The 139,498-nt window shown below is 35.4% G+C and overlaps 4 protein-coding genes across 4 annotated transcripts; all 4 read left to right on the top strand.

Moving 5' to 3' along the window:
* Window positions 1-46,972: 46,972 nt before the first annotated feature.
* On the top strand, window positions 46,973-52,279 carry sdf2l1 (stromal cell-derived factor 2-like 1). Its single transcript, XM_059337217.1, has 3 exons — window positions 46,973-47,232; window positions 50,490-50,686; window positions 51,846-52,279. The coding sequence occupies exons 1-3, from the start codon at window positions 47,052-47,054 to the stop codon at window positions 52,122-52,124; spliced, it is 657 nt and encodes a 218-aa protein (XP_059193200.1). The 5' UTR covers window positions 46,973-47,051; the 3' UTR covers window positions 52,125-52,279.
* Window positions 52,280-57,779: 5,500 nt separating this feature from the next.
* Window positions 57,780-95,727, top strand: marveld2b (MARVEL domain containing 2b). Its single transcript, XM_059337463.1, has 14 exons — window positions 57,780-58,970; window positions 60,901-61,079; window positions 62,322-62,493; window positions 62,801-62,923; window positions 64,323-64,412; window positions 73,456-73,554; window positions 75,344-75,405; window positions 76,629-77,340; window positions 81,154-81,318; window positions 88,726-88,841; window positions 91,866-91,970; window positions 92,092-92,263; window positions 93,861-93,902; window positions 94,970-95,727. Exons 1-14 carry the CDS (start codon window positions 57,780-57,782, stop codon window positions 95,066-95,068), a joined length of 3,327 nt encoding a protein of 1,108 aa, XP_059193446.1. The 3' UTR covers window positions 95,069-95,727.
* Window positions 95,728-100,301: 4,574 nt separating this feature from the next.
* Window positions 100,302-115,573, top strand: gtf2h2 (general transcription factor IIH, polypeptide 2). Its single transcript, XM_059337156.1, has 14 exons — window positions 100,302-100,400; window positions 100,490-100,567; window positions 101,403-101,439; window positions 102,960-103,046; window positions 103,138-103,188; window positions 105,996-106,050; window positions 107,077-107,182; window positions 107,267-107,357; window positions 109,469-109,664; window positions 110,940-111,003; window positions 111,825-111,931; window positions 113,251-113,353; window positions 113,987-114,026; window positions 115,101-115,573. The coding sequence occupies exons 1-14, from the start codon at window positions 100,342-100,344 to the stop codon at window positions 115,209-115,211; spliced, it is 1,185 nt and encodes a 394-aa protein (XP_059193139.1). The 5' UTR covers window positions 100,302-100,341; the 3' UTR covers window positions 115,212-115,573.
* Window positions 115,574-116,674: 1,101 nt separating this feature from the next.
* Window positions 116,675-125,426, top strand: dhfr (dihydrofolate reductase). The gene is made up of 6 exons (XM_059337603.1): window positions 116,675-116,867; window positions 118,006-118,055; window positions 119,949-120,054; window positions 122,289-122,412; window positions 124,336-124,451; window positions 125,313-125,426. Exons 1-6 carry the CDS (start codon window positions 116,680-116,682, stop codon window positions 125,392-125,394), a joined length of 666 nt encoding a protein of 221 aa, XP_059193586.1. The 5' UTR covers window positions 116,675-116,679; the 3' UTR covers window positions 125,395-125,426.
* Window positions 125,427-139,498: the final 14,072 nt, after the last annotated feature.

Here is a 139,498-nt window from a genome sequence, read left to right as displayed (position 1 = left end):
AAGAAGAAGAAGAAGACAAAGAAAACAGAAGAAGAAGAGACTGAGCAAGAGAGAAAAAATAATTTTAAATAAAGGAATTAGATTCAATCTCATCTTGACCAGCAGAGCAGAAACAGCTGGTCAGTCATTAGAAAAATGTTCAGAACTTATGGAAATAAGTGTTTCCATCACTCATTTAGCCAAAAAAAACACCTCAAGTGAGCATTTTGAAAAATGTTATCAAATTTTGGTGTTTCTGTCAAGCTTTGCTCATGCAAATCTTCGAAATGTGCAGAGACAGAAAAGTGGTGATAAAATGATAACAGCAAACCCTTTTGTTTTGTTCAGGTGATATATTTTTAAAACTCGTAGTGGCTCCTACAGAGCAGTTTAAATCCAGCTGTTATTCTATTTTTATCCCACAACATGGTCTAAAGTGACCTGACTAAGTTTTTATATTCTATATCTTTGCAATAAATTAATTTCAACATTTAGTATTGCAGGCTTTCCTCAAATAACTTGTTTTTGATCATCATACATCCTAATTTTTTGTTTTCATTTCTTACTTTTTGAATAAAACTTTTTTTTATCACTACGCTTCTAATGTACAAGGTCATTTTTGACCCATGTAGAAGGTGTTTATATGTTGTGCATCAAAGGGTCACCAATTCACCAATCCCCAATGTAAAACCTGACAAAGAAGACACAAATATTAACGATCCTATTTTGTTAAATTGGTGTTTTTCCAATGGAAATTATTAGGCCTATTTGGTGGCTCTAATAAGTCTCAAATGCTAAAATATGTGATTTTCCAATGTAATCTGGTGGTTCTAACAACTCTTTTAAAGTTAAACCTTCAAAATAAGACAATAATAAGACAAACATAGTTACACATATACTCTAATTGTTAATTCAATGTATCACTTTTTGTATCACTACGCTTCTAATGCACAAGGTCATTTTTGACCCATTTGTCTACCCTTGATGTAATAATACAAAAACTATTTTTCGTCATAAAGTATGAAAGGAAAAATGGATATAATGATCTGTTGCAATAATTTAAAAAAACACACAGCAGCATGAAATAACATGGGAAATGAATGCGTGTCATTTTTGACCCATGTTGTGCATTAGAAGGTGTTTATATGTTGTGCATCAAAGGGTTAAGCGATATCAGAATGCAATTACCTCAACTATAACAAGAGAGTTTAGACAAATGATCACTTATTTTTAATAGTTCTTATCTGTAATGGCATAATTTAATATTAAACAAATAAATAAGACTTCAGGACACAGCTCCACATTCATATGCTACTAAATAACTCACATAGTTAGAATAGCTTTCCGCATCCCATCTTTTTATGTTCATGTTTAAATGTAATTCACCCATTTGGCCAATAACATTTTTAGTTTTGTTTGGGATTAATTTGCACTTTTTATTCATTTGTTTGATACAGACTACATTGCAATTGATGCCCCCTTTTAATCATAAAAAATAAATCATTTACTTATTTTTTTAAATATGAAAAGGATCACTAGTATTTCTGTCATCAAAAAAATCTTAATTTCCAAATAATAAATTGTGTGACCTAAAGGCCTTTATAAAAAATAATTTCAATAAAATAACTAGCTTATGGTTTCACCTTTATAACACAGTGTTAATCGTTTCAAACAAATCTGATTAAGGCAATAATATAGTTAAAAAAAGAATCAGACTATTGTATTTGATTTATTTGATCACAGAGGTTAAATAAAGCTGGATTAATATTAGAATGTATTTGGACCAGGTTCTTGGCCTTTTTGAAATTCGTTAAAAATAATTAAATCGGATATAGTGACAGTAAAAGAAAATCTCCTTTAATGGATTTATTGACAATATACCGCATTGATCCCGTCACGTCCGTGGTTCGGCCTGTCTCGGGCCACACGGAGCTTCGGTTCATCCAAACACGGTTCAACCCGTTCACAGCCTTCCGCGGCGTGTAGCCTTCCGCGGCTCATTCACACACACACAACCGGGCAAAAAACACACAAAATAATCCACTCCAATACTAAAACTACCGGCTAGTGATAAATGTGGGCTTAACTTCCGGAAATAACACAAGTAAGCAGAGCTATCCAAACTGTTTAAACGGCATATAGTCCCTCCGCGGCGCAGGGATAGGCCATTGTTGGCAGGTTGCTATGGTTACGAGCCCCTATACGTTTGGTTTGAATTGAGCCAGAATGTAAACAACGATGTTGCATTCACGTAACACGAAATAAGTGGGACATTTTCAAGCTATACATCTGTAAATCTGAAATCCACCAGAAGAGGAAATGTGTTTTACAACACGGTAAATGTTTAATGTGCTAAAGCAGATTCGCGATTTTAAACTTAACAGAGTCTAGTGTTGTGAGTCTCTCTCTCTTTTTTCTTTACATTTCTGATTCATGTTGACAGTGAGTGAGAGAGAGATAGACAGGAAAGGCAGGGAGTTTGGACAGTTTTAAGGGCCGAAATAAATATGAAGCCTACACTATTAATTAAACAAACAAACAAATAAATAATTTAACAATTTAATGCTGAATAGTTAAATTAATAAATCATTTATTACATTTAACATTAAATATATTAATGTTAAATGTATTTGTGTATTTATTTATTTATTCATTCATTCAAATGCATTATCAATTATTTTAAAGGAGCATATCATTTAATTTATTTAGTGTTTATTTGATATGGACTATATTTGATATTGATTTGATATGCATTGTTTAAGTGTTTTAGCACAAGTGCTAATTTGCAACACTTGTCCATAGGCTGTTTTTGAAAAGATAGGGCAATTAAAATATAGGGCAATTAAAATAACAAGAATGGAGAAAGGAAGGACCAGACAAAGATAGGGGGGAAAAAACAGCAACAAGCAATTTTCAGAAAGGAACATAAAAAGGCAACAGAGCTTTTGCACATCATTTAGTGATATGAACTGCAGCTTTTTGGTTCAGACTGGTTTGTTTTTCTGACCTTCTTACTGTGCTCATCTTCCTTTACAACAAAAGTTCACCATCATTTCTTTTAAAAGGAACATATTAATGTTTCACTGCAGCTGCAGCAATTACCGTATTGTAACACATTTTTGTATTTAACTGATTGTGCTGAGGGATTCCTATCATGTGCAGCTACAAAGCTATCAGTGTACCTATGTGCTAGGTATAATTTAGGTAGGTATAATCATGTGGCAGCATTTTTGCATCAGACAGCAAGATCCCTTGAAGATCCCCACTACACTTTTTTTTAAATGGTACTGTTGTTTTATATGATATACTTTTTTAATACTTTTTTTATGTGTTGACAGCATTGACGTTTATTTGGCTGACCCTGGAACTTAATTACTACTGAAAAACCAGCAGCACCCACTGAGATATGGTGTGCAGGCCAGGAGTAGCTTATGGCTGCCACACCAATTATGTATATTATTATTATCTTATATATTATTATGTGAGTAGTTAGGGCAGGGGTCGGCAGCCTTTATCAACTAAAGAGCCAATGTTGGCCAGAAAAACAGAAAAAATGTCAGAATGGAGCCACAAACCTTATTGTGAGCCTTAGAATAAAGACAAAACAGCCTAGTAAGTCTAAAACAGCCTACCAATATTACTAATAGGTCATTATGAGCATTTATTAATATGATTTTGTCAAAATGCAGCGAGGACCCGAGTGCAAATGAGAGGCTGGACACCAGGAAATGTCTCAGGAGATTTAAAATCGAAAGAGAAACACAAAACAAGACAAGAAGTTGGCAAAATGTAGAGGTTAAGGCACCAGACTGGTGCACATTTTAGTTGTTGAAACAGTTTTAATGCTACACATTTATACAACTGTGGAGTAGGCTACAAATTGCTTTGGGCCTGCGATGAATGAAAATTGAAATGTAAAGAATTAATTCATTTCATTCATTCATTTGTTTCATTTCATATAACACAGCCACATGGAGCCACTGCAGATGGCAGGTTGAGCCCTGAGTTAGGGCCTCCTTGTCCCAAGGTTCACCTAAGAAAATTTCTCCTAGTGATGTAAATGATCATGTAAGAGTTGGTAAAAGACCTGCATTGCCAGTGACTTACTTATGCACAAGCACATTAACACTAACATGCATACACACACACAGATTCATGAACACGCATACATGCACCACCACTTATTTTCTCATTATATTATTATTATTTTTTTTTTGTGTGTGTGTGTGTCATTAGTTTGTTGTTTATTCCTTTTCTTGGAGATCCTCATTTGGGGAATATCAGTTTGCCTTGTATATATGTTTGTGTGTTTACCCTATGTTTTTGTTATTTACTTTGTGAATATATACCTTGAAAAAAAAAGGGGGGGGGGGGGGGGGGGGGGGGGGGCGAGGTACAATATTGTAAAGAAAACGAAATGACTCATTATGTTTGTGAAAGTAAGAGGCCTTGCAATAAAGTATTTTTTTTAAAAGCACATAGGTAAAGTCAGCCTTCAGTCTATTTTAACCCAAAGCATGATCTTTATTCTAACCAACCATTTTTGTTGTCTAAAGCTGACAAGATTTGTGTCAGAAAGCCTTGAAGCCCAACGTCTTCCAACATCAGACAGTTAGCTAGAAGAGAAGAGATTCTGCTAACCCTAACCCTAGAGCAGGGATGGGCAACTGGAGGCCCGGGGGCCGCATACGGCCCTCACCCTCACTTGAAGAGGTAGTACAACTACATGCATTTGAGCATGAAATCTTAAAAGTTCAGTGTAAAAATGCACAAAATTACTTCTTGCAAATAATGTTGGTCTGCTGTTCTTGCACTGAAAAAAATAAATCTCAGTAAGTGGTTATTTTTTATTTGCTTCAAACCTTTTGTATCCCTATTTATACTGTTATACATGCATTTGAGCATGTAATATGTTAACTTACTGCACTGTAAACATATTTAAAATTGTAGTTTCATCATATCTGGTTAAGTGCACGGTCCTATATGTCAGCTATCCTCAACCTTGGGGTCGGGACCCCAATTGGGGTCGCGAGATGATTTCTGGGGGTCGCCAAATCATTTTGTAAGTCAGCTCTGTCTCCAATGTGTTAAAGTGTTCATGTGTTCATGTGTTTTAGTCTTTTTTGGTGATTTAATGTGGGGTTTTTTTTCAATTTGTGTCTTTTTTTTTGTAATTTTGAGGGTTTTTTTTCTAATTTTGTGTCCTTTTTTTGTAATTTTTTGTCTTTTCTGGTCATTTTGTGTCTTTTTTTTTTATCAGTTTGTGGTCAGTTTGTGTCTTTTTTTAGTAATTTTGTGTCTTATATTGGTCATTTTGTTTCTTTTTGGTAATTTGTGTCTTGTTTGGTCAATTTGTGTCTTTTTTTGATCATTTTGTGGTCAATTTGATTCTTTTATGGGTAATTTTGTGTCTTTTCTGACAAATGCCAAAGTAGCAAGTTATTACTTTACAAGGAGTCTCTGGCTTGAAGCTGACTGTTTTTAGTTGTTGTCTGTTTCATTATTTGTCCAAAATACGTCGTATCAACTGAGTTTGTATGATCTGAACTGTGAGATTGTGTTCAGTGAGCGGGGGTCGCAGACAACATGCATGTTAAATTGGGGGTCGCGACCCAAAAAGGTTGAGAACTACTGTTCTATGTGGCCCTGTGGTAGTGTCCATGAAAAGTTGTGCCCCCCTGCAGCATTTAAGTTGCCCATCCCTGATCTAGATCGATCTTTTTCTGTGATTTTCTATGTTGGTTTGGGTCTGTAAGTGTTGTATTACCGCCATCTGCTGGAATATTATAACTTGGATCTGTGAGCTCTATCAACTGGTTGAACCTGCTGGATCTGTCAGACCTCTTTACACCAATGACCTGGGTTGGACCTGGGTTGGATGGCTACATTCTAAAAGATCTTGCACTAGTCTGTTATGTATGGACCTGTTGCATAAACAAATCCTTTTTGTGTTTCACACATTATTTGGTCTGATCCTATTTTTAATCTGTGATATAAATCCCCTGATATCACTGCCAATTAGAGGAATAAATTATTTATTTTTGCTTAACCCCGTGGCGTTCTGCTGATCTGTCAGCGGGGCGTCGAACACTTTTTCTCCTTTAGAGGCTGTGGAAGGCTCAAGGTATGTGAATAAAAATGGGCTGTATGGGTCCCCACAAGCGTCCTCTTTACAAACAAGCCTGTTCTATTAACCCTTAATAGGGCACTCATTGAAATACTTGCAAATTCCAAATTTCAACCCTAGAGAATATTGGAGGATATTATATACAGCCAGAATGTGTAAAAAAAAATATATGAAAATAATATTTTGAGAAAAAAGTTTACGAGATTAAAGTGGCAAATCTACGAGAAAAAAATGTGCAGATTTATGAGATTTAAAGTGGTGAATCTGGGAGAAAAAAGTTGCTTTTTTCCCCACTTTTTCTGGTAAATCTGTGACTTTTTTTGCACAGATTTGCCACTTTAAATCTCTTAAATCTGCAACTTCTTTTCTTGTAGATTTGCCCATTAAATCTAGTAAATTTGCTACTTTTTTCTCAAAATATTACCTGAAGTTACCAAATATAGTTCTTTGCCCGATATAGGGTTAAGATAAGATGCAGTTTAGGGCAAAAATCAATTTTCTCATGCATAATTTTCACCTACTGTATTCAAATAATTCTGCATACTGGGGTCACTAAACAGTGTGAATTGCATAAATCGGGTATGACTGGAAAGCTGAGACTCTTGTGGATTCAATGAGCTAAATCTTATTCATATGTGATGATATTAGTCCTTATAGTAGCCATGTCACTGCAGGGAGAACATTTTTTAAACATATATTGACAGTAAGTGGATTTCTCAGCACTTTAGAGCAGCTATTCTCAACCTTGGGGTCGGGACCCCAATTGGAGTCGCCAAATCATTTTGGAAGTCAGCTCTGTCTCCACTGTGTTAAAGTGTTCATGTGTTAATGTGTTTTAGTCTTTTTGGTCACTTAATGTCTTTTTTTTGGGTTATTTTGTGTGTTTTGTGGTCAATTTGTGTGTTTTTTTGGTCATTTTGTGTCTTTTTTTGATCATTTTGTGGTCAATTTGTGTGTTTTTTGGTTATTTTGTGTCTTTTTTTGATCATTTTGTGGTCAATTTATAACTTTTTTGGTAATTTTGCTTTTTTTTGGTAATGTGTCTTTTTTTAGTCATTTTGTGTCTTTTTTTATCATTTTGTGGTCAATTTGTAACTATTTTGGTAATTTTGTTTCTTTTTTGGTCATTTTGTCTTTTTTTAGTCATTTTGTGTCTTTTTTTTTGGGTCATTTTGTGGTCAATTTGTGTCTTTTTTTGGGTCATTTTCTTTCCTTTTTTAGGTCATTTTTTCTTTTTTGGGTGATCTGAACTGTGCGTGTGAGATACATGCATGACAACATGCATGTTAAATTGGGGGTCGTGACTCAAAAAGGTTGAGAACTACTGCTTTAGAGAACAGAAGTGCTCACCATCCAGTCGCTGAAGTACAGAAATTTCCAAAATACCTTAAGTCTTTTTTCATATGTTTCTTTGGTGTTTCAGAGGTCTTGGTGTGGTACAATATTCTGGAGCGGTTTTGACCAATTTTATTCATTCTCGAATTTAAACAGAAGTGCAACTCTCTTGAAATAAAGAAACATCTTTAGAAACAGGACAGAAGAGATGGGGCTGAGGGATGCTGAATGGTCTTAAGTGGCCCACACTGGTCTTTGCTCATACTTAATTATTTTTAGATATATGTCAAAGGTCATCAGTAGCACAAATGGGGTAGTCGACATCCTGTAGTTATACAAGATGTATTTTGGATAAATGCAAGACCGAGCAATTTCTTTAAGCAGAAAACATTTGCAGAAGTAAGATTTTAATGATAGCAGGAGCACTTCTATGATAAATACAGCATTTGCAGAAAAACAAATGTATTTAAAACAAGTTTCTACATCATTAACTGTTACTGTGGATACAGCTCAGTTGTTAGCAGGTACACAATACACAATATTTTTACTATTTAAACAACAGATCTTTTTATCATACAAGCTTTCCTTAGCATCATCTTCATCATCATTGCAATTTTAAGCCTGTGCTCCATTGTCCAGGAACTGTAGGACCTTATATATACAGCTAGGCCCCGTTTACACGAGGACGCTTGCGGGTAAAAACGTAAAAATATTTTATCGGAAGTGCCTTTCATTTAGACGGTGACGTCGTTTTTGGGGCTTAAAAACGCAAAAATCTGAAACCACCCTTCAGAGTGTAAAACTGTAATCCTCTCTGTAATCCGTGTCGTCTACACTGACAAGACACAAAACTCTGATCTGATCTGCTCACGTCACGTATGTGTTTACGTCACATACATGCTCCAGGACAGGAAATAAACAAACATGTGGGATTATTTCCATGCGTGGGACCTTCAAGCTGCTCTGGCAGCTCTAACAAACTTACAGGAGTCTTTCCACCAAATGTCCAGGATATGTACAGATAGTATTAGTGAACAGAGAAGGATCTGGAATTACCTCCATCACATTCTGGATGCAGCGATTGGTGGGAGGAGCCAGACGGCTTTGGAGGAGACCTGGGAGATCTAGTGATGGTGGAGAACTTTGTGGAAGGAGTAGCTGATGAAAATATGTGGCGTGAAAACTTCCACATGCCCAAAGATGCTCTTAATGCTTTAAGTGATGCCGCCTGGCTGCATACCCAATCACATTCACACACTTTTGCGTCACCGTATGCACGCAGATTTCCTCCTGAAAACACTCGTCTAAACGCGGAATAAAAAGTGAAGACGCAACGCCACTTTTGCATCTTCTGTTCAGAACCCTACATTTGGTGGAAAGACTCCTGTAAGTTTATTAGAGCTGCCAGAGCAGCTTGAAGGTCCCACCATGGAAATAATCCCACGTTTGTTTATTTCCTGTACTGGAGCATGTATGTGACGTTAAAGCGTACGTGACGTGAGCAGATCAGATCAGAGTTTTGTGTCTTGGCGTGTAGACGACACGCTACGGAGGAGAGGATTACAGTTTTACACTCTGGAGGGTGGTTTCAGATTTTTTGCGTTTTTAAGGCCCAAAAACGCCGTCACCATCTAAACGAAAAGGCACTTCCGATAAAATATTTTGTCGTTTTTTCCCGCAAGCGCCCACGTGTAAACAGGGCCTTATTTTACTCTAATTATCCTGCTCAAAGAACTCCAGTCCACTGGTATCCCAACTATGTTGGCTTCACAACATACGTAGGCCCATTTGGCAGTAACTTAAGGTCTCCTGACGACCATCTTATAAGCATTGCTGACTAAACTACAGTCAATCTTTAAAAAAACACTCAAGGATAAAGTTATTCTATTTTATAGAAAAAAAACAAAGAACAACTTTTCAGTGGTCTCATCTCAGCCCATTGTTCCATCAACAACTTTCTTCCAGGTGATGTCATCATGCACTCATTAACAACATGATACAAAGGTGGCGACCCTGTGAAAGGGTCCTCAGCTCTAAGCCAGCGGGAGAGCAGCAAATAATAATAATAATGATCATATTAGCATTACTTAAAAATAAAGAAATAAAACAGGGTGTTATAAACTAACACTTAACATAATTACCAACTTCCAATGGCGCTCCCAACGCTTTTATTCAGGGCCCTTCACCATCCACCATGTTTTTTCAACAACAACACCAGTAACCAGTAAGACTCTCATTCATCATGACTACCAACATGGCTCTCAACTTTCAGTGCAACTCCAGTTCACTTAACTCTCAATCACCAACTCTCAGCAAGACCCTACTAAGCTCGACTCTTGTTCAGGACCAATGACTCTTGTTTAGATCGATACTTGTTCAACAAACTCTAGTTCAGCACGACTCTCATTAGCATTATTAGCTAATTTGGTACAACTCTTGTTCCCTATGACTCATGTTCAACATGACTCTCATTAAATCTGCTACTTCATGACTCTTATTTAGCATCAATATATCAGGCACAACTGTCAGACTCTTTGCAGGCAAACCAAAAGAATCAAAGAGTCATACATAAGATGTAAGATAAGGATAATCCTTGTTACTTGAAAGAACCAGTCTTCTTATCACCAAGCACCAGTAGCCAATATCATCCGGGGCAAATAAAATCAGCTCCCTCTTCAATCCACCTCCAGTACCTAAATCATCCATCCAGCCTTATTGGGAAAACCTGGCACTGGGATGCCAGCCCTCAGCTAGGGGCTAGACCAGAACATGCAGCCCTGGCCAGCTCCACTCCATCCCATCAGGAGCGCTGGTCTATGGTTGGTGCTGGAGGGAGACGCTCCTCAAATGCGCCTCCTCACCACACCATCCAGCTGCAGAACAGATACAACATTCTGGACATGCACGACTTTCCTCTTCTGGCTGAGGAATCCCGGCCTCCTCCTACATCCAGTAGGAGGTCGCAGATCCCTCCATCGGTCACTCCTCGCCCCAGGTTTCGCCACTCCATACCGCAATTTACACCTGCGCTGCATCAAGCTCCTGCTCCTCACTTTGTCCGCACATCTTCATCCACTCCTCCACCACAGTTGAAGTCTCCCTCACCAACCTCTCCCCCTCCAACATGGTTGGCGTGGAGTACTACCACACATCCCGCTTAGCAATCTATCCAATCAGCAACCAGGCTATTTTCAGGGAAGAAAAATGGCCCTGCTCTTCACCCCTTAATGAAGCCCGGACTGCTTACTTTGCAAACCTGATTGCCTCTTCCAAAAGAAACCCTTCGATCTTATTTGACACCATCAACAACATTGTTTCACCACCAGTTTCCACATTGCCATGTTTCTCCATAGAGGACTGTAACAAGTTCCTTACCTTTTTTGTTGACAAGGAAATGGCAATCAGGTCCAGCGTTCATCCTGGGGCTTGCCCACTCAACTCTAGCCCCTCTCCATCTCATACTGTTCTGGACTCTTTTAAACCAACCAGTGTTCAAGATCTGTTGGATCTGATTAGGAAAATGAAGCTATCAACAAGCTCCCTTGATGTTTTACCTTCTTCTTTATTTTTAAATGTTTTACCTGTTACCGGTCCTGCTGTTGCAGCTATTGTGAATTCATCCCTGTCTACAGGATGTGTCCCCTCATATTTTAAGCATGCTACCATCCAGCCAATTTTAAAGAAAACCAACTCAGATACTGGTCTCCCCAATAATTATAGGCCGATATCAAAACTCCCATTTTTATCTAAGATTTAAGAAAAGGTTGTTGCCGACCAACTCACAGCTGTGTTGGAGAGACACAACATATATGTCATAAGTTTCAGTCAGGGTTTCGGAAACGGCACTCTACTGAAACTGCTCTTCTGAGGGTTTCTAATGATGTTTTAATGTCCTCTGATGCAGGTGATTGTTCTGTGTTGGTACTTCTTTATCTGAGTTCTGCGTTCAACACAATTGACTGTCACATTTTGATCAAGAGGTTACGTGACTGTGTTGGCATATCAGGTACAGCATTACAATTGATTTCTTCTTATCTTACTGACAGAAGTTTTACTGTCGGACTCTTCCCCACTGTCCTGTGGGGTCCCTCAGGGCTCAGTTCTGGGGGCCCTGTTGTTCTCATTGTACTTACTGCCCCTAGGGCAGGTCATAAAAAGTTTAAACATTTCTTATCATTTATAAGCGGACGACATCCAACTCTGTTTTTCATTTAAACCCAGTTAAGTTTTTAAATGATCAAGACTCCTAGACGGTCCTAATGCTATCAGGAAATGGTTGGCAGAGAACTTCTTGCAGCTCAACGCTGAGAAGACAGAGGTTCTGGTTGTTGCTCCAGATAAAGTTGTGTAACTGAGCTACTTCACCCATATCCCTCAGCTCGCTCTCTCCGATCAAACACCTTCAATTTATTGTCATTCCCACGCTCCCGCCTTAAGACTCGGGGTGATGGAGCCTTTGAATCAAGAGCTCCCAAACTGCACCCTTACGATCTGCAGTATCTGTGGATTCTTTTAAATGTCAACTTAATACATATCTGTTTAGACAGGCGTTGGTCAACAAGACGTCCAGGCTTTAATTATGTTTTCTTGATGTATTGTGTTTTTCTGTGTTTGCCTGTATGTTGTTTTTATGCCCTTGTAAAGCACTTTGTGTTTTTTTTCCTGTGAAAAAAGCGCATGATAAATAAAATGTACTTACTTACTTACTTACCCCCTGCAGCCTACTTCCAGCAGAGGAACAAAGCACAAGAATCCACTGCCTGCTGCAGCTTTCTTCCAGCAACCTCAGCAGCAAGCCTTAGCAGAGGAACCAGTCACAGGGAGGCCAGTGCCCCACACCACAGACTTTCCAATGCCCTTTGCTGCCTGCTCTCAAAAAAAACCTGTTGTTTTTACGGTAAAAAAATACCAGCAGCTGTGCCAAAACTTTACCGTAATAAATACGGTAGAACTATTTTTAATATTACGGTAAAATTATATTAGCACTGTTGATTTCCCGTTCAAGATTGCCATTTTATTCCATATTTTACCGTAAAAAATAAAAAGTTTTTCCATCAAAAGAAACGCTGTTCTGCCATATGATTGACAAGAAAATTCTTTATGAATGCCACATGAATGAAAGATTTTACCATTCAATTTTACAGTATATTTTTGTTAGAGATAGGATTTTTACAAAAAATAAATGCAAAAATTACAGTGATGGCTTGTATATATATATTACAGTATATTTTTGTTACAAACACGGTGCCAGTGTATTTTACAGTGGAGTAATGTTTTTGTTTTGTTTTTATTTTGAAAAATACTGTTTTGGCTGATATATACATTTACAGTGTTTCATTGTTACTGAATTAATTATAATTTTACGGTCTTTTACTGTCATCATTTAGCAGTTTTTCGTCGTTTAGCAGTTTTTCACCTTACAGACATTTTTTACAGTGCAGCCTGTGCAGCAGCTTGTAGTCTTTGCCGTCTTCCTCTGCCCAACAATAGCTTTCTCCAGCCAGAGCTGTCTCCCAGCCTAATTAGTCTCTGATGAGATGTTACTCCTTCTGCAGGTTTTTGGGGATTGTGTAATGGAAGAGGCTCCGATTTTCCAATCCAATGGGAGACAGCTATGTTTTTCTGTATGTTTTGTTAGCTGTCATGGTTTGGTCCCATCTGCATGACCCGTTCCATTACCTAATTCCATTATTTGTTTATTTGTTTATTGAATGGATCCCCATTAGCTGACGCCTTGGCGACTGCTAGTCTTCCTGGGGTCCCTAAAAAGACATAGAACATGACATACAAACAACATAAACAAAAACAGTACATACAAGAAAAACAATCAAACTCAATTAATACATACATGCAATACTGTTAAAAAAATTCTACATTCATATTTACCCGACAAATGTTATACTGCAAAAATCATTAATTCAGATGTCTATAGTGTCAATATCAGCTGTATACACTTATAATTTATCATTTCATTAGAGAACATTTAAAAGGAAGAATCATCCGGCTACAGATATATCAGAGAAAAAGAAATAAAATAAGAAAACATATTAAATTGCAACATATTAGTAATTATTCATTTGGTGGGGGGCATCAAGTGTGTCTTAAGTAATTTTTTGAATGACAATTTGTTTTGCGTGCTAGAGATGTGAGGAGGCAAAGAGTTCCACTGAGTTCACTATTATACATACAGTACTACACCACTGTTCACTCACCTGTTCTGCGCCCTAATTAAATTCAGAGGTGGCTATCAAATCCTACACACATCCAAAGCTCACCTTAATGGCAATGGCTTTTTCTCCTAACTCTTTAACTCTTATATCTAACTGGCCTCCAGCAACCCCCTGATAACTTCTTGGAAGACTTCTATGCCAAATGCTAGCTCAAATTTGTCACTGCCTTTTATTATATTCTTTGTGTCAGCTTCCACGCCATCCGCTCTGGTAACAACATTCCACACATCTCTCCAAATTAGAGGCCATTCTCTAGCATGCTTTCATTTTGCTCACATGCTCCGAATTCACTCATCCCTTCACTTGGACCCAAGCTGGCCGACTAGTCTAGACAACACCATGATATACTACTTAAAGCAAACTGGATGAAGCCACAGTATTCTGTTTAAAGTAGGGCCGGGACTCGATTAAAATAATTAATCTAATTAATTAGAGGCTTTGTAATTAATTAATCGAAATTAATCGCATTTTAATCGCATATAAATATTTGACCTGAGAACAGTGAGAAGTAATTTTTTTTCACATGGATTTTTAGTATACCATTGAATAATGACTGAATACATGAGCTTAAGCAACAAAAATATTGTTTATTTTTGTTCAAGTCCAACAGACCAGTGCAATTTTTGCCATTAAGTGTAGCAATAGCTTTATAACAGGGGTCTCAAACTCAAATTACATGGGGGCAGTATCAAAATGACCAAAAAAAGACGCAAAATTACTATTAAAAAAAAAGACACAAAATTACAGGAAAAAAAAAAAAACTTAAACAAGACACAAAATGACCAAAAAAAAAGACACAAAATTACTTAAAAAAGACATAAAATGACTGAAAATTACACAAAATGACCCAAAAAAGACACAAAATGACATATATATATTTAGAAATATAGTACAATCCAGGTAGCCTATAGGTAGGTAGACCTTCTGTAAACTAGAATACTTTGGTTTTTGAAGTAAAACACAATCCACGCTAGCCGCTAGCTGCTATATGTTTAGCATTGAGGTGATACTTGAGGCTGGATGTGCTGCTATGGTGATATGTGAATTCCTTGTTGCCTAGCAACACAACCATGCTCTTATGGACGCTTCCATCCGTTGGTTTTTAGTAACTAAATGTCCCATCATCCACGGGGCCAACCAAAGGTCTCATCAGCTTCTTCCTTCATGCTCACTGTGGTTTGTTGTTGTCTCAACTCATCAACGCTAGTTGGTGCTCCAGTATAATCGGTCCTCCTGAAACTCATCCAGTGAGAAACGTTCCGCGGTGCAAAAATAAGTGCCATTAAAATGTGTCAATTTTTTAACGCGTTCATTTTTGTGTAATTTAATTAATTAATTTAATTAGTCTTTAGTGAGTTTTCTAGTTTTAGTTTTTGAAAATGCTTAGTTTTAGTTTAGTTTTCATTAGTTTCAGTGTTAGTTTTAGTTTTGTTGCAATGGGCTATGTGTTGGGTGCGTGATTCAAAGGGGTCATAATACATTTTGCCTTTATTTCCTTTGGTTTATCCATCTTAGCCCCAATAAGGTTATTAACTCTTACAGTTCCAGGTGTATTGGATTTTGGTTTGCGTGTAGACATCCCAGTCTCAGTAAACATATTTACCACGTGTTGCATGTTCTAATAGAAACAGTGGATTATATATGAAAAAAAGTTGACAAAGACGAAATCAAAGGACATTTTCACTATAATCTTAGTTTTAGTTAGTTTTGTAACCACACAATACAGTTTCAGTTAGTTAGCAAACTCTCATTTTTATTTTTATTTCAGTTAATGACAATGTAGTTACAATTCTATTTTCCGTTATTTCGTTAGCTTTCGTTAATTATAATAACCTTGACTGACACCCTACCACAGATTCCCCACACTGCAAAAAAAGAAAAGTTGGGTGAACTCAAAATTTCAAGGCAACAAACTTCGATAAAATTTTAAGTTGGACAATTAAACTAAATATTTTAAGTTTTGTTTTTGAGTTTGCTCAACTCTGAATTTCTCTGACACGATTGTAACGCTGTTATGAAATGTCAGCTAATGTTGTGACCACAATTTTGAGTTAGCATTGATACGCTAATGGCTACTCTTGTAGCTGTAACAAGCAGCGCCGCTAGCATCAGTTAGCCGCTAGCATCAGTTAGCTGCTAGCTTTCGCTAATGACCAAATTTCCCAACAAAGAAATAAGAGTTATCAGAACTATTGTCCCTTGTTGTGAACCCCAACTTAAAGATATAAGTAACAACAACTCACCAACTTGTTTTTGAGCAGACAACTGGCTTCCTTTGTTGTGCTAACTTACATTATTGCCCTAAATGTCAATAATTTATATTTCCAAGTTTTACCAACTTAAATCACTGTTTTAGGCCAAAAAATACAAGTTGGCTTTTTTGCAGTGCACAAGTTAAAATGACAAGCAACTTCTCATCCTCACACTTCAATCATGTTTCTAGAATAAATCATTTAAACTCATTTTGTGGATGGTGTAGTCTTTGCTAGTAATTTGAAGCTATATAGCAGAGTTTCAGGAGCAGGACCACACCTCAACTGTTTCACTTCCATCTTCCTTTTCATATCCTAACCCTATTTTAATCTTTATCTCCCGTATTGGTGCTGCTCCCACCCATCCTGTCTGTCTCTTCCTCTCTGACCCCCTCTACAAAGGCTAGAGGTCTCCCAACACACAAGTAACTTCTCATGATCACACTTCAATTATGTTTCTTCAATAAATGGTTTAAATGCATTGTGTTGATGTTGTGGTCCTTGCTAGTGGAAATCTGGCTGATGAACACAGAGCATGTGTGTATAAACGATAACTAACTGAAACTGTATTGTGTGGTTACAAAACTAACTACACTGAAAAAAGAAAATAGTTGAACCAACTTAATTGAATTGTTTCATTTGGTAACACCTAAATGAATTAAGTTCTTTGACATTAATTTAAAATCAATTGTGTTAATCTAACTTATTAAATTAATTTGAAAGAACTTAATTCATTTAGGTGTTACCAAATGAAACAATTCAATTAAGTTGGTTCTTTTTTCAGTGTAAAACTAACTAAAATTATAGTGAAAATGTCCTTCGTTTTCGTCTTTGTCAACTTTTTTCATAGGTAAACCTTTTTGGTTTATATGAAATCTATTAATCTGTCTGGTTTTATGACTTAATAAACTTATTGGGGCTGAGATGGATCAGACAAAGGAAATAAAGGAAACATTTATTGTGACTTTTTTTTAATCTGGCACCCAACAAATACCCCATTACAAAAAACTACAACTAATAAAAACTAAACTAAAACTAAGCATTTTCCAAAAAATAAAAACGAATTAAAACTAGCAAACTCACTCTAAAAACTAATGAAAACTAACTGAATTTGAAAAAAGGAAATTGTCAACGATATTAAAAGTAAAACTAATGAAAATCCAAAACTATTATAACCTTCAATCTGCCGAACATTTTCAAGTAAAGATAAATCTACTGCAGCGTTCACTGACAAACATGATTGGACCCTAGCCATGCATGACATGGTCTGCACTCATGTTGCTCATCTTTGTACAAAATAATTTAATTTAATGTAAAGTTGCTTCCGCAATCATACTGTTTTTGATGATAGATAGATAGATAGATAGATAGATAGATAGATAGATAGATAGATAGATGGATAGATGTAGATCGTTTTGGTAGGAGTTGCTGAGTGCTGGAGATATTGAAAGTCTGCTTTATTTAAAATATAAAGGTGGCACTCAGTTTGTGTTGCATTCCTTTATTGTTTTTCAAATTATTTTTTATTTTTGTGTGCCATCAAAGTGCCATGTACATGATATTTAAGAAAAGGCAGACTTCTCTACGGCAAATATCTCCAACTCTCAGCAACTCACAATGTTTGGGGCTGAAGTGTTGCAAGAACCGGGGATAGAGTTATAAAAACATGTTGATTTTTGTTTTTTTACAGAAAATCATCTATCTCCTGAAATATAAACTTTTGTGAGACTGAGACAAACAGCCTTGTTTTTTTTTAATGGTATGAGGCCAAATACAAATGTGAAAATCACTAACTTTGGAGATAAAGGTTTTCACAAGTAAAACAAACAACAACAAGTAAAAGTTTTCACAGGATAGTGATGACATCTGATCACTTTCCTTTTAAAATGCATCTTACATTTTGGAGCAGATAGAGGAGCAAGCCTTCAAATAAATGTGTAAAATCTGTTTATTTTGTTTGTTCTGTTTGTTTTGTACAGTCCATATGTTCTATCCACACTTAAGATCTTTTTCACAACTTTAATATAGATATGATTATGGCTCATTATGGCTATTGTCTTCCTGTAAACTCACATGCTTTGCTCTTCACTACTACAAGAGCATGCATTAGCGCTGTACTGTACCTTTAAGTCGGGGCAAATGTGAACAACAATGCTTTACCATCAATCAAATTTATGTCGGAACAGATTTGTTTCTACTTAAAACTATTGGGCAAAGTAAATATTGTAGGACTGGATGTAATAAGAGTTCTCACATAGATATAGTCTAAATAATAAGATTTCAATAATTATCTATCAAATAAAATCTAAAGATTTTTTTTCTCCTACTTTGAATCCCTTAATATTTTCCAGCTCAACTCAAATCCAGCAGGTTTGACATGAATGACAAAAAAGCCAGTGTTTCATCTCACAATTATCCAATAGTGTAAAAGAAACAAACACAGGTTACCACCTTAAATATGAAGAAACTAAATAAGTGGAACTGGGTAAGCACAGAGCTATTTTATATATCTTTTCCTTGATAAATCATCTTTGGACACATTCTCTCTTACTGACACCAAATGAGGAGCTTTGCAATCTCTGTCCCTGTACCAGAGGAAAGATGAAGAAAGGGCTGGCTGGTGTGGAAGCAGGTCTTTTCCGCCGGACAATGCAATTATTTCAGCTCCATTGGTCAGGAATGTCAGATTTCACAGGCCACTTCCCTCCTCCATGCGTCGACTGCAGCACCTCCAGAGAGCCCCGTCGCCTTTATTCTTTCCCCATCCTCTACCCGCACTACACCACCCTACAGTCCTGCTGTGACCTATGAACCTCCTCCTCCTTCATCCCCAATGCTAAGGCATCCATATATATATATATATATATATATATATATATATATATATATATATATATATTTATATATATACATACACTACTGGTCAAAAGTTTTAGAACACACCTTTAGAACTTTTCCAGAATTTAATTGAAAATGATGCAGTTTAATGTCTCAGTGTACTCTGAAATTAATGCACATTTGCAACATTTAGAATTATTTATTGAGCTATACATGTATGTAACAAACTATCTGTATTTAATTTACTAGTATTATCATTTGAGTTGATGTTGCCCTTGTCATCAATGTTATCACCCCATGATAAGGTTCTGTTTGCAGAAGAAAACATGGATGAAGGAAGGTTTACATGGGGCAGATAAACTCACTATTATTAAGGCTGTTATTATGATTTTCAAATTATCATTGTTATCTTTATTTTTTTTTCCTGATTTTCAAGTTGCCTATCAATTTAGGTATAAGTATGTCTTTGTAAGAGTATTGTGATAGAGTTTAAATGCTTTTGCAAGGATGTGATTTTGATTTTATTTATATTATTTTTATTTTTTAAAACCATTTCTTTCTTTTTATGTTTTGATGAAAAGACTTGACATGTTTACAAGATGTAGAGCAACATGTATGTGCTGTTTTGTTTTTCTTCAAATAAAAAGTTTAATAACAAAAAAAATTCTTTATTGAGCATGATAGTGTTTTGAAAGTAAAAAAAAGATTCAAAATCACATTTTATGTTGGACTAAAGGACTAAAAAAAGACACAAAGTGACTAAAAAAAGACACAAAATGACTTACAAAGACATGAAAAGAATTCAAAACTGGACAAAATGGCCCAAGACTCCATTGAGTTAAGTTGTTAACCCATTTCTTGTTCCCTGAAAAAGGCCTACTTGTATAATTCTGAAATGTACATTATCTTTCAGTTTTGGTTAAGCTTACCTTTTTTTATTTACCTCTGGCAGTTCACCACTTACCTTTGGACTCTTTCAAGCTGTTCATTTGACTTGAACTGCTTGAATTTCAATAAAAAACTGGAAAAATTGGGGTGTTCTAAAACTTTTGACCGGTAGTGTATATATATAGAAAAGGTATAGTACAGTGCTAATGCATGCTCTTGTAGTAGTGAAGAGCAAAGTATGTGAGACTGCAGGAAGAGCCATAATCAGCCATGACAGCTGACTGATAAGGGTGAAATTCTATCTACATTAAAGTTTTTTAAAAAGATCTTAAGTGTGGATAGAACATGCAGAATGTACAAAACATACAGAACAAACAAAATGGACAGAAACATATCAACATGTTTTTTTTTTACACATTTATTTAAAGGCTTGCTCCTCTATCTGCTCCTAAATGTAAGATACATTTTAAAAGGAAAGTGATCAGATGTCATCACTGTCCTGTGAAAACCTTTATCTCCAAAGTTAGTGATTTTCATATTTGTAATAATCTAAACGATTGTGTGCTTCTTATAGTTAAAATATGCCCACCTGGCCTCATACCATTAAAAAAACAAGGCTATTTGTCTCAGTCTCACAAAAGTTTATATTTGGGGAGATAGCTGATTTTCTTTAAAAAACAAAAAACATGTTTTTATAACTCTATCCCGATTATTGCAACACCTCAGGCTGTAGAGAAGTCTGCCTTTTCTTAAATATAATGTACTACATGACACTTTGACTTATATATATATATATATGGCCTATGGAATAAAATAGGCCAATCTTTTCAGAAATAAATAAAATTTAAATATTTAAAATTTAAATAAATACATTTATATGAGAAAAGAATAACAAACACTGCAAAAGAACTAAATATAACAAAACCTAGTAAGGGCAGCGTTTATATATATATATATATATATATATATATATATATATATATATATATATATATATATATATATCCGGAGGTGGCTTTAATATCACTACTAAGAGGATCATTGGAGTGATTTTTGTCATATTTTGCTTATTGCATTTTGGAGATTATTTTTGGCCACAAAAGGCTAACTGTGAAAAACAATGTGTAAGAAACATATTGCCTACAAAAAGTAATTGGTGATACATGTGATACAACTTGATTGTATCACATGAAGGCAATTTTTTTTTTTTTAAAGGGTTGTGTTCAGTGTGGACAGCATAGGCTAGTCAATCACCAGCTGCCATTTTCTGTTTTCCTGAAAGGACTCCTGTAGCGGGAAAAGTTGCTGACTGTTGATTTATTTCCTATGAAGCAAAAAAAATAACACTATTTATCACTTCAAGGCGGGCAATGAGATACTTGTGAATGAAAGAAAAAAAAATGTGTTCATTGTTAAAATTAAACCCTAATATGACGTCCCCTTGGTATGTGACCAATCACGAACGTGATGAGATACATTTTCAACCAATGGCGGCGCAGACAATCGTAGGAACGGACCAATGGGAGAGCGGCATGCAAATAAGGAATTTGTCTCGGCAAGAGCTGAATGTCAACTCGTCAAAGATGGAGTCCGGAGCTGGGAGGCCGTGAGGTTGCCCGTGGACGAAACACCTTATTTTTTTTACCCGAGGAGCCGTTATGCGTCTCGAACCGTTACTGCGGTTAAACGGACATATATGCGGAGGATAGACGGTGAAACTCAGGGCGTTTTTCCTCGGTAAAGTGTGGAAGTGTCCCGCGGTGCTTCCTCCGTGTGGAGCAGCACGGACCGGCCCTGCCTCCAGGTAGTAGCCGCTCACCACCACCTCTGATGCGGGGAGGAGACGCTGCTTCCCCCGCCGCTGCTGCTGCTGCATGGCGGGACGGCGCTGAGCTCGCGGGCAGACGTTGATGCCGGTGGGTCTGATTGGCCGCTGAAAGGTTGCGCGAGCTCTCGTAGCTTAAAAAACTGGAGAGAGAGAGAGAGAGGGAGGGAAAGAGAGAGAGAGAGAAAAAAGAGAGATAGATAGATGAGTGCCCATGACAGTGATTATAAGTGGTTATACCTGGTCGCGAGCTGAGGTCTCCAAACTAGCAGCTACTATGAGCCGAGCTAACCCCCAGGCTGAGAGGGGGGGGGGCCGCCAAAACTGCCACTTATTGCTCCTGGGAAAATTAGCCTATAGTGTAATATAACAGTCTAGCTCAGAGATGGGCAACTGGAGGCCCGGGGGCCGCATACGGCCCGCACCCTCACGTGAAGTGGCCCTCAGTACAACTACATATATTTGAGCATGAAATCCTAAAAGTGCTCTGTCAAAATGCACAAATTACTTCTTGTGATTAATGTTGGTCTGCTGTTCTTGCACTGAAAAAAAAAAGAAATCACAGTAAGTGGTTATTTTTTATTTGCTTCACACCTTTTGTATTCCTATTTATACTGTTAAGCATGCATTTGAGCATGAAATATGTTAACTTACTGCACTGAAAACAAATAGACACAAAATGACCAAAAAATGACACAAAATGACCAAAAAATGACACAAAATGACCAAAAAAGACACAAAATGAACAAAAAAAGACACAAAAAGACAAAAACACGCCAAAAAATCCCCCCAATGTGACCCTATGGAGAGGCTAGAGTGATGACAACATCAAAAAACACACAAAATGAACGTAAGAAGACACAAAATGACCAAAAAGATGAAATCTTAAAAGTGCAGTGTAAAAATGCACAAAATTACTTCTTGTGATTAATGTTGGTCTGCTGTTTTTGCACTGAAAAAAAACAAATCACAGTAAGTGGTTGTTTTTGATTTGCTTCAAACCTTTTGTATTCCTATTTATACTGTTAAACATGCATTTGAGCATGAAATATGTTAAGTTACTGCACTGTAAACATATTTAAAATTGCAGTTTCATCATAATTAAGTGCACGGTCCTATATGTTGGCCTGTGGTAGTGTTGATGAAAAATTGTGGCCCCCTGCAGCATTTAAGTTGCCCATCCCTGATCTATACTGTAATATAACAATAGGTTATTAACATGTTTTAGACATATATGCCTATATGCTAACAAAACAATTTATAATGACACCAGTTGAGGAGTGTGTGTTATTTTGCAATGGTTTTATTTTGCATACATGTAGGCCCAGTAAAGAAACACTGAGCAACAGTTAATGTATGAGGTGTAAAATGTGTACGGTTATTTTTCCACGGCTTGACGTAGAAAAGGCCAGCCATGTGAAACGTATGGCCTGATGTTTATCAGAGCTGTGCTGACCAGAGGAATGTGTGCTTGGTGCAGCTCTAGCTACAGCAAACAGCCCTATATATATCTACTGAGCTTTGATAGGAACATGCAGAGAAAATTACTTTATTTAACCTTTTTTAGATGTTCGGACTAATGTGAATCCTCTTCTTCTGTTGGAAAAGAAAGCACATATTTCACACATTGAGCTATTGCTTTCCGACACATAAACCTGTTTTAAATTTAAACTAAGAAAGCAAAACGAAAAAGTTGTTTTAGCTAGTTGCTGCTCTTGTAACATCTCTGTGATGGGGTTTTGGTTTGATTTATCCCCGCCAAGCGTGCATGTGTTTTATTATTTATTTATTTATTTATTTATTTATTTGTTTGTTTGTTCGTTCGTTGGGTTTGGGAAAATGAGCACTTCAGCTGCTTATAAACTTGAACAGTGACAAAAAACAAAGCCCTTCGTAGCCCCACACCTCTCGGTTTTCTAAAGGAGGGTTTCAAATTGCCGCTTCGGCTTCGGGGACAGGAATAGTTCCTCTGCTAGGTGTTGAATGAGGCTTTCTGGTATTGTATCGCGGAATGTGCTCTTTGCCCTATATATGTTTTCTCCACCCTGTTTCCTCCAGGCCAAGTCCTGTTCAATGCCTGTTTGCAGCAAGGCCGCGCAGGAACAGCCAGGGGCGGCTGCAGGCAGCAGGACAGGCCGGGCCTCTGCAGGAATGTCCGGGTGTATGGGGGGCGGGGGGTCCTAGACCGGATCTATTTTGATCTGCTATTGCACCTTATTTACATTCAAAGTAGGCCTGCACATCTTAGTGGTTGTAAAAATGTGTACCTCAGTTATTTTAGTTTATTTTCTGCAATAATTATGATGTTAAAAATAGTGTTTAATAACTTCACTTTGCAGACTGATAATACAAAATATAATCAACCTATAAATCATGTTGTGTTGTCAGGCTATAGGCCTCCAAACTATAGGGCTGCAGCTACTATTATATTCATTATCGATTATTCTGTAGATTATTTAAGCAATTAATCGATTAGTTGTTTGGTCAATAAAATGTTGAAAAATATGATTTGTCCACAAAACAGTACAATAAAAACGTAATCAATTTAAACCTTTTATGAAAAAATATAATCTGAGAATAGCACTTAATTATATAAATGTATGTATGTAGGGCTGCAACTAACTATTATTTTCATTATCGATTAATCTGTCGATTATTTAAATGATTAATCGATTAGTTGTTTGGTTGAAAATGTTGAAAAAATGATTTGTCCACAAAACAGTACAATAAAAACGTAATCAATTTAAACCTTTTTATGAAAAAATATTATCTAAGAATAACATTTTATTAAATAAATGTATGTATAAAGTTCTGCAACTAACTATTATTTCCATTATCGACTAATCTGTAGATTATTTAAACAATTAATCGATTAGTTGTTTGGTCAATAAAATGTTTAAAAATATGATTTGTCCGCGAAACGGTACAATAAAAACTTAATCAATTTAAACCTTTTATGAAAAAATATAATCTAAGAATAGCACTTAATTATATAAATGTATGTATGTAGGGCTGCAACTACAATTATTTTCATTATCGATTAATCTGTCGATTATTTAAACGATTAATCGATTAGTTGTTTGGTCAATAAAATGTCCTCAAATCTCTTGTTTTGTCCACAAACCAAAGAGATATTCAGTTTATTGTCATAAAGGAACAAAGAAACCAGAAATATTCACATTGAAGAAGCTGAAATCAGAGAATTTGGACTTTTGTCTTGAAAAAAAACAGCTCAAACCAATTATTCGATTATCAAAATAGTTGACGATTAATTTAATAATCGATTATTGTTCGATTAATTGTTGCGACTCTACTGGAAACAAATTAAAATGAGTTCAATCTTTAACCAGCTGCAACATTAAAGTGATGAACACATCAATGTATCAATACTTACATTCTAACAATTAATATAATTCTGAAATGGACCAATAATGCATAATGATCACTACAGTTTAAGTATATTTATTACTTTTACTTGTACTACAGTATTTTTATACTGTAGTAGGCCTGTTGCTAATTTGACTTAAGTAGTGTTTTGAGTTCCTTTTCCACCACTGTAACATTAGTATTAATTAGTTATTATTATTATTATTATTATTAACATTAGTTTATTGTAACAAAAGTGTGTTCTTCTGTCTGTCTATGGAGTTTTATACATAAAATATATAGTGGTATAAATAAAATAAAATGGTAGCTACAGTCACATTGAAAGGAAACATGCTTAATATTATGATCCATCAGCTTATTACCCTTCCTTTTGGAAAAAATGCTAAATAATTGATCAGGTTTTTGTTCCTCCAACTGGACCTTGTTTTTGGTTATTTGGCTATGTGTGTTTCCCCTGAAGAAAACAGTCCTACACAGAGTTACATCACCACCCAGGCATATTTTTTTTGCATAAGTCAAAGGTTGCATATCACAAGAATTCCTTTACAATTTGCATATATTAAACGCTTTTCTATTTATGCATTTTCCGCCATATAGACATTATTATAGCCATTGTGTTGTGAATTTAATAAGCGTGTTTGGTTGTTTCACGGCTGTTGCATTGATTGAATATGGCTAACGTGTTAATAGTTGTCTGGTGGTAGGTTCACATGTGTACGCGTCACACTGTCGACATAATTTAGCAGCGTCGGCGCTGACTCTGTGCATGCTGGGGCTTGAGTTTTTGCAATAGAAATTGAATGGATTTGAAGAGCACTCGTGTTGTCCAAAGCCCTTTTTCTGTTGTGCTACTGTGAAATCAGGTGAGCAGTGCAATATTAAAAGGGCATTGGCTGACAAACCTCACCCACCCACCCACCCTTACAGCGCCCACCCCCACCCCCACCCCCACCCCTATCCCCATCCCCTCCCCCGCCTCCTCCTCCTCCTCCTTCAGTATCGAATTTGTTCCTCTTGTAGCCTTTAGCTGACGGGAGGCCTAGCTAGCCTCTCCATGTAAAGCTATGGCTGTGTTCACGCTTTCATTAATGTTGACACATTGTGGTACGTCTCTATTGGGCACGTGTGTGTGTGTAAAAATGCTGTTCATGTCGTGTGTGTGTGTGTGTGTGTGTGTGTGTGTGTGTGTGTGTGTCCCAGCCTGCAGAGGTCAGCTGCTTTGACGATGTTGCACTACTGTACCATCCACTAAAGCAGTGCAATAGTATTGTCATAGCATTCGGCCTTCGCCCTCCACTACAGCTGTAGGGAAGTGGAAAGACGGATGATAGCGAATGGAGAAACATATACATTATAAAGCATTATGTTCTTCTGTAGGTTCTTCCCCTCCCTTTTTGATTTACACACACAGGCACACATATTTCCTGCACCAGTCATATGACAGGTTATTGCACGCCAAGTGTCAGTTCGTGGCAATACTCGGGGAAAACCCCTTAAATCCAGCTGTCAGCTGACATACAGCATAAAAATTTAAATTTTAAAAATGTAAGCATTAATTGTTGACACTAGGGCTGGGCGATATAAAAGATATATCGATATATTTTTTAATGTGATATGGAATTAGACAATATTGCATATATCGATATAGTTAAAAAAAATAAATTTAAATTTTATATATATAATAATACATTTTATTTGGAGGCCTTTCTTGGCACTCAAGGACACCGTACAAAAAAGATAGAAAAGATTCAGCAATAAAATACACAGAATTAATAACAATACAATACAAAAGATAGATTGGACAGGGTAATTGTGATCAGAGGGAATAAGCAGTTTTAAACATATATATTTTAAATATATATATATATATATATAAACGCTGCCCTTACTAGGTTTTGTCATATTTAGTTCTTTTGCAATGTTTGTTATTCTTTTCTCATATAAATGTATTTATTTAAATTTTAAATATTTAAATTTTATTTATTTCGGAAAAGATTGGCCTATTTTATTCCATAGACTATTTTTATTTAAGGTTTTTTATTTATTTAAATGTGCACTTTTTTTTTGTTTATTTTTTTTAAAAGGTACTCCAGTTATACAGTATTTGTGTTCACTTAAAAAACGGTTTCAGTAAAACTACTTGTGACATGTCATATTTAACTTTGAACATTTGCTCTCACTTTGAGATAAAAATATCAGGATATATATCATATATCCTGATATTCATCCTAAATATATCTGGATATGACTTTTGGTCCATATCGCCCAGCCCTAGTTGACGCATATATTTTATCTTTTCAGTCTAATAAATAATTGGCGTAGTAAAAAATGTAGAGGAAGTTTAGGAGTTAATTGCTTAGCAGACTTCTGTAATATGACTTCCGAATTTTAATTCCTTTATGCTCAATAATATTTAAGAAATTGTACTAAATTTTGAAATAGACATTGGTTCATTTTGGGAGGCTGTTCTCATGTAACACATTCTTAATTTCTTCACTTTTAATTAAAGATCCACATAGGCACAATTTAACTTTTTAATTTTGAAAACAATACAAAGACATTCTTGTAAATCTCAACTGTCTATTAAATGTGCTGAAAGGATTTAAATGAGCAATCTTTTATTTTGTAGGCTCCTTCAAGGGCCACTGGAGGTCCTCAGTCCCCAGTTTGGGAACCGGTGGTCCTTATGACAGGAAGAGTCTGTGGCTTTTCTATTCAAACAAGCTGCATTATTAGGCTGTATTTTACCCTGGGAGATATCGGCCTAGCAGACCACGCCTCCACCCAAAAAAGAACATTTTGTTCATAGAACTTCAGAGGCTGTCTTGGTTTGCATTGCAGGCCGTGTGCCAGATAAAGTAACATGTTAGCAGGTCAACTTTCTCAGCTTTTCACACATTTTCTTAGGCAGTTTCCACGGTGGGAAAAAATGTAAATGCCCTATCCTCCTGCTAGGCATGGTGCTTTAATCCTGTAACATGCATTATAATGACGTGCTGTAAATTGATAGTGTAGAATCAATGCAGACAGATCTGTGTTACATGGAAATAGTATCTTTGGAACAGGGAGGAAGGGAGGGATCGCTTTCTCTCTAATGCTCTGATTGTATGACTAAAATGTCATGCAGCCCTTTTAAATATATACATAAAATCTAATATAAAATAATAATAATAATAATAATAATAATACATTTTATTTGTAATGCACTTTACATTACAGGAAATCTCAAAGTGCTACAGGTTAAAAGCATAACATTCTAATTATAAAAAGAAAAAAAAAACAGCTAAAAACATACATACATAATCTAAAAACCATCTCGGTGGGAGGAACCAAAGGTTTTGCTAAAAAGGTTTTTAGTCCTGTATATTTAGTAATATATTTAAAAAAATCTCTTAATGTGTGAGAAAAACAGCACCATGTTTTAAAAACATCCACTTTGGATTACAGTCAGTTGGATCTGTAAAAGGCTGGTTTATGGAAGAGAAACATTTTATTTGTTTATTTGCATGTTTTATTTGTTATTTTCCAGGATAAAAAGAGCAACTGCACCATGAAACTTCCCTTTTAAAGTAATGTGTGAGCCGATAGTGGTTTCGTTATAGTTGCAGTGTGTGTGTGTGTGTGTGTTCTTGTACTTCCTACATAGTGAGGACCAGAACACGTTTTTAACCAACAGAGTGAGGACATTTTTGCAAAGTGAGGACATTTCGGCCGGTCCTACTTGTTTTAAAGGCTTTTTTTTTTTTTTTTTTGAGATTTCAGACTTTGTTTTAAGGGTTAAAGGTTACATGATAATGATAATTAACTGAAACTGTATTGTGTGGCTACAAAACTAACTACAATTATAGTGAAAATGTCCTTCGTTTTCATCTTTGTCCACTTTTTTCATACATAATGAAGATGGATAAGACAAAGGAAATAAAGGTAAAATTTACTGTGACCTCTTTTAATCTCCCACCCAACAAATACCCCATTACAAAAAACTAATAAAAACTAAACTAAAACTAAAGCATTAAAAAAAAATTGTAAACTAAAACTAGCAAACTCACTCAGTTTTGGAAAAATCCAAAACTATTATAACCTTGCAAGGGAATTCACTGTTCCAATGAGGGTCCTCACAAAGATAGAAGTACAAGAATGTGTGTGTGTTGGTGCACAGAGCGCTTTTTTTTCTCTTCCAATCAACTTTTGAAAGCATAATTTGAGTGTGCAGGCTTGAAGAAGTCACGGTGTGGGTGGGAAAAACTGGGTAAGTTTCCTATTTGGGGCAGGTCGTAGGGGGGATGGGGCTCTTTGTGAGGAATGTGGAGGGCAGGGCCGCTCTGGGGGTTACTGCCTTTGCTCTGTGTGTGTGCACGCCTTGCAGCTCTGCAGCCTCTAGTGTCATATTTAGCTGCTGTTTTGCAAGTGGCTGTGGAATTTGCTGTTTTTTTGTGTGTCTTGACGATAGCTGATAGATGGTGTGGAGGGAAAACCAGCAGAAAGTAAGAGGACTGTCTTCTTATTTATGCAATCATGTGTTTCTTATTGGCTGATTTAGGCTCAACATACATTTAACATACACTACTGGTCAAAAGTTTTAGAACACACCAACTTTTCCAGAATTTAATTCAAAATCACATTTTTTGTTGGACTAAAGGACTAAAAAAAGACACAAAATGACAATAAAAAACCAACCAAAAGACACAAAATGGGGAAAGGACACAAAATGACTAAAAAAGACACCAAATGACTTACAAAGACATGAAAATAATTCAAAAATGGACAAAATAGCATGATAGTGTATTATTGAGCGTGATAGAGTTTTGAAAGTAAAAAAAAAGATTCAAAATCACATTTTATGTTGGACTAAAGGACTAAAAAAAAAGACACAAAAAGACACAAAATGACTAAAAAAATACACAAAATGACTACAAAAAGACACAAAATGACCAAAAAAAGACACAAAATGACTTACAAAGACATGAAAAGAATTCAAAAATGGACAAAATAGCCCAAGACTCCATAGAGTTAAGTTGTTAACCCATTTCTTGTTCCCTGAAAAAGGCCTACTTGTATAATTCTGAATTGTACGTTATAAAAAAAGGGAAAAAATGTTGGAATGGAGCCGCAAAACTTATTTCAAGCCTAACATTAAAGATAAAACAGCCTCACTAAGTCTAAATGAGCCTATCCACATGACTAATATATGAACATTTATTATTATGAAGAATGCAGCGAAGGCCAAAGTGCAAATAAGAGGCGGGACTCCGAAGAAATATCTCAGGAAATTTGGAATCGAAAGCTCGACCTAGCTAGAAAAAACTCCAAACTAGACTTGAAGTTGACAAAATGAAGAGGTTAAGGCACCGGGCCGTAGACTTTAGTAAGATTTGAAAGCTATGATGCAGATTTTAGTTGACTTTTTAATGCCATGACACATATTAGCTGCACATTTTTACGATTTAAGAATACAAATTCCAATGGGCTGATGCCAATGATGAATAAAAAATAAAAATGTAAAGAAATCAGTATTCATTTCGTATAATTATTTTGTCACAGCCACAGGGAGCCTACCCTTGGCTTAATCGAACAATAATAGATTATTAAATAAACCGTCAACTATTTTGATAATTGAATAATTGGTTTGAGCAGTTTTTAGATAGAAATAAAAAATAATTACAAAATAAATAAAAATAATTTTCCAGGCTTGGGCCCTAATAATAATCATAATAATAAAGAAATGTGCTGCCCACTGCTCCTAAGCATGATGTGCTCAATGGAACAATAATCGATTATTAAATTAATCAACTATTTTGATAATCCAATAACTGGTTTGAGCAGTTTTTTAGATAGAAATAAAGAATAATAACAAAATAAATAAAAATAATAATGCTCTGAATTTCAATCGGTCCTTATAATGACTATAACCGTTGGCCCTGGCACTTTCCAGGCTTGGGCCCTAATAATAATCATAATAATAATAATAATAATAAAGAAATGTGCTGCCCACTGCTCCTAAGCATGGTGTGCTCAATGGAACAATTATCGATTATTAAATTAATCAACTATTTTGATAATTGAATAATTGGTTTGAGCAGTTTTTTAAAGACAATAAGTCCAAACACTCTGATTTCAGCTTCTTCTATGTGAATATTTCTGGTTTCTTTGTTCCTTTATGACAATAAACTGAATATCTCTTTGGTTTGTGGACAAAACAAGAGATTTGAGGACGTCATCTTGTGGTTTGGGAAACACTGATTGATATTTTTATACATTTTATTGACCAAACAACTCATCAATTAATCGTTTAAATAATCAACAGATTCATCCATAATGAAAATAATCGTTAGTTGCAGCCCTACACTGAAAAAAATAGATTTTTGGCCCTGTTATTATTATTTCAATCATCTATATAAATTCTACAAATAAATACGAATTCACTGTTTTTACTTTAAAATATCAGTTTCTCATGTAGTGCATTACTTTGTGATTGTTTGTTATTATGTGTCCTCATATTTGTCTGTAAATTGAATCATTTGTTCCAAGTAATATTAATTTTATAAACCAGTTCATTGGCTTAATTAGTTGATATTTCCAAGTAAAATGTAATTGAGGGACATCAGTGAATCTGCAATTTATTATAAAGTATTTTCATAAAAAATAAGTGGTTCTATTAAATAAATATGACTTAGAAACAGTCTGAGTAAAGATTACAAACACATGCCTAGCTTTCTTTAAGTAAATGTCACTCCATTTTTTTCAGTGTACATACATACATTTATTTAATTAAGTGCTATTCTTACATCATGTTTTTTCATAAAAGGTTAAATTGATTAAGTTTTTATTGTACTACTGGTTTGTCTAAATATTATCATTGAGGCTTTTAAAGGATTCAATTCAACTCCCTTTTAATGTCAATTTTTTTTTTTTTTTATTGGATTTTCCAACATAGACAAAAACAACAAACAACACTGTGGCCACAGAAAACAAATATCCAATTACTTATTACGTAATACAGACCATACAATGAAAATGCTCTGTCCCATTACAATTGACAGTGATGTAGCAAATACACATCTGGAAAAAAAGAAGTGAAGAGTCGTTAAAAAATAAAAAATAAAAAAAACAATTTTTCCAAAAATCTCAATTTCCATTTTGAGAGAAAGATTTTTTTTTTTTTTTTGATAATTAAAAATAATAATAAGTAAATGAATTTCCTTCCTTATAACTTTAATGAAAATTTTAATAATGTAGATTGATTTTTAAATCATTACAACAGTATTAATCTTCAACATTAGACTCGGGAATATAAATCCCAAAAATATGTGAATAAATACTTTTTTTTAAAACAGTATTTTTAACATACACTACTGGTCAAAAGTTTTAGAACACACCAACTTTTCCAGAATTTAATTGAAAATGATGCAGTTTAATGTCTCAGTGTATTCTGAAATTAATGCACATTTGCAACATTTAACATTCTTTATTGAGCATGATAGTGTTTTGAAAATAAAGAAAAAGATTCAAAATCACATTTTATGTTGAACTAAAGGACTAAAAAAAGATACAAAATGACCAAAAAAAGACACAAAATGACAAAAAAAGACACAAAATGACTTACAAAGACATGAAAAGAATTAAAAAATGGACAAAATAGCCCAAGACTCCATAGAGTTAAGTTGTTAACCCATTTCTTGTTCCCTGAAAAAGGCCTACTTGTATAATTCTGAAATGTACATTATTTTTCAGTTTTGGTTAAGCGTACCTTTTTTTATTTACCTCTGGCAGTTCACCACTTACCTTTGGACCCTTTCAAGCTGTTCATTTGACTTGAACTGCTTGAATTTCAATAAAAAACGGAAAAATTGGGGTGTTCTAAAACTTTTGACCGGTAGTGTATATGAAGGTCATAGATTTCACTTATTTTTAAGCTTTGTAGCCATCCTGTGGCTTCAGTGGTGGAGAAGCCGGCCCTGTTATTTCAACCACATCTCCACATGCAGACAATCAAAGCCTCCACTGGGTCACTGTGGCATTTTATCTCATAAGAATTATTTAAGTCTGGAGCAGATGGGACGTTTGGATCAGCAGCCAGTACACTAGAAGCTTGTGTTTGTCATGGAGCTGGCAGGCAAACAGCAGAGCAGCCGGGCTCTATATAAAGTGTAGCTGATTACATTAGGCACTGAAAAACTAACCTGTTTTTATTGGAATCAGCACACGGCTTCATTTCTTCTCTTCTAATTAAACTGGTATCTTTGTTTTTATACCTTTTCAGTCTGGTTGAGCCATTGTAGGGAACAGGTGAAAAACAAACCATTCAAAATAAAGTGTATGTTAACAATAGGACCATTAAGAGATAATTAGAGATACTGGAAACTGTAAATCAGGGATGGGCAACTGGAGGCCCGGGGGCCGCATACGGCCCGGGGGCCGCATACGGCCCGCACCCTCACTTGAAGTGGCCCTCAGTATAACTTAGGGGTGTGCCATATCGTGTCGTTCACGATAATATCGGTATATGTTTTTTCATGGTTAAAAAAAATGCATATCATGATGTTAGCAACATTCCTACTTCTTGATGTAGTGGCGTAAGGTAAATATTAGCTAACAATTAAAGTTGTTTTAATCACAAAAAGCTACTTACTCTCTGTCGCTAAACACGTCACAGCTTTCAAAATAAGAGCATGGTGTGTTAACAGAATCCACCATAGAACTTACAAGAAGACTGTCAAAATAAGATGCCTTAAATAAAACATACAAGAACCTTTATTCTCCTTTTCCAAAATGTCATTAAAATATGCCCCCGAAACCCCTCAATGGTTATTTTTTATTATTTTCTCATACATTTTTTTTTTATTTGGCAACTGTTGAGATTTGCACTTCACACTACATTTTAGATTTTTATTTATTTATACAGACGAAAAAAAAAACATATTTTCGATATCTTTTTAAGTATTCGTAATATCGTGAAGAATAATCGTTATCGCAAAAATAGCCTGAAATATCGTGATATTCTTTTAGGGCCATATTGCCCAGCCCTAGTACAACTACATGCATTTGAGCATGAAATCTTAAAAGTGCAGTGTAAAAATGCACAAAATAACTTCTTGCAATTAATGTTGGTCTGCTGTTCTTGCACTGATAAAAAAAAGAAATCACAGTAAGTGGTTATTTTTTATTTGCTTCAAACCTTTTGTATTCCTATTTATACTGTTATACATGCATTTGAGCATGAAATATGTTAAGTTACTGCACTGTAGACATTTAAGATTACAGTTTCATCATATCTGGTTAAGTGCACGCTCCTATATGTGGCCCTGTGGTAGTGAACATGATAAACTGTGGCCCCCTTCAGCATTTAAGTTGCCCATCCCTGCTGTAAATAATACAAAGTTGCATCCAGCCTCCTGCAACTACGCTTAAGATAAGATACACTTTATTATTTACCACGCGAGGGCCCAAGCAATGCTGCTTGGAGCTTTGATTAGCGCCTGAGTTTTGGCAAGGAGGAGCTATTGAAATTCAAATTATTATTATTATTATTGGTAAGATTAAGATTCCCTTATTAAGTTCAACCTGTGCATTTAACCCATCCTTTTAACACACCAGTGTAGGGCTGCAAGTAATGATTCTTTTCATTATCAATAAGATAGATGATAAATGATCGAACACTTCTTAATCTAAAGTTTTTTTATCTTGGTAAGAACCAAATAATCATCAGGTCACTCTGCTCGGGCCAGTTCATCACTGCTGGCAGCTTTATTTTACCTGGTTTTAAGAGTTAATTTCTAATTTTAAGTGTTCAACATGCTTATTTCTAGATTTAATAATCTTAATTTAAGAAATCTTGTCAAGGTAAATTATCTGTCCATGCAGCAAGATCCTCTCCCTCAGATTTACTGTTTTTTTTCTGGTTTTAAACACACCTTTTTTTGCAGTGTGCACATCAGAAGTCCTATGCTTTGTTGTCTGATATGGTATTTTTTTCCTTTAAGGGGGCTAAATAGTGTCTTCTACAACATTTTCAATAAGCAGCCCTTGTGCTGGGTTTAACCTACATGTAGCATAAGTGTAGCATAAGTGTCTTTTCAGTTTAAACATTTTTGCACAAAACAGTTCAAGTAATTTGACAAATTTGTCCTTGCTCATGACCTCGATCCGTGGTGATACAACATGAAGCTTTTGAGATTTGTTGGAATGATGTTAAAGTGTCAGCAGAATCAGTCTGACTGATGTCTGTAAACACTTCTCTACTGTTGTCCAATGACAGAAGTCATTACAGTGATGAATGAAAATGTGTTTGTTAATTGCAAAGTGCTCATAAGTTACATAAACCGAGCTGAGAATTCAGGGTTGTTAAATGACATTAATGTTCATTTGACACCAGAACAGTAACCTGCTCCTGTTTAAATCTGCACACAAGCCTCCATGTTCTTTTACCAAACATGGCTGATTTCTTCTACTCTTATTCAGCTGTTGCTCAGAAGTATTTCTGTCTTTCTTGCAGCTTTTATTATTTTTTTTATTAAGGCCTGAGCACTGACTAGAACCTATTAAAACCCAAAATAATAATCTTCTTCTTCTTCTTCTTCTTCTTCTTCTTCTTCTTCTTCTTCTTCTTCTTCTTCTTCTTCTTCTTCTTCTTCTTCTTCTTCTTCTTCTTCTTCTTCTTCTTCTTCTTCTTCTTCTTCTTCTTCTTCTTCTTCTTCTTCTTCTTCCTGACAGGTTAGCCTAGCAACATACAGGGTTCATACGGATGCTTGAAATCCTTGAAAATGCTTGAATTTAAATGTTGTATTCTCAAGCTTTAAAAAGTGCTTGGAATTTGGATAAAGTGCTTGCAAATGCTTGAAATTCTTACTGTATTTCTCTTGCAATCTGACTATATCCATCTATAGACTATAGATGATCACATGTTCAATGTAAAAATAATGAGTAGCCTATCTGAAATGAAGACCGTTCCTCCTAAAAGTGTAACACCATCTCTGTTGGTATGGTTCAGTGAAATCTCCCCCTTTTAGTATGTAAGTACTCATCTAAAACATGCAACTCACAACCGTTGTAAGGTCCTGGAAAAGCTTGAAAATGGACCTTGAAAGTCCTTTAAAAGTGCTTGGATTTGACCACTCAAAAAGTGTCTGAACCTTGAATATTACACTGCTATCTTCTGACCAAAGAACATTTATGCAGCTTCATTTATTCGCTCTGAACCAATTGATGAAACGTTCCTAATTCACATTTTCTTTCATGCGACATTTCAAATTTTCACTTCAAAATTTGTTTTTGACTCTAATGGAAACAGCGAATGCCTCTTGTGACTGTATTGTTATGTTCAGTATCATTAGTGTATTATTACTCATGCATTGATTTAAAGTAGCAGGGTTGTTGTAGTTGGTTGAGGTGGAACTTTTTTTTAACTATATTGTATCAGACTGCAACGCATGTTTTTTTTTTGTTTTTTTAAACAATATGTTTATTGGTTTTCACAGCACACAGTGAAAAACAAACAAACACAAAGAACAATCAAAGAAATAAAATAGAATATATAAAAATAAAATAAAATAAAAAGAACCCACACTGGGCTATACTATACAACTCGGCTCACAGACACAGAGAAAAAAAACAAAAACATATCGACAGATGTTTCAGAAATTATATAGATACAAAAATAAATGACAGTTAAGCACCCCACATGTTCCAGTCCTATGTAAATCCTCGTGTAAATATGGTTGAAATATTCATACCAATGTATAACATAAAAGGGTCCCATATTCTATGAAAGATGTCATCTTTATCACGCAGCATCATGTCAGATAGTCAAGAGATATATATTCTATTATAACATTATGCCATTGTGTTCTAGAGGTTGCTTTATCTGTTATCCAGTTTAAGAGAATACATTTTCTAGCACAGAAAGTTAACATTTTGTACAATTTCTTCTCATACTTATCAACAATAAAGCCATTTGATATCCCAAGCAACATGCATAATGGGTCACATAACAGATTCTTAGATAAAATCCTTTTAATCTCCTGCAACGCATGTTAATTTTCTGACTTCTCTCTGGATCACTACAAGGATCTGAACATACTCTTGTCTTTCACATCACAGTAGTGACTCCTCTGCAAGGTAGTGTATGTAGCCCATTGCTATTCCACATAATGATAAATTACCTCTTCTCTCAGCTTGATCAAAGTGGGAAAATCTTTGCATGTGGATGACGGGGCTTTGTGGACAAGAGGCCACAATGTGTCATTTGTAAATAAGAACATTTAAGCTGCAGTAGTTAAAGTGGAACGATGTAAGTAAGTGAGGATTCAAACTCAAGTGATTTGTTTTTCAAGACGGCACAAAATTGCACTTATGTCCTTAACTGTATGAACAGCCTCTTGAGGAAGTAAAAGCAATCAGATTTTTGGTGTATTTTCATTTAAAACGTCTCCAGTATTAGCAATGAAAGTGGGAATGGGAGAGATGCCACTAAGAATAAGAAAGTTAATGTCAAGGTAATGTTAGCATACTGGGTCAATGTTCAGGGGCATTGTGATATACATCCTGCAAAGAGCATTTTAACAGACCGTTGGTACCACAATGAGTCACAGCTCATCTTTTTCTTCTTCTTTTTCTTTTTCTTTTTCTTGTTCTTTTTCTTGTTCTTTTTCTTCTCTTTTTTCTTTTTCTTCTTCTTTTTCTACTTCTTCTCTTTCTTCTTCTTCTTCTTTTTCTTCTTCTTCTTCTTGGCACTTATGAAAACAGGCACACTCAGAAATGGCAAAAAAAAAATGCAATAGCACCCCAAACGCACACCACGGTCGGGATAAAACTTCCTTTGATGTTCATGAAATTTGGTGGGATCATTTGCTATAATCTTTAAGACATTTTTTGGACGGGAAGACTTTTATCCAAAGCGCTTTACACTACACACTATGCTCATTCACCCATTCACCTACACATTCATACTGGTGGCAGAGGCTACCAGGGCACACTGGTGCCACCTGCCACCATTAGGAATTCATTCACACACTGATGAACGCAGCATCAGGAGCAATTTGGGGTTCAGTATCTTGCTCAAGGATACTTCACCATGTAGACTGCCATGGTCAGGGATCGAACCACCATCCCTCCGATCGGTGGGTAACCTGCTCTACCAACTGAATCACAGCCGCCCCATCACATTATAGGGCTGTTTCCACTACCGGGTAATAGCCGGACAATACCTGGAATGAGGCGGGTCTCACTTGTCGAAACGGCCCTTATTTGAATACGAGCAGTCCGGAGCGGGTTTTTGTCGGGACTTTTTAGTCTTTAGTTTGTAGAAGAGCAGGGTCTTTTTTCGCCCCTGAAAACAGCCTGGTTACTGATTGGATAGATCGCTAAGCAGGATGTGACGTAGTACTCTACACAACAACAACACACGCCATTTGTAAAAGCTGGCGAAGCAGTGTTCCCAACTTAGAGACTTTGTTGCTAAATTTAGCGACTTTTCAGACCCCCTTAGAGACTATTTTTCAAGAAAGCGACTGAAGACAAATTCAGCGACTCCTTCTTACTCTTACTCTTCTTACGGAGGCCGGCTTTTTGAGAAGAGCCACCGTTAGCGGCAGTTAGCTACAGTTAGCTCTGTAGCAGTACAGTGTGTATGTGCTAACAGGCTAACAGTTAGCTCTGTAGCAGTACAGTGTGTAAGTGCTAACAGGCTAACAGTTAGCTCTGTAGCAGTACAGTGTGTATGTGCTAACAGTTAGCTCTGTAGCAGTACAGTGTGTATGTGCTAACAGTTAGCTCTGTAGCAGTACAGTGTGTATGTGCTAACAGTTAGCTCTGTAGCAGTACAGTGTGTATGTGCTAACAGTTAGCTCTGTAGCAGTACAGTGTGTATGTGCTGCTGCTGCAGCAGGTGTTCACTTAGTGATCTCTGTTTGTTTACAACAAGCACCAGACACTCTGTTCACAGTTAGTGATGCTGTTAATTCACAATCTCTATGTTTATGATCAGCAGAGACTCTGTGCATAATTAGCCATGCTGCTTTCAGCTGCTGACGTTGTGCACAGTTAGCGACGGTGAAAACCATACGTCACCTCACAGAGTGAGAGGGCGTGGCCTGAGACTTTCTTGGTGGACACTTTTCCCCCTAAAGGAAACACGGCTATTATGTCACGGATGCTGCTGACCTCACTGATGTTAATCCCGTGTGATATGAGGTGTGTGGGAATTTTCAACTTTGTAACTTTGCTGTTAGAGGAATGCTGAGCTTAAGTGTGTTTATTTGTCAGAATAGATCAAAATGAATGAATGAGAGAAAAATGAATAAACCAGCACCAGTTTCATTGATAATACCTTGATTACACAATTTAAAAAAAACAACCTTGCTGATGAAGTAGTGTGAAGCCTTTTAGCTTGAAGTGACTGTACACAGAACTCAACATTCAGCAGAAAAGTGAAACAGTGTAAGAGTGTTCCCTACAGGAGAAGAGAACAGAGAAGTTTGGATTAAAACAAACAGGAAGTGAGCCCTTTAACCACTCAGAGTTCTGCCCAATCGTGCACCATTGGGGTTGTGGGCAGTGGGTGTTTAGGGGGAGATAGCAGGTCAACAATAAATGCCACATAAAAGTCATGGACACCATCTGAAAGACGGGAACTGAAGATTCATTTGAGATGCAGCTCAGCACTGGTTGTCAAGTTGTTCTAGTCATAAATCTGTAATAATAATCAATTTATTGCAATTATTTAAGTGTATAGGGGTTTGCAACATGGTTAAGTCCCAGTTATGTCTCATAAGTTGCAGCAATTTTTGGGTTGATACCATTGGTGACTGCACTGAAAATACAGAGGAAAGCTACACATCCTTTAAATGTTCTAGGTCTCTAGTTTGTGGTTGTAAAGTTTTATGAGGCTGTGATTATCCTAGAGGGCACAGCAGCTCATTTAATACAGAGAAGTCTTGGTGAAGTTTCACTACATGCCTACTTCAATAAAGTAGAGCTGCCTTTGGATAACCAAGGGGTTAATAATATATAATATCACTGAGTGATATTAAATTTCCACAATTAAGATAACAGCACTGATGCTAGAATAGCTAAAATACTAAATATCTATTCAAGACTATTCATTGTTTCGTTTTTTTAACCGCCAACCACAAACCCACCTTAGCTCTGTCCCAGGTCCCAGTTCTGAGCCTCCTCTCTCCTCGATCCTCTGGCTCATGGTGTAGAAATCGAAGTCAGCACTCTATCTTGAAGGACGTGCTTCGTCCTAAAATACACCAAGAAGAGTGAAGATCTGGGACTGAGGATGTTGAGTCGAGGAGCTTTAAGCAAAGATATAAAAGATAAATACCTTGTAAAGAGGAGAGGTACTTTGATATGGAGCCTTGAAAAGAAATAAATGCTTAAGAATCTGGATATGTGTGTATAAAAAAATGTCAAAATAATGAGCTTGCTTGAGAATAAAGAGGCTTAAACAGATGGAAAGTACTAAAACATAGTAGGAGCACTCCACAAATATTCCTTTTGTATATATTGGCCTGACATTAACTTTTTTGCTGTTTTTTTTTTTTAAATCAAAAATCGCTGAATCAGCAGCAGCGATTGCACAATCCCTCACAAGCTGCTCTGCCATGCAAAGAGAGTGTGTTGTCCAAATGTTTCAAACACTTTTAATATATGCAGCCCTGACTTTGCATAGTTTAGTTGATGTATATTGATCTTACAACGGCAGTGAAGAGTAAGTGAGACTTTTAAAACTGAAAGAAGACAAGAAAGACTTCCACAAAAGAGTAACGGACATTTTTGTCCAGACAGATCGGCACATGGACTTAAATTATAAGTAAGGGTAGTAACATGTTTTTAAATTAAATGTGCGTCACATGGGCTTCAGTTTGAATGTGTAAAGAATACTGATATGAGATATAAAACGTAACCCGCTAACTATGAAATGACCGATGAAATGTTGCATAATCTACAGCGTTCAGTTAAAACAGGAATAAAACCAGTTAAAACAAAAATAGAAACTATTTAAAAACCAGAATAAAACCATTTAAAAACAGAATAAAACTATTTAAAAACAGAATAAAACCATTTAAAAACAGAATAAAACTATTTAAAAACAGAATAAAACTATTTAAAACAGAATAAAACCATTTAAAGACAGAATAAAACCATTTAAAACAGAATAAAACCATTTAAAAACAGAATAAAACTATTTAAAAACAGAATAAAACCATTTAAGAACAGAATAAAACTATTTAAAAACAGAATAAAACCATTTAAAAACAGAATAAAACTATTTAAAAACAGAATAAAACCATTTAAAAACAGAATAAAATTATTTAAAAACAGAATAAAACCATTTAAAACAGAATAAAACCATTTAAAAACAGAATAAAACCATTTAAAAACAGAATAAAACCATTTAAAACAGAATAAAACCAGTTAAAATCCAGAATAAAACACGGTGCCAGTGTATTTTACAGTGGAGTAATGTATTTATTTTTGAAATAAAACTGTAAAAAATACTGTTTTGGCTGATATATACATTTGTGGTATTTCATTGTTACTGAAACTGAATTAACCCATTTATCATTTTAGGGTCTTTTACTGTCATGGTTTAGCAGTTTTTCACCGTAAAATCTACAGACATTTTTTACAGTGTATTGTTTAGTCATTACTCAACGCATTTAATTTTTCCATTTGCATAAATATCCAAACCAAGAACCCTTGTTATACGTATTCATGTCAGTTTTGTTTCATTTCTAAGTTGTTTTCTTCCCTTTTAGACCTAAAATGACTCAACATGTGGACTAATAAATTGTACAACTGCAGTTTTCTCACATGTTCAAACCAAACAGTGAATGTATCAGAAGTGAACATCTCTGGTGATTCAGTCTTGAACATGCTGGATGTTTTGTTGCTGCCAGGTTGAGGACAGCAGCTAACGCTCTCTGCTTGACACTCTTTCCCTGTTGCACTACTGTGGGAGCTGCAGCAAGCAGTGCAATAATGAAAGGGCATCAGTCAGACCTCCTCCCCTCCACCTGCCTCCTGGTCTACCTGGTGACTCAAACTATCCACTGACTCTCACAGTTCATCATTCATTGGATCATTACTTCAATAAAGACAATCATAAAACAAGAAGCTGTGTTTGTGTTTTATTCTAGTTTTTGTTTCAGATACACTACCGGTCAAAAGTTTTAGAACACCCCAATTTTTCCAGTTTTTTATTGAAATTCAAGCAGTTCAAGTCAAATGAACAGCTTGAAAGGGTACAAAGGTAAGTGGTGAACTGCCAGAGGTAAATAAAAAAAGGTAAGCTTAACCAAAACTGAAAAATAATGTACATTTCAGAATTATACAAGTAGGCCTTTTTCAGGGAACAAGAAATGGGTTAACAACTTAACTCTATGGAGTCTTGGGCTATTTTGTTTAATTAATTCTTTTTATGTCTTTGTAAGTCATTTTGTGTCTTTTGGTGTCTTTTTTTGTCATTTTGTGTCTTTTTTTAAGTCATTTTGTGACTTTTGGTGTCTTTTTTTAGTCATTTTGTGTCTTTTTTTAGTCCTTTAGTCCAACATAAAATGTGATTTAGAAACTTTTTTTTATTTTCAAAACACTATCATGCTCAATAAAGAATTTTAAATGTTGCAAATGTGCATTAATTTCAGAGTACACTGAGACATTAAACTGCATCATTTTCAATTAAATTCTGGAAAAGTTGGTGTGTTCTAAAACTTTTGACCAGTAGTGTGTGTGTTTGAGATTTGTGTCTCCACCACAACAATAGTAGTGGTGAATATGGTTTGTGCAGCAACTTTTCCTTAAACTTTCCAGAATCAGTGCCCTTGTTTTTATATTATGTATTTCTAAGTAGTTAATATAATAAACAGTTTGTGTGTGTGATAGCCAGAGTAATGTGGGCAGAGATTCTGTTTATGTCTTTTTCAACATTATGATCACCACAAGTAAGTTCCTGTTCACCTCATGGAGGCAAAATCATAATGACAGATATATTCAATTCAATTTTATTTATGTAATATCTTATATCTTCATCACTGTCTAGATCAGTAGTTCTCAACCTTTTTGAGTCGCGACCCCCAATTTAACATGCATGTTGTCCGCGACCCCCACTCACTGAACAGAATCTCACACGCACAGTTCAGATCACCCAAAAAAGAAACAAAATGACCAAAAAAGACACGAATGGACCACAAAATGACCAGAAAAGACACAAAATGACCAAAAAAAAGGAAACAAAATGACCAAAAAAGACACAAATGAACCACAAAATGATCAAAAAAGACACAAATTGAGCAAACAAGACACAAAATGACCAGAAAAGACACAAAATGACCAAAAAAGACACAAAATGACCCAAAAAAGAAACAAAATGACCAAAAAAAAAGACACAAAATGACCCAAAAAAGAAACAAAATGACCAAAAAAAAGACACAAAATTACTAAAAAAAGACACAAAATGACCAAAAAGACTAAAACACATTAACACATGAACACTTTAACACAGTGGAGACAGAGCTGACTTCCAAAATGATTTGGCGACCCCCAGAAATCATCTCGCGACCCCAATTGGGGTCCCAACCCCAAGGTTGAGAATAGCTGGTCTAGATAATAATTTCCCTTTCAAATAAACGTATAATTTCTATTATCTTTATGTTTAAATTAGTATATATATCCAAAGCAGACCGTGGTAAATGTAATTACTGCTTGGTTTTCGTTGGATTTTGTGGTTTTTCTATGGTTATTTCTCTGAAATGAAGCAAATTCTAAATGTAAAACTTTGTCACAAGATAAAACAGATCTGTAATGCATTGTATTAGCATAAGGTAGATGTAAAGAGGAGACTAGAACCCATTTTCAGTCATATAACTTCAGAGGTCCGCTTTAAAAATCATCATGCTCCTTGTTCCCTGGCTAAAGATGAAGCTGACTTTGGGCATTATTTACTTCCTTAATGGATTCATGAGAACTTGCAGTATCAATATCTTCTCCATAGTCTTAAATTTGGGTCTGCTACAGTCTCTGAAAGAGAAATCCCAGGCAAAAACGGGTAAGTGGAGTGCACTTATATATAGTGCTTTTATCCAAAGTGCTTTACACCAGCTATTCTCAACCTTGGGGTTGGGACCCCGATTGGGGTCGCGAGATGATTTCTGGGGGTCGCCAAATCATTTTGGAAGTCAGCTTTAGTCTTTTTGGTCATTTTGTGTCTTTTTAGGTAATTTTGTGTCTTTTTTTGATCATTTTGTGTCTTTTTTTGATCATTTTGTGTCTTTTTTGGTCATTTTGTGTCTTTTTTTGATCTTTTTGTGTCTTTTTTGGTCATTTTGTTTCCTTTTTTTGGTCATTTTGTGTCTTTTTTTAGTCATTTTGTGTCTTTTTTTGTCATGTTTCTTTTTTGGGTCATTTTGTGTCTTTTTTTTGCCATGTTTCTTTTTTGGGTCATTTTGTGTATTTTTTGGTCAATTTGTGTATTTTTTTGGTAATTTTGTGTCTTTTTGGTCATTTTGTGTCTTTTTGGTCATTTTGTGTCTTTTTTGGTCATTTTGTTTCTTTTTTGGGTGATCTGAACTGTGTGTGTGAGATTCTGTTCAGTGAGTGGGGGTCACGGACAACATGCATGTTAAATTGGGGGTCGCGACTCAAAAAGCTTGAGAACTACTGCTTTACACTCATTCACCCATTTACACACACATTCATACTAGTGTTGGAGGCTACCAGGCACACTGGTGCCACCTGCCACCATTGGGAATTCATTCACACACCGATGAACGCAGCATCAGGAGCAATTTGGGGTTCAGAATCTTGCTCAAGGATACTTCAACATGTAGGCTGCCATGGTCGGGGATCGAACCACCAACCCTCCGATCGGTGGGCGGCCGATCTACCAACTGAGCCACAGCCGCTCACAGGGGTTGAAGAAAAAAGTTTTACGTTTTTCAGTATCCAGAAAAAAACTAAAAAACATACCCCAAATGTATCAGGTGTAGCTCCTCTTATATGCATATAACGGGTCTTATTTGATAGCAATACAAATCCACTACCAGTAAAATAAACTCTATGGTGATTCCAGAGGAAATGGATGTGCATTAAAGAGAAAGGTAAGTAATATCACAATTACAACCATGCCAGGTCACAAATAACAATAATCTTCCAAAAAGGTACAATGGTAAAATGGGTGTCTCTTGCCATCTGGTGGCTGTATTGAGGTATTATTCCAGAGCTTCAGATGGAAATTCATGCTGAATCTATAACCCATAAGAACCCAGACCCAGTTATCCATAAAGGAAAGTTATGGGGGATATATCACAGACCAAGTGAACCACGCAGAACACATTTATGATGTGGGGTTTTTTGGTCATTCTGTGTCCTTTTTTTTAGTGGTTTTGTGGGTTTTTTTGTGTCTTTTTTAAGTAATTTAGTTTTTTTCTGTTATTTTGTGTCTTTTTTTGGTCATTTTGTGTCTCTTTTTTTAGCAATTTTGTGTCTTTTTTTAAGTAATTTAGTTTTTTTCTGTTATTTTGTGTCTTTTTTTGGTCATTTTGTGTCTCTTTTTTAGCAATTTTGTGTCTTTTTTAAGTAATTTAGTTTTTTTCTGTCATTTTGTGTCCTTTTTTTTTTTTTAAATTTTGTGTCTTTTTTGGTCATTTTGTGTCTTTTTAAAGTAATTTAGATTTTTTGGTCATTTTGATCCTGCCTCTAGCGGCCCCCAGGTAATTTGAGTTTGAGACCCCTGCTCTAGAATGTTTAAAGTGTTTGTTACATGGGTGTCACCGTGGGTTCTTATGGGTTAACCATAGACTGTATAAAATGATCTTAACCCATAAGAACCCACGGTGACACGGTGTCACAAACATTTTAAATGTTCTAGTAATGTTCATGTATGTTTTCTCAAGTACATAAGTGTTTTTCAGTGTTCTACAGCTACAGTAGCTTGTTGAGAAGCCGTCCAATAAGGCAGTGTTATTTATATTTATTCTCGATTTATTATTATTTTGTTACTTAAAAACAAATCTGAAATGGAATTTGTTGTCTAACAGCACTATTAAAGTCGCACTTTTGATATATGTGGTGGAGATGCAAAGAAAAAGGCAAATTTGTGTTTCTGTAAGCAGAAAAGGTGTCTAGTTTATTCATTTAAAAATAACATATATCATAAGGTCCACTTGGTCTATGGTATATCCCCCATAATATGTTTATAATAACGATGATTAACAAAACAAAAAACTGCCCAATGCTCTCGTCTGCTGTATTTATTTTTTCATTTAATGAACTTTATTGAAAAAGATTGTACAAACAAGTGTATATAGAACAGCAGACAGGTGCTCCAATATATATGTATCATCAGAAATAAATAATAAATAAATCACAGTAAATAAGGTTATTATTAGTAATGCCAGTAAACTAAAATAAAAAAAGTAGGGAGGATCATAAATAAGTGAATAAAAAAATTATAGGAAAGGGAAAAAAACAACAACAATAAAAGCAAACAGAAAAAAGGGAACAGAATGTAAATACTTATTCTTCTTTGAAAAACCTCTCAAATATATATCTGTCCACTGTACAACCTATACAAGAACAAACTAAATTACTTTTTTAAAAATATATAATTCAATTTTTTTTATTATGTTTTCATTATTACAACAGACAAACAAACATGGCAGGATGGAGGTCATAAAAAATAATAATAGTAAATAAAAAATATATAAAAATAAAAAAAAATAATTAATTAAATAAAATATATATATAATATATATATAATAATAGTAAATAAATAAATAAAATAAAATAAAGTAAAATAAAATAAGAAATAATAAATTAAATAAATTAAATAAAATACAAAATCTGAAAATAAATTAACTAAAAACAAGACTGTCTACCAAAACTATCCCATTTTTCTTTTGTCATATCATTTTCACAATTTAATCTCCCCAACATCTTCTAACACAGTCTCCATCATCTGTGTTTTCCCGAACTCTCTAAAATTACGTATTTTTATATATTATTTCATCTATTAAAGAAGGCTTTGTTTGTATGTGATTGAAATGGTCAATAAAGCTTTGTTTAAAACACGTTACTAAGCCAATCACATTCACTTCCGTGTTTTCGGACTTGTCAAGCTGTGATTGGTCGGCATCAGCAGTCAGTGTGAGTCTCTGTGAGTGTGTGCGGTGTGTCATAGAAACAGCAGGATGGCGATGGTTCCCCTTCTAGTCTCCGTCTGGATCAGGTCTCTGCTGGTCCTGCTGATCTGGTCCCGGTGTGAAGCCAGAGACTCGGATCTGAACCACGTGACCTGCGGCTCGCTGGTCAAGCTGCTCAACACCAGACACAACGTCCGCCTGCACTCCCACGACGTCAAGTACGGCTCAGGTAACTCTCCAGCTGCACCAGCAGGTGTTTCTATGCTACAAAAATAACTATATATACAACAGTATTATCTCAATATACAACAGTATTATCTCAATATACAACAATATTATCTAAATATACAACAGTATTATCTAAATATACCACCATCTAAAGTCGCCCTGCCTTCACATCTCTAAACGTGTATGGCATATAGACAACATATATATGTGTGTGTGTGTGTGTGTGTGTGTGTGTCTCTCTCTCTCTCTCTCTCTCTCTCTCTCTCTCTCTCTCTCTGTGTGTGTGTGTCTCTGTGTGTGTGTGTGTCTCTCTCTCTCTGTCTGTGTGTATGTATGTATGTATGTCAGTTTGCGCGTGTGTGTGTGTCTCTGTGTGTGTGTGTGTGTGTGTGTGTGTGTGTGTGTGTGTGTCTCTCTCTCTCTCTCTGTGTCTCTGTGTCTGTGTGTGTGTGTGTGTGTGTGTCTCTCTCTGTGTGTGTGTGTGTGTGTGTGTGTGTGTGTGTGTGTGTGTGTGTGTCTCTCTCTCTCTCTGTATCTCTGTGTGTGTGTGTGTGTGTGTGTGTGTGTGTGTGTGTCTCTCTCTTTCTCTGTGTGTCTCTGTGTGTCTGTGTGTGTGTGTGTGTGTGTGTGTGTGTGTGTGTGTGTGTGTGTGTGTGTGTTGTCTGTGTCTGTGTCTGTGTCTGTGTGTAGTATGTATGTCAGTTTGCGTGTGTGTGTGTGTTAGGGCTGGGCGATATGGACCATATATTTAGGCTTAATATCGATTTACAATATATATCCTGATATGTCTTTTGGCAAAGTGAGAGCAGTCAAAGTCAAATATGACATGTCACAAGTAGTTTTATTAAAACTGTTTATTTAAGTAAAATATAAATACTGTATAACAGGATTTGTTTTTTTGTTTTTTTTTATCAAAGCTCCATAAAGTGCACATTTAAATAAAAATAATTTCTTAAATAGAAATAGCCTATGAAATAAAATAGGCCAATCTTTTTATGTAATAGATATATTTATATGGGAAAAAAATAACGAACATTACAAAAGAACTAAATATGACAAACCCTAGTAAGGGCAGCATTTATATATAAAAGAAAGAAAAAAAATGAGCTAGATCGATATATGCGACATGGTCTTATTCCATATCACATTTAAAAATATATTGATATATCTTTTATATTGATATATCGCCCAGCCCTATTACAGACATTCCTGTACGTTTCACCAACTGCTGTATTAGCCATGTGGCTACTCCATGTTTATTTTTGAGTGAGTGACAGGTCTTTTTAAGAGCAGGTTCTCACAGCTCTAAAAGATGGTAAGCATGTGAACTATATTGATGTATGCAATATGGTCCAATTCCATATCACTTTAAAAAAAATATCGATATATCTTTTATATCAATATATCGCCCAGCCCTAGTGTGTTTATATGCTATATAATGGTATTCATGCTTCACTGGTGATAGAAACCAGCAGCAGAGCTCTGCAGCTCCTGGAGTCTGTGTGATGTGGAGGGGGCTAAACCATATGGGCTTTACTATTTTTATATAGTATATATATGATATTATATAGTTGTAAGTTTAAAGAAAATGCAGCATTCAAATGTGCTTTAGTATGCACACATGCTGTTTTTACCTAGCAACAAATCCCAAATTAGAAAACATGGGTGAATAGTTAGAAAGTCATTTCCTGTTGCCAGTCAGGGCCTATGACTATAACGCAGTACATGCATGTAGCTGTGCCGTTAACCACTTCCTGTTTTATGGTGAAATATTGACATTTTACACTACGCCCCTCACTCCAATTGATGAAAAACTCAAAAGCTTATTCCCGACTTCTTAAAACCAGATTTGAAGTTGATCAGGTTTGAAGAGTTTGTTAAATGATGCAACCTAGAAATGGCAAAATTGCAGAGTCAATTCAAAATAGTGGACTTCCTGTTGGGTTAAGAGCATGGCTCCTAAAGACCTTTTTTTGTGTTGTCGAGGTATGTATGTCTACATTTGTAAATGTAGGATGGGGCAGCTTTGTTTAATTTTTCAGGGCGATCGTGCCTCATTGACACTCCAAGTTAGAAAACCTTTCAGTTTCATGGGTTCTCATGCAGGTCTATGGTGGTGGAGAACGGTTCTCCTGCTCGGGGGAACACATCAAACTATAAAGAATGTAATTTCCTTTTTTTGCCAGTAGGGGGTGCAGGACCATGAATCAAAATGTGCATGTGGATGTCTTCAGACTTTCCTTAGCACATTTGAGCTGTGGTCAACCAGAGAGAAGTACATCAAAGTACAAAGCAGGTCACTTCCTGTTGCCAGAGGGTCTCAGTATGAGTGTGTAGATGTAGATGTCTTCAGGACCCTCACCAAGCCTGTGGAGCCTGAAACAGACATAACATATACATAAACATACAATGTACACTGGCGTTAAACACCATTTCCTGTTTCCAGTGGTGGAAAGTAACTAAGTACATTTACTCAAGTACTGTACTTAAGTACCATTTTGAGGTACTTGTACTTTACTTGAGTATTTCCATTTTATGTTACTTTATACTTCTACTCCGCTACATTTTGAAGCAAATATTGGACTTTAATTAAATTTGGAATTTAATTAAACCTCATAACAGTATATTAAGTCGTTTAAATGAGCCCAACCTTGAGAAGATTCAAACACTGCTTACATAAATGCATCAATAATAATAATCCAATAATATATGTGTAATAGGCCTATATGAAACAATCTGAGTGGGTCCAGTCTGCATGATAAGTACTTTTACTTTTGATACTTTAAGTACATTTTGATGCTGATACTTTTATACTTTTACTCCACTAAGTTTCGAATGCAGGACATTTACTTGTAGTGGAGTAATTCTACAGCGTGGTATTAGTACTTTTACTTAAGTAAGGGATCTGATTACTTCTTCCACCACTGCCTGTTTCATGGTGAAACACAGAGATTTGATGCCTTGTTGCCACAGTCCCACTTTTGAATGAAAACTCAAAAGCCTAGCGACAACATTGTACTTACCAAATTTTAAGTTAATTGTTTGGAAATCTTAAGGAGCAGTTTGGTTAAGTATTGACCAGAACGGAAGTAGCAAAGCAATACTAAAATGCATAAATGATATGGCTTGTTGACATTATGAAGAAGTCGCTTATGTTTAAGTAAAACAATGCAAATATCGGCCTGATATATCGTCCTGCCGATATATATATCGGCCTACCTCTAATGTGTGTGTGTGTGTGTGTGTGTGTGTGTGTAGGCAGTGGACAGCAGTCTGTAACTGGAGTGGAGATCGCTGATGATGCTAACAGTTATTGGCAGATTCGTGGGAAGCCGAACCATCCGTGTCAGCGAGGAGCAGCCATCAGGTGTGGTCAGGCCATCCGCATCACACACATGAAGACGGGTCGAAACCTGCACACACACCACTTCAGCTCCCCCCTGTCCAACAACCAGGTCAGTCAGTATTCAGCAACAATGGAGCTCTATGGCAAAGAGGATATATGCCAGGCTTTGGACAGACACACATTTTTTGTTAGTAGAGTACATACATTGTTTGGGTGTGTCCTCTTTTTTTTTTCTTTTTCAAAATATTTTTATTGTCAATTTTCAGAGTCACAAATAACATACATACACAAATAATAATAAAGATAATAATAAAAGGCAAATCAATAAAAACTAGACACAAACTGTGACATGTCAAATTAGAGTATACACAATATAATGTCAGAGTTGAATGTCCACTTGAGTAATAGGTACTCTTCAAGAACACATGATAACAATAATAATAATAATAATAATAATAATAAAATCAATAAATAAATAAAATAAAAATATACATGAATAAATAAAGAAACGAGACAAAAAAATAAATAAAGACTTGGGACTAGGGCTGGGCGATATGGCCCTAAAATAATATCACGATATTGCAGGCTATGTTTGCGATAACGATATTCTTGACGATATTACGAAATACTTAAAAAGATATAGAAAATATGATTTTTTTTAGTCTGTATAAATAAATAAAAATCTAAAATGTTGTGTGAAGTGCAAATCTCAACAGTTGCCTAATACAAAAAAAAATACTCTTGACTCTTGAGTATGAGCAAGTAATAAAAATAACCATTTAGGGGTTCCGGGGGCATATTTTAATGACATTTTGTAAAGGAGAATAAAGGTTCTTGTATGTTTTATTTATGACATCTTATTTTGACAGTCTTCTTGTAAGTTCTGTGGTGGATTCTGTTAACACACTGTGCTCTTATTTTGAAAGCTGCATGTGTTTAGTGACAGAGTGTAAGTAGCTTTTTGTGATTAAAACAACTTGTTAGCTAATGTTAGCTCGTGGCTAACAAACGGCTTAATGCAGCAGTGTGTTTGGAGGGCAGCTCTGTGTATTCAGTTGTGTAAGGGTGTGAATGCGCGCGCATATCGATACTTTTGAAAATGAGTATCGTATCCGGATACAACGTTTTAGTATCGATACTTTTTTGAGTATAAAACCCTGACAACCCTAGTTAGAAATACCAAATAAAGCGGTTTCAGGATCAGGGTCCAGGTTTACTTTAAATGCATGGGAATACCATCTGAAAATTGTGTCCTCTCTCACCTGCAGGAGGTGAGCGCCTTCGGAGAGAACGGCGAGGGCGACAACCTGGACACGTGGACGGTGCAGTGTGACGGGATCCACTGGGAGCGCGACGAGGCGGTTCGCTTCAAACACCTGGACACCGACGTCTTCCTGAGCGTGACGGGCGAGCAGTACGGCCACCCCATCCGGGGCCAGAGAGAGGTGCACGGCATGCCCACGCCCAACCAGCACAACTGGTGGCGCTCCATGGAGGGCGTCTTCGTCCAGCCCAGCCAGGTGCCCCTACGCCACGACGAGCTCTGACACCAGCAGAGCCAGAGCGCGAGGATTCCTGTTTCGTAGCTGTCCTGGACCAACTTTATGTGCAAATGATGTTAAATATTTGACATTTGACTGATGATTCACCGCTGTACATGTGTAGCACTCTGGGTGGTCTGAGGTGACGGGATGATGTTATTTTTCCTGTTTGAATAACAGTTTGAATAAGATCACTGGGCCTCATGCATGAATGATTCATTTTTCTCTTTTTATTTGTTCTTATACAAAGCAATATGAAGGAACATTCTACATAGGATTTATGAAATGTGAAAGTCTGTCCTTACCAGAGTAAGTTGATGAACAGCATTTGATTTTTAAATTGGATGCAAATTTCACACAATTTGCAATTGGCACAGGGAAATGCCCCAGAAAACGAATATAAGGGAGACTTAGCTGCAGTTAGCACACCAAAATGCTACTGATACTTGACGTGTAATGTAAAGGACAAAGGATGTAAATAATAAGGAAATACCACTGACAGAAAAACTTTACCTCTGCAGAGGTACTAAGTTGAGGCAGCTTTATGAAGAAGAGATTCTTCAGCATACATCATCACACAAAGCAGAAATAAATGAAACTTTTAAAAAACAAGAAATCAAAACCCTTGATAAGTACTTTTGCATTTTTTCTGCCTATAGACTAATTATTTTACAATGTTACGAAAGTTATCTGCTTACCTTTATAAAAAAAAAGAAAAGTTCAGTACAGGGTTTGAATGCCACTATGTGGTCAGATTGAGGTTATAATAGTTTTGGATTTTTCATTAGTTTTAGTTTTAATTTCGTTGTGATTTTTTGTTTTCAAATTCAGTTAGTTTTGATTCGTTTTTAGAGAGTTTGCTAGTTTTTATTTTTTGGAAATGCTTAGTTTTAGTTTAGTTTTTATTAGTTTTAGTGTTCGTTTTAGTTGTTTTGTAATGGGGTATTTGTTGGGTGCCAGATTAAAAAAAGTCACAATAAATGTTTCCTTTATTTCCTTTGTCTGATCCATCTCAGCCCCAATAAGTTTATTAAGTCATAAAACCAGATAGATGAAATAGATTTCATATCAACCAAAAAGGTTTACGGATGAAAAAAGTTGACAACGATGAAAATGAAGGACATTTTCACTATAATTTTAGTTAGTTTTGTAACCACACAATACAGTTTCAGTTAATTGCTCGCTTTAATTTTTATTTCAGTTAACAAAAATGTTTTTCAATTCTAGTTTTCGTTAGTTTTCGTTAACTATAATAACCTTGATAACCTGAATTAAAGGTTGGATTTATGCTGACAGGTAATAATGCATTCAGTTAGCTGCAAATCTCCAGCTGTGGTTTCATAAAGTAATTATTAATCCATTTAAAAATATGAACATTTAACAGTACAAACATAAATTGGCTTTTGTGTGTAGTGATCGAACCTAACAACAAACAAGAAGTACGCAAGTGTTTAATCAATGCAACAATAGTCAGTTAGTGACATTGTTGTAAACAATTAATATTAAATCTTAGTGTCCATACAGTTCATGCAGGAGGCCCAATGATACTGTATGTAGTGTAGCCACATGGTTTAAACCAACCAGAGTGTTGAGAGTTTCATAAGGGCGGGGCCCTGAAAAACCCAAGTTCACTGCTGTAATTCCATTAATTTTGTAAATATAAACATGTAAAAACAATATTTGAATTGCTGAGGGGCCCTGGGTTGAATAAAACCTTTGTTTTACTGTTCTTATAGTTCATTTGTGAGTATGTTAATATGTTTCTGTGTGTATGTGACAAGTATATATATATATATATATATATATGAATTTTATTTCCTATCCCTACCATTATTATTATTATTATTATTATTATTATTATTATTATTATTATTATTATTATTATAAGAAAACTGTTTTCTTGTAGCAAACACATACATTACAGTTAACCCTCCTGTACTCCTGGGGTCCTTTTTGACCCCAAATTATTTTCAACATACAATTAATATTGGTTAACGTTCATAGAATTGCTTGGGTTAGGGTCACTTTGCATCCTTTATAGATAATATAAATTTCAACTTTCTTTATACATTTTTACGTGTTTTATACATTTTTATAGCACCTGTGCTCCTCAGGGGTCAAAAAGGACCCCATGACATTATAACTGACAACTAATGAAAATCCCAAATTCAGTATCTCAAAAAAAATAGAAGATTACTTAAAACCAATACAAAAAAGGATTTTTTGAAATGTTGGCCAAACATAAGTCAAGTCAAAGTTTATTTATAGAGCACATTTAAAAACAACCTCAGTTGAGCAAAGTGCTGTACAGTTATTATTAATAATAATAATAATAATAATAGAATAAATCACACACAAATAGGTATAAATAAAAACAATGAAACAATAAAATACTAAAATAGTAATAAAAACTCAATCCAAAACAAAGTTAGAGATAAAAATATATATATATACAATACAATACATAACATAACATAACTCAATTTCGACCAAATATGCAGTTACTGCAGTTAGACTTTGTAGGGCAGTATAGTCGCAGGAGGAGTACACAAGGGTTAAATATTTATCCTCTTACCCGTTCCACGTATATTTATATTTATATATTACACCTTTCGATATTAACCAAATCCTAATGTACAAGGAAGACATCGCTAAAGAAACATCTGACATGATTAATATCATCATGATTATGGGAAAATATCATATACATACATGTAAATGGAAAAATCAAAGACCTTCACTAATATGTTTCAAAAACGAACTTAAAATATTTTACTCCTCTCTATTAGTTTTAGCTGAAAAATATGGACCAATACAAAAACTCTGCAATGATTTATCAAAGTTTTTTGATGATTTGATGTCTCAGCGCTGAAGAGGATCTGTCCGTATTGTTGCCTGTATTTATTATTTATTTTATTTTCTAATGTCATAGTTTATTTTTATACTTTTATATCTCTATTGGAGTTTGTGTCTGTGTCCACTTGACCTACTGAGATGATAGTTTTGTTGTTTCTTTAACTCTTTGCCTTGCAGAATTTTGTTTTTGTTCTTTGTATTTTTGGGGGGAATGTATAGTGGAGATTCTTGATTGAACTTGTAATTATAGTATTGTGCAATAAAGTTTGAAAAAAAAAAAAAAAAGTATATTTAAAAATGGTAAAGTCGGATGTGGGAGGAGGCCGTGAACGCACCGTGGGGGCTGGTCAGACCGGCCAGGTGAGATTCACCTGCAGTGAGTTTCAGGAATCAGCAGCTGACAGGATGTCTGACCTGGGATCAGTGTTAGACAGACAGACAGGTTACTACCTGCTTCACTGACCGACAGACAGACGGAGAACCATCAACAGGTAGGTCACAAACAATATGATATCAATATCACCGCGGAAAACAACACGCTGATTCTTTATTGTGTTGTTCACAATATGTAGCCTAGATTCCAGCTGGGAGCACCCAGCATTTATCACCTTTGTGCCGGTTTCTCCTGTTGGTGCTGCGCGGAGACACCTGAGGGCTGTAAACATACATACTCATAGTGTAGACAATGGCTTAATTACACAAATAACAACGGACAAATGTGTTGGAGCTACAGAAGGATAACTATCAATAATATCTAACACAGGTTAATGTTAAAAGTCAAGTAAGTACAAACTTTTTAAAGTTCTAAAGTAGCCTACACATGGTCAACCAAAACCAAACTTCCTCCTTTAGTAATGCGGGTCATGTGATCATTCTTCTATTATTTTGAGGACATATACTGTAAAAAAAAAAAAAAAAAATGTTGTTTTTACGGTAAAAAACTGGCAGCTGTTGTTGCCAGAAGTTTACCGTAATAAATACGGTGCAATTTTTTTTTATATTACGGTAAAATTATATTGGCACTGTTGATTTCACATTTAAGATTATGCCATTTTGTTCCATAATTTACCATAAAAAATAAAAAGTTTTTCCATCAAAAGAAACACTATTCTGCCATATAATTGACAAGAAAATACTTTATGAATGCAGCATGAATTAAAGATTTTACCATTTAATATTACAGTATATTTTTTGTTAGAGATATGGTGTTTAGTACATTTAACAATGAGAAAAATTATATTTTTACAAAAAATAAATGCAAAAATGATGGCTTGTATATATATTATATGATTATTTTTGCTTTAAAAAACTGTCAGCGTATTTTACAGTGGAGTAATGTATTTATTTATTTTTTAAATGTAAAAAAATACTGTTTTGGCTGATATATACATTTAGGGTGTTTCATTGTTACTGAAACTGGATTAACCCATTTATCATTTTACAATCTGTTACTGTCGTGGTTTAGCAGTTTTTCACCGTAAAATCTACAGACATTTTTTATAGTGTAAGATATACTGGGTAACTTTGTGTTTTGACAAAATCTCCCTCATTCTTCTTTTTTTAAAGCAGTCAATTTAATTAGTGTGAAATGTTTAATATATCAAGTAGAAATGAGCATGTGACAATAACAGAAATTGCATATTGAAAACAAAACATAGACAAATAATCTAAATTGAAATTTCTACTGAGATCTCAGTAGTAGTATTGGTGAGTACAAAGGTTATAATATTTTTGGATTTTTCATTAGTTTTCGTTTTAATTTCGTTGTCAATTTTTTTTTTTTTAAATTCAGTTAGTTTTAATTTGTTTTTAGAGTGAGTTTGCTATTTTTAATTAGCTTTTATTTTTTGGAAAATGCTTAGTTTTAGTTTAGTTTTTATTAGTTTTAGTGACAAAGACAAAAACAAAGGACATTTTTACTATAATTATAGTTAGTTTTAGTTAGTAACCACAATATACAGTTTCAATGTTTTAAAATGTTTTTTAATTCTAGTTTCCATTATTTTGTTAGTTTTCATTAACTATAATAACCTTGATACAATGTTTTATAAGCAGCAGAAACGACGTGCAAAGCTACAGAAATATGTAACGTAATATATAAGTCTAAATAAAGTGGAGCTATCATTTATAGCCACTGCACACTGCAAAAAAGCCAACTTGTATTTTTTGGCCTAAAACAGTGATTTAAGTTGGTAAAACTTGGAAATATTAATTATTGACATTTAGGGCAATAATGTAAGTTAGCACAACAAAGGAAGCCAGTTGTCTGCTCAAAAACAAGTTGGTGAGTTGTTGTTACTTATATCTTTAAGTTGGGGTTCACAACAAGGGACAATAGTTCTGATAACTCTTATTTCTCTGTTGTGAAATGCGGTCATTAGCGAAAGCTAGCAGCTAACTGATGCTAGCGGCTTACTGATGCTAGCAGCTAACTGATGCTAGCGGCTAACTGATGCTAGCGGCTTACTGATGCTAGCGGCTAACTGATGCTAGCGGCGCTGCTTGTTACAGCTACAAGAGTAGCCATTATTAGCGTATCAATGCTAACTCAAAATTGTGGTCACAACATTAGCTGACATTTCATAGCGGCGTTACAATCGTGCCAGAGAAATTCAGAGTTGAGCAAACTCAAAAAAAAAAACTTAAAATATTTAGTTTAATTGTCCAACTTAAAATTTTATCGAAGTTTGTTGCCTTGAAATTTTGAGTTCACCCAACTTTTCTTTTTTTGCACTGCAGGTCCTGTGTAGACTAATTTTTAAATAATTTCTTTGTCTCCATAGCAACCGAAGAGTCCTGGTCCCGATGTCTGCAGGAGGGTTTGGTTCTAGGTTCGACCGGGTGCGGGAGATGCCCCACTATGACCAGGTCCCTGTGGGCTCCTTGAGGCCTGACCCGGGTTTCCCTCCGCCCCCGGAGCCCTTACATGGGACAGTACCAGCTGTAAGCCTAGACCCCCTCCCCCCTCCCCCGCTACCTCAACAGGCAGCCGTTGGGCATGAATCCTTCTACCCGCCCACTTTTGACGAGCCGATGGTTGCCGACAGCGACGCCATGGACATCAAACCGGTCCACCGCTTCATCCCAGACTCTGTGAAGAACTTCTTCCGTGGCAGCAGTAACCGTGGCGAGATGCCACCTCCTCCTACGTCCTACTCCCCCGCCCCCTCGTCCTATCAGAGCGGTAACGGCTACACCACAGCTGGCGTCCCGTGCTCGCCTCCCAACTCCGCGCCTCCATCTCCGTCCCTGCCAGGATCCTACCGGGTGGGCAGCTCCGTCTCCCAGAAGGAGCTGATGCTGGGTGCTGAAGCCCTTGATTCAGCATCAGCAGTGCCCACCAACTCCTCCGTCATGACCTACCACGAGCGCCTGGAGGAGTACCACCAGAGATACGCCTACCTGAAGTCCTGGGCGGGGCTGCTGAGGATCCTGGGCGTCGTGCAGCTGCTCCTCGGAGCTGCTGTGTTCGCTTGCGTCTGTGCTTATGTCCATAAAGACAACGAGTGGTTTAATATGTATGGGTACTCCTCGCCGCAGCTCTATGGCGGTCTGGGTGGAGGTGCTAGTGCGTATGGAAGCGGGGGCGGTTACTACACAGGCCCAAAGACGCCGTTCGTCCTGGTGGTGGCTGGCGTGGCGTGGATCGTGACGGTGATCCTGGTGGTCCTGGGGATGAGCATGTACTACCGGGCCATCCTGCTGGACTCGTCCTGGTGGCCGCTCACTGAGTGCTGCATCAACCTGGTGCTGGCCGTGCTCTATATGGCGGCAGGGATCGTGTATGTGAGGGACACCACGCGGGGCGGGCTGTGCAACATGCCCGTCTTCAATAACGCCATAAACGGGGCGTTTTGTCGGACCGAGGCGGGCCAGACGGCGGCCATCATCTTCATCTTCATCACCATGGTGCTCTACTTCATCAGCGCTGCAGTGTGTCTGAAGCTGTGGAGGCACGAAGCGGCCAGGATCAGGAGGGAGGGGCTGGCACAGGAGGTACAGACACACACACACACACACACACACACACACACACACACACACACACACACACACACACAGAGACAGACAGACAGACAGACAGACAGACAGACACACACACAGACACACAGACAGAGACAGACACAGACAGACAGACAGACAGACAGACAGACAGACAAAAATTATATGGAATTTATCTACAATTTAATCCACATTGTTGTAGTGATTCTTACATTCTCCAATTGTAAAAAATATGCACCCTATAGACAGGAAAAAATATATATTTTAGTCGACTTAAATATGCAACATAGCCTATGACCATCTGGCCCTTTGCCCTGTCCTCTTCATTTTTGCCCAAAATAGCTCCAACAGAAAAGACAGATTAGTTTACATTCACTACCAGTGCTTCACGATCAGTGGCGGTCCTAGACCAGTTTTACTGTGGAGGCCAAGGAGGGGCCAGTTTTTAATCAGAGGGGCACAATAAAAAACAGCAAAGATGATATTTAAGTATTCAAACCCTTTATTTTAGCTAATTTAAAAATCTTATTTAAGTATATTTGGAAGATACAAATACATTGTATCAATTACTTTTGTACCACAATGACATTTCTTATTTTTGTGTGCTATTAGTTTTTATTTTATTTTGAAAGTGCACTACAGTGAGAATGATCTTTTTTATATATTCACAAGCTTTTATTGCACAATTAAACTGTTATCCAATGTACACATTCTGGCTTCCTTTTGTGCACCAAAAATGGGTAAGAATTGATCCGTCATTCATCTTTATGAATTGATTATTTTGTTTTGAATGTGACACAGGGGCCACAGCAGGAGCCAAGGGCTTCTTCACAGGGGCAGTGGCCCCTGGAGGCCCCTGTATAGAACCGCCACTGTTCACAATGAGTGATTTGCTTGATTTGCAGCGAGAAATTTGCAAATTACTTTCATTATAAGGCTCAAAGATGTGGCTCCAGAGGGATTTTTCTTTCTTTTTTTTGGCCAAAAATGTCTCTTTTCATGGAAAAGGTTGCCTGAACTAAACAATAGAAAGTGTCCAAGCAGCTTTACAAGTACAAAACCCTGATAACACTTTGAGCACTGTCAATATCTAACAAATCCTTCTTCTCTTCCATGAACCTAGATGAAGACTAACGGGTCATCAGTCCCTCTGTCCATAGTAAGTATCAAGATTTATGTTTTTAATGTTCTAGCACAGGGATTCCCAAAGTGTGGTGCGTGGACCCCTGGGGGTGCGTGAGATGAAAAATGTAACGGCGGTCTGATAATTACACAACCACAATTTATTCCCCCACACAATAAAAACGTGTAAATAAACATTTCCTTTGTAAAATGTAAAATCAAAACTGTGATATTAATTAATTAATAATTGCAGGATATTCAAAATGCACTTCATCTTAAAATGAAGTGTAGAAGAAGTTATCTTCTTCCATTTTTCCAACCTGTGTTATGATGACGGGGTTGTGTTCACTCCACGCTCATTTAAACTTGCTGCAATTTTTGTTCAGTGCAGCTCAAATCAACATTTCCCCAACTTATGTGTTTTCTGCCTCTGATCCTGAGCCTGTCATCATCCTCTTTGCTCTTCAAAGTGGAAGCTTGTTCATAACTTCGTTGCATTATATTGAAACTGTGTTTCAGATTCATTCAAATGTGAGAGCTCATTTTTGTGATTGTGATTATTTTATTATATGTGTGTTCTGGTCATTTGAGCATGATTAAACATGCCGCCTCTAATATGGCTATAAAAAAGCTTATTGCATTTTGTTTTTTTTTTAAGGTGTGGGGGATTGGTGGTGCGTCAACAGGTTGGGACATAGAAGGGGTGCACAGCTAAAAAAGTTTGGGAACCGCTGTTCTAGCAGACATTTCACTGCACATAGTGTACATGAACTAAACACACCGCTCTCCCTGTCTACTGTAGCTGGGGCCCGGCTCCAGGGCCTCAGAGGAGACTCCTCTCCCCACGTTCCAGCCAGACCTCATGGACCGTCCCATCAGCTCTGCAGCAGCTGCTCCTATAGCGCTGCAGCCAGAGATCCTCAGAGGACACATCCCAGCTGGACACATCCCAAAACCTGTTGTTATAGCCGACTACGTGGCGTGAGTATTACCTTCTTACGGAGAGGTCACAGCAGCAGGGGGAGTGCTGCAGCAGCCTCAGAGTACCTGGGTCGGGATCGGTGTGCTATTACTTTTCTCTACAGAATACGAATACGACATAAGTCGCGAAAAACTGCCCAAAATTTTGCATTGAAATGAATGGGACGGCCGAAAAAAATTAGCGAAAAAGAACAATATTTGGAGATTTTGAAACGTCTACTTCTCCGGCATAATTTCACCTAGAGACTCCATTTAAACTTTAAACAGTAGACACAAGTCTTGTGTATCGGTGTATTAATCCACGTTTTGATAGGTCATATAGTTTTTTATCAATCCCTGTTCAATGACCATGATCATTTTTGGAGAAATTCTGAGATTATAATGGGTGTGTATTGCACGGAATGTTCGTGTCACAGTGTGTGACATCATCGCCAGAGTGTAGAGGGAGAGAAAAAACTGTCAAAAAATACATATGAAAACTGCGCTCCAGGCCGCAAATTCCAATCTACAGAAATAATTTACACATAGAAACGTAGGAAAATTAGTCTTCTCCCTCACAATCCTCTGGTAAAGCTGTCAGAGTTATAGTTTGGGCGTAGGACGCACAGATGATCCACCAAAACCACCAACAGCCTCATTGGGTCCCATATTAAAAACACAGGAAGATTTCTGAAAAAGGGAGATGGAACAGTTTTTTTTAGATCGCTCTAACAAAGCTATTTTTAATTTTTCTGAAAAAAAACCCATATGTAGACGTTCAGGAAGAACTCAGGACGCTCAAAGTGAAGTCGAATCAATGATAGGTATTATGGTTTTTCCAAAAATGCTTTCTGTTCGAGGACAGAAATTCCAGTCTGTCCACCTCTGCTGTCACTAAGCCGGAACAGGTGTCAGTTATTTCTGTTGATTGCTTTGATCTGATTGCCTTTGATCTTTGATGTGATTACAGTTACAGACACACACACACACACACGCACGCACGCACACACACGTAACTTTATGTGATTTTAATTACACACACATACACACACACGCACACAGGTAACTTCATGCGATTTTCGCTACACACACACACATTTTGAGGTTAAAGGGCATTGTTATAAATCTCTGAAGAATCTCATCATAGTGTACACACACCGGCAGTAGCCCCCGTGGCCCTTTCAGAAATTCCCAAGAGGAAATTTTCTAGTTAAAATGTATTCTGCAGCCCAGTAAAATGTGTCTCTTTTGCTTTTTTGACAGGAAGTACCCCAGCATCCACTCAGAGGAGGAGAGGGACCAGTACAAAGCTGTGTTCAATGACCAGTACGCTGAGTACAAGGAGCTGCACGCTGAGGTTCAGGTCATGGCCAAGAGGTTTGAAGAGATGGACGACAGGATCCATGATCTCCAGTCACGGCCTTCCAGCCAGATGGTACACACACACACACACACACACACACTGTAAAAAAAACCCTGTTGTTTTTACGGTAAAAAAACGGCAGCTGTGGTTGCCAGAACTTTACCGTAATTTACGGTGCAACTTTTTTGAAAATATTCCGGTAAAAAGATATTGGCACTGTTGATTTCCCGTTTAAGATTGCCATTTTGTTCCATTTTTTACCATAAAAAATAAAATGTTTTTCCATGACAACAAAATACTTTATGAATGCTGCATGAATTAAAGATTTTACCATTAAATATTACAGTACATTTCCAGTAACATTTTAATCTGGTTTCAGGAGAAGGAGCAGATCAATCGCATTTTGATGGAATATCAGAGGAAGAAAGCTGTAAGTAGAAGTTATTTATCAATCTTGTGTCTTTGGTTGTTTCTGTGTCTGAGAGTCCAAGTTCTGGTTCAGGTCTTATAGAGATAATTCTGTTTCTCTAAACCTTTGATCTCCCTTGTTGCACCTGTTAAAAAATATATATTTACAAAAAATATTCCCCTCCCACTTTATTCTACCAAAAGAAACAAACTAATCCCAGAGATTTGAGGATCTCTGATGTCTATCGAGGATAAAGATCTATAAATCTCTAAAGTTCTTTTTATAACTGTGGCTCATATTTATCAGATTCAGACTTTTTATCAGAATCAGTGTAATCCAGCTAATGGTGATGATGATGCAGATGTACCAGAATGTGAACAGAGACATCCTGTAGGCTAAAAACAGGAGCTGTATGTTGTAACAGATGCTGCAGGCTCATTTCACCATGATGGATATTAGTGCCAGCTGAGATTGTGCAACTTGAGACTTAAATGGCAAGCTGAAGTTAATGAACATCTTAAAAGAACATGGAAGTTCACCAAAAGAGTTTTTCAATTGTTTCAAATGCTTTTCTTGTTTTCACAGACACAACAAACTTTATTTTAATTTTGAAAATCTTCCTTTGCATGCAAAACCTCCATTCACAAGCAGGGTTCCACTGGTCCTTAATATACACTACCGGTCAAAAGTTTTAGAACACCCCAATTTTTCCAGTTTTTTATTGAAATTCAAGCAGTTCAAGTCCAATGAACAGCTAGGGAGGGTACAAAGGTAAGTGGTGAACTGCCAGAGGTAAATAAAAAAAGGTAAGCTTAACCAAAACTGAAAAATAATGTACATTTCAGAATTATACAAGTAGGCCTTTTTCAGGGAACAAGAAATGGGTTAACAACTTAACTCTATGGAGTCTTGGGCTATTTTGTCCATTTTTTTATTCTTTTCATGTCTTTGTAAGTCATTTTATGTCTTTTTGTGTCATTTTGTGTCTTTTTTAAGTCATTTTGTGTCTTTTTTTAGTCCTTTAGTCCAACATAAAATGTGATTTTGAATCTTTTTTTTATTTTCAAAACACTATCATGCTCAATAAAGAATTTTAAATGTTGCAAATGTGCATTAATTTCAGAGTACACTGAGACATTAAACTGCATCGTTTTCAATTAAATTCTGGAAAAGTTGGTGTGTTCTAAAACTTTTGACCAGTAGTGTATATCGTTTATTTAACCAGGTAAAAGTCTCGTCTTCTCCAAGCGAGACCTGGCCAAGAAAGCATTGTTCCATGATAAAGGGACGTAACTAAATACTTTCTTACCGAATTCAGTCCTCACTCTTGTGAGAAGTAAGCACACATTGTCCTGTTTGGTGTGTTATTGTGTTCCCGATGTAGTAAAACATGTTCTCTGGCCATCACAGAGACTGTCCCTGACATATATAGTTATTCCATAGGAAAGAAAGCAAAACATTTTATCTAATTTACTTCTCTTTCAATTGACAGGACCCAACATATTTGGAAAAGAGGGAGAGGTGTGAGTACTTAAAGAACAAACTCTCTCACATCAAACAGAAGATTCAGGAGTACAACAAGGTCATGGGCTGGACCGATACCAATGAACACTATTAACTCTCCTGCAAATCACAAGGAGTCTGAAACTATATAAGAAAATGTGAGCTGTTTCCCAGCGAGAGGAGCAGTGGGAGGAAGATGCATCCTTAACTGGAGGTCACTGTCAGGAAAAAACTGCCCATGCACTGCAAAAAAGGTGTCTAAAAACAAGATAAAAACAGTAAATCTGAGGGAAATGATCTTGCTGCATGGACAGATAATTAACCTTGACAAGATTTCTTAAATTAAGATTATTTAATCTAGAAATAAGCATGTTGAACGCTTAAAATAAGAAATGAACTCTATTATTCTATATAATTTATCTTGTTTTAGGAGTTAATTTCTTATTTTAAGCGTCATTTCAGATCATTTCCCTCAGATTTACTGTTTTTATCTTGTTTTTAGACACACCTTTTTTTGCAGTGTGCCATCACTACTGTTATTAATGTCATCAGAAACAGAAAATAATTTTCACATGTCAAAACATCAGTAGAAATGTCCTTATAGAAGGTGGTTACAGTACACTGCATCAAAAATGGGATCTTTAAACATTGTGGAGAGCCAGAATGGATCAAGAGTAACCTTGAAGTTCACTATTATACATACAGCAAGCTGATGCAGATGCAATTTTTAAAGAACATTTTGGGAAATATGCTTTGCTTTGCTGTTTTACCTGGTGAAATGAAGATAAATATCAGTTTTAACACTGTGTTCAGCCAGCTTAGCAACAGAAGGAAACTGCTACGTTGCAGAAAAGTGTGTCTAAAAACAAGATAAAAACAGTAAATCTGAGGGAAATGATCTTGCTGCATGGACAGATAATTTACCAAGATAACAAGATAACTTATGTAACACTTCTAAATCTAAAGTTTTTTTTTATCTTTGTAAGAACCAAATAATCATCAGGTCACTCTGCTCGGGCCAGTTCATCACTGCTTGCAGCTTTAATTTATCTGGTTTTAAGAGTTAATTTCTTATTTTAAGCGTTCAACATGCTTATTTCTAGATTTAATAATCTTAATTTAAGAAATCTTGTCAAGGTAAATTATCTGTCCATGCATCAAGATCATTTCCCTCAGATTTACTGTTTTTATCTAATTTTTAGACACACCTTGCAGTGTGCCATCACTACTGTTATTAATGTTATCACAAACAGAAAATCATTTTCACGTGTCAAAACATCATCAGTAGAAATGTCCTTATAGAAGGTGGTTACAGTACACTGCTTAAAAATGGGATCTTTAAACATTGTGGAGAGCCAGAATGGATCAGGTGTAACCTCCATGTTCACTATATACATACAGCAAGCTGCAGATGCAAGTTTTAAAGGAATATTTTGGGAAATATGCTTTGCTTTGCTGTTTTGCCTGGTGAAATGAAGATAAATATCAGTTTTAACACTGTTCAGCCAGCTTAGCAACAGAGGGAAACTGCTACGTTGCAGAAAAGTGTGTCTAAAAACAAGATAAAAACAGTAAATCTGAGGGAAATGATCTTGCTGCATGGACAGATAATTTACCAAGATAACAAGATAACTTATGTAACACTTCTAAATCTAAAGTTTTTTTTATCTTGGTAAGAAACAAATAATCATCAGGTCACTCTGCTCGGGCCAGTTCATCACTGCTGGCAGCTTTAATTTATCTGGTTTTAAGAGTTAATTTCTTATTTTAAGCGTTCAAACATGCTTATTTCTAGATTTAATAATCTTAATTTAAGAAATCTGGTCAAGTGAAATTATCTGTCCATGCAGCAAGATCATTTCCCTCAGATTTACTGTTTTTATCTAATTTTTAGACACACCTTGCAGTGTGCTATCACTACTGTTATTAATGTCATCAGAAACAGAAAATCATTTTCACGTGTCAAAAGTAGAAATGTCCTTATAGAAGGTGGTTACAGTACACTGCTTTAAAATGGTGGAGAGCCAGAATGGATCAGGAGTAACCTTAATGTTCACTATTATACATACAGCAAGCTGCAGATGCAAGTTTTAAAGGAATATTTTGGGAAATATGCTTTGCTTTGCTGTTTTGCCTGGTGAAATGAAGATAAATATCAGTTTTAACACTGTTCAGCCAGCTTAGCAACAGAGGGAAACTGCTAGACTAGCTCTGTTACTGTTGCTATAGACATTTTTAAACACCTAATATGATGCTGAACAAAATCATGCAGGAAATGAAATGAAATATTTTTATCTGAGTGTGTGTAAGATGACAAGTGTGTCTTCTAAAATGATGACACTGGACTGATAAGATGAATCAAAGGAAGCTGGTTATTAATGTATAACCCTAGCACTGCATTGGACAGAGGTGTCTGCAGAAGTCTGTTGTGTTTAGTTTAACAGTAAAATACTTTTATATAGTAAATGTGTCAGACTGTGGAGCTTTAGCTGCTTGCCACAATGCTAACTGTATGGTGTTATTGGTTTTTACATTGCATTTCTCTGTTTTCTCTCAAACCAGTACACTGCAAAAAAAGAAAAGTTGGGTGAACTCAAAATTTCAAGGCAACAAACTTCGATAAAATTTTAAGTTGGACAATTATACGAAATATTTTAAGTTTTGTTTTTGAGTTTGCTCAACTCGGAATTTCTCTGGCACGATTGTAACGCCGCTATGAATGTCAGCTAATGTTGTGACTACTCTTGTAGCTGTAACAAGCAGCGCCGCTAGCATCAGTTAGCCGCTAGCATCAGTTAGCCACAAGCATCAGTTAGCCGCTAGCATCAGTTAGCCGCTAGCTTTCGCCAATGACCGAATTTCCCAACAAAGAAATAAGAGTTATCAGAACTATTGTCCCTTGTTGTGAACCCCAACTTAAAGATATAAGTAACAACAACTCACCAACTTGTTTTTGAGCAGACAACTGGCTTCCTTTGTTGTGCTAACTTACATGATTGCCCTAAATGTCAGTAATTTATATATATTTTTTTTTTTCAGTGATTTTTAATTTTTTTAAATTGGCTTTTTTGCAGTGTAGGTACAATGTCAACATGTTCTAATTAAAAGGGGAGCGTGTCTATGTTCCCCAGGTAGGCTACTAGGTACTAGGTACATAGGACTCTTTTTCCCCACTTTTCCCAAAAGGTTCCTATGTTCCCCGGTCAGTTACTTTTTCCACCATTACTGCCAGATTCCATGGCAAATAGGCCATTATTATTAACCCTAACCCTAACTGGGGAGCTCCCCGGTATGTATTGCTACAGGGGAACATAGAACCCTTTTGGGGAAAAACGGGGAACTATAGGACCTTTTTTAAAAAAAAGGGTCCTTATTTCCCCGAGCGAGGAAGCAAGGACCCGGGGGACATAGGGATGAGCCCAGTAAAAGCTAGCATGAACTGTCTCTTAAAGAAATTTAACAGATTGTTGTTTTTAAATCACTTTTAGACACTCATTATTTGTACATTGATATGTTTCATATGTGTATATTATTGTTATGTAATATATTTGGAATGCCATACTGCTGCATGCCAATGAAGCATTTTTTATATAACTGTATTTTTGTTTTCTTTTTTTTTCTTTAAAAAAAATAAAATCAGTTTAATGATGAAACTGATGCCAGGTTTAAGTGACTTCTGTTACATCTACCATTCACTGTTTCAGTCCCAACTAGAGGTGGAAACAGCAGCTCTTTCCAGTGTCACCGTTTGCCAACCGCAGGTAAAACACAAAAAGAAGACAAATAAAACAGGAAGTATGGAGAGAGAGAGGTGGACTTGCCCTCGCTACTTGGAAGTTACGGTCTAGAGAGACACTAGACAGGAGGAGAGTTCATCTGTAGTTGAGAAAAGATCGATTCAGTAGGTTTTGTTCTCCTAGGTACTTCATTCTTTCGAGCAAATTGTTGGCGAACGAATGGACCCAAACTCAGTATGTAATGCCCTGTGGTAAAGAATGAGGGCAGCCAATGAAGTTAGATTTTAACATAGCAATGACCCCAAGAATACTAGGGTGAATACTGGTAAAGTCGTACACTTTCTGAAAATGTAACTTCTGCGTCAATTTTAACTGTAATCCATGTCTTAGCCCTTCATATGATAGTTTTATAAAAAAGCGTAAGGACTCTTGTATACTATACAGAAGAAAAAAGAAAGAAACATGAAACACAGGATCTGAAGAAATTTGTCACGTTAGACGGGAGCTGGACCTACGAAGCAGACAACAGGACCCAAAAAATAGTTGTAAAACAAAGTCTTTAATGATAGTGGATTGGCAGGAGCAGCAGCTTGGGTTGGAGCGGGGCAGGGGAGGTGGTTTGAGTCCGACAGGCAGGAACTGAAAACAGAGAACACAGTCTGACAGGAAATTCTAAATTAAAAAGACAGTTTGCAGAATCAAACCATTAAATTATAGACATTTGGATTAAATGTTTAGGAGAACCAGGCTGACATCCAGGAAAAGAGTGATTGTTGGCAGATGGCTTGATTGAAGATGGCTGATAAGACAAACACACACAAGACAGAGAAAACAAGACACACGCCCACAAAAGGGAAGGGAAACAAGGACTAAGATCCTGACAAAATTAATTATCCAAAGTAGCTTTTTTAATTATCTTTTTTATTCCAATATTAGCTAGTATAGTAATATCTAATTCCCTTTGAAGACTTCGCTTCATTTTCTCTCATGGGCGGCCAAAGTTGTCCAATTAAAAAATCCCTTCTGTTGTTTTTTTTTTCTGTCTTGCGCAATCTCTTCTTCTACTACTGTTTACTGACAGATTAGCCCATCTTTTGAAGAAAGTACATACAGTTTATGCAGCTTTGTTTATTCCTTCAAACCAGTTGATGGAAACATCCCTAATTCACATTTTCTTTAATGCGACATTTCAAAATTTCACTTCAAAATTCACTTCAACTTTAATGGAAACGTTAATGGAACCGTGATCTAAAACCAAACAACAGGAACTCAGTTGTTTTGATTTTACGGTGAAAATAATTGCTCCATACTTTGATGAACTCTTTTCAGATGAACTAAACGTTTAATCTAAAGACCTTCATGGTCATACAGTTTTTATTCCAGCAGAGGGCAGTGCTGCCTTATAACAGCCCTGTTCCAATCTACCATAAAATGTCTGAATATTTGACATTTTAATGGCTTGGATTTTCGTGTGACTGCTACATTTTACAAAGAAACACTTTACTTCAAGCACTTTAAAGGCTTGGTCGTACATTTGCCTGTTCCTATTCAAATCTGCACACAGTTTGATTCTAAATAGTCATTGCTGATTTCTTCTCTACAGTATTAATATAATAATAACTGTTGCTCAGAGGTATCTTTGTTTCTATTGCTGAGAATTAAGGATGGCTCTTTTATGAATAAATGATGACCTTGCAGGGCGTCAAATATATTAATAAAAGGGCGTTATCATAAATACTATCCCTCCCATAAGGATATTAAATATGTAGTGATGAACCTGAGCAACACTTGTGTGGATCTCACGGTTCAAAAGTGTGGTTAGATGGCTATAAGAATTATTAATAATTATCATAAATAATTATTAATAATAAGAAATGATATGACTTGATTTGCTCTAAATCAGTTCGTTGAGGGGCACCATCTGTAAAAACAGAAAAATATAGCCAATTCACCTAAATCAGTCTCATAAAGTTACTGAACTATCAATTTGGAACACTGATTATTAATTATGAACATAATTATAATCAAATTACCTTATTAATATTTAGTAATGGTTGAAGGAATCGTTTGTCAGTCAGGATGAATCATTTTGATCTCAAAATATACAAAACAAACTTTTAAAGAGGACTCCCTTAAATATTAAGATATAAATATAAATATTATTAATGGAGTCTTATTCCCATGTTGTCAAATACTGATTCTTTTGGTCGGTATATATTATCACAATGACCGACCCAAAGTGTCTGTATTTGACGACCTGGGAATCAGACTCCAAATTGCATACTGCACCTTTAAGAGATATTAAGAATACTGCGAATACTGTACATTTCTATTGATATTTATTTATTTTATTTTATTTATTTTTATTTTTATTTTTATTTTTATTTTTATTTTTATTTTATTTTATTTTATTTTATTTTATTTATTTTATTTTATTTTATTTATTTATTTTAATTTTTAATTTTTAATTTTTAATTTTTAATTTTTAATTTTTAATTTTTAATTTTTAATTTTTAATTTTATTTATTTATTTTGTTCTTTTCATGAAAGTGGACAACAAAATGTTTACAGAGACACACTCTACACTTTCATGATTAGAAAGGAGCAGCAAGAAGAAAACATTTCTTATGTTTGTCTGCCCCCTACTTGAACAATAAAATAAAATAAAAAGATGGTCTGACATCACATACAATGGATTTTCAGTAGCCTACACCAACAAAACTTTGATTATAACAAAACACTTAAAACAACAAAAACAAACAAGAGAAAAAAAAAAAAAAAAACGATACAAGTACATGTTATCATGTCAAAAAAAACAAAAGACCAAAAAACAACTGATCATAAACAATCAGTTTAAGATTCTAGTACATATTGACCATTTTTTTCTGCATTTGTACATTTTAAAAAAAAATCTATTAATGCCTGTACAACCTTTTAAATCCTTAGTTGGGAATTCCATATTTTTACCCCAACAACCGAAACACACATTTGTTTTAAAGTAGTCTGAGCAACTTGGTGCTTAAAATCAAACCTTCTTCAATGATTTTCTTCTTCTGAAGTGAACAAATATTTATTTTGTTTCTCGTGCCAACTTGTGTGCACTATCTGATGGTGAGGGAATGCAGGCAGTGGCCTCTCGCGCTGCTTTAAAACCTTCTGGAGTCCATAAAAGCAGCCAAGCATCACTTCCTCATGATGTCACAACTTAAAAATGAAAGCAGTGTCGTGCCCTGCTGTCAACTTCCTTAACTTTACTTTTACTTTACTTAAGTCCTGGCTGGAAACTAGATGACAGTTTTTGTTTGATGATAATAAGTAAAACTGGAGATAATGTCAAACATTCTTAAAAAAATATCTAATATAGAACTAGATTAGAGCTGCAACAATTATTCGATTTATCGTACAATAATCGATTATTAAATTAATCGTCAACTATTTTCATTATCTAATAATTGGTTTGAGCAGTTTTTTAAAGACAATAAGTCCAAATTCTCTGATTTCAGCTTCTTCAATGTGAATTTTTCTGCTTCCCCTTCGATCTAAAACCAAAAGGGCCTTGTTTCAAAATATTCCATAATATATATTTATATATGATATTTAAAGGGTGTACCCCGCCTCTCGCCCAATGTCAGCTGGGATAGGTTCCAGTGACCCGCAACCTGAATGCGGATAAGTGGTTAATGGTAATGAAACTCTATTCAAAGATTTGTGTATTTTAGACCTAATATTATAAAGTAATGTTATATTTTGGTCTTAATATCATTTTATCTCACTTTTATTCTGGAGTTTGTAGTTACTGCTACTTACATTATTTCTCTGAAATAAAGCAAAACTGAAATCAGACATCAAGGAGTTCATTTTTAGTTATAACTCAATTTCAACCAAAAATGTATGGGCTTAAATTTGTCTCAATAATACCTGTAAACGCACAGAGGGTGATCTACAAATACTCTTTGATTTGCTCACGTGTTTTTCTATCCACCAATACAAATTTCTAATTTGTAACTTGTATTTTGATTTTACAAATAAGTGTGTATTTGTAAATATATTTTATATATGTATATATATATACAATTTTCCATTTGTAAAAACCATCACACAAGTTACAAATCCTATGGCGGGCCATTTGTGAATCACAATCTATTTTTGTGAATCTTGTCAAGAACGTCTCAAAAACGCGTCTTTGAGGAAAGAGATAAAACCACAGACTGAATTACAGTAAAATCCTGCATTTCATTGATTTTTACAGTAGACAAACACAGTTTAGTGCTGAAGCTAGCTGCAATATTGTTGCAGTATTAGTAATAGTAGTTTGTAAATAGAGCTTATCTGAAAGCCAATTACTACAAATTAAGCGATGTCTTTAATCATTAATATACTAAATACTGAATGAGTTAGTTAAGTGAAATACAGCCATTAAGAATGTGGACAAGAAGAGACTTAGAAAATATCATATATCATATATTTTATGGGAAACTGCAAGCTACCTACAAACAGTGGTGGGAAAAGTATTTAGATCTCTTACTTAAGTAAAAGTACTACTACAACACTGTGAAATTACTCCACTACAAGTAAAAGTCCTGCATTCAGAACTTACTGAAGTAAAAGTACAAAAGTATCAGCATCAAAATGTACTTAAAGTGTCAAAAGTAACCAGGACCCACTCAGATTGTAATATTTATTCCAAATATATTATTACATTAGGCTATTTGTATTGATGCATTTATGTAAGTGCTTTAATTTTTCTAAAGGCATGGCTCATTTTAACTACTTAATATACTGTTATAAGATTTAATAAAAAAAAAAAAAAACACTTTTAATTAATCATGTTTGTTTATGTTAAATCTTGACCTGAAAAGTAACTAAAGCTGTCAGCTAAATGTAGTGGAGTAAAAAGTACAATATTTGCCTCTAAATGTAGTGAAGTAGAAGTATGAAGTTACATAAAATGGAAATACTCAAGTAAAGTACAAGTACCTCAAAATTATACTTAAGTACAGTACTTGAGTAAATGTACTTAGTTACTTTCCACCACTGCCTACAAATCATTTTTAATGGAAAAAAGTATGTTACTGTCACAATTTGGCTGTTTTCTTACAGCAAGCTGTTACAGTGTATTTGTAGATCACCCTCTTTGTGTTTACGGGTATTAATGAGACAAATATAAGCCTTATGATAAAAATGTAGTTACTGCAGTGAGTCTCTGTAGGACAGTAGGGCCTCCAGCCTCCAGTTAGTTTCGAGGGTGTGGCGTTCAGGCCCTGAAATCTAAATCAGGAGGAAACTGTTCTGTCCTCGTACATCCACCTGCTGCTGCTGCTGCAGAGAGGAACAGGTTGATCCGGTGAGACCTGGAGGAGCCACGTGATCAACATACACCTGTAGGCGCGACTACAAAGACAGGAGCGCGCATGCGGCCGCGCGCACAAGGTGTTTGCATTCGTCAATTGTGTCTTCATTGTTATCGACGGTTCATTATATCAGGTGAGTCTGTTTCACGTTTCTAGCACAACTAATGTATTTAAAGACAAATTAACTCTCTACTGTTCATAATATTAACGTTGAGGTATTAGTTTAGTAATAAAAATAAAATAAAAATGTCCGGAATTATCTTTGTTTTTCGTTAGTTGCCGTAGCCTGCTCGCTACATGTAGTTTAGCTAAATGTCTGGTGTAATTTACTCTTAAATTTACAGTGATGACAGGATGAAATGTACATTAATTTCAATTATCAATGGTATTTGATTGGCATTAGTCCATTATATGTTGTTGAAAATTCCCCTTTGTAACTTTAAATTATGAATTTTAATATAAAAACAATCATAGTCGATCAGAGACAGAAATATAAAAGAAGGCTACATAGTTTAAAATGTGAAACTAGGTATTCCTGCTAAGATTGAAGCTGCTCGTTTAAAAAAAACAAAAAAAATAAGCTGAGTGTGTTTGTGAGTGTCTCCACCCACTGACTGTTGTTTCACCACAAACAGAACACAGTGAGCAGCAGAGAGCCTCTTGCTCTGGTTGAAGAGTTAAACAGCAGCTCACTGCTGAAGGTCAATATTTGAAGACTTGTTAAGAAAGAAGCAAGCTATCCGTTATGTTCTATTCACACATGACAATTTATCAGCTTACTTCACAAACACAAGTATTAAACTTTGACATCAACAAATTTGCACCAGATTAACACATGCATTAATATAGTACGGCTGGGTATAGAGTGTTATTTATGTTCATTTTTGACATGTCATATTTTTCTTTGACTTTGACTGAACATTTGCTCTCACTTTGCGATAAAAATATTGGGATATCAGGGTTTCCCCCAGAAAACTTGCTAAGCCTGGTGGTAGAGAATGTTAAAAGTTGACAGGAATTTCGAAGTTATGACTAAACTTAAATGTCTTACAAAAGGCTTGACAAATCTTGAAATACGGTTTTAACAAACAAACTCCTTTCATTACCCTGAACATGCTGCTGGGCAATTTCTTGTCTGTCAGGGTTTTCTGAGACTATAATTGGGGACCCAAACAAAGTCTGGGTGTCTGGGGGCATACTCCCCTGGAGAACATTTTTGCCTTAAAAGCCTAAATTTGGTGCCTCTCGCACATTCTAATGCCACTATTCCATCTTAATCATTGCATATTTTAGAGAATTATTGTAAAGGAGAATAAGGGTTCTTATATTTCTTTATTTAAGGCGTCTTATTTTGACAGTCTTTTTGCAAATTCTGTGGTGGACTCTGCTAACACATCCATGTGCTCTTATTTTGAAAGTGCTCTTATTTTGAAAGCTACATGTGTTTGCTTTTATTTTGAAGGCGGGCACATTCTTACTGTTAGGCCATATGATGTGTGATATTAACACTGAAAGTCGGAAGAAAATTATAAATATATCGGGATATGACTTTTGGTCCATATCGCCCTACATGTGACTACATAAAATCAAACATAATTTTTGTGCAGATTAATTTGAAAAGTCCTATTCAATCAGTACTTGAATGTATTCTCAAATTGAATATAAATGAATGTAAGCAAATAGTGGCATTAAAATAAATTCTGCTTTATCTGTGACAAAGATACTAAACCAACTGTATCAACAGGTTTCTTTTCTCTCAGTGGTCTCAAATGGTAGATCATTTTTCCTACAGAAGTTTAGTTTGATGGCTGCTGCTTTGTTGCACCAAACCACAGGGAAGATAGTTGATTGGGCAGCGATATGGCTTGTTGACATTAGGAAGAAGTCACTTATGTTTGTTGTTGTTTGTTTTCTTTGACCAGGGTGATTTCCAGGTGGATTTCAAAATGCCGAGCCACAAACACATCGCCAGCGGGAGCAAACAGTAAGTTGACCCACACTGATTCCTAACTAGTTACTATAATTGCTTATCGGAACATTTTGTCATTTTCTATGTCTTTATTAAATGGAGACAAGGTGGATATGATAGTCGAGCTGTAAAGATAATTGGCAAATATTTTGTAAAAAGTCGTATCAGTCAGTTTTCAAGCAAAAGTGCCAAACATTTATTGCTTCCAGCTTCTTAAATACTATGTAGACTGTAGTTTTGTAATATATATATATATACAATTGTTTATAATATTTGTATGTGACTATATTGATTATTCATATATATATATATATGAATATAGATATAGACACATAGTGTCTGTTTTCTCAATTTCTTTTTGCTTTTTTGTTTTGTTTTTTATTTATTCATCTATTAATATTTAAATTTGTTTTTTTTTATTTGCTTGCATGTTCGAAATAAAGACAATCAATCAAAATACTATAGTTGCTGATAATTCTTTTTATGGATTTATTTTTTTAAATACTACCCCTAAATGTCAAAGATCTGTGATGTGATATATATGTTACATTGGGCGTTTATGGAATTTATGTTAATAATATTTCTTATTTTAAAATAAGAAAACTGTACGCCTTTTCTGCTTACAGAAACACAAATTTCCTTCATAACATTTATCAAAATTGACAATGTGACAATAATAGTGCTATTTAACAACTAATTATTTTTCAGATTTGTTTTTAAGTAATAAAATAATAATAAATCAATAAAAAATTAAAAACAAATAACCATTTGCCTTTTTGTTTGCATCTCCATAACATATATCAAAATTGAGACTTTAATTTGTTCAGGAAATATGATCAGAACTAGTTAAACGCAATACAGGACAAACTATTAACGGATTCAAATTGTTAAATGGGTTTAAACTTAGCCTCGTAACAAAAAATAAGCTTTTTAAAATTAGCTACTTTTTCACATTTCTGTTTCCAGTCACACACATATCTCGGAGAAGTCACTTCCTGTTAAAGTCACATGACCACCACACCAGGGTGTTGAGGATGTGTCGCTTAGATCGGATAGATCGGATTTAATGAGTTAATGTGAAGCATAAAGCTGAATATGAGAGATTATAGAAGATTTAAAGTGTTTGTTACACTGGTGTCACCATAGGTTCTTATGGGTTAATAAAGTCTCTGTTTACCATTTATAATGATGGTTATTGTAAAGTCTAACACTTCCTCTATCCGTCTGTTTCTCTTCAGCCACAGCAGCAGACACCGACACAGCGAGTTCACGTCCAACCCCGCCTTCTCCTACTACCCCGGAGACAAGATGCTCCACTTCTACCGCTGGACGTCACCACCTGGCGTGATGAAGATATTGTGCATCATCATCATCATCATGTGTGTGGCTGTGTTTGCCTGTGTGGCCTCCACGCTGGCCTGGGATTACGACATGAGCATGATGGGGATGGGAGGAGGCGCCGGCTTGTTGCCAGGTATGGGCGGAGGCTCCTACGGAGGCTCGTATGGAGGCTCCTATGGCGGCGGTTATGGCAGCTCGTATGGAGGTGCCATTGGCGCTGGTGGCGCCTACGGTGCTGGCGGCTCCTACGGCTATGGAGGAGGAACACAAATGGATCCCAAAGCTGGCAAAGGCTTCATCATCGCCATCGCCGGCATCACTTTCATAGCGGTGCTCATCATATTTATTCTGGTGGTTTCCAGGCAAAACGCCGCCCGCTCGCCAAAGTTCTACCTGGCAACCATCATCATCTGCGCCATCTTGGCGTTTCTGATGATCATTGCCACCATTGTGTACCTGGTGGCGGTTAACCCAACAGCCCAGTCCACAGGGTCGGTCTACTACAGCCAGATCCGCCAGCTGTGTGCCCAGTACCAGAACCAGAACCAGGCCCAGGGCATCTTCCTCAACCAGTACCTCTACCATTACTGCGTGGTGGAGCCCCAAGAGGTGAGACGAGCTTTATCTTTGGGAGGCTGTGGGGGTCTGGGGATTCACTGCACTGTCACGAATTTCACTGTAAAATACAACCTGATCTCACAGGAATCCGTGAAATAGCCACGGATTTGCTAATCTTCAACTATTTTGATAATAGAATAATCGGTTTGAGCAGTTTTTTAAAGACATTGGCCCTCATTTATCAAGCGAGCGTAGGAAACGAGCGCAGATCTGATCGTATATTTGGTCTTACGACAGGATTCACGTGTGAATTATCAAACGATCGTATCTCGCCAATCACAGCGTAAGAATGATCGGCTGTTGATCATTCTGGTGGCTGGAAACAAGCGTCATTTAAATACCACGCCCTAATATATATAATATATATATAATATATACCTGATTCAGAAGGCTCGCTTTCAGAGTTTACGACACCGAAGGGCGCAATACGGCCAAAAAGAGGATTTTTTCACCTCCTAAAATCAGCTTTATTAGCAAAGTGCACCGTTACAAATGACAATAGGGGCAATATAGACATATTAAAGAAATACACAGCGACGGAGGTTTATGAAATAAAAGTACTTATAGATATAAACTCAAACAAGTTCACTGAATATTTTACATTTGGAGCACGGACTTAGAAGTTTTCAGCTTTTTGGTTGAAGGAGGTAAACAATGTTTTAAAGTAAGTTTTAATTCAAGAAGAAGAGGAATTTCTCAGTCAGAAAGTGAAACGCTGACGTCCAACAGCTGCAACACAACAAACTGGATTTGTTTGGCAGCATAAAAAGTGAAAAGGAAAGAAATCAGTGCTGCTGTCAGCAGAGTAGCAGTGGAGCATTAAACTCCCGGCGAGGTTTGAGTAATTACATGGTGATATATAAAGCCTAATAATCTATATAATATCTGAATATTGCTATTATTATGATGGAGAGATATTATTGACCTCTTTACATTTACTAATAATGATGTCCTAGTGAGAGGAGCGTGTGACGGCGCTGATTGGAAATGTTTCTATTCGGGCAGCACCGCTGGTGGAGGAGACGCTGACGCTCCGGTGTCCAGCAGGATAATAATAATAATAATAATAAAAATAATAATAATAATACCAGTAAATAGCAGAAGGCAACAACATTTAATATCCTCGGCTGGTATTCTGTTTAAAGAATTTCACGATCGCAGGGTGTATTTATTTTAAATGATGTTTTAATGATAAATTATGTAGTCTAAACATGATTTGGTTTGTCGCCATTAAAAATCAAAACACCACAGAGTTTTATCAGCTCCAGGCATCGATACTGTAGTCTCAGATCAATTCTCAGACTCAGACGTGTGGACTTCACGCTGACTCAAACCTGCGTACACGAGCTGAGAGCAGACTGAGATCTGATCGTACCGTCCACTCACATCTAAATTGATAAATGCCGAGGCTTGCATAGAAATCATCTTACGCCCACTCTGACGTACGCTCGTTTGATAAATGAGGGCCACTAAGTCCAAACTCTCTGATTTCAGCTTCTTCAATGTGAATATTTCTGGTTTCTTTGTTCCTTTTTGACAATAAACTGAATATTTCTTTGGTTTGTGGACAAAACAAGAGATTTGAGGACGTCATCTTGTGGTTTGGGAAACACTCATTGATATTTTTATACATTTTATTGACCAAACAACTAATCGTTTAAATAATCGACAGATTAATCGATAAAATAATCATTAGTTGCAGCCCTACTTTACAGTGTATAGCCACACTGTAACGAAACGCTGTGTATTTACAACAGTATACTACAGTATTTTATAATAATTGTAAAATACTGTTAAATATTAATCCCTCACATGTAAATTGGCAGTTAAATCGGTCAATTAACAATAAAAGTATACTATACTGGTCTAAAACTATAAATTAAAAGCATTAAACACTATTTGTAATGAATTGCTGTAAAATAACACACACCATTATCCTACAATCATATACTGTAAGCCAAAATACGGTAATATACTGTTAAATAAATTACAGTATGTGGACTGTAAAATAACGGTCAATAAAATGTTGAAAAATATCAATCAGTGTTTCCAAACCACAAGAAGATGAAATCAGAGAATTTGGACTTATTGTCTTTCAAAAAAACTGCTCAAACCAATTATTCGATTATCAGAATAGTTGAAGATTAATTTAATAATTGATTATTGTTCAATTAATCGAATAATTGTTGCAGCTCTACTGTAAAGCTGCTTTATAAAAATGAACCCAGTAATGAATACAGTATAGGTATTTTTACACAAATATTACAGATAGATTATTAACATGTTTTATGTTTTGGCTATATGATCAACAGTCATTTTTCACAGACTGCTAAAAAATAATTTTTTTCCAGTTCTCAATCAACTTGTTTCCAATGCTCAACCTTTACAAGCATGTTCGAGAGCATGGATCTCAAACTCACGGCCCGCGGGCCAATTGCGGCCCTCGTGACGATATTTTGTGGCCCCCACCTTGATATGAAAGTTTATTGTGAGTTTTATGTGAATGGCACTTTACCGTGTTGTGTGTGGAAGGTCCCTTTAATTACTTTTTTTGCTAATTTTGTGTCTTTTTCTGGTAATTTTGTGTCTTTTTTTTATAGTATTTTTTTGTCTTTTTGGTCATTTTGTGTCTTTTTGTAATAATTTTGTGTCTTTTTTTAGTAAATTTGTATTTTTTTGGTCATTTTGTGTCCCTTTTTTTGTCTTTGTGTCTTTTTTGGGTCATTTTGTGTCTTTTTTTTGTTGTCATTTTGACAATTTGACTTTTTGTAATTTGAGTTTGAGACCCCTGTTCTAGAGGCTCTGTTGGTGCTACAATCATGCCCCATTCAGTGTTTTTAGGATAATGACACTAACTTATTGAGAAGCCCTGAAACAAGGTCAATTGCACTGGACTAAGTGAACCCCATTATAAGAAGAATAACATATAGTATGAACACTCAATATCAGAAATAATTTCAATGTTAAAATTCATGTTGTTTTTTTCAGTAAAACTGCAAAATTAGTTTTTTTACATTTAAAATACAACGAGCAGCCAACACAAACCTGTAGCTTTCTATGTGCAGCAGACTCATAGAAGAGTTGAGCAGCACACACTGCAAAAAAAGAAAAGTTGGGTGAACTCAAAATTTCAAGGCAACAAACTTCGATAAAATTTTAAGTTGGACAATTAAACTAAATATTTTAAGTTTTGTTTTTGAGTTTGCTCAACTCTGAATTCAGATTTTTGTCAAATTTATAACTAACTAACTAAAAAAGTACTAACTTATAATTTTACATTGTAATAACTTTTAATCCTTACTTCTGCTAACTTCTGCAATGTGCTGAATTGGCAACGATTGTAACGCCGCTATGAAATGTCAGCTAATGTTGCGACCACAATTTTGAGTTAGCATTGATACGCTAATGGCTACTCTTGTAGCTGTAACAAGCAGCGCCGCTAGCATCAGTTAGCCGCTAGCTTTCGCTAATGACCGAATTTCCCCGCTTTCCTGCGTTTCACAACAAAGAAATAAGAGTTATCAGAACTATTGTCCCTTGTTGTGAACCCCAACTTAAAGATATAAGTAACAACAACTCACCAACTTGTTTTTGAGCAGACAACTGGCTTCCTTTGTTGTGCTAACTTACATTATTGCCCTAAATGTCAATAATTTATATTTCCAAGTTTTACCAACTTAAATCACTGTTTTAGGCCAAAAAATACAAGTTGGCTTTTTTGCAGTGCAGCAGACATCACTGTTATATTTCATCTGTTAGTGAATGTAACTCCAGCCCATTGACCTTTAATGTGTTGCTCTGCAGGCCATAGCCATCGTCCTGGGCTTCCTGGTGTTTGTTGCCCTCATCATCCTGCTGGTATTTGCCGTCAAGACTCGCTCCAGCATCAGGCGCTGGGGCCGGGACCGCATTCTCTGGGAGGAAGTGAAAGTTATCAATAATGGTGTTCACAACAGCATCGGAGAGTGGGTGAGTGTGTGTTTGTGTGTGTGTGTCTGGCTGAACCCATTATCTTTATGCTATAATGAAAATAAGGCTTTGACTTAGTTGTATTTCTTTACATCAATCACTTGGACACAAAGCTCCAGGATAAAATCCAAGAGCATTGCAAACATATTTTCTTTGATTCTTTATAACATATACAATCTAAAGTCACTGTTTAATATTAATTTATAATCTATTTAAACATTTTAAGGTATTTTCTGACATTTTTAGAGACACTGTGAGCAAAATTCATTACCGTAACATATTTCTAAATGAAAGAAAACAACGGAAGTTTTTTTCTTCTTTTCTTTTCTTTGGCAAGCACTTAAATATGCTCAAGGGTAGCTGGTATCACCAAAACGTATTTTATTAAAATATACACATATTTTCATGCAAACGATTGTAACCATCTAACCATTTTTTCAATTATTATTCAGATTTTGTTCTTTATACATTGTTAAAAAACATTGTGTTTGATTATATTCTGTTAAATTATACATTTTTAAACAAATGAATATTTATTCATTTATTTATATTTATTTATTTATTATAGTTTATTAAATGTTTATTGTATATAAGTGTGGGGGAAACCATGGCATTTTTATCTGGACGCATTACAGTAGTGAAATTGTGAATCAAAAATATGTTTAAAAATATAGAAAATATTATTTTAACACAAAACAATGAATTGTGCCTCATTTTGGCTGTATTCATTCATATAAAAATGAAATATATTTAGTGGGTTAATTTGGGGGAAATGTTAGTAAATGAATGCATCCACAACAAATATGATACAGTCAGATAGAATGGAATAAGATGATTATAACAACCTTAAAGTAATATAGGGAGAAATAAAATGGGGAAAGTGGGGGCTGAGAGGTTGTCTTTACATTACAGTTGTTTTTCTCTTTATAGTGTGTTGAAAAATGGCTGTTTATTTGTTTATGTAAATGGGACTTAATGACTTCCATAGAGTCTTAGAGTACATGTCTACCATGTCCTGTAGTTGTGTTAAGGCCAGGCCTTTACTACGTGCAGCTATTGTCTTCCCTAGTTTAACCTACATTGTTGTGGCACATTCTTTACGTGTGACAGATGAGAAGAGATAAAGGTGTTTGTCAGGAAAGGACGGTTTCATTTGCAGTTTCTGGGTGTGGTCAGTCCAGCCGCTCCTCATTCAGCATGACTGGATGATGTGATCTAAAAATAAGAACTTATGCAACACGCATTAGAACAAATCTAACCCTACTGATCGGATGAACAAAATCGATTGATTGTCTTTATTTCGAACATGCAAGCAATAAGAAAAACAAGTTTAAATATTAATAGATGAATAAATAAAAAACAAAACAAAAAAGCAAAAATTTTTTGGGAAAAAATACACTTTCTGCAAGCTCGAAAGGGAGTAGGAAGAAGTAAAAAAACGTATCTAGTCCTACCCCTTAACAGGTCTCTATATCTATATACATACATATATGAATAATCAATATAGTCACATACAAATATTATAAATAATTATATATATATATATATATATATATATATATATATACAAATACTATAAACAATTTATATTACATTGTGAATGCCTATACATGTATATTGTAAATTACTATATAAATATTATAAACATAAATACAATTACTATGTATATTACAAAATTACAGTCTTCATATGTCCCTGTTACAGAGGCTTTTCTCTTTTTTTGTTATCTTTTTATCAGGAAATTTCACAACAATTGACAAGTACAAATGGATTTACAGCTGTTAGTATCAAAATTGTACAGAGCCAAAGGTTTTGTATCAATAGCTTCTTGTTCCAAGTGTTCATTGTCCATTCCCTTTTTAATAATATGAATATGTAAAGAAAAAACCAAACCAAAGACATACAATTTAACTATCTACATCCAGAGGGGTATGGAGGCAAAACATAATTATATAATATGAATAAATAAATATAAATGTCTGTAGCAGTTGGGCATCATTCAATTGTATTCATGTCACTGATATACATCGGAAGACCCAAAAAAAAAAAAAAATGTAAAAAAAGGAAATCAAATTAAAAGTTTCTTCAGCTTGTTACCTTTACAAAATCCGGTCTTAAAGGTCTGATGAACTGCGCCCATCTTTCCCAGTGTTTCATAAATATGTCTAACTTTAGGTTGAGAGAAAAAGTGATCTTTTCCTTGGTATAAATATCTATTGTCACATCTATCCAATTATTAATTGTAGGTCCAGTCTGCAACATCCATCTTTAAGTTATGGCCTTTTTTCCAGCTGCCAGTAAAGCACCCATTAAATATTTGTCAATAACATTCAGTTCTGGGGGGATATAACCTAAGTACATGATTTTTAAATCAAATGGTATATGTGTGTTAAAAACATCCTGTATTGCTTTATGTATATCTTTCCAGTAACTTTGTATGTTTGGACATTCCCAGAACACATGGTAATGACACAGAGGCTTTTCTAAAGTAAAGATGATGTCTTTATATTTGTTTTTAAACTGTCTTATGTTTTGGCTTTTATGTACTTCCACACTTAACTTATTCCACAATTTAACTCCGTAGATGCTGATACAAAAGCTCTTTTTGGTTGTGCGTGTATAATATATAAACAGATTTCACTGTTCTTCATTTTTTCGAGTAATGATTTCATCATCATAGGTTCCTGTCTGAGGACCAGTGGTGGAAAGTAACTAAGTACATTTACTCAAGTACTGTACTTAAGTATAATTTTGAGGTGCTTGTACTTTACTTGAGTATTTCCATTTTATGTAACTTTATACTTCTACTTCACTACATTTAGAGGCAAATATTGTACTTTTTACTCCACTACATTTAGCTGACAGCTTTAGTTACTTTTCAGGTCAAGATTTAACATAAACAAACATGATTAATTAAAAGTGTTTTTTTTTTATTTATTAAATCTTATAACAGTATATTAAGTAGTTAAAATGAGCCATGTCTTTAGAAAAATTAAAGCACTTACATAAATGCATCAATACAAATAGCCTAATGTAATAATATATTTGGAATAAATATTACAATCTGAGTGGGTCCATTCTGCATAACGAGTACTTTTACTTTTGACACTTTAAGTACATTTTGATGCTGATCCTTTTGTACTTTTACTTCAGTAAGTTTTGAATGCAGGACTTTTACTTGTAGTGGAGTAATTTCACAGTGTGGTATTAGTACTTTTACTTAAGTAAGAGATCTAAATACTTTTCCTACCACTGCTGAGGACGGTAGGGGAAATTTAATTAAAAAGAACTTTCTCCTACGTCCAGCATAGTTTTCATTCCAGCTCTGTGTGAACTTTCCCAGGACATAACATCTCTGCAGTTTAACTGGCTGAGAGACAGTACAAGTGTTGATTGTACTGGTAGTATCGATGGTATTCAAGCATGCAGGAAGGAGTCGGGGAACCGGTTGGTCCTGGTGGCTGCGTCACACAACCTGAATGTTTATCATACAGAGAGAAACAGGTTTCTGTTCCCTTAAACAGGTCAAGTATGGAAGGAAAACCTGACTGAAGCACATTTAGTCTAAAGGGATGGTCCATTATCATTACTAGTATTATTTATTTAATCTAATTCTGTAGCTTCCCAGTAGAGTGTTAATTATGTGTTCAAATCTAAACAGTCATGTAGATCAGTAGTTCTCAACCTTTTTGAGTCGCGACCCCCAATTTAACATGCATGTTGTCCGCGACCCCCGCTCACTGAACACAATCTCACACACACAGTTCAGATCACCCAAAAAAGAAACAAAATGACCAAAAAAGACACAAAATGACCAAAAAAAGTAAACAAATGACCAAAAAAAGACACAAAATGACCAGAAAAGACACAAAATAACCAAAAAAAGACACAAATTGACCAAAAAAAGACACAAAATGACCAAAAAAAGACACAAAATAACCCAACAAAGAAAAACAATTACCAAAAAATACACAAAATGACTAAAAAAAGACACAAAATGACCAGAAAAGACACAAAATGACTAAAAAGACACAAAATGACCAAAAAAAGACATTATGTGACCAAAAAGACGAAAACACATTAACACATGAACACTTTAACACAGTGGAGACAGAGCTGACTTCCAAAATGATTTGGCGACCCCCAGAAATCATCTTGCGACCCCAATTGGGGTCCCGACCCCAAGGTTGTAGAAGTATGAATGTTTTAGTGTCAAAATTCGAGATGGCCCAAGGACTTTTTTTTGCTGTCAATACTTTTTTGCCGTATTGGCTGATATATGGCCCATGCTAATCTTTTTTGTTGTGCTTTTGTTTTGTTATAGCAACTGGTGTATGTATTATATGTATTGAGGAATAGAATAGAAATAGAGTAATTCTTTCATTATTGTCTATTTATATGTATGACAAACTGTTTTCTGGGTAGTGGTCACTGTGACAATATGTATTTGTTTATATTCAATAATTCTCAAGAGATGCTATTTTTCTCAGCAGTTATACACTCACAGGCCACTACATTAGGTACACCTTGCTAGGACCAGGTTGGACCCAATTTTTCCTAGCCTGGCTAACACCAGACTATATCACATATGAGATATCGTCTGGAGACGATACGGGCGCTACGAATGTCTATCATAAGCGTCTGTACGTAGCTCTTAGCCAATCGTATCAGTTATACCAGATGACATTAGCCTGGGGATACACAACGACCGGGGTGTCGCTAAAGCTCATTAGCTTAGCCGCTAACGGGGTTAGTTGGTAGTGTAGTGGCAATTTTGTCCGAAAAAATAACAAAATTAAACTTAAAACAAACTTAATCAAAATGCCACTGATGCACCATGGGCGTGTGGTGTACGCAGGCAAAGAAGGTGATGTCCATGCAGGATTGTTAGATCCAAAGGTTTATTTTATCCATTGCGAGCAAGCAAACAAAAAGAACAAAGAAACATGGCTCCTGCTGCCTATCTTCGCACTGGTAAAAAACCATCGGCCCACCCAGGTGCATGCTGGTCCTCTGCCTACCTACCTACCTATAAAACATCAGGCGCCCATGGTGCCAACCCAAATTCCATAAAATACAAAAAATATGTAAACTAAATATGCTAAACAATAATGATGATTAAACTAAACAAATAACTAGAAAACCCAAAATATTATCAAAATTAACAAACGTCTAGAATAATCAAACAATACTCATTGTTAATAATAAACTAAACAGACAACTAAATACTAACAAGAACTAAATAGCTCCAACAGGTAGATTGGGCTTTTGCCAAATCCTGTTGGAAGAAAGGCTAAAACATCCTTTTTGGTGGTGATAAAGGAGTGTAAAGCCAAACGTTGTTCTTCTTTTAAGATAAACTTTGGCTCTAAACTATCTAGAACACTGTCTACAACTAGATCCAAAGAGAGCTTCGTGTATGCTGCAGCCATGTTGGATCCATAAGAAAACTACAAAACTACAAGCTACCGTCTGTCCAGTAGTACGCATCATCGTCTTGCCGTCCCTCCACGTTCTGTGATTGGATACCAAAAGCAGAGCGATATTTTGTGGCCCCCACCTTGATATGAAAGTTTAATGTGAGTTTTATATGAATGGTACTTTACCGTGTTGTGTGTGTGGAAGGTCCCTTTAATTACTTTTTTGGTAATTTTGTGTCTTTTTGGGTAATTTTGTGTCTTTTTTTGGTAAATATGTGTATTTTTTTGGGATAATTTTGTGTCTTTTTTTTGTCGTCTTGCCGTCCCTCCCCGTTCTGTGATTGGATCCCTAAAGCAGGGCTAAGAATGCAAGGCAGCATGGGTATACCCAGGCTACCTTTTCCCCTCAGAACTGCCTTAATTCTTTGTGGCATAGATTCAACAAGGTGCTAGAAACATTCCTCAGAGATTTTGTATGATAACAATGACGCAGTTGCTGCAGATCCATGATGCTAATATCCTGCTCCACCACATCCTAAAGGGGCTCTGTATTGAGATTGGTGACTGTGGAGGCCATTGAAGTACAGTGAACTCCAGTTGGAGATGATTTGAGCTTTGTGATTTGGTGCATTAGACTGCTGGAAGTAGCCATCAGAAGACGATCAGCAACCACAGCAGTCTGTGGCTTTAAACCATGCTCACTTGTTACCAAGGGGCCCAAAGTGTGCACAGAAAATTTCCCCACACATTACACCAGCTGTTCTCAACTTTGGGGTCGGGACCCCAGTTGGGGTCGCGAGATGATTTTTGGGGATCGCCAAATCATTTTGGAAGTCAGCTCTGTCTCCACTGTGTTAAAGTGTTCATGTGTTTTAGTCTTTTTGGTAATTTTGTGTCTTTTTTGGTAATTTTTTGTCTTTTTTTTGTCATTTTGTGTCTTTTTTTAGTCATTTTGTGTCTTTTTTTTTAGTCATTTTGTGTCTTTTTTTTTAGTCATTTTGTGTCTTTTTTTGGTCAATTTGTGTCTTTTTTTGGTAATTTTGTGTCTTCTTTGGTCATTTTGTGTCTTTTTTTATAATTTTGTGGTCAATTTGTGCCTTTTCTGGTCATCTTTTGTCTTTTTAGTCTTTTTTTTGTCATTTTGTGTCATTTTTGGTCATGTTGTGTCTTTTTTTTGGTCATTTTGTGTCTTTTTTTTTTAGTCATTCTGTGTCTTTTTTGGTCATTTTGTTTCTTTTTTGGGTGATCTGAACTGTGCGTGTGAGATTGTGTTCAGTGAGTGGGGGTCACGGACAACATGCATGTTAGATTGGGGGTCGCGACTCAAAAAGGTTGAGAACTACTGCATTACACCACCACCAGCCTGAAGTCCTTTCAGATTGTTTTATGCTAAATCCTGACCCAACCATCTGAATGTTGCAGCAAAAAACAAGGCACATCAGACCAGACAACATTTTTTACAAATCTTCTATTGTCCAATTTTGTTGAGTGGAGTGGTTATTTGAGTCATTGTTGCCTTTCTATCACCTCCAACCAGTCTGACCATTCTCCTGACCTCTGGCATCAACAAGCATCAAGGCTCACTGGATATTTTCTCTTATTCAGACTATTCTCTGTAATCCCTAGAGATGGTTGTGAGATCAGCAGTTTATTAAATACTCAGACCATGCCACGTTCAAAGTCACTTAAATCTCCTTTCTTCTCTATTCTGATTCCTGCAGCAGCTTGTCTTCACCAGGTCTTCATGTCTAAATGCATTGAGTTGCTGCCCCGTGATTGGCTGATTACATATTTGAGTTAACAGGCAGTTGAACAGGTGTACCTAATGAAGTGACCGTGGAGTGTAAATATACATGTGCAATATGCAAATACAATCAAGTTTGGCAGATTAGTTTGCTTTCCAGGCTAACTTTGACATGTTTGTTTTGTAAAACTCAAGTGAAATTGAACACAAAAAATAAATGTCTGACCTTTTCTCTTGCTTCAGGTGAACAATGTGTCTGGTGAACCGGAGGCGCTGGTGAATGACCCTAACCCCATAGTGAGGGGGTCCAGAGACTATCTGGACAGGCTGGACAACGAAAAGCCTCTTTACCTGCCAGGGTAAGATACGCAGATATCACACGGACTATCATGGTGTTTTAGACTTCCTTTAGTTTGACATGAGTCGAAGTTTAATGAAGGTCTTTGTTAGCTTTATTTACTGACACCAATCTAAGTTAAAACTTGACACTTGTCTAAGGCAGTAGTTCTCAACCTTTTTGAGTCGCAACCCCCAATTTAACATGCATGTTGTCCGAGACCCCCGCTCACTGAACACAATCTCACACACACAGTTCAGATCATACAAAAAAGAAACAAAATGACCAAAAAATACACAAATGGACCACAAAATGATCAAAAAAGACACAAAATGTCCAAAAAAGACACAAAATGACTAGAAAAGACACAAAATGACAAAAAAAGACACAAAAGGACAAAAAAAAGAAACAAAATTACCAAAAAGACCGAAAATGACAAAAAAAAAGACAGAAAATGACCAAAAAAGGGAAACAAAATGATCAAAAAAAGACACAAAATGACCAAAAAAAGACATTAAGTGACCAAAAAGACTAAAACACATTAACACATGAACACATTAACACAGTGGAGACAGAGCTGACTTCCAAAATGATTTGGCGACCCCCAGAAATCACCTCACGACCCCAATTGGGGTCCCGACCCCAAGGTTGAGAACAGCTGGTCTAAGGAAGGCTAACCTGAACTGATATGAACAGACAAAAAGAAAATTAGTCAGATTAAAACAAGTCAGGTTTTTTTATTTGAATATGAACACATAAAAAAAGAGATGATAGGATGGGTCCAGATATAAAGGATGTTCTGAATAAGGGTTGTAAAGGGGTGGACATTTTCCAGTAAGTTTCCAGAAACTTATATTTCTTTTCATTAAACAACAAAAACAAGAATGTTGGGTTAAATATTACTCCTCTCCCCCAGCCATTCAAAAGTTAAGTAAAATGACTTGTTTTTCAGTGTTCTTGCACAGTAGTTCTCAACCTTTTTGAGTCGCGACCCCCAATTTAACATGCATGTTGTCTGGGACCCCCGCTCACTGAACACAATCTCACAGTTCAGATCATACAAACTCAGTTGATACATTTTGTACAAATAATGAAGCACAAAATGACCCAAAAAAGAAACAAAATGACCATAAAAGACACAAATTGACCACAAAATGATCAAAAAAGACATAAAATGACCAAGAAAGACATAAAATGACCAAAAAAAGAAACAAAATTACCCAAAAAAGACACAAAATGACCAAAAAAGACAAAAATTGACCACAAAATGATCAAAAAGACATAAAATGACCAAAAAAAGAAACAAAATTACCCAAAAAAAGACACAAAATGACCAAAAAAGACACAAATTGACCACAAAATGATCAAAAAAGACATAAAATTACCAAGAAAGACAGAAAATGACCAAAAAAAGAAACAAAATGACCAAAAAAAGAAACAAAATGACACAAAAAAAGACACAAAATGACCAAAAAAGAGACAAATTGACCACAAAATGATCAAAAAAGACATAAAATGACCAAGAAAGACATAAAATGACCAAAAAAAGTGGAGACAGAGCTGACTTCCAAAATGATTTGGCGACCCCCAGAAATCATCTCGCGACCCCAATTGGGGTCTGGACCCCAAGGTTGAGAATAGCTGTTCTTTCAGACTGTAAAATATGTTAATAAACAATTTATTATGCTATGGATTCACTAGCTTGTCAAAACCGCTGGTTTTCTTGTCGGAAACCATCTGAACTATAACAATTGTTATCGACTGTGGTGTAGTTTGCTATAGCATCACGTTAGCATTTCACTTCTGCCGGCTGCATTAACGCTTCAAACACCATAAAAGTGGTGTGGTGTTTATAAAACCCTGCTGGGTTTAGAGAATAAGCCAAAGATACTTTTTTTCCAAGTTCTAGCTGTGATGCATATGTGTACTGTAAATCCTCCAGGTTTCAGGTTTCAAAGAAACAGCCCCGGTGCTCTTTCTCACACACACACACACATATATATATATATATATATATATATATATATATATATATATATATATATATATATATATATATATATATATATATATATATATATATATATATATATAGGCACATGTGTCACCTCTTGAGTTAAAAAGAAGTATCATTTGCAATTTAAAAAAATGCAATTTTAGGGCATTTATTGCCATTTCCAGGCTTTGAGGCTAAATTGCAAAGCTTTTGAATTTTCATACAACCCTGTTGCCATGTCAACGCAAAATTCACAGTTGAACAAGAAACTGTTTTAAAGGGGCTAAAGATTGCTTGAAAACTCATGGAACTTTGCACACACATCATAAGTGCAGCACATTTGTACTCCAGTGTGTCACAGTGTTTCATGTAAACATTTTTTACATAAATGGTCATGTTAACATGATAACATCACACAGTTGCTGCAGATTTTTCAGCTGCACATCCATGATGCTAATCACATACAATAAATGTATATGTATAAATGTATTACTTGGAGACATAAAAAAAGCCTCTATGGTCTAAAAACAACAAGAAGATGGTTTGGTTTGAAAATTGATGCTCAAAACAAGCTCCATTCTCTGATGAACTTCTCCTCTCAAGGGTTAGGGTACTACATCCACCCCACTTTTGATCAGCATTATCTCAAAAACAATCATAGTGCTAAGTTGTTATTGAATGGTGTTCAACGTGACACAATGATAAACAAGATGTTCTGTACACTGTTTGTTTGTCCAGCACAGGGCAGTGTTGCCTTGCAATGGATGCTCCAACCACTTCTTTAAGAATGCAGTCACACATAACCAATTGCCCACATATTGCCATAGGCTTACAGTCATCTGATGAATACAATTTCAGTGAGAAAATATTGCAAATTAAAGGAATATCAATAAAGTTAATGTAACACAACATATATTTGGCTATTTTGCAAAGATATCTGCTCTAACTTCAGCTGTTAGTGTCAAATTCCTCAGTATTTTAGACAACATGGCCTCTACCACATGACCTGTGCTGCTACAAACATGTATAAATGAATCATTGTATTTTCAGAGACTCAGAGATCAGCAGCTCTGTGGGGGTCCTGAAGCCCAGGATGAGGGACTATGACACTGGGATGGATTCTGGAGATGAGCTGGAGGACGAGGACTTCTCTGTGTGAGTGGATGTTCACTTCTTCATCATGAACCCATCTTATGTTTTCACTATCCAGACAGGGTGATAACAGCTGGGTGGCACCTGATAAATTGCCCAAATTTAATTCTGTTCTTGTCAACAGTTTGTTTCCCCCCATCGTGGACGAGCAAGAGCGTCTGATCTACAAACGGGAGTTTGACCAGGAGCACCAGGAGTACAAGAGCCTGCAGGCGGAGCTGGACAGCATCAACCAGGACCTGGCAGACCTGGACCGGCAGCTGCACCAGTACCCCGAGGGCAGTCCTCAGTTCCTGGTGAGTGGCAGTACCAGCTGCAGATTGGGCTCTTTGAACCTTTCTTCAAAGGACTTTTTTATTATCTGTGGTTATGACAAATGGAACTAGAGCTGCAGGTGGGATATTAACCTTGTCTGTACCCTTTTCGCAAGTTGCACGGGGCGACCCGTGGTCCCAATACAAGACCAACCTGCAGGCCTATGGCTCGGTCTCCTTAGCCGTCTACTGTACCAGAAAGATCTTGTATTCATTTGATATTTGTTACCAACTAGTGTTAGATTCAATCAATCAATCAGACTTTATTTGTATAGCACTTTTCATACAAGCGAGATGCAACACAAAGCGCTTTACATAAAAAAGAAATGAGAAAATAATGATAATAAAAAGATAACAAAACATAGAGACAAACACCCTCCGCCCATCCCACCTTCATCCCTCCATCCTATTAAAAGAGGAAGCTCCATCTCAACATGGAGCAGTGAGGAAACACTGGAGGCAGCTTAGAAATTAATTAGATAAAGGATAAAGAAAGATAAAATAAAATAAAACAAAACAAGATAAAAAGATATATATAATAATAAAAAATAATAAAAATAAAAAATGAAAATAAAAAAGTAAAAGTCAATGATGACAATGGAAAGTATATATATATATATATATATATATATATATATATATATATATATATATAAAATAAAAAGCTAGATAAAACAATAAATAAATAAGATAACTAGAGCATGATAAATTATTTATATAGAGATGGACTAATAAATAGTAGCAAATTAATAAAAGAGAAGATGTAATAACACTAAGATGCATGAGCAGAAAAATCTCTAAAAATGGTTCAAGTAGAAGCCAAGTTAAAAAGATAAGTCTTAAGTTTGCTCTTAAAAATCTGAAGCGTCTCTGATGGCCTCAGGTCTTCAGGAGGCTGGTCCACAGACGTGGATCACAGAGAGAAAACGACGCCTCACCGTGGGTTTTAGTTCTAACTTTTGGTTTTATTAAAAGGCTCCAGAGGACCTGAGGGTCCTCCAGGGTTCATAGGATGAAAGTAAATCAGATAATCAGGCTGGACGAAGACCATTAGGAGATTTATAAACCAGTAAAAGAACCTTAAAATCAATTCTGAAACGCACAGGAAACCAATGCAGAGACTTTAAAATGGGTGTAATAGAGAGAAAAGATTCAGACTAGGACAGTTTCTGAATCGGTTTATATGACTGATTTGCTGACGTGTGTGCAACTCATTGCCATTTCTTCTTATTGGGTTCTGGTTTTCCTAATGTTACTTATAATATTATAGCAGTAAAGTTAAAGTATGCCACATTAAGTCACTCTTGATTTGGTGGGGCACATTTTTGGATCAAATGGTTCAAGGGCCAGGGAAACTTGTGCTGTGTTCCAAATTGCATAGTTTTTCATTTTTACTTTAAGTATTTACTGCAACAGCCCTTACAAAGTAGTTAGTATTACATACGTTATGCATCAAATTAGGCCATGCTACTTTATTGTGCCTTTTTGTAAGACATTGTTGGTTTAGCCTGATTCAGATGTGTGTGTGAATGTGAAGGTGAACAATTTACATCATTGAACACTATCATTTTTATCCCAGGATACCATGGATGAATACAACAAACTAAAGAATCTCAAGAAGGTAAGGCATATGCAATATTTTCCAGCAGTGTTACTGTTGTTTATAGTGAACTCTACTGCCCTACAAAGTCTAACTGCAGTAGCTACATTTTTGGTCAAAATTTAATTATAACCAAAAATGAACTCCTTGATGTAACTACAAAATCCAACTCAAAACCAAAGCAGAGCGCAGTAATAAACGGTCTGCTTTGACTGTGATACCGTGTAGCCTTGTATTTCTTCATTGTGTTAAATAGTAAGAAATAGTAGAAATTATTATTAGGGAAATTATAATTAAATGTATTTAATAGGGACATTATTATCTTTATAGTGATTAAGTAAAAAAAACCTGATAAAATTAATAAACTTAGATAGATAGACAGACAGACAGACAGACAGACTTTATTTATCCCAAGCTGGGAAATTACAGTGTAGCAGCAGCATTACACACAGAGACAATGACAACACAATTAAATAAAAAGAACAACCTAGGCATACTTCAAGCAATAAAATATAAAAATACAATAAAAATACAATAAAAAATAAAGTGTCTAAAGGAGTATGTATTAAGGAGTAGAATAGAATTCCAGTGCAGAATAAATATGAATATACAGTATAAAAATGTTGGTGCTATGAAACAAATAAGGTGCAATGAACATAATACAAAAATACAGCAATACTTTATAATAACTCTAAACTACACAAATATTTGAATAGAGTTGTTAAACACTTTTAAATACATTTATAAGAAAGTCAATTTGAAAATGTTTATTCACTGAAAACAAAATATAAAATCTGAAAGAAACATTGTAGTTACTGCACTCTGTTTGTGCATCACTATTAGATCCTTTTACAGCAAAACCAGAGTGCAGTAGCTACATTTTTGGGGTCAAAGGTCAAATAAAACATCATGATTTTTGCGCATAACTTTTAGCTGGCCAGTTAAAAGACATTAAACTTTAAAGCAGTTTTTCTCAGTGTTACCTTTGTGTAGTTACTGCAGTTAGACTCTGTAGGACAGTGTAGATCTCCTAAAAGGGCTTTGATGAATAAAATCTACTTGTCTTGATATATTTTTATCCTTTGCAGTCGTCATCCTACCAGATTAAGAAGAAGCGGTGTAAATATCTCCGGTCCAAACTGTCACACATCAAGAGGAAAATCTCAGAATATGATCGCCGGCGTTGAACCTTGATCTCTGACCTCTGACCTTTATACTCTTGCAGGGAAAGAGACAAATGTGCAATTTCCCACTTTGCTGTGTTTGAGTTAATCACAAACATCTGTAGGAAAACAATCACGGAAGCCTTCTCTTTATCTATTTGTATCAATCCAATCAACATATTTGAAGAAGTGAAGTATTTTTCATAGTTTCATCGAAGCTTCATGAAGAACTATTTAGGTGTATAAAATGTATTTAATTTTTTTTAATAAGAAAGTGAAAGATAAGATGTGATATGGGATGTTTTTATTTCAGTACGTTACTTTTAAGCAGTAATTGTGCTTCGTTTGTAGCTTCTTTTTTTAACACAGTTGACAGTTTCATGTGCAGTGACAGCACAGCTAATGTGAGATGTGAATCTGCTTGTAAATAATGTTTATTTTTGTGTACTTTAGTTCTGTAAATGGTATAAACCTTTAGATTGTGAGTGTTTGTTTTTATCATAGACCTTTTTTTCATGGTGGCTTTTAAAAGCAAAAACCAGAATGTAACTCCGACTCTGTAATAATAATAATAATAATACTGGATCAGCTCCCAAGCTGCACCATTAACATTAAATTAAATACATTGTAATGAATTTAATTTCTCATTAACTCGTTATTAAAACGGCAAATGATCAAACCTCCCACGTTGTCAATGTCATTTTTATTCTGCAAGTTTTTTATGGATAAAAATGATTAACCCTTTGATGCACATCATGGGTCTAAAGTGACTTGTCTAAGTTTTTATATTCTGTATCTTTGCAATAAATTAATTTCATCATTCAGTATTGCAGATTTTCCTCAATTAACTTGTTTTTGGTCATCATACATCCTAATTTTTTTTTTTCATTTCTTACTTTTTGAATAAAAACCCTTTTTTTATCACTACTCTTCTAATGCACAAGGTGATTTCTGACCCATGTTGTGCATTAGAAGGTGTTTATATGTTGTCACCAATTTAAAACCTGACAAAGAAGACACAAATATTAACGATCCTATTTAGTTAAATTGGTGGGGTTTTTTTTTCCATTTGGTGGCTCTTATAAGTCTCAAATGTTAAAATGAGTGATTTTCCAATGTAATCTGGTGGTTCTAACAACTCTTTTAAAGTTAAACCTTTAAAATAAGACAAACATAGTTACACATATACTCAAATTGTGTAGTGTAGCGTGAGCCCTACTTTAAATTTACCTCTAAAGTTCTGGCTGTAAACTCCATGAGGCCAGTTTCAGTTTGATGATGATATACCAAGTAAAACTGGAGACAAGCTCAAATAGATTTAGTATCAAATGATAGAACTGGATGGAACCCTCTTATATGTTAGATTTGACACCTTTGTTCACATTTGCAACATTTCAAATTCTTTATTGAGCATGATAGTGTTTTGAAAGTAGAAACTAAGGTTCAAAATCACATTTTATGTTGGATTAAAGGACTAAAAAAGACACAAAATGACCAAAAAAAAATGACAGAAAAAAAGACACAAAATGACTAAAAAAAAGACACAAAATGACTAAAAAAAAGACAAAATTACAAAAAAAAGGACACAAAATGACTAAAAACGACATAAAATGACCAAAAAAGTCACAAAATGAGAAAACTGATGATGATATACCAAGTAAAACTGGAGACAAGCTCAAATATAGTTTGTTTAAAATTATAGAACTGGATGGAACCCTCTTATATGTTAGATTTGACACCTTTGTTCACATTTGCATTTGCAACATTTAAAATTCTCTATTGAGCATGATAGTGTTTTGAAAGTAGAAAAAAAAGATTCAAAATCACATTTTATGTTGGACTAAAGGACTAAAAAATACACAAAATGAACAAAAAAATACACAAAAAGACACCAAATGACTAAAAAAAGACAACAGAAGACAAAAATTGACCAAAAAAAAAACACAAAATGACTAGTACACAAAATGACCAAAATGATTAAGCTAAATACACAAGACACAAATAAAATACAGCGACACTACAAGAAAAATAGATGACAGGATCACAAGATCACATTTATGTTGTTTTTCTTTGTTTCTTTTGGTTCTAAATGTTGATCCAGTAAGTCAGAATTAAAAAAACAATTATTATCAAGTCCTATAGGTGAAAAAAATCTATACCAACATGGCATTTAAACATTTTTTTAAGTGGTGTATACAGGCAGGATGAAAAGGATTCAAAAATGGACAAAATATGTCCATAATGTCCCTAACCATCTATTTATTTATTCATTCATTCATTCAGTCTTGAGGTAGGACACATATGAGAATCTCCTCGCGTTTGGCGCCATCTGCTGTTACCTTCCAGCATCGGTCAAACGTGCAACGCTGTGTTGTGTTCGTCATGAAACATGCTCCATACAAAGGTTCCGTGCGACACCCATACAAACTTCAACTGCGCAGACTGAGAGAGACATTTTATTTTGTCATGCAGACGTTAAAAATATTGAAAAGTGGTAGTCGTGTTAGTTTGAAATGTTGTATAGGGGATTGACAGAATTTATCAAAAAACAAGCAGCTCATAAACAGTGAGAGTGAAAAACGAGATGTTTACAAGAAAGAGAGTCAAATGCGACCAAAGAAGCTTGAGTACGTTTTATTTGTTTATTTTATCGTTATCTCACATCTCTGTATGTTCTTTGTATTCCTAATAGACTACTGTAGTAGGATTAACCCTTTGATGCACAGCATTTCCCATGTTATTTCATGCTGGCTGTGTGTTTGAATATCTTTTTTTATTATTACAACAGATCATTATATCCATTTTTCCTTTCATAGTTTATGAAGAAAATAGTTTTTGTATTATTACATCAAGTTTAGACACATGGGTCAAAAATGATCTTGTGCATTAGAAGCGTAGTGATACAAAAAGAATGAACAATTTGAGTAACTATGTTTGACTAATTTAAAAGTTTAACTTTAAAAGAGTTGTTAGAACCACCAGATAACATTGGAAAATCACATATTTTAACATTTGAGACTTATTAGAGCCACCAAAAAGTAATTTCCATTGGAAAAACACCAATTTAACAAAATAGGATCGTTAATATTTGTGTCTTCTTTGTCAGGTTTTAAATTGGTGACAACATATAAACACCTTCTAATGCACAACATGGGTCAAAAATCACCTTGTGCATTAGAAGCGTAGTGATAAAAAAAGGGTTTTTTATTCAAAAAGTAAGAAATGAAAAAAAAAATTGAATGTATGATGATCAAAAACAAGTTATTTGAGGAAAACCTGCAATACTGAATGATGAAATTAATTTATTGCAAAGATATAGAACATAAAAACTTAGTCGGGTCACTTTAGACCATTTTGTGCATCAGTCAGATGATGTTACCATGTCCAAAATCAAATGCCTTAAAGAGAACAGTTATTTATCGTGCTATCAGTTATTGGAATAATTGCCCACTGAATATACGTGAACTGAATAGTAAAGTATCTTTTAATTATTACTTGAGAATGCACTATTTACATTTGTGAGTAGTGAATTAACATATTTACTGTATGAAAGTGAGAATTAATGTAATAGATGTAATAATGTAATGAATGTAATAACTTATTCGGAATGATTTCTGATGACGTAAATAATAATGTCTACAATGTTTAATTGTTAAGTGATTTTTGTTTTGTCTTGTGGACCCCAGGAAGACTAGCTCCTCCCACTTTTGGTGACAGCTAATGGGGATCTTTTTAACAATAAACAATAAACATCAAAGGGTTAAAGAGAAATGTACATTTTAAAGTCAAGTTCACTTTACAGGAATGTGAGCTTTCAAGATGTAAATTGAAATTTAATAATTCCACTGAAATTAGACGGATAATCGTCATTATTGTGATGTCACAAGTAGTTCAACTACGTTGTAAAGTAATAAAAAACGGTTGATATGAGCGGAACCTTTCCTCTTGAGAGCATGTTTCCTACCGGAAGAAAACTCCAGTTGCACCAGCTGGCGATGCACTAAACTAGTAACGTTATTGTTGAGCTGCTGTGTTATTGTTGTGAAGTAACGTTAATATATTGAGCTGGTAAGTTGTTTCACACACTATTTTACCGTATTAACTAGATGATAGACATCATAAGTTGATTAGAGTTAGCAGCTTTCATGATGAGTTATTAAATGAGTTAAACAACCTCCAATGATGCTTGGTAACAGAATGTTTAGCTAGTTTGCTCTAATTAAAGTTATAACGTTATCTGTCAGTGGTGGAGGAAATACTTGGATCCTTTACGAAGGAAAAAGTTCAAATAGCACACTGTAAAAAATACTGTGTTACAAGTTAAAGCCTGCATTTGAGCTGATGTAAAAGTATGTAAATAAAATCACAAAATGTATTTTAGGTATTAAACTAAAAGTACTAATCTGATGATTGTTTTCTCCATTGGTTGAGATTAGTTGATTTTTGAAAATACTGAGTAATGCCATTAAAACAGCACTAAAAGCTTGTTTTGTCAAACCAATAGAATAAACCTGTATCGTGTTAACAAGAGAAGTGTTTGGCATCTTTGCATTAAAAATTACGTACTCATAGTAGGGCTGGGTGATATATTGATATAAAAGATATATCGATATAATTATTTTTTTTCTTCCTTTATATATAAATGCTGCCCTTATTAGGGTTTGTCATATTTAGTTATTTTGTAATGTTTGTTATTCTTTTCTCATGTAAATATATTTATTTCCTAAAACGATTGGCCCATTTTTTTGTCATAGGCTATTTTTATTTAAGATTTTTTTCTTATTTAAATGTGCACTTTATGGAGCTTTGAGCTTTTTTTGAAAAAAAAAGGAGAAAAAAAGAAGAAGTTTCTCCTGTTGTTATACAGTATTGATGTTCACTTACATAAATGGTTTCAATAAAACTACTTGTGACATGTCATATTTCACTTTGATTGAACATTTGCTCTCACTTTGAGATAAAAATATCGGATTATATATCGTATATGGATATTCAGCCTGAATATATCGGGATATGACTTTTTGTCCATATCGCCCAGCCCTAACTCATAGTAGTTGCCAATACATTTTCTATTTTTTAATGAGTTATGAGTTAAATGGCTAATCATTTCATTGTTAGTTTAATTCATAACATCAAATGTAATAAGTCCTGAATATGTTTCATGCAAAAACCTTAATATGTGCAGTAAATAGTGACTAAAGCTGTCAGGACAGTATTTACCTCTGAATGTAAAACAGTTTAAAGTTTGAGTTTTTTCCCTGTTTTTTAGCTTGTTGCTTGGAGTTTGGCTGGCAGACATGATGGACGAAGAACCAGAGAGAGCCAAGCGCTGGGAGGGGGGCTACGAGAGGACATGGTGAGACCTTCAACTAGGGACATGATCAGCTTGAGAGACATGTTTTGTCCTTTGATGCAACAATGTGTAATGTATGTATTTTCCTACAGGGAGGTGCTGAAGGAGGACGAATCTGGCTCCCTGAAAGCCACAGTAGAGGAGATCCTGTTCCAGTCCAAAAGGAAAAGGTGTGTGTGTGTGTGTGTGTGTACTTATACTTGAATATCTATCTTTTAAACCAATTTGAGTTTTTGACCCTAAAAGTGTGTGTGTGTGTGTGTGTGTGTGTGTGTGTGCCAAGGTTATTATAGTTAACGAAAACTAGAACTGAAAAAAACCTTTTCGTTAACTTACTGAAACTGTATTGTGTGGTTACAAAACTAACTAAAATTATAGTGAAAATGTCCTTAGTTTTCGTCTTTGTCAACTTTTTTCATCCGTAAACCTTTTTGGTTGATTTGAAATCTATTTCATCTATCTGGTTTTATGACTTAATAAACTTATTGGGGCTGAGATGGATCAGACAAAGGAAATAAAGGAAATATTTATTGAGACTTTTTTAATCTGGCACCCAACAAATACCCCATTACAAAACAACTACAACTAATAAAAACTAGCATTTTCCAAAACATAAAAACTAATTAAAACTAACTGAATTTGAAAACAAAAGATCTCAACGAAACTAATGAAAAATCCAAAACTATTATAACCTTGGTGTGTACATGCATGAGTGCAGGTCGTCCTACAAGTACAAATACGTGACAATGATTGAATTAATAATTTGTTTTTATTCTTAAGACTCAATTCTCTTCTCAGATATTATGTAAATGAGACATATTCTCCTCTGTTGGAGTTAAAACTCATTATCACATCTTCTCTATTGCAACTTTGAAAAACGCTTTTGTTTCATGCTCCTCCCTAAAATGTCAGTGTATATACTATTATTTTCTGTGGAGTGTTTCCTCTTGCTGCTGTGTGTTTATTGTTCTACTGATGGTAACTGCTGCTCTGTTTACCTCTCAGGGTGATAGAGAACTATGGGAAAGTGAGACTTGGGATGGTGAGTGAGGTTTTCCTTCCAGAGAACTTAAATATTAGTAAAGAGCAAAAAATTTACACTTTTGGGGAACATTGTGTGTAACATAATTGTTTCAAATTATCTGAGATTATGTCATTGTCAGGCACAAACTGGAAGCATAGAATCATCTTAATTTCCTGTTTTATATATTTATATATATATATATATATATAAATATATTTATATATATATATATAAATATATATATATATATATAAATATATTTATATATATATATATATATATAAATATATTTATATATATATATATATATATATATGTTCAGTCCTTCTGTCCTTTTTGACCCCAAATAATTTTCAACATATGATTAATATAGGTTAACTGTCATAGAATTGCTTCAAATAATAATAATAATAATTTTCAGCATATGTGCCCCTCTGCATCCTTTATAGATAATATAAATTTCAACTTTCTTCATACATTTTTACGTGTTTTATACATTTTTATAGCACACATCCTCCTCTGGGGTCAAAAAGGACCCATGACATCAGACTGATTTTAGGACATGTAGAAAAAAATATTATCAACTTTTTTTCCACCCTTTAAGGCAACTCATGACCAACACATTGATATATAATTTTCATATTTTTTTTCATTATTATTGGTTAATTTTAGTCAAATATACACAATTAGGCCTCAAATCAAGAAGGAAAAAAAGTAATAAAACCTGAATATTTTTTTCAATAGTAATAGTGGAAAAAAAAATCTTGATGGGAATGCACAGAGTAGGTTATGTCAACTTTTAATGATTTTTTAATTTTTTATTTTTGCTGACATCTAAAAATGAACAATGTTTTCAAAACACAAGTTCCACTAAAAGTTGACATAATCTACTCTGTGCATTCCCATCAAGAAATTATTATTTCTCTAGAACTATTTTTTTTAAAAAATCAGGTTTTATTACTTTTTTTCTCTTGAGATGAGGCCTAATTTTGTTTATTTGACTAAAATTGACCAAAAATAATGAAAAAAATCTGAAAATTATTTATCAATTTTTTTGGTCATGGGTTGCCATAAAAGGTGAAAAAAAAGTTGGCAATAATTTTTTTCTACATGTCCTTAAACTAGTCTGATGTCATGGGGTCCTTTTTGACCACAGGTGTGATTTTTTTTTTGCTGACATCCAAAAATTAACAATGTTTTCAAAACATAAGTTTCACTAAAAATTGACATAACCTGCTCTGTGCATTCCCATCAAGAAATTATTATTTCACTAGAACTATTTTTTTTTAAATCAGATTTTATTACTTTTTTTTTTACCTTAAAATTAGGTCTAATTTTTTTTTTTAATTGACCAAAAATAATGAAAAAATATGAAAATTATGTTTACATTTTTTTGGTCATGAGTTGCCATAAAAGGTGGGGAAAAAAAGTTGGTAATAATTTTTTTTCTACGTATTGTATTTTGCTTTTAGGAAAGTAAAATCTCAGCAGAATGTATCAAAACCAGAAACCCTGTTAAAGTTTGTCCTGTGCTCTAGATGCGTCACCTCTACGTGGTGGTTGACTGCTCAAGAAGTATGGACGACCATGACCTGAAACCAAACCGCCTCACCTCCACTCTAAAGGTGAGTTCACTATAAAACCCATCACACTAGACCAACAGCCAGCAGTATGATCAGCTGTAAAGCATTATATCTGTTCTTCTTCCCTCTTCAGCTGATGGAAGCATTCGTTGAGGAGTATTTTGACCAAAACCCCATCAGTCAGGTACGTTTATACACTCAGCAGTCCTGTAACATGGCAGCTTCATGTGACTTTATTAGAGCAGTGTTTCTCAACCTTTTTGAGTCGCGACCCCCAATTTAACATGCATGTTGTCCGCGACCCCCACTCACTGAACACAATCTCACACACACAGTTCAGATCACCCAAAAAAGAAACAAAATGACCACAAAAAGACACAAAATGACAAAAAAAGACACAAAATGACCCAAAAAAAGATACAAATTGACCAAAAAAAGACACAAAATGACCAAAAAAAGACACAAATGACAAAAAAAGACACAAAATGACCAAAAAAAGAAACAAAATGACCAAAAAAAGACACAAAATGACTAAAAAAAAAGATACAAAGTGATCAAAAAAGACACAAAATGACCAAAAAAAGACATTTTTTCCCCCGAAATAGACACAAGTAGACCAAAAATAGATGTAAAAAATTATAAAAAGAAAAGACATCAAATGACTAAAAATAGATGTAAAAATGATCAAAAAAGACACAACATGACCAAAAAAAGACACACAATGACCAAAAATACAGTCATGGACAAAAAGACCAATAGATGAGCCGGCCAGTAAAACCAGTAAAACCACTTCCACAGGAAAAAGGAACAACATGTCTTTTTATTGACCTATCAAAGGCTTTCGATACTGTGGATCATGCCTTATTATTAGAAAGACTCTGCAGCATCGGTTTGTCTGATCAAGCTGTCGGTTGGTTTAAAAACTATCTATCAGATAGATCTCAGTGTGTGCGAGCAGAAGGTATTACTTCTAGCTTTCTTAATGTATCCAAGGGTGTGCCACAGGGATCGGTTCTAGGACCTTTATTATTTACTATTTACATAAATTGTCTGGATTGTAAAGCCCCAAACACAAATTTTCACTTTTATGCCGATGACACTGTGATATATTGCTCTGCGACTACCCCAAATCAGGCTCTCAGTCAGCTCCAAATTGCTTTTAACACTGTGCAACGTAGCCTGTGTGATTTAAAACTTGTTTTAAATGCTGAAAAGACAAAGCTCATGCTGTTCACAAAAGCTAAATCAAAGCCCTCGGACCTCCTTCCTATCACCACTTTGCAGGGCTCTGTCATTGAATCTGTGTCTCAATATAAATATCTGGGAATTATAATTGATGATGCTCTCTCTTTTAAACCTCATATCCAGCAGCTTTTGAAAAAACTAAAGATAAAATTAGGTTTTTACTTTAGAAACAAATCTTGTTTTTCTTTTGAAGCTAAAAAAAGACTTGTTGCTGCAACCTTTTTGTCTGTGTTGGATTATGGTGATGTTTTATATATGAATGCATCTTCAAAATGCCTACAGTCTTTGGATACGGTCTACCATGGAGCACTGAGATTTGTTACAAATTTTAAAACCCTCACGCACCACTGCTCTTTGTATGCTGGTGTTGGATGGTTTGCCCTGTCCACCCGCAGACTCCATCATTGGCATATCCTTATTTATAAAACCATCCTCGGTGTTCTTCCTACATACCTGCAGAAGTATGTAATTCAGAAAAGCACAGGAAAGTATCAGCTCCGCTCTGAGGACTTGTTTTTACTGACTGTGCCTAGAGTCCGTTCTGAACTGGGGAAAAGGGCATTTAGTTATGCTGCTCCTTTTTCATGGAACCAGCTGCAAAATGCACTAAAACTGAAGGAGCTGGTTTCTCTAAACATGTTTAAATCCTTACTTCATGATGTTGAAGCTGGCTCTTCTGTCTGTACATGCTTTGTTTGATGATGTTCTGACTGTGACTCTATTTTTATGTTCTCTGTTGTTTTTAAATGATTGTCTGTAACTAACTGTGTTGCTGCCTGTCTTGGCCAGGACTCTTTTGTAAAAGAGATTTTTAATCTCAATAAGACTTTCCTGGTTAAATAAAGGTTAAATAAATCACAGTAATGTTAGTAAGCTCAGTCCTCAATAAAAATATAGAGATGTCATATATTTACGGCTACTAGCGGGACTTTTGGGGGCGCTGTTTCTTAGTAAAGAGAACAGTAAGGAGACCCAGTTAAAATGTATAAATAAATATAAGGCCTAAATAAATAAATAATAAATAATCGATAATTAATGTATGATTAACTAAATGAAAGTTGATAGAGCTGATAAATATAATTATTCAATTAATTAAATTATAATAAAATAGGACATAAATGTATATCATGAATTAATTTCTAAATGTTCCTTTCCTTTATTCTTCCTTATATCTATTTTTACTGTAAAATAGTCAACTTTACATGTGATAAAAACAGAAACCCTTCTTCAGCTTTGTGAGGGGCACTAATGGATGAGGATTGGTAGATTATAATGTCAATCATTACTCTACAAAGTGAGCCACTTTGTATAGTAATGATTGACATTATAATCTACCAATCCTCATCAATCATCCAAAAGGAGCCACCAGTCAGTCAAAGGTCTGGAGAAGGTGTTTGCTATTTGCCGTTTCCATGGTTTCGTTCACCGCTATGTAGAGATTATAAAGTCCATACAAAGTAAAGCATATTAAGATCATAACTCATATACAGCAACTTCCTTACTTACTACTAATAATCAATAATTCTGAGGTTATTGAGGGAAAACTCTTAGTTAATGTCTTACTGGTTGTATAATAAGGCCATGCAGAATAAGGCATTAATAACTACTTAATAATGACTCATTAAGAGACAATATGTTACTTATTTGCATGCTAATAAGCAGCTAATTCATGCTGAATATGTGTTCCCTAATCTACAGTGTTACTGAAAGCTTTAACTGCTCCTTTAACATGTTCTCTGTCCTCAGCTCGGCATCATCACGACCAAGAATAAAAGGGCTGAGAAGCTGACTGACCTGGCAGGTGAGGATCACATAACCTGCTCATGTTAAACCCTGACCCTCACTCTAATACTTAAAGGGATAGTTTAGATTTTTCGAAGTGAGGTTGTATGAGGTACTTCCCCACAGTCTTTGTGTTCCCTGCAGTAGATAATGTTCTGCATGTTCCCAGTTTGGAGAACCAGACAGGCAGGACAAAACATATTTTAACCCCTCACTTCAAAAAAATCCAAACTATCCCTTTAAAGGGGTTTATTCTATTTCTTTGTCGGGCTCCCTGCATAGCATAGTGAAAATCTTTTTAATCACAATGGCATTTTATCAGTTAGGATTTCTCATTTAAACCGTTTGTTATTACAACAGAGAAAATAGTTACATTCCTGCTGCTGCTGATGAAGATGAAGCATGTATTGCCATGTTTTAAATAGCAGCAAACATCACTCTGTCTCTTTAGTGTTTCTTTTTTCAGTGTTAGATTTGCCTCTGTTAGTTAGGGCTGGGCGATATGGACCAAAAGTCATAGCCCGATATATTTAGGCTGAATATCGATATATGATATATATCCCGATATTTTTATCGCAAAGTGAGAGCAAATGTTCAGTCAAAGTCAAATATGACATGTCACAAGTAGTTTATTGAAACTTTTTAAGTGAACATAAATACTGTATAACACCAGGAATATCTTTAAAAAAATTTTTTAAAAAAAGCTTCATAAAGTGGACATTTAAAAATAAAAATAGCCTATGAAATAAAAGTAGGCCAATCTTTTTCTGAAATAAATATATTTATAACAGAAAAGAATAACGAACATTACAAAATAACTAAATATGACAAACCCTAGTAAGGGCAGCATTTATATATAAAGAAATATTTTTTTTTAACTATATCAATATATGCAATATGGTCTATGGTCCATATCACATTTAGAAATATGTCGATATATCGCCCAGCCCGACTGTCAGCTTTATAAACTTCTGTCTAACTCAGTCTGTGGAGTTCCCCTCACAGCTTTATTGTACTGAGATGAGTTGTTGTGTTTCACCACTAGGAAACCCAAAGAAACACACTGCTGCTCTGAAGAAAGCCGTGGACACAGTGTGTGTGGGAGAGCCGTCTCTCTACAACTCCCTCAACCTCTCCATACAGACCCTCAAGTAGGCCCCGCCCTCTTTTTGTTCCTGATTGGTTTCTGTCATTTCTCTGAACGCCACTCATCTGGTTTCTCTCTGTGTATGCAGGCACATGCCTGGTCACACCAGCCGGGAAATCCTCATCATCCTCAGCAGCCTCACCACATGTGACCCCGCCAACATCTGTGAGCTCATTAAGGTGAAGTCCTATCTTAAACACTTTCCTCACTTACTGGATAACTGCCATTACATTCATGTCATTAGCTTATAATATAATAATAATAATAATAATAATAATAATAATAAACTTTATTTATAGAGCACTTTTCAAAACAAAACGTTACAAAGTGCTGAACAGCAAGTAAAACAAGCATACAAGACAGAAACAAGCACAAAAAAAAAAGTACATTCCATGGGTAAGAGGTCAAATATTACCTTATGCCAATCTAAAACTGTAGGTGGCTTATTTGAAATCCAGTTCAGCAGTATAGTTTTACGTGCAGCATATGTTAAGACATTCCACAATTTTTGACAATGGGATGATTTTATTTGTGGGTTTGGTAATCCCAACAACAGACACACTGGGTCCAGATCTAAGTCCTTATTAAAAACCAAATCCAATTTCAGAGCCACTGCTACCCAGAAATCCTGGATATGCACACACGTCCATACAGTGTGTATAAAGCTACCAACTTCCTTATTACACTTCATACATAGAGCTGATTTCTTTGGGTCCATCTTATGTCTGAGTTCAGGTGATATCTGGAGGCGATGCAGATTCCTTTGATCTATTACATATGGAGATGTTGTTAGCATGCTCCCATATGTCCGCCTCCATATCTTCATCTATTGCCACCCCAAGATCCTGAGCCCATTTTTGCATAATTGTATTTTTAGTCTTATTGGACTTATGAAAGGCCTCATAGCATCTTCTTACTATAGCTTTATTGTTATGTATTTTGTATAGTAGTTGTTCAATTGGTGACATTTCCAAAGTAAATTTAGGCCGATTTGGATTCTGTATAAAGCTTCTGACTTGCAAGAACCTAAAGAAATGTGTGAATCGCACTTATTTTTGCACCGCGGAACGTTTCTCACTGGATGAGTTTCAGGCGGACCGATTATACTGGAGCACCAACTAGCGTTGATGAGTTGAGACAACAACAAACCACAGTGAACATGAAGGAAGAAGCTGATGAGACCTTTGGTTGGCCCCGTGGATGATGGGACATTTAGTTACTAAAAACCAACGGATGGAAGCGTCCATAAGAGCATGGTTGTGTTGCTAGGCAACAAGGAATTCACATATCACCATAGCAGCACATCCAGCTTCCAGTATCACCTCAATGCTAAACATATAGCAGCTAGCGGCTAGTGTGCTAGCTAGCGTGGATTGTGTTTTACTTCAAAAACCAAAGTATTCTAGTTTACAGAAGGTCTACCTACCTATAGGCTACCTGGATTTATGAAATGTACTATATTTATAAATATGCTAATGCTACACTTAATGGCAAAAATTGCACTGGTCTGTTGGACTTGAACAAAAATAAACAATATTTTTGTTGCTTAAGCTTATGTATTCAGTCATTATTCAATGGTATACTAAAAATCCATGTGAAAAAAATTACTTCTCACTGTTCTCAGGTCAAATATTTATATGCGATTAAAATGCGATTAATTTCGATTAATTAATTACAAAGCCTCTAATTCAGCTATTCTCAACCTTGGGGTCGAGACCCCAGTCGGGGTCGCGAGATGATTTCTGGGGGTCACCAAATCATTTTGAACACAACATTTTTTGTCATTTTGTGTTTGTTTTTTTGTCCTTTTTTTTGTCATTTTGTGTCTTTTTTTTAAGTCATTTTGTGTCTTTAAGTCATTTTGTGTCTTTTTAAGTCATTTTGTGTCTTTTTTTTGGTCATTTTGTGTCTTTTTAAGTCATTTTGTGTCTTTTTTTTGTCATTTTGTGTCTTTTTTTGGTCATTTTGTGTCTTTTTTTGGTCATTTTGTTTCCTTTTTTGGTCATTTTGTGTCTTTTTTTGGTCATTTTGTGTCTTTTTTTTTGTCATTTTGTGTCTTTTTTTTGTCATTTTGTGTCTTTATTAAGTCATTTTGTGTCTTTAAGTCATTTTGTGAAATCAATTCTAAAATTCACTGGTAACCAGTGAAGAGAGGCTAAAACAGGGCTAATGTGTTCAGATCTCTTGATGTTGGTTTAAAGTCCAGCAGCTGCATTCTGCACAAGCTGAAGACCAGATATGTTTTTTTGACTTAATGTAATCATGTGTTTCTCTTGTGTTCCTCCTTTAGACCCTGAAGTCTCTGAAGGTTCGGGTGTCAGTGATCGGCCTGTCAGCAGAGGTCCGGGTGTGTACGGTTCTGACCAGAGAGACGGGCGGCTCCTACCACGTTATTCTGGACGAGAGTCACTTCAAAGAGCTGCTGATGCTGCATGTCAGACCTCCTCCAGTCAGCTCTTCATCTGAATGCTCTTTAATACGAATGGGTCAGTAATCTGGTGCTGTTTACCGTTTTCTCCATCTTTGGGAAACAAGCAGCTCTATCTTTTATTTTAAATCTATTTTAGAAAGTTTAGTTAAAAATCTTCCAAAATACACCCTTTATCCAAGGGTAATATAAAAAATAGACACGAGAATAAATTCCATTTTATTCAAATAAAAAAAAAATCTTAGAGAAATTCTTTCATTACTTTTATTTTTGTGATTATAACAGTCATTCTGCACAAAGGACAAAATGTAAAAAGAGAAAAAAATGCCCGGAAACGGCTTAGTGTTTAGAGAGTTAAACAATAAACAATATTAACATATTATATAAGGCAGTAGTTCTCAACCTTGGGGTTGGGACCCCAATTGGGGTCGTGAGATGATTTCTGGGGGTCGCCAAATCATTTTGGAAGTCAGCTCTGTCTCCACTGTGTTAAAGTGTTCATGTGTTAATGTGTTTTAGTCTTTTTGGTCACTTAATGTCTTTTTTTTGGTCATTTTGTTTCTTTTTTGTGTCTTTTTTTGATCATTTTGTGGTCAATTTGTGTCTTTTTTGGTCATTTTCGGTCTTTTTGGTAATTTTGTTTCTTTTTGGGTAATTTTGTGTCTTTTTTTTGTCATTTTGTGTCTTTTTTTGTCATTTTGTGTCTTTTTTTGGTCAATTTGTGTCTTTTCTAGTCATTTTGTGTCTTTCTTGGTCATTTTGTGTCTTTTTTGATAATTTTCTGGTCAATTTGTGTCTTTTTTGGTCATTTTGTTTCTTTTTTGGGTGATCTGAACTGTGCATGTGAGATTCCACAGACAACATGCATGTTAAATTGGGGGTCGCGACTCAAAAAGGTTGAGAACTACTGCTATAAGGGATAAGCTAAGCGACTGCTGCTATTCTATATGATCTGCATGTTTCTCACATGTGATGAAGTCATAAAGGGAATTAGGCATAAAGATATCACTATAGTTCATAATAATAATAATAAAACATCTAATGTGGGTTAATCAACCGCTGAAAGTCGTCTCCAACAAATGCACAACATGTTTGAGTAATATTTGTTTAAGAAAAATCTACTGTGCCTAGTGGTTTAAGGAAATCACTGAATGGGCTAGAATTTTAATTTTTTTCAAAAAAGATTCAGGTTTGGAACATTTCCTTCCCATTTTCAAAAATAATAATCTTCATAAATGACATTCATTCTTGCTCCTGATGAAAAATATAAAGATTATTGTTTACTATAGAAGTATCTACTGAATATGTGTCTGACAGCCGGTTGTTTGCTCAGGTTTCCCTCAGCACATCATCGCTTCTCTGACCGACCAGGACGCCAAGCCTTCATTCAGCATGTCGTAAGTTACAACTCTTATTTAAACCTTTAGTCAGGACTCTCAGCAACTATGTGCACAATACACTGATTCTCATGAACATGGTACAGCTCATAGCAAAAACCCAAGAGCAGTTAATACATATTTTCTTTGACCCTTTATAACATATACAATCTAAAGTCACTGTTTAATATGAATTTATCATCTATTTTAAAAATGTTAAGGTATTTTCTGACATTTTTAGATACACTGTGAGCAAAATTCATTACTGTAGCACATTTTTAAATTAAAAAAAACAACGAAAGGTTTTTTTTTTATTTTTCTTTGGCAAGCACTAAAATATGCTCAAGGGTAGCTGGTATCACAGAAATGTATTTTACTAAAATATACACGTATTTTAAAGCAAACAATTGTATAAGTTCCGTAACATTTAACCATTTACTCTCATCAATTTTTATTCAGATTTTATTTTTTATGCATTGTTAAAAATCATTATATTTGATTATATTCTGTTAAATTATACATGTTTAAACAAATGTATATTTATTTTTATAAAGTTTATTAAATATTTATTGTACGGTATATAAGTGTGGGGAAACCATGACATTTTTATCTGGACGCATTACAGTAATGAATTTGTGACTCAAAAATATCTTTAAAAATATAGAAAATATTATTTTAACACAAAACAATGAATTGTGCCTCATTATGGCTATATTGTTCATTCGTATAAAAGTGAAATATATTTAGTTTAATAAAGTATGTCCTTATAATCTTCACAGACAGAACTTAGATTCATGACAATCACCCGGTTAGTGAATTTTCTTGCCATTGTGTGTCTCCAGGCAGCTGGACAGCAACAGCAGCGAGGCGGCTCTGACTCTGGGAGGATACTTCTGTCCACAGTGCCACACCAAGTACACAGAGCTACCAGTGGAGTGTAAAGTTTGTGGTATGTGTCACAGGAGGATTCACTCTGTGTGTGTGTGTGTGTGTGTGTGTGTGTGTGTACATTTTAAACATGATATGAAATAATGTGATTTTAGATCAGATTTTAGATGTAAAAACCCCTTTTTGGCCACTTGATGGCAGACATGTCCACTTCCAAAAAACACTATAAAAATATTACTGATATATATTTTTTTCAGCTTTTTTCGGGTTAAATCTTTCAATCAACTTCAGTCCTGATCAAAACTATCAGCCAAAATTATTTATTATGTTGGAAAATAACTACATTATTGTGTTTTTATAAATATGCAACAACATGCAATCAAACTGGCACTTAAAGGGTTAAAATGCCAAAAAAGTTTAAACATTTGGTAGTTTTGAGCAGGGCGGAAGTTGTTTAAGAGGTTTATGCAGAAAAAAGTAGAAAGAAATATCAATCTGTAAAGTTTTTATCACGTTTTTTTGGAAGTGGACATTTTCAGCCTGAAGGGTCTGAAAGGGGAGTAAATTAGAGAGTGTGTGTGTGTGTGTGTGTGTGTGTGTACATTTTTGACATGATATGAAATAATGTGATTTTGGCAGAAATATCACGATTTTAAACTTTGTTTTGATCAGTTTTTCTAACTGAAATGTTGGGAACTGATGATCCATTTGAGAATTGTTGGAAGGTTGAGACTCTGAGAATGATGTTTTTACAGTTTCCTGCTATGATAAATGGATTTCTGGTGACCTTTTAAAGAAAACATGCTTCCAGGTGATCAAAGGGTTAAAGTCTCTGCATGATCTATTGACAGGATGAACCAATTATTGTTGGAATATGTTCTTAATCTGTGTGTGTGTGTGTGTGTGTGTGTGTGTGTGTGTGTGTGTGTGTGCGTGCGTAGCAGTGTTGGATTAGATTCATTTTCTCATAGCTTTGAGTTTGAGTTTATTTATTTAAAACAGGGACAATACATATTAATGAGCATATACATGTAAATATGCAAGATTATAGCCAACAGCTAATTTCCATCTTTAGTCCCTTTGGCAGGTTGATGTCAATACCATAATAATAATAACAATAAAATCAATAAAACGTCGATAACAACAAGTAGAACAGTTGGCCTTCATGGCCAGAATGAGCAGGAGGAGAGAAAACGTGTCCTTGAGAACACAATAGAACAGAAAATGAAAAAGAAAAGCAAGAACAATGAAAAGTCTAGTGGATCATGGAACATACAGGCCAAGGGTCAGAGGTCAGGGGACCAAACGTATGTCACTAGTGTTAAACGCTACGTTTACATATCAAAGGGTTGATTATTTTGTCTGCTGTGTGTCCTCCAGGTCTGACTCTGGTGTCAGCTCCTCATCTTGCCAGATCCTTCCACCACCTCTTCCCCCTCCAGGCCTTTACAGAGAGTCCTACAGAGGAGCTGCAGGAGGACAGGTGCTGCTCTACACACACCATCACACAAAGCTACTGTATATACACTACTGGTCAAAAGTTTTAGAACACACCAACTTTTCCAGAATTTAATTGAAAATGATGCAGTTTAATGTCTCAGTGTACTCTGAAATTAATGCACATTTACAACATTTAAAATTCTTTATTGAGCATGATAGTGTTTTGAAAGTAAAAAAAAGATTCAAAATCACATTTTATGTTGGACTAAAGGACTAAAAAAGACACAAAATGACAAAAAAGACACAAAATGACTTACAAAGACATGAAAAGAATTCAAAAATGGACAAAATAGCCCAAGACTCCATAGAGTTAAGTTGTTAACCCATTTCTTGTTCCCTGAAAAAGGCCTACTTGTATAATTCTGAAATGTACATTATCTTTCAGTTTTGGTTAAGCTTACCTTTTTTTATTTACCTCTGGCAGTTCACCACTTACCTTTGGACCCTTTCAAGCTGTTCATTTGACTTGAACTGCTTGAATTTCAATAAAAAACTGGAAAAATTGGGGTGTTCTAAAACTTTTGACCGGTAGTGTGTGTGTGTGTGTGTGTGTGTGTGTGTGTGTGTGTGTGTGTGTGTGTGTGTCTAATCTAAACCTGCTGTGATTTGGTTTCAGGTTCTGTCAGGCTTGTCAAGGGGAGCTGAAAGACAAAAGTGTAAGTACAGTAGCTGAGAGTATTTGTGAGTCTGGAGAGGACTTTCACACTATTTTACAATTTTCACGTGTCATTTTTATCATGTAAATGGAGGAGAAAAGGCAATATCGGCTTCAAGAATCGGCCCAAAAGAATCCGTAGGACATATCAGGGATCGGTTAACCCATTAAGGCCTAAAACACCTGGAAAAAAAGGCCTGGAAAACCTCTGGGTGATTTTAAAATAAGCCCCTAGAAAAAAGTTTTTCTGTAAATTCAACAGAAGTGTCAACTCTTCCTACTAAATAATAGAATTTCAGCTTCTGTAGCAGATAGAAATGAAATTCAAAAAGTATTTGAGAGCTTATAGCTGTTATATCTGAGCTCCTCCGCTATAGTCGTCTTCACCATGATTTCAGTTCTGGAAAAGTCCCATGATGCATTGCGACACTCCCACATGTATTCCCATTTTGTGTCTTTTATAGTAATTTTGTGTCGTTTTGTGTCTTTTTTTGGTCATTTTGTGTCTTTTTTTGTCATTTTGTGTCTTTTTTTGGGTCATTTTGTGTATTTTTTTGTCATTTTGTGTCTTTTTTTGGGTGATTTTGTGTCTTTTTTTGTCTATTTGTCTTTTTTTGGTTATTTTGTGTCTTTTTGTGTCTTTTTTTAGTCATTTTGTGTCTTTTTTTTGTCTTTTTGTCTTTTTTTGGTCATTTTGTGTCTTTTTTTTGGTCAAGTCACATGATGCATTGCGACACTCCCACATGGATTCTGATGCATTTCATTGGCCAAGAGACCGAAAATAGGTGGAAAAAACTACAAATACTACAAAACGACGTATCCGCTTTCCCAGCTTTAATGGTAGAATAACGCAAGAGCGCCCCCGTTTTTAATGGTAGAAATGCGATAATGTTTCCCCGCCTTAAAAGGGTTAAGATGTCAGAATAATCGGTATCAGCCTTAAAAAACCTGTATCGGTAGACCACTAATTCTCTGTTCAGAGCTGAGGAGCATTTGATTTGTTTTATGTTTTTATGGCAAATGTCCAACAGTTAACATAATGTTCTTTTTCTTTCTTTATAATTTCTCTCTCCAGATCTTCAGCTGTCCGTCCTGTGGCAGTGCGTTCTGTGTGGAGTGTGATTTCTTCATCCACGACTCGCTGCACTGCTGCCCTGGCTGCATCCACAGTCAGACGGCTCCCTGAAGCCAAGACAGACTGAAATAAACTCAGCGCTCATGTTTCATATCTGCTCACCCTATCCATCACATCAGTGTTGTCCACCTATGATAGGAGGGGTATTTTAAGCGCAGGCATTCCAAAGGCCACATTTCTAAGATGGGCAGGATTGGTACAAAATATTTGTATTAATTGGATCATTTTGGCTGATCCGTTTCATTTACAGGTGGAAGCAGCTTCTTGCTGAGCCCCAACAAGTCTTTTCCTGCTAATACTTAGCACACTGCTTTATTTATGTCACAAAAGGTTTGTGTGCATTCTTTATACACTTTTGTACGATATTTCTGTTTGTGACATGGGAGTTACAATAAAACTGATTTGAAATCTGACTGTTTTTTTTTCATTTTCTTGCATTTGCTATGCTGAATCTGTGTTTGAGGCAGACTGTAGCCACCATCAACGACATTCAAACTACTGGCTTCCTTACCAGTCTCTAGATGTTTAAAAAATTCAAATTTCAAGGCAACAAACTTCGATACATTTTTAAGTTGGACAATTAAACTAAATATTTTAAGTTTTGTTTTTGAGTTTGCTCAACTCTGAATTCAGATTTTTATCAACTCAACTGTAAGTTGTACGAACTTATAATTTTACATTGTAATAACTTTTAATCCTTACTTCTGCTAACTTCTGCAATGTGCTGAATTGGCACGATTGTAACGCCGCTATGAAATGTCAGCTAATGTTGTGACCACAATTTAGAGTTAGCATTGATACGCTAATGGCTACTCTTGTAGCTGTAACAAGCAGCGCCGCTAGCATCATTTAACCGCTAGCATCAGTTAGCCGATAGCATCAGTCAGCCGCTAGCATCAGTTAGCCACTAGCATCAGTTAGCCGCTAGCATCAGTCAGCCGCTAGCTTTTGCTGATGACCACATTTCACAACAAAGAAATATGAGTTAGCAGATATTGCCCTAAATGTCAATAATTTATATTTCCAAGTTTTACCAACTTAAATCACTGTTTTAGGCCAAAAAATACAAGTTGGCTTTTTTGTAGTGTGGAGTATGTAGCAGGTGGTGCTGAGTCAGTGGCAGTGCAAAGTGGCAGAATACTGCCAGAATGTGTAAAACACAAAAAGTTTATGAGATTAAAGTGGTGAATCTACGTGAAAAAAAGTTGCTTTTTTCCCACTTTTTTCTTGTAAATCTGCAACTTTTTTCGTGCAGATTTGCCACTTTAAATCTCTTAAATCTGCAGCTTTTTTCCTTGTAAATTTGCCACTTTAATCTAGTAAATTTACCATTTTTTTTCCCTCAAAATATTATTTTATTTATTACTCATTTTAGATATCCGCTGAAGTTACCAAAAATAGTTCTTCAAACAAAAAGCGACTTCACCTCACGGCCTCTAGATGGCAGTCGTGTAACTGCGACTCCCAGCTGCTGTGAAACCGGAAGAAGAAGAAGAAGAAGAAAGCGTCATTTCCGGTTATGCTTTCTAAGCTCTGGCGGCGGGAAGCTGCGGTACTAACACAGTCCAGTCCAGGTCTAAGGTCCAGCTCCAGGTCCAGGTCTAGTCTCCGCACAATGTCCCGCATTCTGAACTGTATCGTGGCGGTGTGTCCGGACCTGGGGATCGGGAGGAACGGGGACCTGCCCTGGCATCCGGTCAGACTCAAGTAAGTCCTGTTAATGATGAAATAAAACCTTAAAGAAGGCTCCGGAGCTTCAGAGACAGCAGGGACCAATGGAGACCCAGACTACTAGATATTTTTATAATAATATAATTTACTGCTCAAAATTCATTCTTATAACAGGCGAGGGGAACAGTCTCACAGGTGAGGTTGGTGAAATTATGGGAAAAGATGTTTTTTTGTTGTTGTTTTTTTTATTTTTTTATAAACGAATAAACAAAGAAAAGAACAGTGGATTACTTATTAGGAGCCACAATATGAAAACAAAACACTAAAACACAATTCTAGACAACAAAGACTCAAATCAATTTTTTTTTTATTATTTTTTTTGTCTCATTTATTTATTCACCTATATTTCTATTTTATTTATTATTATTATTATTATTATTATCGTGTGTTCTTGAAATGTACCTATTGTGACATTTGATACACTTAAGTGGACATTCGACTCTGACATTATATTGTATACTTTGTTTTGATATGTCATAGTTTGTGTCTAATTTTTATTTATTTGCCTTTTATTATTATCTTTATTATTTGTGTATGTATGTTATTTGTCACTCTGAAAATTGACAATAAAAATTTTTTTTTTTAAAAACAAAACAAAGACTCAAACAAAAACATATTTACAAATTAGACATAATGTACACACAAATAACATACCAAGAATAATATAAAGGATAACCACAACAACAAAAATGAAAACAACGATGCACCAGTACAAAGCCACACGGCGAAAACAGACAAACAAACAAAAACAAAAAAACAACAACATGAATTTAGCCCAAACAGAAATATAGAGAAACTGGTAATGAAAAGATGGCTTTAAAAAAAAATTAAGAATGTATTTGATGTCAACACCTTAATTATATCATCATTTTATTTGAGTGTGGTTGGGCTATGTGATACAAGACTGTATGATGCTTTCTTTTTCTTTTCTTTTTTCATTTTAATATATTTTTATAATGACTTGAGTTTGTAATGCCTGTGGTACTCTATTAAAAATGATTGTCTGGACCCCAGGAAGACTAGCTGTTGTCTTGGTGTCAGCTAATGGGGATCCTTATAAATAAACAAATAAACCTTATCAATAATCCACCTTCCCTTATATTTTCTTTGACAGTAATGAATTCAAGCACTTCAGACGGATGACATCGATGCCATCTGAGAAAGGTAAATCACTGAGGTATTAATAATCTGATTTAATATGGTTTTCCTACATAAAAACGAAAAGAAAAGAACAGACTAAGAGGTCAAGTTTGAAGTCACATGAGACGTTATTTCCTCTGAAGCGTCAGGTGAAGAGACGTTAGTTTCTGAGGGTCACAGCTGCATCAGCTGTCAGTCACATGAGTCTCGTACTGTTAGACTTTAGCTCTGTTGGCTCACTGCAGCCTGGCCCTTTATGAGCATCAAGGTCAAAGTTCAGGAAGCCATGCAGTGGTGGACTCAGACTGTTAGAAGGGCAGGGGTGAAAAAATAAAAAGGGCAGATTCTGCACAACATGGAGCCCACCAACATGCAAAAAGCTATAATGCATCATGTATGATAATACAGTCCTCAAATTGACCACAAAAAGACACAAATTGACCAGAAAAGACACAAAATGGCCCAAAAAAGAAATAAAATGACCAAAAAAGACACAAAATGCCTTAAAAAAAGACACAAAATGACCCAAAAAGGAAACAAAATGACCAAAAAAAGACACAAAATGACCATAAAAAGACACAAATTGACCACAAAATGATAAAAAAAAGACAAAATGACCAAAAAAGACACAAATTGACCACAAAATGATTTTTAAAAAAAAAGACAAAATGACCAAAAAAGATACAAATTGACCACAAAATTACATAACATTAAGCAACTCAAATTGACCACAAGAAGACACAAAATGACTTAAAAAAAGACACAAAATGACCAAAAAAAGACACAAAATGACCAAAAAAGACACAAAATGACCAAAAAAAGACACAAAATGACCAAAAAAGACACAAAATGACCAAAAAAAGACACAAAATGACTCAAAATAAGACACAAAATGACCAAAAAAAGACACAAAATGACCAAAAAAGACACAAAATGACCAAAAAAGACTCAAAATGACCAAAATAAGACACAAAATGACTCAAAATAAGACACAAAATGACCAAAAAAAAGACAAAATGACCAAAAAAGATACAAATTGACCACAAAATTACATAACATTAAGCAACTCAAATTGACCACAAGAAGACACAAAATGACTTAAAAAAAGACACAAAATGACCAAAAAAAGACACAAAATGACCAAAAAAGACACAAAATGACCAAAAAAAGACACAAAATGACCAAAAAAGACACAAAATGACCAAAAAAAGACACAAAATGACTCAAAATAAGACACAAAATGACCAAAAAAAGACACAAAATGACCAAAAAAGACACAAAATGACCAAAAAAGACTCAAAATGACCAAAATAAGACACAAAATGACTCAAAATAAGACACAAAATGACCAAAAAAAAGACAAAATGACCAAAAAAGATACAAATTGACCACAAAATTACATAACATTAAGCAACTCAAATTGACCACAAGAAGACACAAAATGACTTAAAAAAAGACACAAAATGACCAAAAAAAGACACAAAATGACCAAAAAAGACACAAAATGACCAAAAAAAGACACAAAATGACCAAAAAAGACACAAAATGACTCAAAATAAGACACAAAATGACCAAAAAAAGACACAAAATGACCAAAAAAGACACAAAATGACCAAAAAAGACTCAAAATGACCAAAATAAGACACAAAATGACTCAAAATAAGACACAAAATGACCAAAAAAAAGACACAAAATGACCAAAAAAGACACAAATTGACCACAAAATGATCAGAAAAAGACACAAAGTGACCCAAAAAGAAACAAAATGACCAAAAATTACATCAAATGACCGAAAAGACTAAAACACAGTGGAGACAGAGCTGACTTTCGATGAGACCAATCTGTAGCTTCACCAGGAGTGAAGGAGAGTAAACTGCTCATCATTCAGTAACTAATTCCAGCCTTGCTGTCCTTTAGGGAAGCAGAATGTGGTGATCATGGGCCGCAAAACCTGGTTCTCCATCCCGGAGAAGAACCGACCTCTGAACAACAGGATCAACATCGTCCTCAGCAGGGAGCTCAAGTATGTGTCACACACACACACACACACACACACACACACACACACACACTTCATGCTGCTGCACAGCTTTAGTTTCACTAGATGGGATGTTTTATTGCATAAAGGGCTTTCTACTTCACTGAATTGTTGCACGGGTGTTTTTCAAATTGTATTGTTACCATCGATTGCTACACTTTTTTCAAAGTTTCTGCTTGTAATTAGTGTTGGTCTAATATTTGCAGAATATTCTTAGTAGAGGAGGATTTAGTTGGGTTGTTTTTAAATAGCATTGTAGATATCTATTCTGCCCTACAAAGCCTAACTGCAGTAACTACATTTTTGGTCAAAATTGAGTTATAACTAAATATGAACTCCTTGATGTCTGTTTTATCTTGTGACAAAGTTTTAGATCTCAATTTTGCTTGATTTCAGAGAAATAATTAAATAAAAACCACAAAATCCAACTCAAAACCAAGCAGTAATTGCACTTAACACAGTCTGCTTTGGATATATATACTAATTTAAACATAAAAATAATAGAAATTATAAGTTTATTTGAAATGGAAATTACTATCTAGACAGTGATGAAGTAAAAAAGTGAGATACAATTATATTAAGACTGAAATATAATATTTCTTCATAATATTAAGTCTAACATACATAAATCTTTGAAAAGAGTTGTTAAACACTTAAATACACTTATAACAAAATCAATTTGAAAATGTTTATTCACTGAAAACAAAATATAAAAGCTGAAGGAAGATGACAACATTATAGTTACTGCACTCTGTTTCTGCATTACTATTAGAAAATAGCATCATCAATACATGTAGAAATAAGTGTCATATCACTTAACTACCTATAACCCATTTGGCTGGCCAGTTAAAAAACATTAAAAAACAAAAAAACAAGATAAACTATAACACTTCTAAATCTAAAGTTTTTTTTTTTTTATCTTGGTAAGAAACAAATAATCATCAGGTCACTCTGCTCGGGCCAGTTCATCACTGCTGGCAGCTTTAATTTGTCTGGTTTTAAGAGGTTAATTTATTGGTTAATTTATTATTTTAAGGATATTTTTCCCTCTGTTTTTCTGACAATTTTTTCTGTTTTTCGGGCTATTTTTTTCTATTTTTCTGACTGTTTTTTCTGTTTTTTAAAGTAATTTGTTTCTGTTTTTCTGACTATTTTTTTCAGAGTATTTTCCCCTGTTTTTCTCACTATTTTTCTGCTTTTCTGACTATTTTTTTTTCTATTTTTCTGACTATTTTTTCCGTGTTTTTCTGACTCTTCTTTCTGTTTTTTTAAAGTAATTTGTTTCTGTTTTTCTGACTATTTTTTCTGCTTTTCTGACTTATTTTTCCTGTTTTTCTGAAATATTTTTTCAGTTTTTATGACTTTTTTTCTGTTTTTTAAAAAATCTAGAAATAAGCATGTTGAACGCTTAAAATAAGAAATTAACTCTTAAAACAAGAAAAATTATCTAACACTTCTAAATCTAAAAAAGTTTTTTTATCTTGGTAAGAACCAAATAATCATCAGGTCACTCTGCTCGGGCCAGTTCATCACTGCTGGCAGCTTTAATTTAACTTATTTTAAGAGTGAATTTCTTATTTTAAGCGTTCAACATTCTTATTTCTAGATTTAATAATATTAATTTAAGAAATCTTGTCAAGGTAAATTATCTGTCCATGCAGCAAGATCATTTCCCTCAGATTTACTGTTTTTATCTGGTTTTTAGACTAAACACCTTTTTTTTGCAGTGAGGGCCCAGAGTATGGAAGTAAAAGTTTGAAATATAAAATGATGTTGAATTTCTAGCACTGAATATTATGTATATGAATGGGTTTTTTTTCTTCAAAAAATAAAAAAAATGAATCTGTTGCAGTTGAATTTTAAGTTTAATTTTTTGTGGTTTATTTTTTTGAAGTTGAATTTTTTGAGGTTGAATTTTTTGAGGTTAAATTTTTTGCGGTTTAATTTTTTGAGGTTGAATTTTTTGCGATTTAATTTTTTGTGGTTGAATTTTTTGCGGTTTAATTTTTTGAGGTTGAATTTTTAACGTTGAAAAACATTCAGATACATAATTTCAATGCATAAATATTAAGTGCGAGAAATTCAACGTCTTTTTTATTTCAAACTCCGATGACACAGATTTACTTCCATACCAGAGGTGTCAAAGTGAAATGTTTCTCTCCATCAAGTCTTGTCCATGTGTGACAGTGAGCTGATATGTGCCTGTTCTCCTCCTCCAGGGCGCCTCCTGCAGGAGCTCACCACCTGGCAGCAGACTTCCCCTCGGCTCTCAGGCTGCTGGACCAGGAGCTGGCTGACCAAGCGGACCAGGTCTGGGTCATAGGGGGTCACTCTCTCTACAAGGTACTGGCTGCTCTCTGCCACAACACTTCTGGGACGTTTTAAAAGTCTCTTTAAAAAGTTCTGACAGAGTTAGGGAATTTTACATACAGTACAGACCAAAAGTTTGGACACACACCTTCTCATTCAATGCGTTTTCTTTATTTTCATGACTATTTACATTGTAGATTCTCACTGAAGGCATCAAAACTATGAATGAACACATATGGAATTATGTACTTTCACTAGTGTGAAATAACTGAAAACATGTCTTGTATTTTAGATTCCTCAAAGAAGCCCCAAAATGACTCAAGAATCAAATTGACCAAAAAAAGACACAAAATCACTTAAAAAAAGACACAAAATGACCCAAAAAGGAAACAAAATGACCAAAAAAGACACAAAATGACACAAAAAGACACAAAATGACCACAAAATGATCAGAAAAAGACAGTGACCAAAATAGACACAAAATTACCCAAAAAATAATCAAAGTGACCAAAGTGATCAAAATTACATAACATTAAGCAACTCAAATTGACCACAAAAAGACACAAATTGACCAGAAAAGACACAAAATGGCCCAAAAAAGAAATAAAATGACCAAAAAAGACACAAAATGATCAGAAAGACACAAATTGACCAGAAAAGACACAAAATGACTTAAAAAATAAATAAAATGACCAAAAAAGACACAAAGTGACCAAAAAAGACACAAAATTACCCAAAAAGAATCAAAGTGACCAAAAAATTACATAACATTAAGCAACTCAAATTGACCACAAAAAGACACAAATTGACCACAAAAGACACAAAATGGCCCAAAAAGAAATAAAATGACCAAAAAAGACATTGTAGATTCTCACTGAAGGCATCATGACTATGAATAAACACATATGGAATTATGTACTTAACAAAAAAGTGTGAAATAACTGAAAACATGTCTTGTATTTTAGATTCCTCAAAGTAACCACCCTTTGCTTTTTTGCTGCAAACCCCACAAGGTGTTCTCTCAATGAGCTTCATGAGGAAGTCACCTGAAATGGTTTTCACTTCACAGGTGTGCCTTGTCAGGGTTAATTAGTGGAATTTTTTCCCTTATTAATGGGGTTGGGACCATCAGTTGTGTTGTGCAGAAGTCAGATTGGACAACTGTTAGAATTCATATTATGGCAAGAACCAATCAGCCAAGTAAAGAGAAACAAGTGGCCGTCATTACTTTAATAGTTCTGATGAATTGATTAATTTTTTTGGTCATTTTGTTTCCTTTTTGGGTCATTTTGTGTCTTTTTCTGATCATTTTGTGTCTTTTTGGTAATTTTGTGTCTTTTTCTGATCATTTTTTGGTCATTTTGTGTCTTTTTGGTCATTTTGTGTCTTTTTTTGGTCATTTTGTTTCCTTTTTGGGTCATTTTGTGTCTTTTTCTGATCATTTTGTGTCTTTTTTTGGTCATTTTGTGTCTTCTCTGGTCAATTTGTGTCTTTTTGTGGTCAATTTGAGTTGCTTAATGTTATGTAATTTTTTGGTCAATTTGATTCTTTTTTGGGTCATTTTGTGGTTACTTTGAGGAATCTAAAATACAAGACATGTTTTCAGTTATTTCACACTTTTTTGTTAAGTACATAATTCCATATGTGTTCATTCATAGTTTTGATGCCTTCAGTGAGAATCTACAATGTAAATAGTCATGAAAATAAAGAAAAATGCATTGAATGAGAAGGTGTGTCCAAACTTTTGGCCTGTACTGTATGTATAACACATTCTTTAATTGTTCAGTCTTAAATCTTCAGTTTTTGTTATTAAATAATATCTTTAAAAAAATGTATCCAGTGTTTAATTTTATAATTGGGTTAATATTGGTTGCAGCCTTCACTTCTGGTCATGGTGAACCACTTGAGGATCTTCTGCTTCTTCCTGTGACTGTGTTTTGTTGCTGTGTGCTCCAGGAGATGATGGAGAGCTCGGGGACCAGGAGGCTGTTTGTCACACGGATCATGAAGCAGTTTGAGTGTGACACGTTCCTCCCTGAGATCAGTCCAGATAAATATCGTCTTCTGCCAGAGTAAGAGCCACATCTTCATGTTTTTTTGTGGGCAATTCAGGTTTATCACAACTTGTCGCTTATTTAGTAGTTTTGACTGGCATTTCTACGGTGGCCCTGAATGGCAAATCAGAAAACACAACAACAAATCAAAAAAACACAACAACAAATCAGAAAACACAATGACAATATATATATATATATATATATATATATATATATATATATATATATATTTCAGTATTTTTTTAAGTCTGTATGAATAAATAAAAATCGTTCTAAATATAGTGTAAATTGCAAATCTCAACAGTTGCCAAATACAAAACAGTTACTCTTGAGTATTAGCAAATAATAAAAATAACCATCTAGCCACTAGATGGTATTAAAACAAACAAAAAAATTCTCTCCTGGGAGAAAATGTTTGTACGTTTTATAGCACAATGTGATCAATCTCTGCCACTTTGAGAGCTAAATGTGAGCCAATATCATGATATGCATTTTTTTTTTACCCATAAAAAAATATACCGGTACAATACGGCACAACCCTAAATGTTGCTATTAACCCCTTGTTGTACAGGTAATCTGTGTGCTGCAGCAGGTCAAAGTTGAAGCAGGATGTGGGTCTCCAAACTGATGTGTGAACAAACTAATCTGGGAAAAATAAGACCCAACTTAACATTTTAAAGATCTATAAACATCAGTTTTTCAACTCCAAATCCATTTTAAAATCATTGTATCGCAACCAAATATCTCTAAAAATCCACTGGAGTGTAGATGCAGATGTTGGCGACTGAATTTTACTGGCCAATGTACCAAAACTGCCCTTTAACATTTGCATGTATTTCAGATCAAGCATTCATTAAGGCTTGTTTCTCTCTACAGGTTTCCAGAAGTAACACAAGAGCTGCAGGAGGAGAATGGGATCCAGTACAGATTTGAAGTTTATGAGAGCATTGAACAATGATGAAAAATAAAACCAGAATGATGTAAATATACTGTTGGATCTTTATGTGTAGTTATTTAAAGAAAGGGGAATAACTAACAAATACATTTGGATGTACTGAGCTCCTCAATAAGGAGATATGTGTCAAGAGTTTAGTCAAACATTCAACAGTTACCATAGGTTAGCTGCAGGCTAACAGTTAGCTCTGTAGCAGTACAGTATGTTTGTTTACAACAAGCACCAGACACTCTGTGCACAGTTAGTGATGCTGTTAATTCACAATCACTATGTTTATGATCAGCGGAGAAGCTGTGCTTAATTACCCATGCTGCTTTGTGCACAGTTAGCGACGGCGGCCACAATTGTGTCTCCCGTGTTTAATCTGACGCGACGATGGAAAACCATACGTCACCTCCAGAGTCTCTAAATCCGTCTGGGGGCCTTTTTGTAATGGAGACACACAGAGTGAGCGGACATTTGAGAGGGCGTGGCCTGAGACTTTCCCAGTGGACACTTCCCCCTAAAGGAAACACGGCTTTTATCTGGTATTTGGCCTGGTTGTGTCACACTTTATTTTGAAAACACGTTGACACAACAGATACATTTTCAGTGCAACGCAATTTGATTATTTCACTTGGTGTGTTGATATGTGCGGCCTTCGACACCATCTCACACACCATCCTCCTTGACAGACTCCTCTCCATAGGCATCACGCACACCCCCCTCAACTGGTTCAAATCCTACCTCTCTGGCCGCACACACTTCATCCAACTCAAATCATTCACATCACAACCACTCCCAGTCACCACAGGGGTGCCCCAAGGCTCTGTCCTGGGACCCCTCTTATTCATCATCTACCTACTCCCCCTTGGTTACATTTTCCGGAAACATCACATCAACTTCTACTGCTATGCGGATGACACCCAGCTCCACATTTCCACTGAACCTGAGTCCACCTTCCCTCCCTCCCTCCTCACTGACTGCCTCCTCAAAATACAGTCCTGGTTTTCATCCAATTTCCTGAAACTGAATAGTAACAAAACAGAAATTCTACTCATTGGCACAAAAGCCACCCTATCCAAATCTCCCAGTTTCACAATATCCATAGACAATTCCAACATCTCTCCATCCCCCAAGGTAAAGAGTCTGGGTGTCATCCTTGACAGCACACTCTCATACACCTCACACATCAGTCACATAACCCGCTCAGCCTACCTCCATCTCTGTAACATCAACCGCCTCCTATTAAATAAAATGAATTATTATTATTAATAATTATATAAAGTTAATACTTCATCTCCTCTCTGCAGGTAAGAGTTTTATACTGAAAAAAAAGTGATAAAGAATGACAGTAAAGTGTTTATCCTTCATGTCAGCTCGCTTGGAGTTTCAATGAATTTACCATAAATATCACAGTACGGGTCACTACATTATATAGTGGCGGCTGGTTTGACTACGGAGAAGTGAATGACTGAGTCAATGAGTCAAACTTCCGGGTCACGTAAACCCGACCAATTAAATATGAAAATCAAATTCAGTTCTTGTGCCCGTTTTTTCCATTTGGTATTTTTGCTCTGAGCCTAATATTGAAATATGAAAAAACAAGCATTTTTATCTAGTTTTTTTTTGTTTTATAACAAAAAACAAATAACAAAATAACCAGTCACCAGTTTTCATTATTTGATTTTTGATTGCCAATTGAAAATAGAAAGAACGACCAAACCTTTAGGTCGTCTTCTTTCTTCTCTCTCCTTTTCCCTCATGAAAAATCAGGGAGTAGAGGGAGGTAGAGTAACAGACTGATCCAACGAGGGAGAGTCTCCCCTCCCTTCTCTCTTACTTTTCTATCCACTGTAAGTTGAACCCTTGAAGGGACCGTACTAATTCAATAGAAATTTACTTCAGTCAGGCCTCTAATCCTGACACCTCAACCTGGGCTATCCTAAACCTAAACATTCAAAACCTAATCAAATCAAATAGTCTTTATTGTCATTATATAGTTCACTATACAACGAAATTGAAAGTGCCACTGCATAAGGTGCATAGTTATGACAATCATAACACAAAACAACATGAGTAAAAACTTTGTTTTTTAAAATACCGAGCTAAACAAGGACAAAAACAAGAACAAGGACATGTGATGTAATAAATAAGTATAAAAATAAATAAATGGCTACTTAAAAATGTTATTACATTACATTACATGTCATTTAGCAGACGCTTTTGTCCAAAGCAACTTACAATAAGTGCATTCAACCTGATGGTACTAGACATAGACCATAGGAATCAAGTAAGTACATAACTTTAAGAGCTAACTGTCATTGCTACAGGAGTGCTATATGTTAAAGAAGAAAAGAAGAAGAGAAAAGAAGAAGAGTTTTTTTATTTTTTTATTTATTTTTTATATATATGTTCTGTGACCATAGGTATACCATAAGGTAGATAATCACTGTGCTGCACGGCTTACATTCCCACAGCCTGCCTTCAGGATCTGCCTCATCACAGAAAACATGAACTGATGGCATCTTAATCAACAGTGAACCACATCTGACGGCTCTTTGCTGAGTCTGCTTGCTCGCTCACCCAGCCTTGTTGTGTCTCATAAAGTGAAGGTGCCTGGTTCGATTAATGGACGGAGCCAAGTATCGACACGTAATGCTGGATGCGCCAGGCTTGTGTCAGGAAATAACAGTAATGCTATTGCTCCTTAGAGACAGACAAAGAGGGAATAAGAGACAAACACAAAGGTGTTTATGATTCTGCAGTGACTCGGGGCCCTTAGTATTTCCTGTTTTGGTAATTTTGTTTCTTTTTTGATTATTTTGTGTCTTTTCTGGTCATTTTGTGTCTTCTTTGCTAATTTTGTGGTCAATTTGTGTCTTTTTTGGTAATTTTGTTTCCTTTTTTTTGGTATTTTTGTGTTGTTTTTTTAGTCATTTTGTGTCTTTTTGTTGGTAATTTTGTTTCGTTTTTGGGGTCATTTTGTGTCTTTTCTGGTCATTTTGGGTCTTTTCTGGTCATTTTGTGTCTTTTTTGATCATTTTGTGGTAATTTTGTTTCTTTTTTGGGTCATTTTGTGTCTTTTTTGATCATTTTGTGTCTTTTCTGGTCATTTTGTGTCTTTTTTGATCATTTTGTGTCTTTTTTGATCATTTTGTGGTCAATTTGTGTCTTTTTTTGGTAATTTTGTTTCCTTTTTTTGGTAATTTTGTGTATTTTTTTAGTCATTTTGTGTCTTTTTTTGGTAATTTTGTTTCTTTTTTGGGTCATTTTGTGTCTTTTTTGGTAATTTTGTGTCTTTTCTGGTCATTTTGTGTCTTTTTTGATCATTTTGTGTCTTTTTTGATCATTTTGTGGTCAATTTGTGTCTTTTTTGGTCATTTTGTTTCTTTTTTTGGTCATTTTGTGTCTTTTTTTAGTAATTTTTTGTCTTTTCTGGTCATTTTGTGTCTTGGTTCGATTAATGGACAGAGCCAGGCTTGTGTCAGGATCCGGGGAGAAATAACAGTAATGCTATTGCTCCTTAGAGACAGACAAAGAGGGAATAAGAGACAAACACAAAGGTGTTTATGATCCTGCAGTGACTCGGGGCCCTTAGTATTTCCTGTATTTGTCCCCTGGGTGGATATCATTCACTTACACTGAGGAGGCTGCAGGATTCCAGCTGAACCTTGAAACCTGAAACATCAGTGTCTAGCACCTCTCCTGACACCCACGCATTACCATTTGTGTATCCCGTAATCCGTGGCGGAGACCAACACATTCAGCACGGGGCTGTGGGGCCATAAATTCTGCCTCGGCTTGAGTGGAGCGGCTCTCAGAGCATGCTGCGTGCAGCCCTCTCCCGCTGGGGCAGACTTGCACTTTAATCCCTGTTTGCAAGGTCAGGAGGTATTTTAATATCTGCTGGTCACAGACAGATTCAGTGCTCATCTTTATTAAAGCCGTCCACACCTGTTGGAGTGTAAACAATTGGGAGTGAATGTCTCTCAGGGGAAGAGAGCCACATATTCTACACCAGCTATTCTCAACCTGGGGGTCGGGACCCCAATTGGGGTCGCGAGATGATTTCTGGGGGTCGCCAAATCATTTTGGAAGTCAGCTCTGTCTCCACTGTGTTAAAGTGTTTTAGTCTTTTTGGTCACTTAATGTCTTTTTTTAGTCATTTTGTGTCTTTTTTTTTTTTTTTTTATCATTTTGCGGTCAATTTGTGTCTTTTTTGGTCATTTTGTTTCCTTTTTTTGGTAATTTTGTTTCCTTTTTTTGGTAATTTTGTGTCTTTTTTTAGTCATTTTGTGTCTTTTTTTGGTAATTTTGTTTCTTTTTTGGGTCATTTTGTGTCTTTTTTGGTCATTTTGTGTCTTTTCTGGTCATTTTGTGTCTTTTTTGATCATTTTGTGGTCAATTTGTGTCTTTTTTGGTAATTTTGTGTCTTTTTTTGTCATTTTGTGCCTTTTTTTGGTAATTTTGGTTCTTTTTTGGGTCATTTTGTGTCTTTGTTGGTCATTTTGTGTCTTTTCTGGTCATTTTGTGTCTTTTTTGATCATTTTGTGTCTTTTTTGATCATTTTGTGGTTTGTGGAGATTCTGTTCAGTGAGCGGGGGTCGTGGACAACATGCATGTTAAATTGGGGGTCGCGACTCAAAAAGGTTGAGAACTACTGCTCTACACCACGACATGCTCCATGTGTCAGCAATGCAGCCAGTCTCTGTGTGCATGTACAATATCCCGTCAACACTTTTTCAACAGTAGTTGTCATATAGGAATGGTGTACATCATCTTAAATGTGAAGATTAATCTGAGATTCAGCTCAGCACTATGTGCCAAGTTGTTAGTCATAAATCTGTAATAAAAATAATGGATAAGACTTGGTGAACACATATTCAATGAATTAGTTGATTATTAGCATGCAGATAAGTAACATATTGGCTCTTAATGAGTAGTTATTAAGTAGTTATTAATGCCTTATTCTGCATGGCCTTATTATACAACCAGTAAGACATTAACTAAGAGTTTTCCCTCAATAACCTCAGAATTATTGATTATTAGTAGTAAGTAAGGAAGGTTTTTTATATGAGTTATGATCTTAATATGCTTTACTTTGTATGGACTTTATAAGTTTCCATGGAAAAACCATGGAAACAGCAAAAAGCCACCTTCTCCAGACCTTTGACTGACTGGTGGCTCCTTTTGGATGATTGATGAGGATTGGTAGATTATAATGTCAATCATTACTCTACAAAGTGGCTCACTGGTAAACTAACATTGGCGCAAAATGTGATTGACGTTGCAATCTACCAATCCTCATCCAATCATCAAGCAATAATTCTGAGGTTACTGAGGGAAAACTCTTAGTTAATGTCTTACTGGTTGTATAATAAGGCCATGCAGAATAAGGCATTAATAACTACTTAATAATGACTCATTAAAAGCCAATATGTTACTTATTTGCATGCTAATAAGCAACTAATTAATGTTGAATATGTGTTCCCTAATATAAAGTGTTACCTAATCATTTAGTAATCCATTCATTTGTTTGCTTGATTATGATTCATAAGTTGTTGCAGCAATTTTTGAGTTGATATCATTTGTACACACATTTGGTGTTCAATTTGACTATTTTCTAACACTGGAGAGTTGATCAATATGATCCATTTGCAAGCTCAGATCAACACCACAGACGACGTGGCCTGCCGTGCATTATGCCTGCAGGGGATGACCTCATCAAAATATACTCTGCAAATGAATTTGAAGCACTTACTCTCTGCTGCACGTTTTAATACTGATTTTATGCTGCCTTGCTACACTTTCATGTGATCTTATGCATTTCATGTGTTCGGCTTACACTGTGATAACGATTGCATGCAGATCTGTGGGGTTGGGCTGTTATAGGGTCCAGGCCAGTGTGTGGTCGCCCATAAAGTTGGAATAATTTAGTTTTCAGACACAATCCTCTGTTAATTGTGGTTTTATTTCCATTGTGATATGTTGAGAAGAGATTGGTGTAAAGTTTCGAGAAGATATATACTTTATCTGTCAAGAATAAATCACATTGTCACAATCATTTCATGGAAAGAGGTAAAAAATGTTTGATTCTAACTTTATGGGACTCAACCAATTGGAGCAAGCAGTGAGTCTGATCCATGGGAAGGCTTTCAAGGGTGAATGATTGTGGAATTAGTTTTGTTTAGACAGGACCAGTCTGTGAATGTGTGTTGGTGGGACAGTAAGTAAGGACAGTAGTCAGTGGCTTCAGAGCACACAGAACAGACCAAACACACAGAGTTGTAAAGTACTTTTTACTTTTTATTATCTATATTTGTAACTTCCATGTTATGAATTGATTGTTTTTGATATATTTTTAATGTGTTCATTTTTATATCAATAAATGTTTACTTTAATTGTGAAGCACTTGTTGTCTGTAATGTCTTTGTTGTAGCGCACCTTGTGTTACATTTCATGTATGAAAGGTTCTATACAAATAAAGCTCATTATTAGGGCCACGGGGCAATCGCACCGAGCACTATTGTTATACTGTGGATTTTTTCTTCTTCCTCTTCCGGACACAATTTCGTCAACAGTAGACAGAAGTCTTGTGTATCGGTGTATTAATCCACGTTTCGATAGGTCATATAGTTTTTTATCAATCCCTGTTCAATGACCATGATCATTTTTGGAGAAATTCTGAGATTATAATGGGTGTGTATTGCACGGAATGTTCGTGTCAGAGTGTGTGATGTCATCGCTCAGAGTGTAGAGGGAGAGGTAAAACTGTCAAAAAATTAATTTTAAAACTGCGCTCCAGGCCACAAATTCCACTCTACAGAAATAATTTATACATAGAAACGTAGGAAAATTTGTCTTCTCACTCACAATCCTCTGGTAAAGCTGTCAGAGTTATAGTTTGGGCGTACGACGCACAGATGCGGCACCAACACCACCAACAGCCTTATTGGGTCCCATATTAAAAACGCAGGGAGATATTTGAAAAAGGGATATGGAAAAGTTTTTTTAGATCGCTCTAACAAAGCTATTTTTTCATTTTTCTGAAAAAAAACCCATATGTAGCAATCAGGAAGAACTCACGACGCTCAAAGTGAAGTCGAATCAATGATAGGTATTATGGTTTTGCCAAAAATGCTTTCTGTTCGAGGCCAGAAATTCCAGTCCAACTCTGGCTGCTGTCACTCTTTCGGAACTTTAACAGGTGGTATCACTTAATTCTGTTGATTGCCTTTGATCTTTGATGTGATTACAGTTACAGATACACACTCCTCACACATGCATACACCTGCTTCAAACACGCACACACAGGTAACTTTGTGATTTTAATTACACACACAGGTAACTTTATGCGATTTTCGCTACACACACACACACACACACACACACACACACACACACACAAATGCGCGCGTATGCGCGCACACTCCTCCACATACATGTTTCTCTCTCTCTCTCTCACACACACACACACACACACACACACACACACAAACACACACACACACTTTGAGGTTAAAGGGCATAGTTTGAAATCTCTGAAGAATCTCATCATAGTGTACACACACCGGCAGTAGCCCCCGTGGCCCTTTCAGAATTTCCCCGGAGGAAATTTTCTAGTTTATCTATATTACTTTTAAATGAAAGAAAATCATTGCATTTAATTTGACCTTTTACATTCAACTTATGTAACAAAATTACATGGAAATTTTACATGTAATTAAATTACATAAAGTCCACGTTTTTGGCTTAATTATTTTTGTGAGTGTGGATAGGAGTTATTATGATTAATCATACAGCAGTTATGTGAAGAATGGTCAGTGTATTGCTCATACAGTGTGGCCAGCCCACAGTGAATGATTAAATAATGAGGAGACCTTAATGCTTCTTCTGGCAGGACATGCCTGTTAATATACGAGCACTTACAGCAGACAATAACTGTCCTCTTTGTCTGCTTAAAGAGCGCAGACATTAAGAGCAGGAAAACACCTCTGGACATAAATATTCACACTATTCAAATCAACGGGCCTGAGAGAATATTGTGGGAGCCGTCAGCAGGGTGAAATATAGCCGCAGCTCATTTCAGACGCACTTTAATGGGCTTTTCATCCCCCGGCTCTTTGTGCTGACAAAAAGGAAAACACATCTTCTTAATTGAAACACTCATTTCCTTACTATTTTCTCTTCAGGATGTGTTTCCCAGAGACATGTCAATATTTCATAGCATGCTGGTGACATTCTGATGAATACAGACATTGCTGCTTAATCTAACATTTCATTCTGTATTTATTGTTTGTGTTAATTATTATTATTATTATAAGGGGAGGAAAAATGATTTTGACTCAGCTGACAGGCTGGTTTAAGATGGAGAGCAGGAAGGAGTCTAAGTTTTGAGTGAATTTGTCCACTTAAACACTTCTTAAAAAGACTGACGACCTCACACAGTGAAAAGCTACTCTGGAAAATTAGAGAGAGTCTGCCAGCTTCTGTAAATTATCCTGAAAAGTGCACTGGAGCTCAGTTTAGGCCACTGAACTTGAATGCCAGCTAAAAGAAAAGACAGGAGATTGAATTGTCACGGGAGATAAAGTGCTGAGAGGTGAAACCTGTTCTCATGAAGATTTGTATGATTTTGTACAAAACACTTTTTTGTAAATTGTATCTATGCAAAGTTTTGGCACACATACACCACCGGTCAAAAGTTTTAGAACACCCCAATTTTTCCATTTTTTTATTGAAATTCAAGCAGTTCAAGTCAAATGAACAGCTTGAAAGGGTCCAAAGGTAAGTGGTGAACTGCCAGAGGTAAATAAAAAAAGGTAAGCTTAACCAAAACTGAAAGATAATGTACATTTCAGAATTATACAAGTAGGCCTTTTTCAAGGAACAAGAAATGGGTTAACAACTTAACTCTATGGAGTCTTGGGCTATTTTGTCCATTTTTGAATTCTTTTCATGTCTTTGTAAGTCATTTTGTGTCTTTTTTTTAGTCATTTTGTGTCTTTTTTTGGTCATTTTGTGTCTTTTTTTAGTCATTTTGTGTCTTTTGGTGTCTTTTTTTGTCTTTTTTTAGTCATTTTGTGTCTTTTGGTGTCTTTTTTGTCATTTTGTGTCTTTTTTTGGTCATATTGTGTCTTTTTTTGGTCATTTTGTGTCTTTTTTTGGTCATTTTGTGTCTTTTTTTAGTCATTTTGGGTCTTTTTTGTCATTTTGTGTCTTTTTTGTCATTTTGTGTCTTTTTTTGGTCATTTTGTGTCTTTTTTTAGTCCTTTAGTCCAACATAAAATGTGATTTTGAATCATTTTTTTAACTTTCAAAACACTATCATGCTCAATAAAGAATGTTAAATGTTGCAAATGTGCATTAATTTCAGAGTACACTGAGACATTAAACTGCATCATTTTCAATTAAATTCTGGAAAAGTTGGTGTGTTCTAAAACTTTTGTCCAATAGTGTATATACAGACACATACAGTACAAGAAACATAGAAAAAACCCAACAGAGAAAAAAATAAATAAAAGTAAACAAACAGATAAAACAAAACAGAAGCAACAGACAGCCAGCCACCACTTAATCATTAACGTAAAACGAAAATGTGCACAAAAACATGTCGGTCCAACAAAATGCCCCCAATGGTCCGCTCATATGAAAAGGGCCAGAGATTGAGTCCAGGACAAGGGCTGTTTTTAACAAGATCTCTTGAAGACAGAATAGGTAAATACCCAAAACGACCCATATTAGCTTTTTGTAAAGTGATCTTAACCCTCTGGAGTCCATGAAAGTGCCGGTTCAAAGTTTTGGCTTTTCCAGAAGTTTCCGTGTCCAATTTAATGCATCAACCCTTTTTCAGCAAAGGTAAAAAAAAATAAAAAAATACCTTGACCACATGATGTAGTAACAATGTTATGTTGTGATGTTGTATTTTTTCTTAATCGTATCGCAAGTGTTTGTATATGTATTTTGTATATTGTACGTATTTTTATTTTTTTGTTTGTTTGTTTTTGTTTTTTTGTTTGTTTGTTTTTTGTTTCGTAATTCTCTGCTTTTTTTACATCATGGCCAGGGGACTACAGATGAAAACTAGCCTTCAGGAATAACTCTGGCTTTTTTAACCATGTATAATCATGTGTTTTATGAAATTTCACTGTCCCCTTTTAATTGAACTAATAATAATGATTTTACTTTTTTTTGCAGAGATTTTTCTAATTTTGCAGTGTGCATTCAGCATTTCTAATGCAATCTTTTGTGTTTACTGTTTGTGTGTTTTTTGTAATTTCTTTGTGTGTTTTTGTCTGTTTTTGTGTGTGTGTGTGTGTGTGTGTGTGTGTGTGTGTGTGTGTGTGTTTTGTAAAAAAAAAAAAAAGTTTAATGTCTTTGGTGTGTTTTTTGTAATTTTGTGTATTTTTGTTTTTTTTGGTGTTTTTTTTTGTGTTCAAAATGTAGATCCAGTGAGTCAAAATGAAAAATATAATCAGGTCATATAGGTGAGGTTGTGCTGAAAACAATGATAGCAACACGTCATGGTAAATATTTTTAAGTGGTTTATACAGGCAGAATGAAAAGGAGTCCAAAACGACAAAATAGCCCCAAACTCCAAAGGGTTAAAATAGCACACATCATTATTCATACACGCACGGTTCGCCGTTATAATAGAAAGGCTCCAGTTTTGTATAATTTTGGTAAAACCGCTGACCTAGGTTGAGGGCAAAAAACTTCCTGGTAAGGTTTAACTTATAAAAGACAGTTTGAACAGTAAAAAAAAAAAAGAGTATATAAATATATAAATGTGACTATTTGAAGTGACATAGTAACGTAATAAGTATCACATCATTTTCTTTTGCTTTCACATGGGACATGAACCCTGTTCTCTTGGGTGAAAGTGAAATTTGTTCGACCATTGACGCCCCTCCTACCCACCCTGACTGCAAGTTGTGTGTTTCTATTCCCCCTCACCGTCATCCATAATTACGGTGGAGGACAGAAACGTATTTTGCTGCCTGTAAAAAGGACATATGGGGTCGTTCTTGAGGGGAGACCAGGCGGCAACCTCCTGGTCTGAGCAGGGAGGCAAACCAGGAAGTGCCTTAAGCTGCATTCTACTGAAAATTCCAGCAGGAGGCGCTAAGTTTGGCTGCAAAAACATTTATGTCCATTCATTTCAGTGCAAAATGAGAAAACTTCTCACTTGATTTATTCCCTCAGAATTTTTTTTAGGACAACATTATGGTCTCAATCACTAGTAAAAAAATCTTCTTCAAGACAATTTGATGTCAATAGTTCTAATAATGGCCCCATTTAGAAGAAAATAGAAGATAAAGAATCATATGATTTGGGGCGGGGCTACCTTTGATTGACAGGTCACTAACAAGGCGAGCTGTCACCAGGAGTGAAGCAGAGCAATGCGTATCCACGGCAACGTGTCAATAAAGTTATATATAACGTTATATAGATATAAAGGTAGGTAGATAAATAGTTTAGTGGTTTGGTCTCATAACTTTGACCCTTTCACTGTATTTTTACTTAACCCTTTGATGCACAACATGGTCTAAAGTGACCCGACTGAGTTTTTAATTTTCTATATCTTTGCAATAAATTAATTTCATCATTCAGTATTCCAGGTTTTCCTCAATCAACTTGTTTTTGATCATCATACATCCTCATTTTTGGTTTTAATTTCTTACTTTTTGAATGAAAACCCTTTTATTATCACTACGCTTCTAATGCACAACATGGGTCAAAATTTTCATTATGGGGTATTGTGTATATAATTTTAAGGAAAAATTAGTTTAATCAAGTTTTGGAATAAGGCTGAAACATAAACAAATTTGGAAAAAGTGAAGTGCTGTGAAAACACTGTATGTGTGACAAAATTATACATAAACATGTTAAATATATGAGTGTGGAAAGTAACTATTTGAAACAAATTACTATTATTATAGTATTAGGCAATTCAATTTTAAATCAAATTTGGATGAATGAGTCATTTTTGACCCATGTTGTGCATCAAAGGGTTAATGACAGTTTATTTGAACGTTTTGTTCATTAAATGTCTTGTTCAGTGTTTGGTTGGACTAACAGACACTCCAAGGAGTCGCTGCTCAGTTTTCTGAGGTCAGTAACAAACATTTAGTTTTTGTTTTTTGCTAGCCAAAGCTAACATCCCAGTTAATGCTCCAGCTAATGCTAGCATGAATTAGCAGCAGCTTCTCTCAGTCAGGTTGAGGTGTAGAGAGGCTGTAGTCAGTGATCAGATCCCTCTCCTCCTCCACAGTCCAAATATGGTCTGCTTCCTGTATCGGAAACAAGATGGAGACGCAAGATGACATCATGGTGACTACGTCCATTATTTATATACAGTCTATGGGGGAGATCAGTCTTGCTGTGTTCAACATGTGATCGAAAACTCATTGTTGACACGTGACTACCATTTTTAAACACAATATTAAAGCTGTAAAGTGGTTAGAGTTCAGCACCATAACTACTTCCTTAAGGTTAGGAATAAACAACACAGTCATCAGCACCGTGGTTCAAAGATCTGCCCTAGAATATCAGAGTTGGGAGATAATGTTCTGCAGGTTTGTCAATTTTCAAACTGTTCAGTTCAGTAGTTCTCAACCTTTTTGAGTCGCAAGCCCCAATTTAACATGCATGTTGTCCCCATTGACCCCCGCTCACTGAACACAATCTCACACACACAGTTCAGATCATACAAACTCAGTTGATACGATGAATTTTGGACGAATAATGAAGCAGAGAACAACTAAAACATCTCCCTGTCTCTGCTACTTTGGGATTTGTCAGAAAAAAAACAAAATTGCCAAAGAATTACATAAAATTACATAAAATTAAGCAAAAAAGGACTCAAATTGATCACAAAATGACCAAAAATGACCACAAAAAGACACAAATTGACCAAAAAAGACACAAAATGACCCAAAAAAGACACAAATTGACCACAAAATGATAAAAAAAACACACAAAATGACCCAAAAAAGACACAAATTGACCACAAAATGATAAAAAAAACACACAAAATGACCAAAAAAGACACAAAATGGCCCAAAAAAGACACAAATTGACCACAAATTGATCAAAAAAAGACACAAAATGACCAAAAAAGACGCAAAATGACCAAAAAAAGACACAAAATGACCAAAAAAGACACAAAATGACCAAAAAAGACACAATATGACCAAAAAAAGACATTAAATGACCAAAAAGACTAATACACATGAACACTTTAACACAGTGGAGACAGAGCTGACTTCCAAAATGATTTGGCGACCCCCAGAAATCATCTTGCGACCCCAATTGGGGTCCCGACCCCAAGGTTGAGAATAGCTGGTTTAGTTGATCAGCTGTTAATATAAAATGCTGAATAAAAAGATTGCAGCTTTGAGCTGTGGAGTATTTACTGTATATTTGTCATTTTTGGTTAGAAATATACATTTTCACTTTTGTATGCCAAAGATTGAAAGATGGACTGATGAACTTTGTATTAAAAAGGTTTTGTTAAGCTCCATAATGCAGCCTGTCAAAGTCTCTCAAATCAAATTTCATTGGTTTTCCTATCTGTTATCATCCATTATTCTTGACCAAAATGGACCAGAAGTTGTTGCATTTTTCCCCTCAATTTTGATCAATTATTACAGTCGTGTTTTTTCAGGATTGGACATTTCATTATGTAATTAAAGGGTTTTATCATGGCCATAAATGCAAATGTAAGGATGCTTATATATTAGAAGCTGACTCTTCTCCTTCGGACACACTGATGAAGATGTTGGAGTGTTGCTCATCAGTGGAGAAGCTGTTTTACAGTTACAGCTCTCTTTAACGTGCAGCCTTCAATCCATCTTTCACCTCTCAATAAGCTAATAGGTCTAATGTGTCAAAATTGATTTCTAGGGGCCTCCTGCCTACTCCTCCTCCCTCCTCCTCCCTCCTCCCTCCTCTCTCTGTGTGCCTTCCCGTACAGCTGATTTATGGCCTTGTTGCAGATGGACAAACTACACAGCTTTTTTTTTTTTTTTTTGCATAAACCTGTTTTGTGTGAATAAACTGGAAAAACAAAACTTACTCAAAAGCTTCAATGAGCTATTTTGAAATAGATGATTTCTTGTCC

Source organism: Centropristis striata, chromosome 7 (genome assembly GCF_030273125.1).
Source record: "Centropristis striata isolate RG_2023a ecotype Rhode Island chromosome 7, C.striata_1.0, whole genome shotgun sequence".
Classification (NCBI taxonomy): domain Eukaryota; kingdom Metazoa; phylum Chordata; class Actinopteri; order Perciformes; family Serranidae; genus Centropristis; species Centropristis striata.
This window is presented reverse-complemented; position numbering and strand designations above follow the sequence as displayed.

What these genes read in the sequence shown, in the direction of transcription:
- marveld2b (XM_059337463.1), top strand. Translation starts at nt 57,780, where the DNA reads ATGTCTGCAGGAGGGTTTGGTTCTAGGTTCGACCGGGTGCGGGAGATG. An exon ending in TCGACGGTTCATTATATCAG is followed by an intron (nt 73,555 to 75,343) that starts GTGAGTCTGTTT and finishes TTCTTTGACCAG; the next exon opens with GGTGATTTCCAGGTGGATTT. An exon ending in AAGCCTCTTTACCTGCCAGG is followed by an intron (nt 88,842 to 91,865) that starts GTAAGATACGCA and finishes TTGTATTTTCAG; the next exon opens with AGACTCAGAGATCAGCAGCT.
- gtf2h2 (XM_059337156.1), top strand. Translation starts at nt 100,342, where the DNA reads ATGATGGACGAAGAACCAGAGAGAGCCAAGCGCTGGGAGGGGGGCTAC. An exon ending in GAGGAGCTGCAGGAGGACAG is followed by an intron (nt 113,354 to 113,986) that starts GTGCTGCTCTAC and finishes ATTTGGTTTCAG; the next exon opens with GTTCTGTCAGGCTTGTCAAG. An exon ending in GGGAGCTGAAAGACAAAAGT is followed by an intron (nt 114,027 to 115,100) that starts GTAAGTACAGTA and finishes TTCTCTCTCCAG; the next exon opens with ATCTTCAGCTGTCCGTCCTG.
- sdf2l1 (XM_059337217.1), top strand. Translation starts at nt 47,052, where the DNA reads ATGGCGATGGTTCCCCTTCTAGTCTCCGTCTGGATCAGGTCTCTGCTG. An exon ending in CGACGTCAAGTACGGCTCAG is followed by an intron (nt 47,233 to 50,489) that starts GTAACTCTCCAG and finishes GTGTGTGTGTAG; the next exon opens with GCAGTGGACAGCAGTCTGTA. An exon ending in CCCCCCTGTCCAACAACCAG is followed by an intron (nt 50,687 to 51,845) that starts GTCAGTCAGTAT and finishes TCTCACCTGCAG; the next exon opens with GAGGTGAGCGCCTTCGGAGA.
- dhfr (XM_059337603.1), top strand. Translation starts at nt 116,680, where the DNA reads ATGCTTTCTAAGCTCTGGCGGCGGGAAGCTGCGGTACTAACACAGTCC. An exon ending in TGGCATCCGGTCAGACTCAA is followed by an intron (nt 116,868 to 118,005) that starts GTAAGTCCTGTT and finishes TTTCTTTGACAG; the next exon opens with TAATGAATTCAAGCACTTCA. An exon ending in AAATATCGTCTTCTGCCAGA is followed by an intron (nt 124,452 to 125,312) that starts GTAAGAGCCACA and finishes TTCTCTCTACAG; the next exon opens with GTTTCCAGAAGTAACACAAG.